The sequence below is a fragment of the Jatropha curcas genome, chromosome 10, assembly GCF_041381405.1.
Source record: "Jatropha curcas cultivar XTBG-Jc1 chromosome 10, XTBG_Jcur_1.0, whole genome shotgun sequence".
Taxonomy (NCBI): domain Eukaryota; kingdom Viridiplantae; phylum Streptophyta; class Magnoliopsida; order Malpighiales; family Euphorbiaceae; genus Jatropha; species Jatropha curcas.
Genome location: NC_143160.1, coordinates 10,360,612 through 10,482,507, shown reverse-complemented (window position 1 = coordinate 10,482,507; position 121,896 = coordinate 10,360,612). Strand labels below are relative to the sequence as shown.

The window sequence follows — 121,896 nt, the reverse complement described above, 5'->3', positions numbered from 1 at the left end:
CTGTTTAGGGCTACGTCCACGGGACCCAATTCTGAATATTTCTTCCACTAAAAATAATAGGTACACAAAGAGAGTAATACAAAACAGTGGCACTCAAAAGTGTTTCCAAAAAAAAAAACACCCAAATTATCCTCACTATTTTTCCCTATCCTAATTTTAGGACCCTTCCTAAAACTAGATAACTATTTTCCTCTCAAACACAGATTTTTCTCTCTTCTGTGTTTATTCTTCTTGTTGGTGTGTTGAAATGAACTGAATCATCTACTATTTATAGGAGAAGTGGACGCGTTAATTACGCGTCAACCGAAAAACAAATCGCATCCACCGAAAAAAAACTTTCTTCTCTTCTTTTATTTTCAAGTTGTGTGGGTCCCATATATCGGAGGGACCCACCATGTTTTCTTCTTCTCTTCCTCTTTTTTTTTATTTATTTATTTTCAAATGTGGGTCCCACTGAGTGGGCACCGCCACAACAGTATATACTGAAATAAAGAAAATCAGTTTTGTATTTTTCCTATTTTCACAGATTTTGATTTTTTTTTTTTCTTCTATTTTTATAGATTGTATGAGATACTTTTCATATTAAAGACACAGAAACACGTAAAAAAAATTTTAAAAGATTCATATGATGTAATGATTTTTTCGAAAAAAAAAAATTTAAATTGTAATTAATAGATATATGAGGGTTTTTTTCTTTAAGTCTGTATATCCAAGTATATCTTATCTATTATATCCATATTAAGTTTGTGTATCCATATATATCTATTATATCTATTATATCCATATTAAGTTTGTATATCCATATATATCTATTATATCTATATCATATCTCCATATTAAGTTTGTATATCCATATATATCTATTATATCTATATCATATCCATATTAAGTTTGTATATCCATATATATCTATTATATCTATATCAAATATGTAAGAAAAAGGAAAGAGCTATAAAACTTTCTAATGTGGGATTATGAGAATTAAGACAAATTAAATACGAAGATCATGTGTTGCTCCTATAATTTGAATATAGAGGAACTAAGAAACCATACTTTTGTTTCTTCTCATTAGTCATGGCTTCCAAAATGCTATTATCCGTACTCTTATTTGCTTCAATTTGCACTCTTGCTTTTGCATTCGATAATAGTCCTCTTCAAGATTTTTGTGTGGCAGATACAACTGGTCAAGGTAATCCATGTACCCTTACTGCTAATTTCTATTACATAGAGAAATTAAAATTTTATTAGTTTCTAATTGCTTTTGCATCTGAAACATTCAGATTAATGGAAAAAATGACTGAGTTGCTTCACTTTCCTCATTGCAGTAAGAGTGAATGGCTTTCCATGCAAGGACCCGAAGCAAGTTCAAGCAAATGATTTCTTCTTTACTGGGCTTCATTTACCTACCAACACATCGAACCCATCTGGTTTAGGGTCTAACATAATCACAGCGACTCGATTACCAGGTCTAAACACTCTTGGGATCTCTTTGGCTCGTGTAGATTTCGCACCATCGGGTGTTAGCTCTCCACACATACATCCAAGGGCTACTGAAGTTGTGACCATTTTGGAGGGTACCCTAGAAATGGGATTTGTGACTTCTCTTCCAGACAACCGTCTGATCTCAAAGGTCCTTAATAAGGGTGATGTGTTCGTCGTCCCTCCTGGTCTTATCCATTATGCAAGAAACCCTGGAAAGAGTAATACTGCTTGTATTGTTGCTTTTAGTAGCCAAAGCCCAGGGTTCCTTCTCATCCCCCAGGCAGTGTTTGGGTCAAACCCTAATATTTCTAGTGATATTCTTGCCAAGTCTTTTCAAGTTGACGAGAACATTATTTCTCAGATTAAAGCCAAGTTTTAGGAAAATTAGCTAGAGTGGCTATGAATTGTCAAACAATGTGAGGGTGCTTGCTTAATATTATTAGCTTATAAGTTTCTGATTAATGTTTTATCTTTTCCTAAATTATATCTATTTTACAACGAGTTTAAACTTTAAAATAAAATGTCTATTGCACAATTCAAATTAAGAATTTACAATACAAACTTCAATTATTATATCCTTTATATTAAAAGAGAGGTTTGAAGAGAGTTTAATGGGTTGAATATATATTCACTCGATTACAATTGTTTTCACCAATTTGATGAGTTCAAAAGAGAGTTATTCATATTGTGTAATCTGTAGTGTTATTTTGGTCTATTGAGCATCTTCTGTTGTATAGCTCATAATATTATTTTGGTTTAACTAGCCTCCTAATAAATTAAAAAATAGATGGAATATATATAGTTAACTTTATATATTTGATTTAGAGCCTAAGATTTGAATTTAATTAATATTAGTCCTCATGTACTTTTCTTTCACTAAATAATTGATTTATCCCTAACCTTTGACTCTTAAATTACTTAATCCTTCCATTCCAAAAGCATCAATTTTTGGGAAGAGTTTTCGGATTCGATCCCCACTAAACACTTCAGCAAGAAGAGGTGAAAAGTTTTAACTATGACTAAACTCCGAGCTAGATTTAGTTAGTCCCTAGTAATAGAGTCTGGATACTGGTGGTTTACACAAAAAAAAGAATCAATTTTAACATTAATTTTTCATACGAAGACAAATGACCTTCATTTTGAAGGTCGATGACTCCAAAATACCTACTCAATTAGTATTCTTCTAAATACATATCCGACAAAGATTTCAACTATAACTTTAATTAAGGTCTTTTTGCCTTTATACAAAAGGGAATCAAACTCTCTATACAGATCTAAAGCACCTATTTTCTCTCTCTTTTTTCATCCAAATCTTACATATTTCCACATGAACGCTATGAATAGATTTTTCTGAATCTATTGTATATATGAATACACATACGCTCAACTCTATTGGATCTGCTTTATGTTTTTTCCTATTTTTACAAATTCTTGAGATTTTTTTTCTATTTTTACATATTTTTGAGATTTGTTTTTTCTATTTTAAAGACCCAAAAACATGTAAATTTTGTTTTAAAAAAACCTTGGTCATTATTAACGTTGGTCTGAAACGTAAGGCCTTAGAATGCGGAAAATGGATCTCTAGCCCATTAAGGTGTAAGTTATATTGGTGAATGTCTTTATAAAAATTCTACCTTGTTTGATTATGATGTAAATTAGGAAAGATAAATATTTTAAGAGATATTGTATAAATATCATATCTTCAAATTTTATTTTAAAAAATATCAGTTTAACTTTAAATATTAAAATAATATCATTTTTATTATTCATTTATTATTCATTTTTGTTATGGTCATCATTATCGTCGCTTTTGTTGCCATCGCCATTACTCTCATCGTTTTTATTATCATTGCTCTCATCACCTTTGTTGCCGTCATTGTTCCGTGGTTGGCGTGGCTGAAAATCTCTTCATTTTACCCTTGTCCAATTTAAGTTTTAACATTCTAAAGTTATCTATTGGTTATCCATCTTTCGTTCCTGTGCAAGCTTATTAAAAAAAAAAGCACACAAAGATTAGTTCTTTGAAATGATTGAGCATTTCAAATTTACATTCAACTCTGAAGATCATAAAACATTAATGTAGGACCTAATTAAATTGAAATACACAATATTTCCAACAAATGTTATGAACAAAATGATAAAAATGGATTCACTTTTTTTCTGTTTTTCGCTGAAGGAAGAATTGTGGGTGACGACGATGTTACAATACAAAATTTCCCACTAACTTTCATGCATAGAATCAATCTACTCATCGTATTAGCTAGAGCGTGAGTGATCCGATTCGCTGATCTCTTGAAAACACAATAAAGCGTTGACTAAACTCTTGCATAACAAGAAAACAATCTTGTAGAATTATACCAAAATAAGAGAAATTAATCCACCTGTTTCTTCTTCATGCTTGAAAAATAGATAGTTGAAAAATAAAAAATCATTTATGTTAATAAAGTAAGATTAGAATATAAATTTCTTTTTTGCCACAATTGCGATGTCTCTTTTTTCGATATTTTTGGTATTTTCATTGATAGTATCATAGTTTAACAATTGGAAAAGGAAAAGATCACACACACACACACACTCTTTGACAGTATTAAGCTTTTTATCTAAAGAAATTAAAATTTATAATAAACAAGTTAATTGTAGTCAAACATGAATTATGACCATAATAAATAGGTAAACCTAATATATATAGGATTACATATTAATTACTATCTACAAAAATTTTTCTTGCTTAGTAACTACATATTAATTGTACTTAATTACTAGTAATTAATATAGGATGTGTAACATAATATTAGATATATGAGTACATATAACTCAATATAGGATTTCTATATTAGTATAGGTTACCTAGTTACTTAATGGCTAAATCACCAAAAAAAAAAAAACCTAAATTTTGACGTTTTTGGCAAATTTAGCCAATACGTTTGATTTTGTCAATTACAACTTTAGATTTATTTTTCTTTGTCAATTATAGTCATCCAAAATCTGTTAGTTTGTTGTTTATTTTGCTATTAGTTAGCTCTACAGCACACAACTCACATCCATGTGGTCATTCTTTGGTAGTTTATCCTTACTTTTAAAATCTCTAAGTTAGAAGATTAACTAATCTTTCTCTCACACCACAAGTTTAAAAGAATCTGGTATGACTTTACAACTAATAACAGAAACTTGATGGAGCCTTGGCGAGCAACACATGTTTATATGTACGTTGCATATTAATATAGGAATCCTATATTAAGTTACATGTAACTTACATATCCTATATTAAGGATATGTAATTTACATATAAATATATGTAACTCAATTCTAAGTTAAAAACACAATTTCTTTACTTAATAAATTGAATATATTATAGCGGAACTAAGAAGCTATACTTTTGTTTGTAATTTTCATTAATCATGGCTTCCAAAGCTCTGTTATTATTTCTACTCTTAATTGCTTTAGTTTGCAATCCTACTTTTGCATTCGATAACAGTCCTCTTCAAGATTTTTGTGTGGCAGATATAACTGGTCAAGGTAAGCCATTTTCACTTATTGCTAATTTCTATTCCGTAGAGAAGTTAAAATATTTTAATTAGTTTCTAATTGCTTTTGATTTGATAATATAAAAAGTAAGCCAAAAATAATTACACAAGAGCACGATTCACCTCATACGGAAATTAACTGGGTTAAAATTGAATCTAAATGGGTTCATCTCATAAACGGATGGCTCATACATTGCATGAGTTTGAATGTGTTGTATCATGAGTTGATTCGCATAACCCATCTAACCCATTTAATTAAGGGTAAAATGGTAATTTCATATATATATATATATATCAAGCGGGTTATACCGGTTATACATGTCGGATTTTCCGACCTGTATACAACACACTCAATTAAACTAATTATCTTTTTTGACCCAACCCATTAAATTAAACGGATTATACGTATCGAGTTCATATCATTCATTTAATTTTTGAAATGTGTTCGTATTTAAATATTTGACATGATTAATTTGTTAAATAGATCGTTTTCGTATTCATCTTAGTCATATCATGTATTAGGTGAATTCATGTCAAATTCGACGTTGCGAACCCATTTTAACACATTTAATTTTCAGCAAAAGGGTATGGGTTCATTTTTTTTTTTTTTTTTTTTTTTTTGCTGCAACTACTATTCGACACAAAGTAATCATCTTAACAATTAATGGAATTTTCAGAAACTTGAAATTACAAATTTTAACTTCAATTTGAGCCTAGCTAACTCTCCCAACTCAACAAAAACCCTTCATCTCATTTCATAGAATTTGAATATGAAACATTCAAATTAACAGAAATCTGACTGAGTTGCTTCACTTTCCTTATTGCAGTACGAGTGAATGGTTTTCCATGCAAGGACCCAAAGGAAGTTCAAGCAGATGATTTCTTTTTTGCTGGGCTTCATTTACCTACCAACACATCAAACCCATTTGGTTTAGGGTCTAACATACTTACAGCATCTCAGTTACCAGGTTTAAACACTCTTGGGATCTCTTTGGCTCGTGTAGATTTTGCACCATTGGGTGTTAGCTCTCCACACATACATCCAAGGGCTACTGAAGTTGTGACCATTCTGGAGGGTACCCTAGAAATGGGGTTTGTGACTTCTCTTCCAGACAATCGTCTGATCTCAAAGGTCCTTAATAAGGGTGATGTGTTCGTCGTCCCTCCTGGTCTTATCCATTATGCAAGAAACCCTGGAAAGAGTAATACTGCTGGTATTGTTGCTTTTAGTAGCCAAAGCCCAGGGTTCCTTCTCATCCCCCAGGCAGTGTTTGGATCAAACCATAATATTTCTAGTGATATTCTTGCCAAGTCTTTTCAGGTTGACGAGAATGTCATTTCTCAAATTCGAGCCAAGTTCTAGAAAAATTTACTATTACCAAACAATTAATATGAGGGTGTTCACTTAATACTTATTGGCCTGCAAGCTATGTAATATTTTATCTCTACTAATGGACAATTAAAAAAACAAGAATTTATAATACATTTTAACAAATTTTATCTGAAATTTCTTTTCTCCATTTTGTATTTTAAAGGAAACGAAAAGAAGAATCAAATTATAATTTTACATATAAAATTACATGAAAGAATATAAATATATACAAATAAGATCGAAAATGTAATGAATTAGATTGGATGTATCGAATAAATTCTCTAATATTTATAAGTTATTTCGTTATTCAGTAAAAATGTACAAAATCTATTTCGAAATTTTGCAATTCATTTGCGGACCAAACTGATTTAAATAGAGATTTTTATATTATTTTTATTTTATTTTATTTTATTTTATTTTTCTTAGTTAATGGTTAGTAAGAGTTATCGAAATGAAATCCTGTCGGTAACATGAGCCTTCGAGTCAAAATTCAAACAAAAATCTAATTAAATCAGAACTTATGAAATAAGGATAGAAATAAAAAGAAAAGGCAATGCCGTGGTAGATAGCTGCCACTGGGCAGACTCCGGTGAAGCGGTGACATGCCCGCCGATAGCAACCGTATGAGCACGTGTCTTCACTCTTCCGTCCTTACCACCGCTGCAATATATTTGTTGTCTCAAAGGCACAGCAGACACCTGTATTCTACTGTTCTTGCCAACATTCTATAAATATTTTTAAAGAGAAATCGCTTGTAATTCGGCAGCTTTTTTTTGGGGTTAATGTAATTCTGCAATTTTAATCTTCAAGACATTGCTAGTAATTACCAAGTGTTTCTTCAATCTTATATTAATTGAATTGCCCCAATTGAACTCTCATAGACAAACGACTGTTGAAAGGATGAAGGTAACGGTATTACTGTCCGTTCTTGCTATATTAGCACACGTCTACCAAGTGTTTGAAACAATGCCTTTATGTAACTCGCTTCTTGTCTCTCTTCATAGCTAATTTAATCCCGTTTTCTTTTTTGTGATATATTGGAATGCGAATGATTTATATGTTCTTTTAATATTTCAATTCATTAATTTTTTAATTTATTTAGTTCTCAATCACTATTTCTTGGCTTCCATTAGATTACACAGTTTATAAATTCAATTAAATTCTTGATATGTGCGTGTGTGTGTGTGTGTGAAAGTTTGATAATTTGAATTGGATGAATTTCAGTTGAGAAATATAATACTGCTCTCTCTCTCTCTCTATACACACACTAACACTATTATTTTCTTATTGCCATCCCATATATACAATTATATGCAGAGAATATCACCAATCTTGAGAAATGATGGGAATTCCTTTGTTCCGGAGGTATAGTATTATCATGTTCTTGTTTGCTTTTGTTTTTGGCTAATGATGAAATCCCCATTCATGGTAAATACAAACTAGGGGTTTTTTTTTTACCCTATTTAATTCTTATGTTAGTTATTGTTCTTATTTTCTAATTTATGAAGAATGCTTTTTTTTTTCCTTAATTTTCCAATTGAGATCATTGCCAAAGTTTTATTTATGTGTTTAGAAGAAGAAGAGATTAATTGAAGTGAGAGATCAGGATTCTTTCACAAGTAAGGTATTTACCTTCTGAATTTGTTGCTACTTTATATGTGTGGAATAAATTGTGGAAAAAAACAAAACAAGAACAAGAACTGCCAACGGAAATTAGTCCCTATTTCTTTTCCTTTTGTAAATATTGGAAAATTTTAACATATTATGCTTTGGAAAGAACCATTTATAAATCGATTTCATGTTTGGTATCTTATTCCTGCATTGAATGTAGAATTCATTTTATTTTGTAGCTTTAAAAGATCGTAAGCTTTTTAATTTCGAATTTATTTGCAATTCTTTTTATAGTAAGATTTGATTTAAACGCCAACTGATTATACAGATTAAAGATAAAAATTTTGAATAAAATTTTTATTTCTGTTGAACATGACAAATCTGGATTTTTTAAAAAAAAACAAAATGGAATGGAACTTTGTGAAATTAGGCTCTATAGAGGAACTGAGTGTTAAGTTTTTAAAATTCTCTTTGAGGTGGATATGTATCACTTCTAAATTCTTACATCTATGGTGCATAAATACATGAAGGGTGATCGCTCTTCCGGCCAACGTGAAAATGAAGAAGAGGAAGAGGAGAAGGAGCCTTCAAGTGAAAGCACCAGCCACGGGTACCATATGGTTAGAGGAAAAATGGGGCATGGAATGGAAGATTATTTAGTGGCAGAAAGTAGAGAAATCAATGGTTACAGGTTAGGGCTATATGCAATTTTTGATGGCCACTCTGGTCTTGATGTTGCCAAATACTTGCAATCCCACCTATTCGATAACTTATTGAACGAGGTATGAACAGAATGCTAGCTTCATTAACCTTGTTTTTGTTTTTCTATTTCGTGTGATGTTTTTTTTTTTTGGGGGGGAGGAAAATGAGGGGGGATTTTTTTTTTTTTTTTTTTTTTTTTTTTTTTTTTTTTTTTTTTTTTTTTTTTTTTTTCGATTTGTCATATTATGAATTAGGGCCTAATTGCATCATATATTATTCAATCCTTTTCATTCATTTTTAATGGCTTCTCTTTTTTTTCTTTAACTCTTACAATTTTTGTCTTTGCTTGTACTTTAATCCTTCTAAACCATCTCAATCTTGAGGAAAAAGAACGTTTCTCCCATTTATTTTGTGGAATTGTTAACTAAGGATCTGTGACTGAAATTCTTCTTTTCTTTATTATATCTCATGCTTAGTCTGATTTCTGGAAGAACCCTGAGCGTGCAATCAGGAAAGCATACAAGGCTACCGATAATGAGATTTTGGATGGAATAGTTGGTTCAAGAGGAGGTTCAACAGCAGTTACTGCAATTCTAATAGATGAGGAAAATCTAATTGTGGCAAATGTTGGCGACTCCAGAGCAGTCTTGTGTAGAAACGGTGTTGCAAAGCAGTTATCAGTAGATCATGAGCCCCAGAAAGAGAAAGATCTTGTTGAGAGCAGAGGAGGATTTGTGTCTAAAGAGCCAGGTGAAGTTATTATTTAGTATGATTTAAGTTTGTAATTCAAATATTGAAACTGTTGCATAAACGCGATGAGCTAATTATTTTTCTGATGACTCAGGAAGTGTTCCTCGCGTGGATGGGCAGTTGGCAATGACAAGGGCATTTGGAGACGGGAGACTAAAGGAACATATTACTTCTGAAACAGATGTGATAACTGAGATCATAGACGAGGATGCTGAATTCCTCATTTTGGCAAGTGATGGCCTGTGGAAGGTAAAAGCCGTTGAAGATCTTTTATTTGTTAAAAAACTCATTACTAATTATGACCTTATCAATGTGTTTTGGCTTAGTGAGAATTACCCCAAGGCGAAGAGGTTGCAAGTTAGATTTGAACAAACCATCCAAACTGAACCAAGTTATTAATCTATGGTTTGATGGGTTTCACTACTGTTGACAATTTGGTCTGGTTTGAATTTTTTCGTCCCCCCAAACTGATTTGGTTGGTTAAGTTTGAACGTCTCTGAAGTTGAATCAAACTGAATCATGTACACCTTTAATTACAAAGTTGAAACCATACTTGGAGCCTTACATAAAACTACAAATTTGAGTATGCAGTTCACTTCTCATTCCTCACCATATTTATGCAGGTGATGTCAAACCAGGAGGCTTGTGAGTGCATTGCAGGCTTGGAAGATGCGCAAGAAGCATCAGAGAAGTTGATAGATGAAGCATTAGTCAGGGGAAGCATGGATGATATCTCCTGCATAGCTGTGGTTTTTCACTGATCGAATCCATGCCTATGTTATCATATTTTAGAAAATTCGAACTTCTCTATGGAAGGGATACAGATGCAATGGATATGATAAATTGTCTTAAGCAGATATGGTACAATGTGATAGTGGTACCAAGGGAAGTTCAGTGAAAGAATTAATGTACGAGAATTTATAGTAGAGACAATTTTCTCCGTCCTTAATTATTTTGTGGCTTAAATTTCACTCTGGTCTCTTAACTGTAGCCAGCATCATATCACCGTGTCTTGCATTCAATTTGAATTTAATTTAGTAACATCAAAATTTCTTGATTTTGATTTGTGCAATAAGAAAGTGACTTCCACTATGTCCACCGGAACACCGGAAAGCTGACAAGGAAAATGACTTTCCTTTTTTGGTAGAAATTAAATACTGCCAAAAAACAAAAAAATTCCAGAATCAATAATTCTAGTGCAGGGGAATTTAATAACTTCCAGTTCCATCTATTGCCGGACACATGGAATAACATTATAGTACCAATCGTAAATCAGTTACAAAAATAGCTCAAATGCTGGTAAAAAGCTAGGAAGAGGCAATATTACCATTTCACAACTCATTTTGAATGCTAAATGTGAGATCATATATAGCTTAACGTATTTATATCATCTCACATTTTGAACTTTCCTGGCTTCAATATCTGCAAGTCTTAGAGTTACAGCTCTCTTGTGCGCTTCCAGACCTTCAACTTCTGCCATTGTTGCCACATATGGACCTAGATTTTTCAGACCTTCCTCCGTCAAAGACTGTACAGTCATGTACTTAAGGAAAGAATCTAAGGACACTCCTCCATACATCCTTGCATATCCATATGTTGGCAGGACATGGTTTGTCCCGCTTGCGTAATCTCCAACACTCTCTGGTGTCCACTGGCCCATGAAGACCGAACCTATAGTTTATGATAATCAAAGTTTAAACTTAAGCTCTATTCTGTATAAATAAACTTCACAAAACTTTCAAATTTAATGTTTCGTGCTCGACTCAAATTAAAATGTTCATATCGTTTGTATGATTTAATTTTATAGAATTCAGTACGACAAACTAAATTCCATGTTTATAGGTAAATTGTATATTCCTGGTTTATTTATACCAAACAAGGGTGCAATTGTTTATTCTATAGAGATTGAGGCTTGGTTGCACTCGTATGCCTCGAGTGTTCTTTCCCACTTTTCTTGTGGGGCGATCACTGTCGTAACAATTACTAGAGAACTAAAACAATGCCTCAGAAATTGGCAACTATAATGGGATAAATGGCATAATAGTAAATTAACAATTATGAAAGCACAAATAATATAATCCAACATATAAACAGCATCGTAAGATCATACCTGCATTTTCAATAAAACTCTCCCACTTTTCTGCGTCTTTTACATTAACAATCAGATGCTCAGGTGCATATAAGTTTGAAAAAGAAATTGCCTGCAGAATCCAGCAGGTGTTTTCACAGTTACAGCAGTGAAAATCAGTAATCAAAGCGTATAGGCAGCAACTGGTGAACAGATTAGATATCCACAAAACCCTTTTTTCATGTTTGATTTGATTAGCCTAGCTGGCCAGTATCAGCAGTTGGGACATCAAGACAAGTATATTTTTATGCCCTTGATACCTACTAACCATCCAATCTTATGCCTCAAATACAGACTGTGATAATGCAGATAAAACAAGCTTAGGCTTGAGTGTTTTGACGGAAGAAGAGGGCTAACCTCAACCATGTCACGAGCAAAGACGGTGAAACTATGGCTCAGGGCTTTTGATGCGTATTCTCCCCTTGGTAGACTCTGACATTGCTTGCTGATTTCCTCTTCAATAGCTTTCAGATCCACACCATCCCCAACAATTACAAGGACAACCTGGCTATCAGGACCATGCTCAGCCTGAAAGATGCAAATAATTTTGATAACATCAGGTAGGTTGGAACCCGGATATGTCCTGAAAGCAATAAGCAATTTCTATGCAGTTTAACTGATGTACTGTAGAAATGACTGGTTAAGGCTTGAAAAATGGTCTTAATACAAATATCGATTTAAGATAATCAAGGAGAGATCATGGGCCAACAAATTTGACAAAACAACAAGAAGAAACAATAGTGTTGTCAGCTGAGTGGTAAACTGATGAAATACATCCACCGGATCTTCCAATCAATGATCATTACATTTCTAGTGTGCAATTAATTCAGTAACACAAACTAAAATCCACTAGGTGAAATAATGCTGAATTAGAAATATCACATTATGGGAACAGGTATAAAATTTGATGTGGCTAAAAGATCTGCTAAAATAATTAGGCCAGAGCACAGTTCAGTTATAACCGAACGGACTGGTGGTTGGTTCAGGATTTTAGATAATTGGTTTTTATTTACATTTTAATATAGAAACTGAAATTTTTTGGTTCGATTTAATTTTTATTAAACCTAAAAAGTAAGCCAACCACATAAAAAATCGTTAAAAAACAAATTCAGTTTCGATTTGGTTTTCTTTTTTTTTTTTTTTTTTTTTTTAAAAAAAAAAAGTTGGTCTATCCAATTTGCATTGTTTCGTCCTGAACCAACAGAATGCTCAACCATAAAACTAGTACATTTTTCTCCTTCTCAGGAATATGAAAATTGAATTTTGGCTTTTGGTTAAAAACAAGTCTATCATAGTGTATAACTACATCACAATTAAAAAAGAAGGAATCAGGTGCAGAGCATGAAAACAAGTGAATCGTCACTCGGATCAATATTGTCATTATCATCGGTGAGGAAGCCTTAGGCTTGTTATCCAGGAACTAATGCATGTGGTTCACCAGAAATGGGCACTTTTAAAGCATGATATAATACTACTAAAAGCAAAGGCACAGCACCTGGGATAGTAAATCTGCAGCTATATGAACAGGACTGGCATGTTTGTCAGCAATAACTAAAACTTCTGAAGGTCCAGCTGGCATGTCAATCGAGATCATTGCTTCACTGTTCTGTTGGGAAAATAAAAACAAAGAGGAAATGAGTTAAATCAAGAAATAAGTTCTGTTTACACCATATAGAAGGTAAAGCATTTTCAAATACTAATGGTCTGCAGCTAATGTTAAAATATTCTTCTTCATTCACAATGCAAATGCAATATTAATTTTTAAAAGTAGCACAGCCACTTCAACAAAAAATTTCTGTAGGGTAGGACTGTCACCAATATAAAGTAGTTTATACTTGAAAAATTTTGAAACAAAAATCCATACTTGGAGTATCATTTTGGCAGCTGTAACATACTGATTTCCCGGTCCAAAAATCTTCTCAACCTGCAAATTATAATAAATCAGTCCTTGTAATGAAGGTTAAAATTTGACAACAGATTCCTGAAGTTAACAAAACGATATAATAATATTGTATATTATTTTAATCCAAATTTTATGTTAGATTTTTTTTCCAGAAGCAGAATATCGATAATGATATTCCCCTTGTTTTAAGTGTTTTAACAATCCCTTGTCCAAAGAAGAACACTAAGAATTAATAGCTCAAACTCGAACAGTGTATACTTTTTGAATAAAACTTTAATATTTTTCCAAATTTTCATAGTATTTTCAGTGGGAACTAGGAATACATAATATCTTCCACATCAATGAGACATATAGCAGCAATTTAGGAGAGGAAGACAGAAAATTTCTTATTAATCAACTCTAATAATTACCAAAAGACTTCTTAGATTATATTGCATTGAATCTGTCAAATTTGAGTAACATAAGTGTTTTGGGTAATGTTTTTATTTAATTTTTCATATGTTCCATAGTATTTTCAATTGGAGACTGAGATTTATTATTTGGTCACAAACAAATGGCATACATTAATGGTCAGTTCAATACTTTCAATTGCCACATTTTTTTTATTTATAAATTCCAAAGCAAGCAGGATACTTCTCAGATTAATAAACTAAAAATAGAATACACAAGCGCACATATCACCAAGGAAAATGAGATCAATAAAATATTTGCAATAAGCTTCAGATATGAATTGTTAGCAAATATGGAAATCCATTACCTTAGGGCAGGATTCTGTCCCCCAAGCCATGGCTGATATAGCCTGCAAATTAAGAATCCATAACATAAATTCTAAGGACAAATAGAAGATTCAAATACACCACGTCTTGTGTTGAATGTTTTGAAACCGAAACCTGAGCTCCACCAGCTTTAAGGATGTGAGTAACACCAGCCTTCTTGGCACAGTACAGTACCTCCTACATAAAATCAAATATCTGTGGATAAGTTTGTGTTCATTTTATCTCAAAGCCCTTCTCCCTTTCAAACTCTAAAATTACAGTGTGGTGAAAAATATTCTCAGTAAGAACACTCTTCATAAGACATTTGAAATTTGGATAAGTACCTTGCATATGCTTCCATCCTGACCTGGAGGAGTTGCAATAACAATGGTCTTACACCCAGCAATCTGTGCAGGCTGGTTTGTGGAAAAACAAAAATTTCAATCAAATATGGTCAGGCAGAAATTAAAATTAATTAATAAAGCGTATAGGGCATTATACCAACCAAAAGGATTAATACAATAAATCCAATCAACTTACAACTGATAGCATCAGAGCTGTTGAAGGTAAAACTGCAGTTCCCCCAGGAACATAAAGACCTACAGAAGAAATGCACCTTGGCACCCTTTTGCATCTAACACCCTAAAAAATTTTGCAGCATAATAAGCTTCATATCCATAAAATTAAGGTAAAACCAATGAACTAGAAGACTCACTTGCATGTTTTCAACACTTTTTTCAGCTGCTTTTTGAGCAAGATGAAATGCATAAATGTTATCATATGCCACATCAAATGCTTCCCTAACAGCCGCATCAAGCTATAGTGGGCCAAAAAAAAAAAAAAAAAGAGTACCACAGTAAATATTTCATTTCAGTACAGCAGCTAAGGAAGGCAACTTCAAGAAATTTTTTGTATTCAAATATAAGTTTGAGAAAGATGCCTCTGGGTCAGGAAGCTCAGATACATCCTCAACAATCTTCTCCAACTTTACTTTGTCAAATCTTGTGGTATAACTACAGAAGAAAACATATAAATAGTCATGTTTCTGGCCTCATCACTAGGAATGTGCATTGATGAAATGAAAGAGTCTCACTGGTGGTAGACAGTAAAAGAAAAAGGACCAAGATGGAAAATGAAATTGGTCTATAATTTCAAAGAACAGAAACAACAATAAAAATAATAATTAGAAGCACCAACTCTTTAACAGCAGCATCACCTCTGCTGCGTACATCGTCAACAATGGGGGTGACCTGAAAATTATAAGAAAATCACAAATCAAACATCTATATAATGAAAAAATTAATGGGAAAAAACAAGAAAAAAGAGTTTCCTCCAAAGAGTATTTGAAGAGATAAAATAAAAGCTTACAATACTGAAAATTGAAAAGAAATCTATTCGAGGACGAGCTTTAAGGCTCTCAACCTCAGTACGACTGAGTTCTGACAACTGATAAGACTTCATTGCGCAACTTATTCTGTTCAAATTTATTCCTGTCAAGAAAACACAACACTAAAAAAAATTAATATAACAGTTACATTAATACACTGAACATATTCCATTACCAAGACCTCAGGTAAATAGGTCTCATTCTATTGAACAAAAATTCCCAATTTCTGCCCGTATAATTTCTTTCCCGCCAAAAACTCACAGAAAAGATTTTTCTTTGTTCTTTTCTCTCCAAAATATAAATGCACAAACTTCAGCAAATTCAAAGAAAGAGTAAAAAGAAGAGAAGCAACCAAAGAACCGTACCTCCACGAAAATGAAGACAAGAAGGTCGACAATTTTGCAATGGAGCACCAATTGATCGAAACTGAAGAGGCGAGTATGGTTTAATTAAGAAATTGGTCCGATTAAAGCACAGAAGCTGAGAATCCATCACCACACCTTCAATCGGATTAATCAGAAAAATACTTATCCTAATTAAGATATGCTAAAGTTATGATAATCAACAATAGATTTCCAGAAGAGACTACCTGATCAGTGAAATATGAACGCGATGGCGACGGTTAGGACTAATGAGCTGCTTCTACTCTCTACTTCACTTCCTCTCTCTATGACAGCCAGTCAACTGGGTGCGAAGCAGAGCATTTTCTTTTTAATAAAAAGAAAAAAAAAAAACTTCTTTCTTTGTTTTTATCTGATAAGAATTAGATCTTCTCTAGATGTTAACATATATCGCTATTATTTAATTTCGATATCAGAAAAATAGAAAAAATTTTTAAAATAATATTTATTTGGTATGTCAAATGCGAGGTATTAAAAAAAATAAATAAACATTATTTATAGCATTTTCTATTTACAGTTTATTAGATAATGTGAAAATTTATTAATCTTTATTTATTAGTTGCATATTGAATATGAAAAAAAGGATCCACATTGGAGATCCTCTTATATTTTCTTTTTCCTAATTGTCATCCACTTTATTATTAGATTTAAAAAAAAAAAAGAAAAATATGACAAAAATTTATAGATATATAATCCTGAATCAAACATATTTAAAATGCTGAGTTGGCATTCTATTTTCCCACCAATTCTTTTTTCTCTTTTCACACATTTTTGAGCTTTTTTTCTTTTTTACTTTAATTTGATAGCCTATAAAAATATTTTTAAAGAATTAAATTGGTATATGGATTCTATTTGAAAATTAAATTTAACAAATTTAAGCAAATCTTTTTCTATATATCTTTGATAAATTTAAGCAAATCCGGTTATTTATAACTTTATATTTAAATGCTTTTAAATTGAATCTTTTTATCTATCTTTAACTATTTACCCTTTATATATTTATTTGTAGGGAATTTGCAAACCCGAGCATAGTTCAAAGGTGCAAGTTTGTGAGTTTTTCTTTAGGTTTTTTATTCTCTCATGTTGACTTAGGGTTTAGGGTTTATCTTTAACCATCTTATTTAGTTTGGTTCAATTTATGTTATGTAAAAAGTGTATGTGATAGAGTCACAGTGGTATTTGTATTGAATAAATTACTATTTCTTCGTATTTATATGATTCATTTGCTTTTCATTATGCTCTTTTATCCTTTCTTTTAAACTCTTCTATTTTTCTTTTTTTTCCTTAAATTTTTCATTATTGAAATTATATTTGTCTAATTCATTTTTAATTTTTCCATTCATGTAGTTATCAGTTTTATACATATCAAGAGATTGTGGGCAAATTAATTTTGATATTTTTGTTTTAATTGATTTGTTTTTAGTGTCTATTTGTAATTTTAATCTTGAAATTCATTTTTTTAAGATGAAATTCATTTTTTTATTTATTTTCTTTCGATTTTCTTTCATTTTTATTTATCTCACGTAGCAGAATTACCTAAAGGACCGTGTTACATATGTTAGATTAACCTAAAATATTAATAGAATCAATTTTAATTTTTCTTTTATTTTTCGATGTTTTATAGAATTAATATTTAATAATAATAAATCAATTATATTTTAATATTAAATAATTAAATTATAAATAATATTTATATATATGTTATTCATATTCAACTTTATCTATATAGAATTATCAATTACAAGATATGGTATTTAAATTATTTAAATTATAAATTTTAGCTAAAATTTAGACATAATTAATTAAATATATAATTATTTAAATAGATTTAATGGAGTAATCTGTTGAAAAATATATTTTAATAGTATACTAAATAAATTTATAAAATACAACGTATAATAATAAAGTCACGCAAAAAGCGTGGGCATTTAACTAGTTATATATGTATATAATAAAATGCAGCTTATAATATAAATGTTATATCAAAATATAATTGATTAATCAAACATAATTTAGTTCACTCGATCCGAATATTTTGTAAAATATCATCTCTAAAATTTAAAAAAAAAATTAGGTAATCATTTAAATGGATTTTTTCCTTTTTGAAAATTAGATAATATTGGCTTTTAAAAATGTAAAATTAGATAATTTGGACAATGTCAAAAAGTAGCGCTGAATCAATGAAACGTGATCATATACATTCTATTGACAACCTTTTTTCTTTTACAATGGAAGATGAATAAAGAATATGCATAACTATAGGAATTCTCAAAGTAAGACTCTCTACTGAACTGTTTACAGAAATCACTGCATTTCATTCACAAGCACATTAGTCCTATACACAGCATTTCTCCGACCTACTGATTCTTCAAGCTTATGGGCTCTCTAGAGTAGAAGTAATGTCCCTGAAGACCTGCAACCTGTTCTTCTTCCTCATATTATAGTCCTGATTGCCATTGAAACATAAAGATCGCCGCGCTGTTGGATTCCTAGGTGAAACAGAATGGTTGAATGTGTTATACCCATCTTTTATATCACATGCTTCAAGCTTTTCAGTTATAGTGTCTACTGGACTTTTTGGACAAGTTTGATTATGAATTATATTAGAATCCTGATTTTCATCATTATATTCATTTTCATAGCCCCAAGTATCATCAAAACAAGGGCTCAGGTCTTTTCCAGTCAATAATTTCTGGTTTTCTTCTTCTTCAACTATATCTGCCCAGCTCTTATTAGCAGAATTCGTTGAACTGTTCTTTCCAAGACATGTATCATCATCCCCAGTATAAGTCCTCCTCCTGTGCCCTTCTGCTCTAGGTTGTGAAAACATAACTACTCCTGTGCTCCCTCTCCAATTTCTCTCAAGAGGTGAAAGGAAATTGGACTTAGACTTTGATAGTGAAGCTACTGATGTATCTTTTGTTGAGTCTAGTTCACTGTCAAGATTCCGGATGGTATTAGATAGAACGTTCTTGGATGATTCCCGAATTCTATGCTCTTCCCATTTTACCTCTCTCTGATCTCCTTCGCCAAACCTCCATGGAATTCTTCTTGGTTGTGTATATAGAACAGCTGCAGGGGAGGCAAGCGTTTTCTTGTCTAAATAACCTAACTCTTTTTCAGTGAAACCAATCCAATTTTCCTTCATTTTGCTGGAAAAGCAAGACCTTTCACCTGGGCTTTCACAATAATTACTTTTGCTCCAGCCATTATCAACTTCACTTTGTTGAGAAGAGAATTTCTCCTGCTTTCTGGAGTTCTTGAACCCAGGAATGTTGTAGCCCTGACCTCCTTCAGTGGAGCTAGGAGTAACTTTAAGCTTTCTGGCAGCGGAAGATCTTTGGTCCTCTTGGTTCTCTTCAGCTGGTTTTAACATGGATTTTGATTCTAATTCAGCCAGAATCTCAACAGCCCGTTCAAAAGATTTGGCATAAGATTCATCCATCTGTTTGCCCCTGCATGAAGCCTTTACAGCTTGAATCAAAGATTTGGCTTCAGGAATTCTGTTCATATGCATCAAGCAGATCGCCAAGTTGCACTGCTTGTTCTTATCTGGCTCCAGTAACAGAGCTTTCCTGCAAAAATAACATAAGTTCAATGAAAAAATGCGCCAATTTTAGTTAAACTTAGTACTTTCTGTTTATTTCATATTTGAGTGCAGAACAATGCTTACCTGTAATGCTGTTCAGCTAAACCATAATCATGATGCTGCAAGTACGCCCAGGCCAAGTTCCCTAATATCCTGTATCATTTAAAGGTACGAAGTGAAATGATGCCATAGATGTATTGCAAAGAGAAGGCACAAGTAGAAGAATTACCTTGATCTTTCCTGTTCAATGGTTATTTGAACCTTTCTCCCTTGAGATCTTGCAGTCTTTGTCCTCTTTCCACCAAAAGCTATACCTTCTTCTATATTCTTCAGTCTGCGCTGCAGCATTTCAATCTCTTCTTCAACCCTTCCAGACCTCTAACAGATAAATGTGGAGATTTATTTTAATAATACAACTCCATATAATATTCAAACTTAAAAGACTTAAAAAGGATTACTGCACACCAAGATATGCAACCAGTTTAATCTTAACATAAACAGGGAATCCGTTGCCGATAATCAAGAATGCACACTCTCCTCACATCTTTTTGGCATATAATAGCTTAATGCAACTATAATGCCAAATGAATTGCTCAGTTTCTACTGCCTATCTGTAGCAATACGAATCAAATCAAAGCAATTCACATGCCACAATTGTAGAGGAAAACATATCTCAGTTCATCCCTCATATCAAGGATTTAACATAGTGCCTAATAAACTGGTGTGAGAACTGTCATATAAATAAATATATGGAACTCCTGTTACTTTTTCTATTTCTTATTTTCTTAAAATCCAGGGTTGATTCAAAGAAAATATGAACTGAAATCGAACTTTAAAAAAGTGGAAAGTAGATTTATAATCATAGCTTCGATACTTTGTCTCTGTATTATTCAAGTTGATCAATACTACTACCATTGGAACATAGTCATCACTATTGGGATGACAAAATTACAACTGCAAAGATATGCATTACCTAATGAAACTTTAATTGTAAAACAAATGGCACTTTACCTTGTAGAGTTCAACTAGAACATTGTCTAGAGATTCCTGAGAATCGTAAGGGCAGAGATGACGGAAAGATTTGATTGCCTCAATTGCCTCATCCGATCGATTCAATTGTTTCATCACCACTGCCATGTCTTTCAAGGCACTATCAACCCGATCACCAGAATTTATAGCAGCCCAGAACAAGGAAATGGCCCTGCTTGGATCCTTGTCTATCAACTGTATTAAGGACTCAAGCATCAAAATAAATTACATATGCAAAAACTAAAACTAAATTGAAACATGATAAATACCACTAAGCTCCAGGAGCAAAATGTCAGCAAGACTTCTAACGACAGAAAAATCCATATCTATATATATATATATATATATATATATATATATATATATATATATATTAAGTACATATGAATTTGAAAAGTACCAACATAACTAGTGATTTCGGTTCCCTAAGGAAACTTATAGGAAGTACTGAGGAACCTTAGTGGCTTATTCTAGTTATATTCTTCCAAGACACAAGAGCCCAAAAAAAATCCTAGAAAGAAGAACTCTAGACGCCAGAAGAGATTTCTTTTAACAACCTACAACATATTACTCGTTTGAACCAATAAATAAGCAAAAAGTTCATAAATTCTAAAGAAACAAAGAATTAACACTTGGAAACCCGAAATTGAAAGAAACAACAATCAGCAGAAGAGAGAATCTGACATTTCAATTTTTCTTTACGAATTAAGTAAAATAAAGATAGAAATTAAGGCTTCATTTTCTTTTCTCACAATTTACATCATAACATAACAATTTTCTTCGACAACCACCCAACACAAGAACCAGTAAAAAAGATGCAACTTTATTAGTAATCAGAAGATTACAACAAGTACAAAAATTTCCACATCCAGAAGCCAAATCCAGAAATTGACACTAAACTAAACATTCTAAATAACAAAGGAAAATACATAGATTTCTTTAAAAGGAAAATAATAATTAAAATCAGACCGAAAACTAATAAAAACCAAGAAGCACCCACGAAGCTACCCCCTGAAGTCCCCGAAAACAACAGGAAACCGTGTACTCATAAGAAAACAAATAATTACAAAAAAAAAAAAAAAAAAATGCATTTCACTATCTTAAATTACCAAGGTAAAATTCAAAAGCTGAGAAAAGTCCCCAAAACTTAAACCAATATTTCAATGCTATAATTTCAATCAAGCACAGAAAGAGCCACAAGGAACATACAATAAATAAAATAAAAAACAATCCCAAGAAGACCCTACTTAGAATTCTACGATTTTCGACTACCATTCAATAGCATATTCAAATACCAGTAATAAATGCTCTTCAAGAAACCAAAAATTCCATACCCAAAAACGCAACAAGAAATCGAAACAACAGAAATTTACAAAAAAGGAAACCCAAAAAAGAAAAAACAAGAAACAAAACCAAAACAAGAAAAAAAGAAAAAGAAAGCACTTACTTGAACGTGTTTGGCTCTGACATAAGGAGAATCACCAGCAGGCACTTTGTGAACAACATGGAAGAGATCACGTTTGCACCCAAGAGGAAAATTCTTCCTCTCCGAAACAGGCATGGCCACGGGAGAATGCTGCGAATCCCAAGACGCCGGTGGCGTCGAGAAGCCTCTCGTGGGAACATTCCTCTCGTGGTTAGGCCACATTGTCGATAATCTTTAAAACCCTGTACTCGAATTAGCAAAAAATGTAGTTACAGTGATAAAAGAATCTGTTATGTGACAAAGGGAATGTTCGTTTAGTGGGAAAGTAAGAGAAAATTAAAGTAGAGATGAGAGTAAGAAAGAGTTGCAATGATTGGGAGCAAGGAAAGTGAGAGACTGTTAAAAAGAACTAGCCGTTTTATGTGAAAAAGAACTAGCCGTTTATAAATCCATCGATGAATAATTTTTTAAGAATAATAGAGAATAATTTTTTTTTAAGAAGAATAATTATTAATAATTATGTTGCTTAAAATTTGATTATTAGATGAAATAATAAATGAGAGACCTAATATTTATGCAAGCAATTGTTTTTAATTTGGATAAAAGTGATTTCATTAAAAAATTCTAATTAATTATTAAATGTTAAAATCCAAAATCTTTTTTGTCATTTTAATTTTTTAAAAAATTTATTTTCTAAAAAAACATTGAATATGTTTTTTAAGCTATATATTATAAAGTGTATATTATTAATATTTTTCTATTGATAAAATTTCTGTTGGTACAAATATTTATGTTAATATTTTATTTTTAGAATTTTTTTAGAAAAAAAGAAAATTTTGCTTTGGCTATTAAAATTTTTTAAAAAGAAATTTAATCACTTTAATAACATGAGTGATTTTATACTTCAGAGAAATAAATTCATTCATAATCCATATAATGTAAAGTCTTATTTAAATAAAATACTCATATGAATTTTTATAAATTTTATTTATATGAGATAAATAAAATAATTTTAACTATGGTCTTTAAATTATAAATTTAAATTATAATTTAAATTTTATAAATTTTATTTAAATTTTATAACTTTTATTATATTTATGGTCTTTAAATTATAATTATGACCATTAAAATATAATATAGAAGATAATTTTCTTTTGTAAACAAACTAAATTTTAATATTTTTAACTATTCTAATTAGCAAATCCCTAACTAACTGAATTATTCTCTATCTAATTAATTAATAAACCATTTTTTAATTGAATTATATTAATTAATAAACTACCTATTTTTTTAATTAATATTATCATTACTAATTGAATTATTCCTTCATGTACATATATGATCTTTTTTTTTAAGGTATGATTATTGATATTTGTTTGTTGTACGTACTTATAAATTAATTTTATACAATTAATTTTTATAATATAATATTAATAATTGTCTACATTACTAAAACTTTCAAAGCACAATGAGATAGAAAAAAAAGTTTGTTATTTATTTGTTAATTTTCATTATATCATGTCTTATACACACTCTTATTGTATTTATTTGGTAAAAGTGTTTAGTACTCCATCTGTCTCATAAGTAGACCTAATTTGACTTCCATATAGATAAAAAAAGAGTTAATATAATTAAACTATATTTTTTATTTATTTATTTTTCTAAAATACCCTTTTATAATACTAATATTGTGTATATACAATTGAAAATATAGATGTATAATTAAAAGGGGTATTAATAAATAAAACAATAAATAATTTAGAAAAAATAGTACTACATTTTGAAACAAATGAAAAGGAAAAGTGAACTATATATGTATATATATGAAACAAAAAGAGTAATTATTTTTTGTAATATCTAACACTTCATTAAAAGCATTATGTATTTTTTTTAATTAGTTAAATAAGAAACATATAAACACATGAATTAAGAACATGACTTACTCATTCACAAAATCATAATAATTTTATAAAGATGTGCTAACTCATATTATATATATATAAATAAAAATAATGGATAAAATTAGGTAAAACTAACTATCGAACTCACACATTTCGGTTTGATTTCGATTAACCTACTCAGGAGAAGTTTAGTTTATCAATTTTAATCTGTTTGAACCTAATTTGTTGTTCATTCGATTTGGTTTAATATTTTCTTGCCATTAGATAAAAAAACAAATAAAAATACATTCATAATTTGAATATACTCTGAATTTTCAACATTAAAAAAAAAAAAAAGCATTCATAACTTGCACATAATATATGTACCAAAATATTTTGTTTATTTGTTTAAGATAATAAAAAAATATTTTATACAATTAAATAATGACATCATTAAAAAATCGGCTTAGTACATAAATTCACTCTAGAACTTTATGACTTTAACCTTCTGAATTTTATAGATGACCTACCGTACAATTAAATTTGTAAATTTTAATAATATTACACACTTTTCAATTGTAATATCAATAATTTTTAGGGCTTTTAGCCTTTATCTGTAAAATACCGACTTGACATGTAGTCAATATAATTTTTAAGACAATAATTTTTGTAAATTTCAACTTTTTTATGACTATTTAATTGATCTAATTTTAAAAGTTTAAGTGTTCAATAAAATAATTTTAAAAAATAAAGTGTTTAATAAGTATAACTCTATAAATATAAATGTTTAATAGGTTAAAATAAAAATTAAAGCCGTCATGAGATCAAAGTAACAAAGTTCAAGAGCGAATTTATGTTCGGCCTTTCGCCCTTAATAAATCGTATAATCTTTCATTTCCAATCTTAAATAATTTTGGTTGTTTAAAATATAATTTCATTTCTAATCTTTATCCTTTTTCCACCAAAAGCAATACTTTCTTCAATTTTGTGCTGCAGCATTCAATCTCTTCTTCAATCCTTCCAGGCCTCCGTGATGATTTATCATAAGAACCGAATTCCTGAAGCAAAAAGTTTGATTCAGGCCGTAACTGCTTCAAATGCAGACACCGTCGTGTTTTGAGCTCCGGATGCAGATCTCAGGACAGTTCATCAATGTCCTTAAATGGATTGACCAGAAATACAACATTTTAAATCAGGCATTATTTTCTAGTCACTAAATCAGTCATGAACAAGTTCAAGTAAATGGCCTCAATGGCTATGAAAAACACAGTTTTATGGGTCTTCATTACAGACTAGCCCTGCAAGAATCTTCAGTTGTATGGGCATTTAAAGGAATGAAAACTCGCAAAACATATAATTATAAATCTGAATTTAAAGCTCAGATGCAACAAAATATATTTCTATCCCTACAGGGACATGCATAACATGTTCATTCTTCATTCAGTATGCTCCAACTGTTTTCAAGGTTCATATCACATTAAGCCTATTGCTACAAAAATCCTTAGGGGTAGCTATCTGTCAAAAAGAAGAGTCTGATCTATCTTATACCGTTCCATTCCCATACAACTTTGCAGTTTCCTGCAGGATTTTCATTCTCCAGAAGCTCGTCTTCTTGAGGTAGGATCTCCCTCTTAAAGACTGCAATCTGAGAAGCAAACCCTGGTTCCACATCCGCAGAACCACCAACCCCACCAAACTCAACACTATAGTTGTGCCTTTTAGCTAATTCAGTTGCCCAGTGATTAAACTGCTCTCTAGTCCACTCAAATTTGTGGTCATGGTTGCGAAATTTACAAGATTGCAACTCAGGTTTCTCATCTGGATCTTCATCTTGGTTTGTGATACTAGATCCGTGGAGAATCACATTATATTCATAATTCGGGGTGGAAACGATAAGAATCTTTGGACGGAAGTAACCTAATGCAACATCACCGAACAGACAGGCTTGGTCCTCCTCCATATGTTCAATTACCTAAAATGTCTCAAATTAAAAAATAACAGGTACAGAGATAAGTGATCAGGAGAGAAAAAGAAGTCCAAATGATGCAAATGTGGTTCAGCAGTACATTTCATTTACAATTTTGAAGGTTAGCAGAACTTATTATAATTACTATAACATATTATGTTTATTTCGACGTTCAAGATTTTTTTGTTTTTTCACTTGTAAGTATTCCTTGTCATTGTAACATCACTATCCTTTTACTCTTATGACGTCCATATATGTCAAACCATAATGCAAGTTTTGCAAAACAAATTTTTGCATGCAATTAATCTTTATGATTATTTATGCGTGCAGAATCATGGTTTAAGCATGGATGTTGGCAAACTATATATGATCTTGGAAGAATTAAAGCTTTCATGTTACACAAGGACAAACTAAGTGGGGAAAAAAAAGGGGCAAATCGACTTGATGGCTAAATATGAACATGCCAGAGAGATAATAAAATACCTCTAAGCAAGTGCCTATATCAAATCTGCATAATCGAGAGTCAAAATCTGTAATAGAACCATCATAAAGAACAGCAGAATTGATGCCCACACCTGACTTCGTGCTTAGCTTCGAATGAAGTATCTGTAGAGATAACAATATCCATTATTCACAGCTAACTCAAGCGTGAAGCCAAAAAAAAAAAAAAATTATTGCTAGCATGGGTTGTCTCTGAAACAAAAATGGAATGCACAATGAAAGTCATCCCCGTCCTTAACAGAAAATCCTGAAACATATGTTCCTTAACTTATAAACACTTAGTTAGGAATGACTACAAGAGAAATAGCAACGAAATAATAATAATAATAGTAATAATTTACAATGCACTAAATAATAATACTAATAATAATCTGCAGTAACGATTCAGACCTTGGCAGCACGACCAAGACTCTTTTGTGATATGTCAATTCCAACAATTTTTTCCAAAGAAGTTGGGTAATCTAATAAAGAATCCAGTAAGCTTCCAGAGCCACATCCAAAATCAACCTGGAGAGAGGAGAAAGATTATTATATTGAAGGAGATCAAAATTACAACACTAAAAAAAAAACAGAAAATGAAAAATGTAGTTAAATACCAAAGTAGCAGCAGAAGATGTTTTGATATGTTGCAGGGCATATTCCACCCGTTGCTTTGAAAGTGGAGGACTAAAAAGAGCCTGCTCCATTCTTTCTTCTGGGGGTTCAGTCACAGACAACAAAGTTACATGGTAGTCCAGACAGCAGGCTTCTGAAAAAACACAATGCTCTGTAAGTTAGATATCATAAACAAGAATTATATGAAATAAACAATGTAATGAATTGATATTTACACAATAGAAAGTTCCCTTTATCTTCTTATAACATGTTCAATCCCTTTTTCTTTGCCAACTCTTCCCATGAAGTCTAGAATAAGTTGTTCAATCACTTTTTGGCTACCTGAGAAAAACCTACCGGAACTATACAAATTGGTCCATCCCCTTCCCTAAGGCTAACTTGCACCATAACCTTGAGATCTCCAAGTTTAAAACTCAAGCCTTAACTATTGGAATACTTTTGGAAAAGTCCACATTCTAATTTTGAGCAGGAGTATTCTCTAACTAAATCTGTGAACTGGATGAATAGTTTAGCAATTTCCTCTAAAGTCTAAACCACCAATATAATGGTAATTGTTGATTTACTGCTGTTTGACCAGTTCGAATGCAGATGACGTCCATTTAAATATGGGACCAGCAAAGAAACCACACTGCCAATACTTCCAATAAGGTTTGATGATCTTAATTTCAAAAAAAAAAAAAAAAAAAAAAAAAAAAATTGTGAGATTCAGTACAGTTTTTGGAAAGGGTTTTGCATAGGTTCCCAAAAGCTTGATTTGGACATAATACTCCAAAAAGGAAAAAAAAAATGAGAGAAAACTTGATTTAAGCATCAGATCCTGTTGGTTTTCAACTAGATAAATTCAATGAGAATGTTGAGCATGAAATTTTGAACTTGTTCCGATGAAAAATACTTACAAAAAACTTTGTTTTAAAAAATGAATGGCTGTTGGATCGGCAATACAAGAAATCATGTCATGCAATGTGGTTCACCACAACTGCAATTTTATCGTGCCATAAGAGAATCATTTTTTTTTTTTTAAATTCCACGCATTGGGTCCAGTTCTTAAAACTATAGAGAAATTTATCCAGGATGTTTATCCAGGATGCTGTAATTCCTAACCATATGTTGGTGATTATAGACAGAAAAGAATATACTTAGAAATTATCCAGAAAATACAGAAGAGTTTTTAATAATAATAATAATAATAAGAATAAGAATAATTTTGAGCAACAAGTCAGATCTTCAAATCCAAAACTACATAAATCATTGGGAAACTTTATAATCACTCAATCCACATTTTTAGCAATGTAATACCTCTGGCCATTCCCCCGGTAAAACATTTAGGCTTTGTTTGGGAAAAAAAAAGTTAGGCAAGGAAAGAAAGGATGGGGAAAGAAAATGGAGGAAAATAATATATGTTACCTAACCTTGTTTGGGAAGAGGTTAAAAGGAGGGGAAAAAAAAAAGTGAGGAAATTAATTTTATTTTGGAAAATTGAACAAAATAATAGAAAAGGATTTGAAAGTAAAGTTACTCTAATGCCCTCGCATTGTAATAAATAATGACTTAACAAGCAATAATTAATCTAGTGGAGAAAAATTAATATAAAAATCACTGCAATAAATATTAAAAAACAAAAAAGGGACGACAAATGCATGTTAAGTCAGTCATGGACGAGAGATTGCCGTAAGTAGTGGAGAGGGAAAAAAGAAGTATAAATTTGGAGCGTAGGTACAGAAGATAATAATTTGGGACAATAAATCCATTTTGGATAGAAACATTTTTTGGGTCCCAAGAAAGTTCACTGTTCACAAATCCTTCTCCTCAAAAATTCTTTCGCTCTTCCAGACAATGGAGTGAGCCTTTCCCTGCCCCCTTTCTTTCTACATTTTCCCTTCCCATACAAGCATTAAAGTTATCATTCAGTTTAGGCACAGAAATAAAATTGAAATGAAAGCTGGGATAACTTACGTGATGATAACAATGAAATAATCCTCTCAGAATCATCAGCTGCAGCTAAAATAAATTCTTGAGGAGGTAGGTCCATTCTAAAAAAAGCAGACTGACCTACTGACATTTGTGTCAGAACTGCTTCAAGAGGGCAAATCACAGCCCCCGTCCCCATCTCAAACTCAAACTCATCATTGCTCTCAAGAAGCTCTTTCACTTGGTTGTCATCTGTCACCAGAGATACAGAATAACTTATACATAGTAAAGATCCATTAGATGGATACGCACCAGAATCCGGACCCTCTATGCTCAAAGAGCAAACATCTTGTCCTGGTGAAGTAGATGACACATTCATATTTCTTGCTTCTGTTAATTTGCCTCCTTGTTTCCCCCTATGCTGAATATTATGAAAAGATGGACACAACAAAAACTCTTTAAAGAAGTTTTCAGGACAAAATCGAATGTCAAGGACATCAGCCAAGTAGTTTAAGTTTTCCACAGGCATGCTAGGGTCCTTAAAATATTCACTCAACCATGATAGAACTTTCAGAGAAGCATTGTGGATAGAGTCGTTCTGCTTCTTATAAATTCCTTTAGGTGCACACTCTATGATCAAATCCTGACACTTTGAATATATTTTTATTTCACATCTAAATATGCTTCCATATTCCACTGATTTATGATGATCAACAGCAGTGCCTATTCCATTTGCATACTCCGTATTCTGTTCAACTGCCTCTGTGACTTTCACTTTCTTGTTTGACCTTGACAGGCATGATTCTGGCAGAGTTGTAGTGGAGAAAACAGGTTCAGATAGCCGGTGCTGCCGGCAGAATGAGCATAGAATTTCCCTTGGGAAGGAACCCCTCCAATTTGATTTTGTGGTGAATATTGAGGGCAATTCTGCAGCAAGAATTGCTTCTCTGGACAACTTGTAGTTTCCACCAGGCATCTTGCTTATAAGCATACTACAGAAGTCCACTTAAGTAGGATTAAGTCATGCAAGGTTGAAAGTTCATTACAATGGAACACAGCACACAATTGTGAGTGCATCATAAGAGAGATACAGTCTACAGCAACAGATTAAGAAAATTTAAGCCAAATGAATGCTGCAATAAAGCGCAGCACAAATGAGCAATTCATTAAACAAAATACATACCATCACAGTCATCTCAGTAAGATATGCATGAAATGGTAGTAGTAAGAAAACTAAAGTATTCTTCAAAGATTGAAAAAAAAATGAAAATAAAAAAATAAAGTGAAAACAGACCTTACAATCTTAAAATGAACAAACATCCAAATCATTGGACTAACTCATATACAACCAAGAGGTCAAAAAGACTGAAAAAATCAGTGAAATTCACAGTTAGTGATGAAGGATTCCTTGAAAAGTTAAGGATTTGTAGTCCTTTTTAGAAATTGAATGGATTTGGTCTTATGCATAGGTGAGGGTAGTAATCAAAAAGAAAATTTAAATAATAAATTGATCTAAATGTAAACAACAGACCACATTGTTACAAATCAAATATCAAATCAAGGACTAAACTTTCTATGCAAGATTAAAAACAAAATGGACACTAGAAAGAACATTTAAACCAAATAGATCATTTGGTGAAAAAACACAAGATAATAAATTTACAGGACACTCAAACAGAATCATTTTTGCCAAGAAGTTTGTTCATTAACAACAATATTATTATCAAAACATGAATCCAGCATTATCTTATAGAAAGAGTACTGGGGGCTGAAATGGAATAAGATTTGAGCAGCAATGCAGATAGAAAACCATGAATGGATGAAGATGGATAAAGAAAAAGATATCAGAAGAAACCTGTAACATGATTGCAGGGATATGTGTTCATGAAAAAGATCTCTAGACCTCCATGTGTAGCCAATTGATGCCATTATTGCATCACCATATATAGCTTGAGCACAAAAGTAACTTGCCCTAGCATTCAAAGATCCTTCCAGATTTACAATATCTGCTGGCAGATCAGACACAGATGATTCAGGAGCAACAAAGTATAATCTTGTCTCAGAAGAAGCTTTACCAATAGTCCTGTTGACAAATATTAAATCGTTAAAGAAACAGTCAGGACTTCTCTAAGGACACCACTTTGCACAAAATACATATCTTTTTACACTTGTCCATATCATAACCTGCCCCACCTCGAGAGAAGAACCTTGTCGGCATCTGCCACACCAAGTTTCTGTGCTATAGCATCCAGGTAATACCCAGCTAAAGAAATATTAAGACTTATTGGTTGAACAGTCTTATCCAGAGAAGATGGAATATGTACAGCTTCAACTCTTATGCTATCTGGGGAAACCAATTTCTGGATATCTAACAATTCTACAGTCCCTGAAGAGTAGGGAATTTGTTTCTGGATTGAAAGATGCCCCTTGGTGTTAATGCCAGACCGAGACAATCTTGCAGCTGCTCTCATGATAAATGACAAAGCCAGGAAAGGGTTTGATTCCACCTTAGGATTGAGTAATTTACAAAGATTACTTGATTTTGCATCGCAGACAGCAACAACAGAAGCTGGTAATGAACCACAGAGGTCGCCATCTCTCTGCAAAATTGCTCTAAGGTGACCGCTCAACGGTTGAAGAGATTGGAGGAACTTTACACATGGAAAATAAGCACAAGAAGTCAGTAGCATAAACATACAACAGATAAAGAACACGCTGCCATGAAAACCAATTGCCAAGTGGACTTATAGCACATATGCATATAACTGGAGCAATTAAACAGGCATGAGATTATAAAATCTACCTCCCTGAGTTTTACATTGTTGAGTAGATTCAGGGAATGAAAGCTTAAAAGAAAAGAGTTTGCTTAAGTTTCTTAATAATGAGCAAGCATAACACTGAAAGCCATACAAAAAAAGAAACCAAGGAGAAACAGGGATAATAATTATGTGGAGAGAGTATGTTATGATCACGCAACCAGGATCTCGTCACGGGCCCGTTAACAATAAAATCAGATTCAAAAGGTAAAACCTTTGTTTTACCACGATTCTTTCCTCGATCTATTGTTGCCAAAAATTGCAAGCTCGTTAATGAGAGCCCTAACCTTAGACTTGTTAGAGAGAGTCTAGATTTCAATTTAGTTGAAAATAGTTCCACTTATTTTATTTCATGATTAAAGCCTCCAATTTATAGAGGAATACAAGCACTAATTAAAGTAATTCTACTAGAATGAGATCTCCTACCATAAATAAAATAAGAAACTGCTAAATGGCTAGACTAGTAAATAGAAAGACAACTAAATAGGAAGATTACTAAATAGCAGATCTCCTACCAAAAAGAGAAATAGGAAACTACTAAATAAGAAGACTATTAAATAGTTGATCTCCTGACAAAAATAAAATAGGAAACTACTAAATAGGAAGACTAAACTGCAAACTGCCGTAATTGCATCTCTAACATTACTCCCCTCCTGGAGAAAGGGCTTGCCCTCAAGCTTGAGAACTACTTCCAAGTTGGGCATGTTGTTGGCCCGTAATTGCGTGCAAAGAAATTTCTTGTTCTTCGGATTTATGTGATTCGAGTTTATGGGAGTCTGCATCCAGATCTAATATTTCTATCCAAAATAACGTTTGTCTGCATTCAAATCTAGTATTTCTACCGAAAATAATCTTTTGCACTGATGCCTAATGGAATATGGTTCATCACAATTATAGCATAGCCCTTTGGTCCATCTTTCAGCTATTTCGGCCTGATTTAATCGCTTCACAAAGGAGTGGAAACGCTACCAATGTTGTCAGTAATTGTTGTCAATGCTCCTCCCATGTTTTTGGTAGAATGAGCTATTGAAGGTGTGAATCTTTGGCTTGCCGATATTGAAGGACCAATTGTTGTATTTCCGACTTGCTCCAATTGTTGTTTCCTTTCAAAAGCCCTTGTGCAGTTCATCACAGTTATCAAATTAGGTGGATTATGCATTTCGACATCCTTTCTGATAATCCGGCTGTAAAAAGATCGACCTGTTGGACATTCCTGACTGTCGTAGGCCTTGCTAATAGCATCTAGAATTGCCTTTGGTACTCCACCATAGAACCTGTTTGTCTTAAATTGCCTAATTCACCCAAAGGATTGCCCTTCAGGGGTGGGCCAAAACGAAGATTGCAATAGTTTTTGAAAACTTCCCACAAGATTCCAAGTTCTTCTTGCTCCAATCTATAATACCATAGTTGTGCTTCTCCAACCATATGAAATGCTGCCAAGCCCACCTTATCAACCTCTTGTGTTTTATGATTAAGAAAAAATTGTTCACATTTGTGAAGCCAACTTAATGGATCATCAAACCCATTACATGTAGGGAAATCTAATTTGGTGTATCGCGGAATTGTTGCAGCAGCAGCACATGTCTTCAACCTTTCTTCAACTCCACCGTTTTTCTTTTGTAGAGTTGAATTGTTGCTTGTCTCCTCAATTCCCTTATTTTGACTTTTGGTTGATCCACTAAGAAGTTTCAGCACTTGCCGAGTTAGAATCTGCAGTTGGGTTTCAAGTCGAGATTCAACTTGGAGCATTCAAGCTTCATTTTGTGCCTATAGTTCTTGTAAAAGAGCTTTGATCTTGCCGGTTGAATCTCCCATGACGTTTGCCTCTAATACTAAGTTGTTATGATCACGCAACCAGGATCTTGTCACAGGCCTGTTAATGATAAAATCTTATTCAAAAGGTAAAACTTTTGTTTTACCACGATTCTTTCCTCGACCTATTGTTGCTAAAAATTGCAAGCGCATTAAAAGGGAGCTTTAACCTTAGACTCACTAGAGAAAGTCTAGACCTCGATTTAGTTGAAAATAATTCTGCTTATTTTATTGCATGATTAAAGCCTCCAATTTATAGAGGAATACAAGTACTAATTTTTGTAATTCTACTAGAATGAGATATCCTACCATACATAAAATAGGAAACCCACTAAATGGCTAGACTAATAAATAGAAAGACAATTAAATAGGAAGATTAATAAATAGCAGGTCTCCCACCAAAAAGAGAAATAGGAAACTAGTACATAAAAAGACTACTGAATAGAAAGACTACTACTAAATAGTTGATCTCCAACCAAAAATAAAATAGAAAGCTACTAAATAGGAAGACTAAACTGCAAACTGCCATAATTGCATCTCTAACAGAGTATTAGGTCTTGGCACATAACTTGGGATTTTAGTACAACCTTCTTATTAACTTATAACACTAAAATTATGCTCTTTATAATGACAAACAGATAACAAGAATGCCTTTATTCTTTTCTGGAAAAGAAAGCAATCACAACACTTGAAATTGCAACTGCTTATTTTTTAGCTGATTTTTTTATTTCTACTAGAAAAAAAATTAAGAGATTATTTCATTATAGTGGAAAGCAAACTGTTAACAACTCATTTCAATACCAACCTCATCTGAGAATAGATACTTCATACGGTCAACTAAAGCATCCAAAGGATCCTGCTCAGTTTGATTCTCAACTGCAGGATTGATGCCTAGCTGCAACATAAAAAACATAGATAAAAGAAATAATAAGGAAAAAAAAAACAGCCTTCTTCAGGTAAATCAATTGAGCTTCTGCACAAGCAAGAAAAAAACAAGACAATGATCTGAAAGATTTATGAGAAAAAACTGAACAGTAAACACCCGCAATATCACATAACCAAATGCAATATCCAGAGAACTACTTAATCTCACCAAGCAAAACATGTTGTAATTTTGTTTCTTAGGAGTTTAAGCTTAAGAGCAATAGTGCATCAATGCAACTTTGGGCTTTGGCTTAAGAGCAATATTCCATCAATGCAACTTTGAGCTTTGGCAATGGAAGAAGAAGAGATGGAGGTCGATTTGGCTTAGAGGATGGGTCCAAAAAAAAAAAAACACACTTCAAATATAAATATCTAGGATCCATCATACAAAGAGAAAGGGGAAATGAACAGGATTTCACACACACACACACACACACACATGTTCAGAACCATATATCTCAAAACCATTCTATTTGCAGCAAATGACCATTCAGCATAAGATTCTTATTTGATGTTCTCGTGTTGTACTAATTGAACACACGCCTATTATATGCATTGATGTCTGTATTTCATTATAAATTAAAAAAGAAAATTGACGTAGATGCAAATCTTATTGATCAGCCCATTGAGACATGCAGGCATGCATACTTGCACAGTGTAACTGATAACTGAAAGCACTTAAGAAAAATACCAAAACATTGATGCTAAAACTGAGATGGAGCTATCAAGCAACAGAAATAACCAAAAGCGCCTTGAATTGACAAAGAAATTCAATTTGTATATCCATCTAATATTTGGTAACAATATTGATTGGGAACATTCTTAGTGGCAGAGCTCAAACATAAGGCAGCTGCAGTAGACAATAATTTGAGGCTGAAGCCTACCTCTTTTAAAGCCATCTCTGCAGCACATTGCTCAGCATCCTTCTTCTTTTTAAAGGTACCTGAAACAACAGAAATTTCAGGAAGCTCTAAGCTGCAGCGATAGAGAGAGGGGCCCTTTTGCGGAATTGCCAAGCCTGGGCATCCATTTTGTGCAGGCCCCTGCACCTCCTCTACCTTATAGCAAGCTTTGGTACCAAACTTTTGGTATATAATAGCTTTAGGTGTATGATTTTTCGTTCTCGCTGTGACTGCTGGGCATCCTCTACTTTCCATCAGAAAGCTGCAGACTTCAGTTTAAATGAGTTTATGAATTAATAAAGTGCTACTCATATCCTGCACAAACTAAAATTCAAATCAAAGCCAACTATATTCATAAGTAATCAATCACAGGAACAGGTGTTATCAGAATCTTACAATTCGATTCAATTTTTATACTAAACGATTCGAATCTTATGGGTGAATCGGAATTGATCGTGAATCTTACGATTCATGTGATTCGAATCTTACGATTCGAGTTGATTCTCATGTTCAACTATTCCCTTAACCAACAAAACAAGTGGAAAAATTCAATACAGAGAAAGAAGAGCTATATAAATATGGACATATAGTTCTATTAGAAGACGGAGATAATAAAAGGCTTGAATTTGAAAATGATAATGAATAAATATGGATTTGGGTAGGAAATTCTTGTGGCTTGATAATTTCACTTTGGTTTTATGAATTTAGCTTCATAGTTTGATATTTTGAACTCGACAACTACACAAGTCATTAGGTCTCTTTCCTTTCGTGTTTAGTAAATGATTTAGAATTAAAAGGTATATAAATACATTATTTGCAACTGAATTTTTTAGTATCTTTTCATAAAATTAATGGAAATATGTCCATAAATATATATGTATTTATTTTACATTAATTTTAAAAAGTTATTCTGAATCTTTACGATTCGATTCTTGATTCTCGATTGACAACTATGTACATTGTAAGAACTTCAAAAACTATATTATGACATTGCAATCCTACTGCAAACACCTTCCCCTGTGTATAATATTCTTTACCCCTACAGCCATCCGCATATGCAGCATTTCATAAAAAAGACAATTTTACATTAGAAGTTATAAAAACTGCAGGCTAATGTACGCCTAAACTTGGGCAGCAACGCGAGAGTGTTTACACTTAATCAAATTGGAAATTTAATCACCATCTTTGATAAGTACATTTCAAACCTAGGACTACACAAGCCTTACCCCAACCCTGCACCATGAAGGACAAGGTCCAAAATGGCACAAGCCACAACCTCATTATTGATAATATTTGTCTAAAATTTGATCTTCAATGAAGTGCGATGAAATGAAATGAAACATTTTTATAAGACACGTCAATCCAATGTTGATAAATTTAAAAAAAAACAAAAACAAAAACAAAAACAAAAAAGAGAAATCCATGAATAACAGTTTTATTGTTCTACAATTGATTCTATTTATTATCCCCATATCAATTTCCCTTAGCATATCGTCCTTTGGTTCTTAAAATTCATCAACTGAAACTATAATTTACTTCAGAAATATAATCCAGGCAAAAAAGCATAGAAAATTAAAGTTAATTCTAAAACCAAATTCAACCGCATTAAATCCGCAGCAGTTATCAAGACAAGAAGCAAACTTTTCATATCCAAATTCTTTTTCCGAGTGCATACAAACATTTAGGCAGTGTCTCTGCACGCGTATAGCAAAAATTGAAGCGAAATAAAACTACTAACAAAAGCAAGAAAATTAGAATGAATAAATATGACAAATTGAGAAGAGAAAAATGCACGAACTTGAAAACACAGAAGAAACAAAGCTTCAAGCACACCATCGTAAAAAGATAGTTTCAAAGAACCCACACGCAAATTTCAAAAGATTGCCTTAAACTTTCAATAAAAGCCAACTGTGACTACTGGGAGAGAAGAAGAGAGACAGAAAAGAAAGAAAGAACCCATGATACCTCTGACTATTGGGAGAGAAAAATAGAGACAGAAAGGGAAAGAAAGAAATTATGGTACCTCTCTAAAATTGAGCAATGTGTTGGGTTTTCGGTTTTGGCTGGTTTTTGGAGTTCTACTTGTTTGCACTTCTCAGAAAGAGAGACAGCGAGGGAGAGCAAGAGAGAGGAGGGAAAGGCGTTATTTATAGTTAATTAATTATATTATTAAAAATTAGAAATATTGGAAAATTAATAAACAGAAAGAATATCAGAAATTCTCCTCAAAATAAAAAATAAAAAAAGAATATCAGAGGAGATGACCATTGACCAATAGGTCAACGAAAAATCTGTAAGATGAAGCAAGGAAAAAAAAAAGATTTGCATTTTTTACATGTTCTAATCAGTGAAACTAATCACCTCCAAATCTAATATTATTAGTTTCAGGAAATTAGTATTGTCTTTTCGCCCCTTCAAAATAATACATAGTTTAATTTTTCACAAAAATAAAAAAAAAATTATAATCAATATAGTTAAATCATGGTTTTTATTTTTTTTTCCTAATATGTTAGGATTTTTTTTCTAATTTAAGAATATGGAAGTTGATATTTTAACTAGTTATTATTTATTTTAAAATTTGATACTTATAAACTACGGTAGTGACTCATTTTGCGATGCAAGTTCAGTACGTGAGAAAAGTTTTCGGATTCGATTTCCACTAAATATATCTGTAAGGAGGAGGAAAAAACCTTAACTATGATTAAGCTTTGAATTGAATTCGGCAGTCTCTATAATAGGATCCGAATACTGGTAGTTTTTACCAAAAAAAAAATTTGATACCAGTAAGTTTGGTTGTATTATAAGTATAAATTATAATTTTGTTTCAATTTCAACCTTACAATGAATAAAAAAAAATTACCATAGTTCTATGTTCATTGATAAAGATACAATATTAAATGAATAAGAATAAAATAAAAAATCTTTAAATATTATCTTTTTTAAAATAGGAAATTAATAAGACTTTTTTTTAATAAAGTACGATTATAATTTGCGACGGAAAAAAGAAGTGAACCTATTCTTACGAGCATGCGATATAATCTTTTTAGAGTATCAAAATAATTATTGTTTTTTAGAGCAAAAGTACTAAAACATTTTTTTTTTTTTTTTGAAAGGGTACTAAAATAATTATTTAACTTAACCAATTTAGCTAGATTAATTTAATAAAACTGTAGGTTGAAAATAATTTGTTTTTAAAAAATAAAAGTTAATAGTAGTAACTTGTAAAATTAGAACCGTAGAAAAATATATGAAATGATATTATTTTTTAATTTTAATCCAATTTTTGAGACATTTGTTAGTATACATTTGACTCTTGTTTGGCAGCAACTTGCTAGGTGAGGTTCGAAACTTCTTGGGCAAGGCAATTTGATTCCCATTCTATAAAATTTTATAAAAGAAAAATTCCGCCTTCCACCATAAGTTGCTTTGGAAATGATGCTATTGTGCATGGGGACCGGGCTCCCCATACTCAGTATATCTGTTGGACTCTCCCTCCTCATGGCTTGGATTGTTCTCAACTCGGATGAATTTTCCAAAGGCAATTCGGAAACCGCTGGTTGTGGAGGATCTCCGAGATGATTGATACAGCTGGCTTTGTGGGTTTCTATGTTGCATATTGGGATCTGTAGTGCGGTGGAGGCTGGGATTTACAGGATTTTTCAAGGACTGTTGCTTGCGTGGTTCAAAGGCTATTGTAGATTGAAGTTCAATCTGATTCTTAGGCAGCTATTTCCATCATTCGATCTTCCTGGAGTTCTTTAATGCGTTACAGAAATTTGATTGTTGGCTTAAAAAGATTGTTATCGAGAAATTAGCAAGTTTCGTTTAACGTATCAGTAGTTGTTATGAAAATTTATATATTTTATTAAAGTTAACACCAAACGGAAAAGATCTAGTATTATATATTTTTTATTTTAGGTTTAGTATTCAAAAGAATAAGGTTTCTTTTTTTTATTATTAAAAAATCAGCAAATTTTATTAGCTGCTAACAGTAAAGTTGTATGGTTTATACGAATATTTCTAATTTTTGATATTATTATTAATGAATTATATTTCCATATAAAAAAAATTATAGGTAATAGGTAAAATACCTAATAAATATTACAAATTTAAAATTAAACTTTATAATATTAATATTATAACAAATACTTCTAACTAAGCAATGAACGCGCTTCGTGTGATTGTATAATACTTATGTTTTTTTATTAAGTGTAAATGTAAGATAGTATGTCGAATAAATTACAAAAAATTAATTTTTAAAAAGAAGTGACTCGAATTATTATTAGAAATAAAATGGACTTAGTAGAAGATTTAAAATGGTTTAAATACTTGATTTCTATTTTTTTTTTCTTTTGGAGATTTAATCTGATAGAGTATATAATTAAAAAAAACATATTAAAATATAATAGTTAATTAATTATCGCATAAACCATATTTAGATCATCTTGAATTGCACACGCTTTAAACCCTATAAAACCAAACAAAAAGAAACTAAAATTAGCAAAATACAAAGTCATAATGAAATTGAAAAAAACAAAACTATGGAAACAACACAAACAAAATAATAAAAGACCACAATATTTTTCTTTTAATCAGTAATAAGCTGAAGAACCAAATTAAAATATCAAATTAGAAATAAATTTAAAAATTTTGAGAAAACAAAAAGAAAAATAGAATAGTGAATAAAGAAACTATATAGATATCGAAAATTGTAATTTGTAAAAAAAATATATATAATTTTTAAAAGCTAAAACTATTAATTCCAACCCAATTTTTTGTATTTAAATCAAAATCAGGAAAAAAAATACATAGGCAGCCTTCTCATATGGTAAATTCAATAATCATTAAATTGTAGTGCATACAAACCGTAAAGTGAATTTAAATATTCTAAAATATTATTTACATTGAAACTTATCATAAGAATGGAAACAAAACTTATACCTAAATAATTTATTCAAAAACTGAAAATTATAACCAAACAAACCAAAAGAGAAAAAAAAAAAAAAAAACTACTCGCTATCTTATCTTCTTGTTTCCAACTTTATGAAATCAATCTTGAAAACTGATCAATTAAGAAAATTTTACCATATCATCGGAAGCAATTCTCTAGAGTGACAATCTAAAGGAGAAACTACAGTCAACATATCTTCTGATTAATAAAACTAGCCGTGCTATGCGCAATTTTAATAAATATTAATTTTTAACAATTCTAATATAATTATTATAATGTAATAATAGTATTTTTTGCACTTGTAGTATTATTGATATTATTAAAGCAAAATTACAAAGACAATTTAAATCAATAAAATGAAGCATTTAATTTCGTTTTGAATTCCACTCTCTAGAAGGTAACATTTAAATTTTGAATATTAATTTTTCTTAAACATCATTAATATTTTTTGACTTAATTTTAATTTCTATTAAAATTCAATTATATAAGGCAACTAATATTTGCTTTCATTTAAAGAAAGTAACATTCAAATTTTGACGTTTGATTTTCTTTCTGAATCGTTAATGTATATTAATTCAATTTTAACTCCTTCCAAAAAAAATTTTAATTTTAATTATCTAAAATACTAAAATGATACCTATAATTTAATTGTTGCCAAATATCCGTTCTCCACTCCATTATTACTCTAAATTGAAACTGTATAATTTATAAAGTCATTTTCTTTTGATATTAGAAAAGGCAATAAAAGGCTCATGCTGAAAAATTTTTGTAATAAAAAGGAGAATATCAAAATCTTATATTTTAATTATTATCAATATAATATATTTTTTTTTGCACTTGTAGTATTATTAATATTATTAAGTCAGAATTATAAAAGACAATTAACATTTATTAGAAGATTTTCAATCACTAAAATTTTATGATTCGTAAAGAAAATCAAATTTCAAAATTTGAATGTTTTCTTTTTTAAATGAAAGCAAACGTTAGTTACCTTATATAATTGAGTTTCAATAGAAATTAAAATTGAGTTAATAAACCCCCTCGGAAGGGGGCCTTCTTCGCCTTCCACCTAAGCTGCGCAGGAAAGGCTTGTACGTGTGGGACGAACAAAATCCTCATTAAATTTGATTTTTTCATTAGACCAAATTTGATTGCAATTCAATTTAGAGAACGAACGTCAATTAGTGGATTACAAAGTATTCATCGTTTAAGAATTTTCCAGACGTACCAAAAGATGATTCACAAGAAACCTTTTCCTTTTAGTTTTGTGAGGAAGGGTCACACCGATACGAGGCTTGTCCCATTCTATTTCCTAAGATCCGTCGATTTATCCGTCGTGATTTAGAGTCTCGTACTAGCCTCGCCTATTGCCTTATATAATTTGTTAACTCAGTTTTAATTTCTATTAAAGCTCAACCGTATAAGGCAACTAACGTGTGCTTCCATTTAAAAAAAGGTGACATTCAAATTTTGAAATTTGATTTTCTCTACGAATCATAAAATATTAACTCCTTTAAAAAAACACAATTTTAATTTTAATTATCTAAAATAATAATGTGATGCCTATAATATTTATTTAAAAAAAAATACAGTTTTAATTTAGAAAGTTATTTTCTTTACGAAATTTTAATAAATATCTATTCAATTTGAAACCGTATAACTTAAATGAATTTCTTTACCTGTGAAGCCAAATAATTGAATTTCTAACTATTCATGATTTGAATTAATTTTTTAATTGAAACGAAATTTGCCATGGCCCATAGATAATTCAATTCATCATGTTTTATATCAGATGAAAAAAGATATCGAATAATCCAATAAATATCAATTTAATTACAAATAAAACACAGTAAAAAAAAAAAAAAAAAAAAAAAGAAATCAACCACCAAAATTTTCAAACAATATAAACTTTGAAAACTAATGAAAAAAAAAAACAACAATAATACCAACATATAATGTCTTCTCTTCACTTATTCCTAGAGAAGAGAAAACATTTAACGCATGTTAGTTGTTTGTTTGTTTGTCCTTGACAATGAAAATGCTTTCAAATACCAAAATCCCTTAAAGCATGTAAAAACAGGAAAGCAGAACAAATTATTATGCAAGATCTAGCCATACAAAATACAAAATATAAAATATAAAATCGAATTTAAAGATCTTAAAAATTTTCAAATTGGCTAAATTGAATTTCAGAAAAGATAATTAAAATTTTTAATTAAAAAATTCAACTTTTCATGATAAGGGTTCACCGACATGAGATCCCGATTCTGCAGTAATAAGCAACAAATTCTTTGAAGTAGTTGATTGCATTTCTTGGGAGATGGTGAGATAGGAGGCCTTACAAACCCATTCCAAGAGCTAAGTCAATTATTTATGAACATAAATAGCCGAATGTCAATTTTAAAGCAAGCAGTAAATGGAAGAAATTAAAAGAAGCAGACAAATCAGATACCAATATTGATAAACCGGTAAAGAAACAAAAGAAGAAAAATAGCTACGAGAGAGGCATACTTCAATGGGGCATCGACCATCTAGACAAATTATCAGCAGGCAATAAATAGAAGAGATCAAAGAAGCAAATAGATAGCTCCTTACCTTTAATCCTATTTGTAAAATTATGTTTCTAATGGGCAATTCTGGCTGAGGTTTGATTGGAAAGGAAAAGAAGATGGCAGTAGTGATATTTTTCTTTCTATGTTAATCGTCATTGACTGATCGCAGTAGAGGATTGGACATGAAAGGAGAAGATGAACGGAGAGAGAAAAAGGAGCTCGAAGGTGAAGGGAACACTTAGAGAGAGGTTGTAGGTTATTAAAATGATGGTTGTTAAAATAATCAATTAAGGAAAGCAACCTTTTAGGCAATTTTAATTTTTATTATTTTTAGTGAAATCTGAAATTTTTCTCATGCAAGTAAAAACCAAATACTTAAGTCATGTATAATCTCACTCTTTAACCAAAACATCACGTAAGCATAGGAAAAAAATCTAATGTTTCTCCTCTATAATGATATAATGATAAGGATAGTATTGTTGTGTTTCTAATTGAAAGCAATATTTTTTGATAATAAAAATAGTTATTAAAATAGTATTAAGCAAAAAAGTTTATTGATTAGCTATTATTGAGTTCAAATTCGAGTTTGTATCGAGCTCTTAATGAGCCTAAATACGAGCTTAAACTCGAGCTTGTATCAAGCCTAAATTTGAGTTCGATCCTTTTACGGACATCATGCACTTTTCTAACGTTGTTTTTGATCCCCACCTCAAAGTAGAATGAGTTTGCTCCATCTTTCCTTTCCCCCATAATCAATACCTCGCATTTATGAAGCTACTTCTCATCCTTGCCAAAGTAATAATGGCGAAAAACACAGGAGAAATCCTTCATTTCGTGACCATCCTCGCAGAGCTCAGTGTATCTGCAGAAAAACAATAGTTCATCAGCATAGGATAGTTTGACATATTACGATTGTAAAGTTCTTCCTAAACTTACATGCAGTATTCATTAACATATATAATTTTTCACATAAATCAAAAGAAAGAGAATTTTACAATTTGGCAGCTAAAAAATGGAGTGGAATTTGGAATTTCAAGAATTTCATTAGAAAATTCCCTCATTTTAGATATATACCAACCAGTGTTGATAAGGAGTACAAGAGTGATTGGATCACAACAAATTGCTTTCACTGGACAGTTTCTGCAGAAACTGTTATGGCTGCAGGACTCAGAGCTTTAGAAATGCAAATAACAGGTCATATCTGCCAGTATAATTAGGCTCTACTGTTACATATAAAAATACCTATTCCACTTTTCGGTACTCAGGATATCAATTTTTTTCTTTTTCTTTATTTTTTTGTAAAAAATTTTAATATTGCTGAGACTTGAACGTTAAAAAATTTAATGTCCACGTTCTTCAAAAAATTTTGTAGATTATGTCCTAGTGAGAATACACTAAATACCAATTGAAAACAGTTCAATGGAACCAAAAATGGAAGTTCCATATGAGCAAAGTCAATCAAAAGTCGAAAAAGAAAACATTCCAGGGAATTATGACCAAAGAAATATTGCTTGGTTCAACAGGTGGTTACTTCTTCTGGTAAAGGTACTTACATCTCTAATGCTTGGGATGTCAGAGGGCATTTAAGACCAGTCAGTTTGGCCGATGCGGCAACAAGGTTCAAGTCTTTAGCCTGGAGAAAATATTATCAACACTCAGATTCACCCCTCAAAAACTAAAAGCAGTACAAGAAAATCAATGCCATTTGTCAGACCAGTTGCTTAGGTATGAGGAAATCCATTACCTGGTCTGAACCATACAATAATATGATCAGACAACTAAAAAAGGTAGAATGTAGCAGATAATCTGGAGGATAGATAAATTTCACTAATATGAGATTAGAATACCTTCTTGTTTCAAAAAAAGGTAGATGGCTACCATATAGCCCAGCAAAATATAAAGATAAATAAATACACATCAGGAGAATTGATTGTAAATTTAAATCCGGAACGGATAGTTGTAATTTCAATGAATTGTAGAACAGATTTGCAATTTATCATTTTTATTAAATTCAAGCAAAGTTTATGTATGTAATTTCAAGTCTTTTACCCTTATTCTACAAGAAGTGCCAGTCTTGAAAACTATACGAATAGGAACAAACAGTAAAAGCTTGAAGACCCAAGAGCATGCAAATTGAGATGTATTATCATGAAATACTGTAAGATAAGAATGCTAGAAAGAGAGTAATGGATATATGGTTTTTGAGTTAGACGCTAAAGTCACGATATATTGATGTTGGAATTTATCTGGTATATGCCAATCAATGTCACGTAATCCTACTTCCTATTTGAAAGGGTGAACCACATCGACTCTAACAGCATAATTTGAAGAGAGACAATATAAATCCATTTCAGAAACACAATGCACACACAAACTCTGCATGGTCACAATAAATATATGCATTGTGGAGCAGACACGTATGGACACACATGCACAACTTCAGCTGACATTCAGTCAATTAAAATTAAAAAAAAAAAAAAAAAAAAAAAAAAAAAAAAAAAAAAATCTACAGGGATAACATACATGGATCAAATATAATCTTTTTAATTCTCAAAATGAACTACCACCATTCAATCTTCTCTTATATTATTTCATGACAAGCATTTTCCATCATCAATAAAATTTGGAAAAACGAAAATAAAATCAAAAGATAACTCATCAGTCATCCAGACAGATATCTATGGACAGGCTTCAGTAAGAATATCCAACCAATATTTGGCTTTTTGAGTAGCCACAGCTCTGTTATAAGAGTGTCAGACTGAAAAAGACATAGGTAAAACTTGAATGCAGAAAATAGGAAGATATAGATTCTAACAATGATTAGTTTATTTTTTCTTTTCCTGGTTCTGAGATCAGTAGTTATAGTGACCAACTCGCTTTGCTTGGAACATACTATTTAAAAAGTGATTCAGTAATTAAACTTGCCCGAATACATTTTTGTTCTTTCATTTTATTAAGGTTCTTATTCCAGTGATGGGATTGGTTAAATTAATAAATTGAAAACAGTCCTCGAAACACATTTAAAAATTAGCAAATGTAGGCTAAGACCACCTACCATGAGCTTAGATGAAAATCCACCAGTATAATCCCTAGAAGCAGGAACCCCTTGCATTACTCCAGGAACTGGGTTATAACTATCACTGCCATATTGGAGGTTTAATAAAAACAGAAGGTTAGAGTGCAAGACTCAACATCAGCAGAGCTCAACATGGGAGAGAAATGTCATTCTTGCTTTCTGCATATCATAGAGAACTGATATCTGCATGTTCAACTCACACATAAAAAGGACCCCATTTTCAGCCCTACAATTTCGAAATGTGCCTCAGAATAACTTCTTAACAATTGCACTAGTGCAAGCATGAAAAAGGAAAAGAAAGGAAGTCCTAAAGGCAAGTTTTACAGGAGAGCAGTGTAAACTTCACAAGACTATCCAATGACAAGCTGATCTTTATTTCTTAATTTATTTCCTTGTGCAGATGGAATTTTAAATTCATGATCACATATTATGGTCCTCGAGCACAAGTTAAATCAAACTGACAGTGTGATTGGTCCAAGAGGCTGGCTTTTTTGTTGTGACATCATTTGAAATAAAGTTATAAATATATAAATGGGACAGTAGAAAAGTAGGCGATACCTACTCCAACATCGAGCAGTTGAAGAGTTAAAAACCTTTGATAGAGGGTCAGCACGAATGCCAAGTGACTGACCAAGAGCAAGGGCTTCCGATACTCCAATCATGCTCACAGCCATCGCCAAATTGTTGCAAATTTTTGCTGCCTAAATAACAAAACCAACAATAAAGATATCAGATGCTTAAAAATAAATCCTGGCAGGGTGAAACAAAAAATACATTTTCTATTTATACACTAATTTATTTGTGAATTGGACTGCTAAAAGCATGTATGACTATGGTTTATTTTTACCAGCCATCCCCTTGTTTTTTTCAATTTTACAAAATCTGCAGCATATCAAACATACTAACTACCATAAGAGAGAGAATTTGATCAGATAAAGCTTAAATTGCTCGGTGGGATGCTCTAGAGTCCAATTTATTTTCAGAAGACACAACCATAGCAAGGACAAATAACTGCTTCAAAATTGTCCTAACAATTTTATTCGGCTTAATGCATAAATTTGCCCCGAACTTTACAGTTTTACCTCATGGCACTCTAAAGTTTTCGAATAACTCATCATGCACCTGAACTTGGCTTTTTTTTTTTTTTTTAATAACCATGCACCTAGTGACCTGATCCATGTCACTGTGTCTGTGATTCATGGGAAAATCTCATCCTTGCCGGGTGCATTGTTGTTTCAAAAAAAAAAAAAAAGAGGCAAGTTTAGGGGCATCATAGGTCATCTGAAAACTTTGAGGTACCACAAGACTAAAATCTTAAAGTTTAAGGGCAAATTTATTCATTAGGCCAATGTTAATCCTTGATAAATACAAATTTCCAACTCTTTGCAATAATAAAAATTGCATTCTTTTCAACCCATCAATACAAGAATTGAAGTACGAAGAAATAAAGCCCGCAATGAAAAGAAAAGATGCAACAGGAACACTATAAACGCATATTAAATCTGATATCTTCTGTTACTAATACATAAACCTTCAAATTAAAAAAGAAAAAACCAATAATGCAGAGCTATATAATAATAAAAAAAAGGTTAAAATTATGATTGAAGAGTATTAGATTTGACTGTTTATGAGAACTTACTGAACCAGTTCCAGCTCCACCACAATAAATACTGTTTTTGCCCATGGACAAAAACAAGGATTTGGCAGCAAGGTAAGCTTCCTCGCAGCCACCAACCTGGATGACATATCTTTGTTCATGAAAAGCATATTACAAAAAAACAATGATGCCCCTAAAAGTAACATTTTCTTTATTATTATAATAATATGCTCTCCATTCATAAGCTTGTTATCTAATAAGAAATAATGCTGTTGCTAAAATAAATCACCACAAACAAACTTCAACAAATCTGTGGAAAAAGAATTTATAGTATTCAAAGGAGAAATAAGAAATGGGAAAATTATCTGATTCAATTGAACTGAAAACTTAATCTCAAAGTTGTCTTGGGCCATATGCTTTACTAACATGTTCAGAAATCAAATCATTTCTGTAACTGTTTTAATCTTTTGGCATACCAAAATGCTTCCCCTTTCTCACTAGTGCACCTAAGGGAAAAAATGATATCACGCATTTGTTAAATACAGACAAAACTCCACCATGATGCAGATCTGCCACTGAGGTGAAAGAAACATTGGACACCAGTAACAATTGTCAAATGTAGATGTATTTTCCATGGAATAACATGTACTAAAATCATTGATTAGATTTGAAATTTTCCCCCCTTCAAAATTACCAATTGGCAAGTTGGTCTTCTTTTGGAGTTCAGATGGTTTAGGTTTGATTCTAGGTCTTGTCTTCCAGTATTATCACAAGTGAGCAAAATTGGCTTAACAGTTACGGATGCGAATTATGATCTATGGGATGTAATAACTAAGAAATGAACCATGCAAGTTGAATAGTGAGGGAGACTGACCATTGTATAAGAAAAGATGTCATATAACTACTTTGGTAAAAAACTTAATACTTTATCCGTAAGGGACACCTATTATTTGAACTTAAGAATACCAAAATTAGAACCCAGGTTCAAATAATATGTGTAGGTGTTTTATTAGATTAAAGAGAATTAATCTCCTTGTCTATCCCTCTACTCAGTGGGCCTCCAAATGTACCTAAAGAAACAAAAAGAAAATTTTGCCTATTCATTTTTTTTTTTTTTCTTTATCTTGCCAACACAATATCCAGCAAAGGTATACACATGGCTACCAGCAGTTGGAAAAAAAAAAAAAAAAAAGTACCACTGGATCCAAGGCCATATTCAGTTCAGTTAAAACCACAACCTCTCCTGTTTATTTTCTTCCCTAGAACCAATTTAGGGTGTATAATGTGATACCCTGAACTCACTTCAAAATGTTAGATGGGGAATGGATGGGCACATAAGCACTTGAATAACCCACTCCTAGAAACATAGATCTTAAGCTTTTACGCCAAATTGAATCATTATGATTGCCATATGATCAGTAATCAAATATATTCATTAGAAGAGAAGTCAGAGGTGAAGCCATACCATAAAAGTGAGAGTACCTGCTTCTGCAGCAAGAACACCTCCGGAGACAGGAGCATCCAACATGACAGGTTTCTCCCATTGGTCTGCATAAAACATATTGTTCAATGTTAAACAGAAGAGTTTTGGTTGGAGAGGAAGAATGAGGTATTATTCAATCTTTAAGAAAATAGCAGTATTAAGTCCAATTTCCAAACATTTGAAAATTGAAACTGAACTTATAGGGGTTTCCAATTGTCACTAGGAGTTCAAGTACAGCATTCTCTCCCACCATCCGCCAGCACACAGAAGGAGAAAAGTAAAAGAGATCACGGTGGAAACCAAAAATGATTCTGCAGTTTAAACAATTCATCTCCATGGGACAGAGGTTTGAAGTCAAGACCAAGGAAACAGCCACATGATTGCTATAAAAATGTACTGAATGATTGGAGATTGGGTAGAATGGAAAATCATACATAACTACAATGGCTGAAAATTCTATTATGGAAACAATTTGATTTGTACTTTTTTTTTTTTTTGGAAGTTATACCTTTCTTCTCTGTTAAAACAAAGTTAGACACAGTTGCAGAAAGCTTTCTTGATGTTTCTGGATCAATGGTAGATGAATTTATCAATAGTCGTGGCCTCACGATATTTCCACCATAAAGCAAACCATTTGGTCCAGTGTAGACATCCAAAACCTACATAGGTTATATTGGAATGTTTACATTAGCAAAAAGGCAGAATCAACAAAAAGGGGGGAAGAAAGAAGCAAAAAGAAACCTTGAAAGACAAAACTTTTAAAATGATTATGATAGGCTCCAAAAAACATCATTTATTGAGAAATGAGAATTTAAGCTGCTAGAAATAAGACTGCATACAGATGCAAATGCATAAATTTATTATAGGCATGATGGTCATGGGTTAGCAAGGAGGTTTCTATTTAGAAATGCATTTATGTCTATGTAACATTTGCTCACAATGTTACTTAAGTTGAAGCAAATGAAATTTCTTTTCATTTAATATGATCATCCAAGAAACCTTTAATTTATTAACAACTATTTTAGCTTTTCATGAAAGACTGGTAATGGAAATAATTTAAATTCTTAAATTTCAAATTTTACATGTACTTTCCTGTTTCAAAATGAACAGAAGTCAAATAATTTAATTTAAGATAGCATACATATATATAAACATATTATCAAAATTATTTATGTTTTTTCTCCTAATGAAAGAAGAAGAAACATGATATAAGTAGATCAAGAATACAGAAATCATCCATTGTAGAACATTAGCCATTTGGTTTCCATAAATACATAGCCAACCAAGGAATTTCTTATCGGATTGTGGAACAGGAGAATCGAGGGAGGTTTTTCTTTTTTTCTTTATTAAAAAAAAGAAAAAGGAAAAAGAAAGAAGAAGAGAGAAAGAAAGCTGATTAGCACATGGAAAACTTATTGATTCCAATTATGAGTTACAAGTTGTGCATTTCACATTCATATAACATGGTAAAGAAATGAAGCAATACCTTTAACAAGTCACTGTATTATTGAAGATCATAGGAGGCAATGACGACAAACACCATAGATCCTGATATTAAATGGCAAAATTAAATCACAATACTCACATGAGATGTTGAGGGCAACATTGTAATTACAACATCACTTGCTTCTGCAACTTCAAATGGTGTTTGCTTTGATGGAACTCCCATGTCAGTAAACATCTTGATGACATTATGGTTTCTGAAACAAAATCAAATTTGCCCATTTGACTTCAAGTGCAGACAAGTGTGCCTCTATTTATCCACATTAAGCTCCACAACTAAATTATAATGCTGACAAAAAGAGTCTACTCTGACTACTAATATACTCACAAGAAAATTATGAACTCTTAACTGGTAGTTATGGAACCTTTTGGAATTTAATTAACTTGTTAAAATTAAAGTAACAAAACTACAAGAAAAAGGTTTGTTCCATACATGTCATGAACAGTCACTTTGTACCCAGCCTTAATTAGATTGTTTGCCATTCTGGATCCCATATTTCCCAGCCCAATGAATCCAACATTCTGTTATACATCAATCATTTAAGTTTAACAAATTAGAGGAATCTGCATGATAAGTATAACAAGAACCCTAGCTAAAAAAGAAGATACAACATAACAATTCAAGTTATTTTGATGGACCGAAATAGTAGGAAATCATTCTAACCAGAATATAGCACACAAGGTTTAAGGTGCTTAATGTGCCTCTTCACAGCAATGTTAACTATAAAGGAAAAGCATCATCATCCTCAATAGTTCACCAAAGAACATGTACAAGTTGCTAATGGCTCAATAGATTTTAGAGCATTAGGAAAAAAACTTATTAATCTCATTCAAATTCAGTGGATAAGTAGCTAGCTCGTTTTCTACCATTAGTACTTGAATAGTTCACATCCCAGGGGAATCGTCAAAAATACCATTCTTGAAAAGGCAAAGGATTATAATGTATATGGTCCTACATGGTCAAAGATAATTTTATCAGAGATGATAAGTTAAAATCAACCCTTTGGCAACCTCAAAGTTTTTGATCTGCAATGTCACGCTTGCATATTAATCTCATTGTTTGCTTTTTTTTTTTTTTTTTTTTTTTTTTCACCTTGGTCAATTTGAATGACCATCACATCTTCAGAGACGGAATAGTCAATATGAGAAAAATCTAGAACTCTTATTCAGAAAGTTGACTTTCATTCTCAAAGCCTATAATTTGTAAGAAATTTGTATAAGAGTTCAAATTCCTTCTGCTGCCATTACTACACCAACAATAAAATATTCAATTCAAATCAACTTAAGGTGACATAAATGAAAATTAATTAGTTCCTTAAACCCACAAGAATAGTTTACTCAAAACCCCAGTAAAAATACTTACTTCCCAATCATCTATCTGACTCATGTGAAATCCAAAGATGGGAATTTTATTATTTTGTTGTCGACTAACTGAGAATTTCTCAAGAACCCATTAGTCACATGGCAAGTTTCGTGAAGATCCTAGATTGCCACTCCTAAATCACATTATAAAGCTCTGTTCAATTGACCGTAGCTCAAATAACAAAAGGTCAGAAAATTTCAATAAAAGGGTGTTTAGGAAGTAGATACATATAAAAGTGAGGAGGAGAAGAAATTACAGAAGGGTTACCTCAAATTGCGAAAAGGGTGGAGATGTAGAGAAGCCGCGAATAGAAGCATATAGTTTGGTGTTGAAGATAGAAAGTACTCCTCTCACTCTGTATAATATCGCCATGGATGACTGAATGATAAACTCTAACCAACTTCTGCAAAGATCAAGTTTTTATTTACTTTTATAGCTAATTATATCCAATAAGGAAATAATGCGTTGGATTTGTAAAATTGTCTTATAGCAATATATGATATGATAATATTCAATCAACAATGTGGAATCTAGTCATAGTCCCCTTTTCCTTATCCCTTCTAAAATAATTAAATATTTTCTTTCTTTTTTTTTATGAAACATTTAATTTTTTTTTCTTATAAACATATAGGAGTACTCTTCAAATTTAATTTTGATGATGTATGTTAAGATATTGCATTAGGTGGTATTAATAAATATAAAAGTTAATATTAAAAATCTAAAAAGTAATAATATAAGTAGACAAATTTTTATATTGAAAAATTGTTAAAGAGCTTAATTGTTTATTATGTTTGGTATCTATTGAAATTTAAAACTTTAACAAAATATTTTAATTGGTTTTTAATTTAATCTTTTGATCAGGTTTGTAAATCAAAAATCAGCTAGAAAAATTATAAGTTAATTTATTATATACGATTTCCATTTACATATGCTTAATTGGGTTTTTAATTTTAGGAAGATATTTCTCTACATATTATTTATGAGCTTACTCATACACTAAGTGAATAATTATTTGCCATATGAAAAAAAAAATCTCATACTATTGGAATTTCTTTTTAATCCAAAGATATCATATACTTATTATACCAAATTAGGGTTATAAATGAATCGAACCTAGTCGAATATCACATTAAGGCGGTAAACCAATCAAGATTAGAGTATCACATTGCTTGATATTTGATGTGATAGTATAAAATTCTGAGTTTGAGTTGATTTGAAGTTTAAGTTCTAAATCATTTCAACATTGATTTCTTCAATTTTTGAGCAAGTCTGAAATTATTTACGGGCTTATTCAAATAGTTAAAATTATAAATTATAATATTTTTTTTCCTATTGAATAATGTTTTATTTCAATGTTATGTTTTAGTAGATACTTTATAAGATAAAAATACATTTTATATTTAATTAACTTGTAATTTCATAATAAATTTTACAAATTATAAAAAAAAAATTATTTTTATTCCGTAGAGGTTGGATTTTTTTTATAGCCCTATACAAAATAATGTCTATACACCAAAACACCAAAAGCAAGTCCATGGAAGGTACAGTTGAAGAGCTGCAGCCTGCAGGTTTAACGGATTGGTTTCCCGCTAAAATAATTATATAAATTTTTGAATGTCAGAAACAGTAAACCAATTCAAAAACAAGTACAATGACATCTAATTATGAAGCATATTTATTTGCTAAATAGTAAAACTTCAAGAACTAATTAATGATTCTCACTTAAATGAATATACCAACGCATTTTTCAACTGAATGCCACTGCAAGCTAAAATCTGAAAATATTGTATCCATTGAAAATATGCTTTTCTTTACAGCAACGATTGATACAATTAGCTAACAACCCTAAAAATGCTGAAATTAAAGATTCAAAAAAAGGGGCCAATGAGATATTTAACCACAAAGAGAGAAGGAAAAACTTCAAGTTCAACCAAAAGATTCTACTTCCAAGCTAAATGGATGAAAGATCTTCATATATAGTCTTGATACCTGGCCTCTCAGAGACAGATCTTATGCATCTTAATGCTAGTCCAAGAACCTCCTTCGTTCCCTTTTCGACTGCAGGATTTGCCATATCTGGCATCAATGCAGGATCAAAGCAATCAGAGCCACGACCGTCTGTCACCCTTAACCGTACCCAATCAGTCAAGTCAACTCCTCCATCTTCCCCAGAAATAACATCACCAGCACACCTGCCAGTTAAAAGTTCCAATAATATTACTCCAAAAGCATAAACATCTGACTTGAATGAAGGAAGTGGTTTCTTGGAAGCAGCCAACTCCGGTGCACGATAACCTAAGACTCCAGCATCAAGTATCTGTTCAATGGTGCCTGCTTGAGTCATTAGTCTGTGAAGGCAGTAATCAGCAATGCGTGCATTGAGATCAGGTCCATCTAGCAGTATGTTTGATGCTTTAAGGTTACCATGTGGAACAGCACGGTCAAAATGGAGATAGTTCAGGCCACGTGCAATATCAACTCCTATTTTGAGCCTCTGTACCCAGGTTAATGGCGGGCCTTTTCTTCCTGGTCGATCTGAAAATTTAAGGTTCATTTGAAATGAAAATCAAATCAATCAACATGCGAATTTGAATTCGTAGCATCTAAGTTTTAAAGACTCTATCATGTTCAAAAATTAGAATAAACTGACTGGCACATATTATTTTATAAAACATGTGATGGCAGACATTACTTTGTAAAACATGTATTTAGGCAAATGTACTTGAGTTCTGCTATATGAATGCATTATGCCTAATCTCCAATGCAATAAAACCAACAAAATTCTCATTCAGAAGGGGAAGCAAAGCTAAAATAAAAGAGCAAAATAACAATCAAATCACAGGGCATGTGTTGCATTAAATCTAAATTGAAAAGATGTAATTAGATTCTCCAAAGCTTATTTCAAGGAACTATATATGCTAAGTTTCTCTAAATGTGATAATAATTATAAAGATAATGAGGGCTTTAAAAAGAGAATGCTTTCAGGTTATCATCTCTGGCAATTTTTGTTTACAAGATAGAATAATTTGAAGTAACCATCGTTTCCTTTTCTAAATTCCAGTGGAGAAAGTAACAATTTCTAATCTAAGGTACTTGGAAGCAAGACTCAAGGGCCTACAATTTTTATGGCGGAAATAATAAGGTCAAAATATTACCATAAAGAAAGCTTGCAAGACTTCCAGGTGAAATATAATCTGACAGAATGAGTTTCTCATGTTGAGTGGGTCCCCAGTAGTATCCTCTCAAACCCACCACATTTGGATGTCTGATGTTTGCAAACTTTTTAGCTTCCTTAGCAAACTCCTTTTTCTGTTTTGCCACCCCTTCTCTTAGCCACTTTACCGTCAAGAACATCCCATTATCCAGTGTTGCCCTGTATGAAGTCCCATGACTGCTCCTCCCCAAGACTTCTGCTGGGGCCCGTGAAAGCTCCTCAGGTGTCAATGTGATTGTATCATCAAGAAAATAAAGCTCTCCAACCAATCGATCAGGTGACCTTACATCCAGTCTTGCAAGCGTGTCGGCAGTAAATGAATCCCCAGATTCTGGTGACCAAGACAAATGACTGTGCTTGGATGGTGAGAACCTGGTTACAGCAGCCATTTTCTCATCAGGACTGAGAATCTCAGATGATGATCCTTTCCGTGATGCCACAAGATCCTCCGCTGAAACAACCAAGGCACCACCACTGTCTGTCCCACTAATACCAGAAGGGTTGGTTGGAGCACGTCTATGGGTACCTTTACTAGTGACATGGTTTGCTGGAGTTCTTCTTGATATGCGAATGTAATGTATGAAAATAGCAAGCATGATGAGAATGATAACTGCAATTATACATGAGACAATCACCACCACCTTCACAATAGTGTTGATTGGTTTCCTCCTAGCATTTTCAGCTGGAGAATTGTTTGTACCAGGACTGCTAGGAAGGCGTAATCTGTTATTTCCAGGATAGAAAGAGGAACTAGGAAACCTCCTCAGGCTTTCTGGGACAACCCCAGAAAGATCATTGTATGAAACATTAAAGCTTCCAAGGCTGTTAGACAAGTTGCTTGGTAAAGGACCTGTGAAATGATTTTGGGACAAATCTACTGAGTTTAGTGATGTCATACCATCCATGGAAGTTGGCAAAGAACCAGATAAATTATTCCCAGCAAGATTAAGAGCTTGAAGTCCAGTCAGTGAACCAAACCGATCAGGAAAATAGCCATTAAGTTTGTTATGTGAAAGATCAATAACTTGAAGATTAGATTCACTATTAGAAGGAGGAGAGAATTCAATAGCACCATTGAGTAAATTATTTTGAAGATGGAGTTCTTGCAAAGTAGGCAAGGTTAATAAATCAGTCAAAAGAGGTCCATCTAACTGGTTGGAACTGAGATCTAGGACTCTAAGTTTTGGATACTGAGCAATAGCTTTTGGGAGGGAGCTAGTGAGAGAGTTATGAGAGAGGTTGAGATAATTCAAACGTAGAAATTGGGGAAGTACTTCAGGAAATGATCCTGTCAAACGATTTTGGCTGAGATCAAGGTAATTAATGTTACCCCACTTAGCAATTTTTGTTAAATTTCCTTCAAATTGGTTGTTTGATAGATCGAGCACAGTACAGCTTCCTGTCACCAAAGGAAGTTCACCTACAAGGCCATTTGAGGAGACATTGAGGATATGCAGAGTGGTGGACATAATCATACTTATTGGTCCTGCAAGTTGAAATTACCGTGTCAGAAACATAGTAAGCTGCACCATATAGAAGTATGCCAGAGTATAAATTAAACCCAAAATTAATATCTTGTTTGATATTAATGAATTCTACAAATTTTATGGAATTAGTTTGGAATTTCACGTTTTTATACATGGAATGAATGAAAATGTTCATTTTTCCCCATGAATTCAATGTTATGGAATTCAATGTAACTAAACCAAATTCATTCTTCAGAAAAACAAAAGAAATGAATTCTATACTTGAAACTAATTTATACCAAATAACGGGTTAGTAACTTGAAAGAAATTAAAGCAGAGATTTAAGAGATACCTGAGAGATTGTTGGCACTCAAATCTAGTTCAGTTAAAAGTAACGAGTCTCCTTTCAACAGGTCATTAGGAATAAACCCAGAGAACTTGTTGTTACTGAGCCTAAGGACCTGAAGATAATAAGCAAAATCAAATCCAGGCAAGTCTCCTGACAGCTGATTGTAGCTCAAATCCAATACCTCCAAGCTTCTAAACAACTGCAGCTCACCTCCACTTATCAATGATCCAGTGAGCTGGTTGTGGCTTAGATTTAAGTGCTTAATGCTCTCAGAAATACCCGGCAGTATTTTTTCTGGACTAGAGCTCACCAGCATATTCAAACTAAAATCAACATAACTTACATTAGTTAGAAGGAAAAACTCCCCATCCAGATGACCATCAAACATATTGTCACGCAAGTCAAGTATTTGTAGACCCGAGATCAGCTCAAACCCCTTTGGTATTCTCCTAGTGAATCCATTAGAAGATGCGTTTAAATATCTCAGGTTATTAAGCCTTGTCAATGACACTGGTAATGACCCAGAAAAGGAGTTGCGGCTCAAGTCCAAAGATTGAATTGATATGAGCCCTGAAATTGAATCTGGAATCGAGCCAGAGAAGTTGTTCCCAGCCAATGAGAGATTATTTAAGCTCACTAATTTACCAAATCCTGTTGGTAAAGATGATGAAAAAAGATTGTTAGACACATCCAAGAACTCAAGGCTTTTGAAGTCACCTATATTGTCAGGAATCTTGCCAGTCATAGAGTTGTTTGCCATAGAGAGTTTGACAAGCTTTGTGAGGTTTGCAAACACACTCAAGTCAGCATCAGCAGAGAGACCTAAGTTATCGAGGATAACACCAGCAACATTTCCACCATTACAAACAATACCATTCCAAGAAGAAGGGCAGCCATCAAAATCAATGGACTCCTCATTCCATGATTGAAGTACATATCCAGTAGGGTCATGCTTGATACCCTTCTTGAACTCAAGCAATGCCAAAATGTCCTGTGAAGGAAGCTGGCCCATGGAAGAAAGGAAAAATAGGGATAACACTAAAAGCCTAAAGAGCTTCATATTCACCCAGCAAGTGGCTCCAACCTAGTAATAGATACAGTTATCCCAAGGAAATAAGAGAGGGATTTCTATATTCAACAAACCCAAATGGTTTTTAAAACATGTAAAGCTTAACGAGATATAGAACCAAAAACAGCAACTTGGGACAAACTGAATCTTCCACAGAAGTAAAGCTTTCAACTTTGAAGCTATATAAATCAGCACCGTTTAACAGCAAAAAAGAAAACAGACCCAGCAACCCTTTTCTTCGAGGCAAAGAGCATTTACTCCTTCAGACACAAAAAAGAGAAATCGTTCACATTCAAAAATCTAAAAATGAGTTCAGCAACCCAGCACTCTTTACCAGATGTTAGGCCAGAATCTGGAAACTCGCAGCTACAAGGGACTGCTTCACGCAAAATAAGCCCAAGCATTGATTATCTGAAACGGAACTGCAACATAGCTGGGCCCATTAAGAGATCTAAAGAAAGAGAAAATTGCAGAATTTTTCTCACCGAGATCTCAACTTTCATTAACAATGTAGGCACAGTAGACTCTCTCCCTCTATGAAGACTCCAACTTTAGACAGATTGAAGAGCTTTACACCAAGCGTTATACATGGCCATGGGCAGTAATACACTTTGGTGTGCCAAAGTACAGTATTAGTACTGGTACAAGAATAAACAGATGAAGAAGAAAAAAGAAAAGAGTCCAAAAAATGAACACCGGATTGTAATAAATACAAAAGGACCCGGACCCAGAAATATTTTAGCTATAAAGGCCCTAATAACTGTCCATTTTAGCTTCTTCAACAGTTAAGCAGTCCAAAAACCCTACCTTTGTTTAATAAAGAAACAACAAAACCCTTACAGGCAATTGCTTTGTCTCTTTACCTTCCCTGTGTAACAAAAACTAAGCCATGTGGAGGGTCACTTAATTAAAAAATTATACTAATAAAAATAAAAATGATAGTATTATTTTGTTTCTTTTTAGGGGTTTTTTTTTTTTTGTCCGTGTCAGAAAGTGAAAAGATAGCGGGAAAATGTTAGGGTTTTTTGTTTTTTCTTTTAGGGTAATAATAGACAATTTTAGGATAATAAATTAGGGATTTACCCGCCAAAATGAAAATGAAGAATCTTGTCTCTGTCTCTCTGACATGGTGGACGTAAAAAATTTATCAAATCCTGTTTATGGTAGTTTTCATTTTATTTTTTATTTTTTATTTTTTTTTTTAAGATTTTGGAGGTACTCAGGACGCTCTTTTTGAAGTTAGTGCCAAGTAGGAAGTGGGTCCTACCACTGCCCTTTTGACCAGGGTTTTTGTGGGTCCTTCTCTTGCAAATTCCAATAGCACACCCGGAAGAGGTGAAGTAGGTGGAGCAATTATATGTGCTTGTGACGAGGGTGGGACCTGTGGGACCCACGTTTGGACACCACTAAGATCATGACACATGGCCAATGATCTGTCTTGTTTGTCCCCACTTTTAGGTAAGGAAGGGCCAATTTCAAACTGTAATGTAATGGTAATGACTAATGAAGGTTGGACTGGAGTCCAACTATAAGTGTACGAGTTGTGGCGTAAGTAGATCAAAAGGACCACATGTGATCACAAAAACAGATCAACCAATGATGGTCCACGCCAGCGCCATAAATTTACATTTTTTTTAAAGGGTAAAGTTACATTTTTGTGATTGCAAATATAAATATATATATATATAGTATTTGGCATTATTTCATTAAAGATTCATAATTTTATTTAATTAATTAATGTCTTAACTTAGCGGTAAAGTGAAAGTATCTAATACTATATTTCATGATCTTATTGAACCAAAAAAATACCACTCTCCAATAATTATAATAATTAATTTGAAATTAAATAAGTCTTGATAATAATAATAATAATAATAATAGGTACAAATTAAATAAGATAAATTTGTAGTTCTTTAGAATGCTACTACATTGAGATAATGCTACACTAGTTCTTTGATGAGAACTTATTTAGGCCTAATAATTAAGATTTTTGATAAATTATATATTTTTCATATTATCAATAACAACTTCTAGAGTTTTAAATATAAAGTATGGATTTAACATATAATTAAAATAATTTTTATATCTTTTAACTATTCAGTCACTTTCTAATCAATATAATTTTATTAATTAAAGTATTTGGTAAATATAATTTTATATATGGAAAAACTCAGTAAATTAAAATAAAAATTGAAATTGCCATTATAAATTTCTTATAAAAAGAATTTATGTCTATATATATTATATATAGTGGGCATAATATTCCCTATTGAGGAATGTGTAATGGCATAGTTAACACATGTTTTAAGATGATAAAGGATTATAAAGAAGTGTTCAACTTTTTAGAATTGAATTTTGTCAATTTAGTTTATTATTCCTTTCTTATCCTCAATCAACTTTAAAAAATAATTAAAAAAAAAAAAGGCTTTAAAGAGTTATTTTTCAAGTGATAAAAAGAAAATTCCAGCTTTATCACATGCTCAGCAATTTAGGATTTTTTGAGGCACTTTTTTTTTTTAAGGAACCCACACTCCATGCTTTCAATAAAATATTGCTTTCTTTTCTATTATTAAATTAACTTTTGGTGATTTCTTTTTCCTTTCTATTATTTTCATTCTAAAAAGTTTCTTTTTTTTTTTTTTTTTCCCTTTTCCTTTGGCTTTCTTCCCTTTTCATGTTGTTGATTTGAATGGGAGTATTAAAAATTTGTGGAAAAATATAAAAAAGAATGAAAGGGAAAAGAAATGATGAATATTCATAAAATCAAAGTGAAAATACAAAGTCCTTTTTGTATGTCAAAAAAAGAAATGATGCATAGTGTTCTTATCCTACAATTTTTAAGAGTTCATGTGGTGATATTAGTGGGAAGCACTATGATGAACAATATGAAAATTTAGTTTCTCTTCACAGCTATACATCCAACTGTGTGTATATATAATTCATTATTTTATAATAATAATAATAATAATTTTTTTAATTCAATGGGAGGCCTGATGAGCCGAAATACAGCAGGAGTAACTTTTTTCTGGACTTATTAAATTAGTGAAAACACTTATGGCAAAGAGAATTTGAACTTGAAATTTTCCATAATAATAACGGTGATGATTATAGAGTTAAATTGCAAGACATCCGAAATGCAATATTTACTGCTGCAGAATTTAGCACCGTTATGATTATTGGATATGATTTTGTTGTTTTAATACCATAAAATAAAACACCATTAGTAATTTTTTCTTTTTATATCATAAATTCATGGACGGAAGAAACAGTGAAAATTCAAATATTATAAGAGAAATATTCGATTATTGAGTAGTTCAATTATCTAATTAAAGAAAATAAAAGTAGAATATATTAAAGGGGCATTGAGGTAAACGTCATATTCAAATATTCAGTTTTTAGTAAATGTCATAAAAATATCAAAAATTAAGAAATTAACACATTTGGTTAAAAAAAAACATAAATACTCAAAGTAATCTCAAACAACACGAAATTAACAAATTTGATCAAAAAGGAAATACTGAAAAAAAAGGGAAAACGCTGAAAAAAAGTCAAAAAAAAAAAAAAGGAAACACAGGAAAAAATGAAACTCTAAAAAAAAAAAAAAAGAAATACGAAATCTGTAAGAGCAAATCCCTATATAACTTATGTTATTCAACAATGAGGATGACGACCCGCGATGACAACCATAATAACGGTAAATATGGTATATAAGATATGTATAGTGTATATATTGTATTAATAAATACAATATATATATATATATATATATATATATATATATATATATATATATATATATATATATATATATATATATATATATATATACAATTAACATATTGGATCAAATCAAGTAAATACGGCATTTATATATATACTCTAGCAGTAATATAATGTATATATATATATACTAGTCAGTAAATACTGTAAAATCAATTAAATATAGATTATTTATATATGTGCAACAGTTGACACATTGGATCAGACCAAGTAAATACGGTATATATATATATATATAATCGAGTATATATAGAATCGAGACTCCTACTTTACCTCTACAAAGCATAAACAACATCTATGGTGATGATAGTTTTTCGGCAAAAGTTAAGTCGCTGACACGCTCATTCAAAAATGAGATCGTAGAAGAGAAATAAAATCTAAAAAAAAAAAAAAAACCGTGGAACAATGCCAACAATGAGAAGGACAACTGACGGCTGAAAATGACGAGAGTAAAAGGAGAAATAAAGACAACAAAATTAAAAAGAACCGACGCCAAAAATAAGGGGCTACAAAAAGGGCAGCAGAAAAAGAAAAAAAAAAACTAAAAAAAATGATAATTAAAATAGGAAATTAATAGAAAAAATTACTAAGCAATTAAAATACTGATTTACTAACAAACAATAATTAAAATAGAAAATTAATAAAAAAATAAAACATAATGAAAAAGGAAACACTAAACAATTAAAACACTGATTTACTAACAAACTAATGCCTAACAAAATAAAAAAAAGAGCATAAAAGTAAAAATAAACACAAACCGACAATAATTTAAATTGAAAAATCAAACCGACAATCTCTAAAGATAAGTTTCAAAATAGACTAGAATTACCCCATATTAAACTAAAATTACAATGGCCCATTCAATCATGTGGCTGAAGAAAACAATTGTACCAATAGACACTAAAAGAAATGCTACCAAATAAATCTTTCTTGCAAATTTTTTTATATGGAGCTAAAAGTCAAAACAACTTTTTTCAAAGTTATACCTTCTCCATTAGACAAAAAGCTTCAAAATGTTATTTCCTTGTCAAGTTGGAGTTGGTTCAATGAATCCATTTGGAATTGACATTGAAACTATGTTTAAAACTACCATTTCATCCCTTTTTCCTTTTCTTTTATTGTTATTAATTTCTAAATTGGATAGAATTGGACCACTTTTTTTTTCTCAGTTCTATCATATTCTCCGTCCGTTCCAGTTGGTTCTTCTCCATGATTTAAAAATAAAAAATTTCAATGCCCTGAAAGCACAATGTTTAACAGAAAAGGGCAATTTAGGTCAAGAAAAAACCGCCGCAGAAAAGATTTTAAGTTCCATTTTTTTACCTCCTCTTGGTTGACCATTCCTTGACCCTTACTGATGAGAATTTGACTCCACGAGAAATTGAGCAAAAAGTAACAGCATTGGCCTATTTTTTGCACGTACCAATATGAAAGGGAGTGGGCAATTCGTGCCTGCATCTATAGGCTCTGCTATGTTTTGCACTCATTCTTACAAAAAGTTCTACAAACTACAAAAACAGGATACAAATATATTTTCTTTGTCGAATGGCCGAGGCTATGGAGACTTTGGAAGCCAGGTGCTAGAGCTTCCATCCTTAGATTGGAATAATATTTCTATGATAGAAACTATTAATGTTGATGGAATCCACCAACATACAGTTCAAATCAAATCCAATGATAGAAATGCTCAAAGCTTTGAGCCTCTCTTTTCTGTCATAAAAGGTGTGGCCACAAAACGATGAATCGTACCCAATCGAATTTCACTCAGTAAGTTATCCCCACAGCCCACCATGAATATATCACTTCTTTCCACCCCCAGAAACATTGAATTTGAAGAATATTATGTCTCCATCTTGGACAACATAAGTTTTTCCTTCCTGTCTATACCTTCCACCCGCCTGCAACGAAAGGCAAAAGATATTCAGTAGGTTTAAATAGAAGCAAACTATTATTGATCTTTCTGTAAATGTGTCTCACATCAATGGTGGATTTTAATTACGTTATAGATTATTGGTTCTATTTTTCAAGGTGAGTCTCACTAATTTACCAATATTGTCATCAAGGCTATTGCTATTAGGGTTGAGGCTTTCACACAGGGTTGCGACTACCCTTACAAGGTCAAGACACTAAAAAACAAGCAACAAATTTAGAATTTTTTTGCTATGCATTGGAGAATTTTCCAAGTAATAAACAGTAGCTTGTGTTATAAAGTGGTCCAGGTCTTGATAGCAATTGAAGTCAGAATCAACAAAACTTGGAGTTCGTGAGGCACCCTGACCAACATCCAAAACACTACATAATATACTTAATAACCAAAAAATGCAAATAATCTTTTCATTTCATTCTATAATCCTAAAACACAATACTATTTATCAGTTCTATATTCTGGTATTTTATGCAAAGTCCTGTTCACGCACAAAGGTACATTTCAAGGCTGTTCAGTTCATCATAAACTTCCATGTGAGATGATCACATCTCTTTTTTTTTGCCCATTTTCTTATCTCTCAATTTCTTCCTGTGTTAGCTAATAGTCTCTTATTTTAACCTTGAAAATTTACATAGGGTCTATTAAAAATCCCAATGCTCATTTTGTTAAATAAATGAGGAAGGGTGGATTAATTACTTATGAATTATTATACAATGACTAATTTATGTTTTAAGCAAGTACCTTAACGGCTGACTCACTGCCCAGCTCCTTGAGATCCTCAAATTTCATTACCTAAACATTACGAAGAAGTCCAAAAATTAGTATTTCTCAAGGAATTTCAATCATCATAAAAGTAAAACAAATATTAAGACCATTAATGTTCTAAAAATTGTGAGTGCATTACATGAATTTGAAATGAGAAAAAAGATGACATATGTTAGCAGTAGCATTAGTGGTGGTGTTTTGTTTGGGGATTCAGTGCATTATATATCATTTTCAAAGCAGGACAAGGTGCAATCTCTCAGCATACTGGACAATCTTTTGGAGAAAAATGGGGAGATAAGCAGATTTTAATCACTTCATAAACTTCCTTTTCATGGACTGCTCCTTCCAAATGTTTCTAGGAAATGAAGAATATTAGATCTTAACAAAAGGTTAAGCAAACTTCTCATAATTGGAAATATCTACATTTTTCCATGAACCAAAAGAATGAGATAATACAGCAGCCTTTATTAATTAAAGATTTCCTGACATAGTAAAGTTGAAGATGAATATGAATAGTAAAAATCTACAGCTAAAGCAACTGACATTATTGAAGATAAATGCAAGAAGTTCAGCCATAAAAAGAATAGTTCACTGATATTCAAAGTTCAGATCCCATGTTGCACGGAAACGGAAACGAGGGAACGTGAACACGTGGGAGTGATACAGGAAAATGACATTTAAAATATAATTTTACATGGAAAAATGGTATTTTACACAGGAAACGGGTACGCGGAAATGCCCATGGCTAGAAGTTTCCACGCATCATAGTTTAGATCTCAAAGAAGCTTTAGAATATTAACAAAATCCAAAAAAAGAACCAGAACCAACCTCAGCACATATAAAACCTCTCTCAAAATCACTATGGATTGTCCCTGCAGCCTGAGGGGCCTTTGATTGCCTTCTGATCTGCCAGCACTTTACCTGCAAATGACAAAATTATTAGATCAGGTTGATAATTATTGAAATGAAGGCCATAAAACATCAAGGTGGTAAAAATAGACACAACATATACCCAGATCATGCACTGGAATTATACAATCCAAAAGGAAACCTTAGCACAGCAACATCAGAAGCATCTTCATATGATTAAATAAAACATGATAGGAACCTTAAAAGAAAACGGAAGCATAAATAATCACTGCTACTGAGCTGCACAGATATTAAACAAGTAGCTTCTTTCAGAACTTTGACAATGAACTCCTAAACTACATAAATCCAGGATATGTTTTTGAAGAATGAGATTGCAAGCCCGTCAAATTCAAGAAATCTCATTACATTTTTAGGCAAGAAATCTCATTACATTTTTAGGCAAGAAATCTCACCATCACAAAAAATAGAAGCACTTTAGTTGCAGAGGCACAGTACTTAGAAACAGAACTAAATGAGGTTCCAAGCAAATAAGGTTTACAAAGAATGAGAGCAACCAAAAAACAATCACATAAAGTTGCAAGGCATATGCATATCATTACCTCGTCAGGGCCAGCAGTGAAGAAGTATATAAGATTAATTGCAGAAAATCCAGTCTTAATGATCTTTGGAAGGGCGCTGCAGCGAAGTTAGATAATGGTACAGTTAGTCATACATTTACGACAGCACAACAACAACTAAAGCTTAACCCCAAGCAAGTTTGAATCAGCTACATAAATTATGGGTAATAAAAATAATTACGAAGCAAAACTCCAGAAAACTTTTGCATTATGAACTTGGAAGCAATAGCAGAATGAGTGTGGTAATTGCAAGTAAAGCAATCTGGCTTTCCAAATTTATGACATTTCAACTTGAAAAGGAGATTAGCAGGTGACTAAAGCCTCAACGTTTGGGCATTAAAAATTACCATTGTCAATTGAAGATTATTAGCACAGACAATAATATTCTCAAAATAAAAGATTAACAGCAGATTTCAACATGTGGCCATAATGAAGCCCCATTGTATTGAATCATACTTTTCTCAGTAGTGAAGCACTATTTATATTTATATAACTGAATATGATGAAGTCCATCTTCTTCAGTTATATTTATATCCATACTACGTGACAATCATCCTCTCAATCTGGCATAATACCATCCCTGAGTCTAAGGAAATCAATCATAAGACATCATGCTTATCCACAATAAAGAAAAAGCTTCAATTGTCATTATACTTCAGAGACAAATTATTGAAGCTCTTAAAAAGAGAAACTGAGGATACCGCTGGAGGATTACCTTTGCCAATTTATGAAAGAACAAGTACATAACTAAAGCAACAAAGTTTTCTAACTCATCAAATTCCCAATATCATTTGTTCAAAACGTCAAACCTCTACTCTTTAAAAATTAGCATACAGATCTTAGACTTAAGAAAAACATTTATGAAATTAAACGTTTGCTCCTCATTACCGACCTTTGCACCTTGTTCTCCTCACAATACTTAGCTGCTTCATCTGGTGTCATGTCAGCAAGGTTTCTCTCAAACGCAGCGCTGAAAGGAATAATTGTTTCACCCCCATGTTCCTGCACCCTAGAAAAACAAGAAACCAAGTAAAAGATAATGGGTAAATGAGCAGCTTCCATTGTTCTCCATGCAACACAGTAGAAATGCATTCATACATGTATGTGAATGCAAGCGCGCAAGCATAATATAAAGGACTTAATGTATGTAGGATTATGCACACACAAAACCTACACAGTGAGAGAGAGTAGAGGTGTTTAAATACTGCAAAATAGTAAAATGAGATGAGAACATTGGACATACCAAGCATGAATCTTGGGCAAGAACTTGTTCTTCTTTCTCTGGTAATCCTTTTCATTCATGTTAACCTGCAGAGCATGTAAATGTGACATACCCATATCCTTAACAATTTCCTAGGAATAAAAATTTGATGAATGAACAGATATGCCTCAGATATTGCAAAAGGATGCTGCATCAAATTAGTTAATAAGCATTCTCCCAGGGTAATCTTCCTTTAAGTGTTGAAACAATTAATTTTGCCTTTCCTTTTTCACAATGGCAGTATCAAATTTGCTAAGACAAATTCTTATTGGTCCATAAACCACACTTATAAAAATACAAAAATTTTATTGATTGAACATTTTTTAAGTACGGATGGTACCAGCCAACACCGTATAGTTATATCTTTCCTGAATCATAGTCAATTCACTATAATTTAATGCACGTGGTCCACAACAGCCTCTACTTTGTGAGTCTGGCTGGAAAAAATCATAGATGTATAGATTAGTTTTTTGCCTTTATTGGTTTTAAAACTTTTATGTTTTGGTTTGATTTGATATGCTCTCATTTGTAAACTAGGAGCGGCACGTCAGCTTGGAAATTCTGATAGCAGAGACAAACTAACAGCTGCAAAAAGTGTGCCACAGTGCCTTGGGTTCAAGGCTTAATGAGAACCAACAATCTGCACCTAGGCAGCATAAGACAAGATGCTTTCATTGGACTCTCATCTTGGCTACAACACACAATCACTTTTGGTTTGTTTCAACAAGCTTGCTTGATCCATAGTAATATACTAATTAAAAGATAAATACCAGAAGATAATGACAAACAAATCAATTCCCAATTCAATATGCCCTCGATTTACTCTCAGAAGAGTTTTAAATTTTAGATAATTCGAGCACATAGTATTCTCACCAACAGTCATTAGCTTAGTGACAGAAAAGAAGTCATCAATTTACCCCATCCCTCATCAGAAGATCACATGACAAAGTTGTACTTGTTGAAAAAGGCAAACAATAATAGCTGACATATGAACATCTAAAAAGCATGGCTAACTTAATATGGAGCCTGCAGGTAAATTTCCCAACTGTCTATGACTGAGGAGGTGGCACAAAAGAAAGAATATTTACCAGGTAAACAACAGGCTTGGCAGTAAGCAATTGAAATGTATTCAATATCTCAATATCAGCAGCTTTCCAGTCTCCTAGGCGGACATCTTTCCCATCTTCAAGCCATGCCTTGACCTGTTACCACGAAAAATCACTGCTTAACACAAGTTATATATTCCACAATAAAACATACCATAATTTCCATAATGCTGATTAATTACAAGCATCTGAAAAATGAGAACAATATAAGTTCTGGACTTCATTAGCCTAAGCAGGCAATACCTTGTATGCTAAAAAGATAAAAAATCAAAGCAAAGAAGAAGAAGAAGCTGCTTTTTCACAGAGTATATTATTTAAATACATAAAAGAAACAGATAGTATTAGGAGAAATTACTATTTTATCCTTGTATTATGTCAAAATACATAACTTTACCCTTGTTTTTTTAGAAATACATAAATTTATCCCTATCTTTTTTCTCCATCAGACTATTATACCCTTCTGTTAATTTTTTTTAACTTTTTCTGTTAAATACAAGGACGGACTAGTTAATTTTAGCAAAATATGGATAAAATAATTAATACATACATGGATAGAATAGGTAACTTTGACAAAATAGCAATTTATTCACGAAAAAAGTAAAAAAAAAAAATTGATAAAATGATATAACAATATAATGGGGGCAAAATATAGGGACAAAACTATGTACTTCTAAAAATGCAGGGTAATTGTTGCATATTATGACCAAATAAAGGGATAAAATCATAATACTCCTATAGTATTAGACACTTTTGCTAAATCTCTAAAAAGGATAAGGTGAATTAGTCAATATTGATTGATCACTTTGAAAATAGAGCATCCAAAGTAACCATCTAAGCATCATGCGTAGGTAATAGATTCATGCACTTATGCACATAGACGAGAAGAAGGATTACATCCTGCTAGGACCCTCAGTAACAGGACATCCCCAGAATTTACAAAAAATAAAATAAAAAGGACAGGTTCATTACTTGATAATGAGGATAGGAACAAGATGGCCCCTTTATTCTATCAACTACAGCAATTATATCCGGTCTTAATCAAAAGCATAAAGTATCCATGCATCAACAGCAATTATATGGTCTTAATCAAAAGCATAAAGTACCCATGCATCAACAAGCATACTTCCTTTTCCCAAATCTGGATAAACAGTAGGTGACAAATAGTCTAAAATTTTATCACATTCTTATGAAATGGATCCACATCTAACTGACACATTTCTACAAATAGAAAGAAGAAATGAAATCTAATAAAAGATACTGATAAATTGTGATCTTCCATATGGACCACAACAAAATGAAATACTTTCAGCAAATCTAAGGTCCACCAGATACTATATCTGCGATCCTCGTAAATACATTTAAGACTTTTTAAAACAGGAAATGGAAATACTCTGAAATTTTACAAATTTTCAAATAAAAACAGTAGCTTGTGCAACCAATTCAGATTTCAAGAACAGGCATTTAAGCACCAAAAAATTCCATAAACATCATCAGGGTTCCATTGCTACCACAATGAACATAAGCATTTCTTTAACTCTAAATAACTAACAAGACAAATAATCAACAACGCATATTAATTGACAAGCTGTCTCCAACATTATCACATACAGCCACTTCAACAATGAATAAGACAGTCAAATATCAAATTTTGGACTACTGATATTTCCAAATGAAGCAGACAAAATTCACAAAATACGTGGTATGACCAGATATGTTAATGAATTTGCAGATTCATGGGAGGAAAGACTATTAGAACATATTACAAACCTTTTGACACATCTCATGCTCTATTTTTAGCTGTTTGTCATTGCTCCTCTTCATGCTCTTCTCAATATCCTCTATTCTTCTCTCAATAAATTCAAGATCCTACGGTCAAATCACAAAGAGGCAATACAGGTTTAGGATCTCCTTCAATTACTTCAACAGATAAGCTTTTAACATGACAGGTAGAAAGGGAAAAAAAGGGAATTATAAGTGTATTGAAATCAAGATAAAGTAGTAAATTTGAGGGAAAAGAAACAGGCAGTTAATATTATAGTATAAATAGAAAAAGATAATGGATCACTACAAGACACAATCAAAGAGGTACAAAGGTTCAAGTATTTCTCAATCTATCCCACCATATGAATAATGTTAATTTCAAACACGTTTTGCCACAATTTACCGGTTTCCATATATAGCTGCAACAAAAAGTGAGATGGTTTAAGTGAGTATTACAGGAATCCTCTAAGGCCTTCAGTCTACAGCAGGTAGGGTCAGTATTCAACAACCAATATACATTTAACTTCCCCTATGTTCCCCCACATAAGATAATGAAAATTTCTCCACCCAACCTACCTTCAGACAACCCATTGCCACGAAAGACCAAATAAAAGAAGAACCCATGTTACATGCGAGCACTTTACTTAGCATGTGAGTATATAATATATTTTTTGGAAAATAAAGAAGTGCAATCCTCCTGGAGCACTTTACTTAGCATGTGAGTATATAATATATTTTTTGGAAAATTAAGAAGTGCAATCCTCCTGGTAGTCTCAACTTTTGGAACAAATAATTCTAGGATTTTTTCTTCATAATGATTGGATTCACTAATTCCATCACCAGGACATCAATAGTCAAGAGAAGAAAAAACAATGTATCAGAATATGAAAATACTATAAGCACATTGGTACACATACCTTTAGCCGTAACTCAGCACCAATAACCTCTAGATCTCTCACAGGATCCACAGAGTCATCAACATGAATAATGTCTGGATCTTCAAATGCACCTATGATGTTAATAAGTGAATTGATGAGAATTAAACAACATATAAGATCACAACAATCAGCTACGAGTAGAAGAATAAGTACAGAGAGCAGATACTGGACAAATTGCCAATTTGATTACATTTACAATGAACACTACCCACAAGAAATATCTTCTAAGATGCTCGCAGGAGAAGTTTTCTGCTCTTTAAAAAGCAAAATTTTCTCCTGAAATGGATTATCATGAAGTATAAAAATTTTATATACAGGTGAATTGAGACATGAACTGCATTAAAGTTTTAGGCATCTTACGTAACACATGAAAAATGCCATCAACTGCACGGATGTGAGATAAGAAACTGTTGCCCAGGCCTTGCCCTTCATGAGCACCTCTAACTAGTCCAGCTATATCATGGATTTCTAGGAAAGCTGAGACCTGATCAAAAAGTAATGTGATACAGTGCGCAGAGATCAACAGTAAAGAACAATAACATATAAACATCACATTAAATTCATAGAAGTAGATACAAATCCTAAGTAACAAAGTCTATCTTTCAAATAAAATGATATTTTTTAAACAACTTGAATAACTTAAGTGAATGTTTTGTATCATATTGAAAAATTCCAATAGTTCAGAACGTGTTAAATTGTCATATCACTAATCATGACTGTTGCATCTCTCAATACATATAATCATTCCGTGCTTTTTATTTTTTCTAGCATCTAAACATAAACCAGGTTTCCTCCCGAGAAGAAAGACAAAATGTTCACATGTATGTAGTCAAATAACCTTGAGGGCTGGATAAGATAGCAAATGGATGAAAAGTAACTTGGTGCAAAAAGCCCAGCAGACACAGCTACATGAACAAATAAACGGAAAAGTTTGTCTTCATATATTTTCGTTTCCATACAATCTGATATTTGTTGTACATCAACTACAATCAGCCAATGGTTTCAATTTGACTTTCGACTTCCTCTTCAGTCTGATGGTTTCACAAACTTATGTGGTAATTAGCTACAAAGACAAGCATTACTCTTGTATTTGATTTATCAATGAGGTACATAAAATCTATGAAACACCAACGAGTCAGCTTTAGATGTAAATCTACTTGTCCAACACGACAAATAAAACCATGGCCAGCATGCATTTCATGTGTTAATATTTTTAAGAATAGCAATGCAAGCCTGTGCATATTAAATCAATGCAGTGTCCATGTCTGTGTCCATGCTTCATTAAGAGAAAACTTAGACAAGCATCATTTACTTGTGTTCTGTTCCTAATGATTCTATGGAGCAAAATTGCAATCATGTCACATAGTCTCCACAATTTTGTATCTATTATTAACCCACAAGTTCCAAGCCACAAATGCAAATGGATGCATGCATAAACCACAGATGCAGTTTACAGTTGATCTATACTTCCATTTTTTTACAACACATTTTACAACGCAAATGCCCATAAAAAAATAAAAAAAATAAAAAAAAGGACGTCATCATGCTTCCCAACATGATCAAGTCAGTGCACAAGCCCAAACAAAAAGTACAGTTGAGTCACAAACCTCGCTTTTTGGCTTATACAGTTGGCAAAGCCACTCAAATCTCTCATCGGGGATATTAACCCGCGCCTCATTAGGCTCAATAGTACAAAAAGGGAAGTTCTCAGCAGGAATTGACAGCTTTGTTAGTGTGTTGAAAAGAGTAGATTTGCCAACATTGGGTAATCCAACCTGACAGAGAAGCGAAAAAGCATTGAATTTCTAACATTTACTGTTATCTTAATTCTTAAAAGAAGAAGAAGAAGCAAATTAAATATTAGTCACTATTCAAGGCCAAAATAAAAATGGAATATTAAAAACTAAATACATATCTAAACTTAATTAGACATTTCAGCATCAAATTGGCAGGATTACACACTATTTTAATAATAATAATAATAACAAAGTTAATACAGCATAAAGGTTTAGCCTTATCTTCCACTCCAAAATCATTAACTATAGAATTCAAAGTCACTAAATAGAAACTTAAATAAATGCAGAACTTTTCATTTCCCGAAACAGAAAACTATCGGAAAAAAATAATAATAATAACAATAATAACGAGGAGAAGAAGAAATAGCAATTACGATTCCAATCTTGAGGTGAGAAGAGAATCGACCAAGGATTGGTCGCTCAGCTGGAGCTTCTTTTGATTTCGATGCTTTTGGAGGCATATTTGCTTATGTGCAGTGTATTGTCTCCGAGAGTGAGAGTTATTCTAGGGTTTTTTTTGCAGTTGACAGAGTTTTTACTCTTTTCAATAGTTCAAACCCAGCAAGCCAGCACGCGTCGCAACCACATTATATGCGCTAAGTTTCATATTTTATATATTTGTTCTTTTTTCTTTTTATTTTTTTTTATTTTCCCACTAGTATTAATTTTAGTTTCATGTAATTAATTTTATAATTTTTTTTATTTTGTTGTAAATTTGCAATTTTAAGCCTATATTAATTTTAGTTATAGAATTAACTGTTTTTTCAGTTTTTTAAGTGCCTTTTTTATTTATCTAATATTAATTTTAATTAATGTATAATAAATTTTATAATTTTTTGTGTTTTAATTTTAGTTATTATGGATTGTAAATAAGTTAACTTTATTAAATCATACCAATTTTTTATCTTTCACTTTCATGTAAATTTTTATATTAATAATTCTTTGTTAAATTATTTTATTATTTTGATAAAATTTATTAATTTGGTTGTTGAAGTGAACGGTTTTTAACGTTTCAATAAAAATTTAGGGTGCGTTTATGAAATAACCCGCAAAATTATTTTAAAAAATTTTCATTTAAAAATCTAAATATTAATTTTAACCAATAATATTAAAGACCTTATGTCACGACCCAATTCCATGGGCCGGACCGGCACTAGGGCCCAGGTAAGCTTAAGGCCCCCGAGGCCCGTAGTAAGCCTGAAACACTAGAATCTATTATCTCAGTATAAATTTCAACATTCAGGCCATATGATAATGAAAAATAACCTCAATATTTTATTATTTCTCGGCCCAAGTTTATCTTCTACAGCATTCCATAGTTCGGGCCCAATTTACAATACATCACATTTCTAACATGAGCTTACAGAATTATTTTGTCTATGTTAATACACGACTAAATATATGTAAATCCTACAACTGCGGAGTCACTAACTCTTTGGTATACATAATTACATAGCAAATAATTGTGGAACTAGGAAAAATTTCTCTGTTGCCCTCCGCCGAAGGAACATAACCTAAATCGGATTAAAGAAGAACTTACTTCCTGAAACATCAAACAAGATATGTGAGCCTTTTAAGAAATAATACCTATTGCACCGCACACGCATTCACACAAATGAATAAATATATCAATCTAGTCATCCGACTAGTTATATGCTCACGCAGTCAGTCACACAAATGGCATATCATTAACACCCACAATCATTAACATCTTCATGTAATCACATCACGTGGAAATTGGTCTGTGGCGTCACCGAAACCCCCGATGAGCCGTCCTCCCACATGGCTCATCCTCTCATAACGTGTGCACCAGGGAGCCGATCCCCCATACTGGCCGACCGGTCTAATCCTCACTTGACCAGCCCTCTCGTTGTTTTTCCATTCTCTCTTTTCTTTTCCATACCAACAGGAGGCAACCCGGTCGTCTCCATCAAATCTAGATCATCAGGCGCTCACAACAGGAGGCCACCCTGCGGGCTGCGATCAAATCTAGATTATCAGGTGCGCCCAATAAAGAAGCCAACCTGTGGTTTTCCATATCATACAAACCACAATGGTAGGTACACACGGGGGCGCCGATCTCCCATTTACCCGGCCGACGGTCCAACCGTCCTCACAAACCCATGGTGACCCACTTCATCCCAACTCCACACAAACAAAGCACAGCAATATCACACACAATTAATCAAGTATTGCAATTAAATGCAAGCATATTAATCAATTAAACATCGTAATGCAATGCACAACTAGACATCCAATTTCAAATGCAAATAAATAAGTAAATAGTGTTAACAATAAACAACAATAATAAAATAAATAATAATAATAATAATAATGAACAAAATAATGAAAATAAATAAATGAATAATGGAATGCTTAAATGAATAATAATGACAATAAATAAACAATTAGAGTACTTTATTTATTATGTAACAAATAATAGAATTTATCTAAATAAACTTATTAATTATATTATTAATTACAACTAGTCTAAGTTCTATCGAAATTTCGGCAGCACCTCCCCTAAAAATTGGACTATCCACCTGTTTAGATAACACAGTATTATTATATATTTATCAATCAATACACACAGCCCATCCGTCGGGCAATCAATCAACTTAATTCCCATCCTCCTTCAATAGCAATGTCATAGCTAACAAACCATTTAAATTGTCTATCCATTATACATTACTTGTTTATATATATATATATATATATATATATATACATCCTTCTAATACAACACAAAAACTCAAATGGTTGATGCCAACTTGCAGAAATAAAAGTTTTCTAAGTCTAAATCATGGATTAAACATTAACTAACTATTCCTATCGAAATCAAATTTATAACTTCAATGTACTATACTAGGCTACAATTTTCCAAAAATAAATAAATTGAAATAATTGCTTGCCAAATCTAAAAGTCTAGACTTCATGATTAAATTTTCATATTTTACACACTAGCTAACTCACTACCCTACAAGAACTTCATTTACAACTTCAAATACCCATCCCAAACATTATGATTCAAAGAACCAACTAATTAATTGCTGCTAACTCAAGGAATTCAAAATTCTCTATTTAATACCCAAAATATATCCACCATTCTTTCATCATTACTAAAATTCTAGATTAGGCATTACAAACCAATGTTTCCATTAAGTTGCAATTTAGTAATCTCATCTCTCAAGTAATCCAATACACAGCTTAAACATATATACCAACCCCAACAAGTATAATTATCTACCTTTTAATTTCATCAGGTATACCAGCTTCTAAGAACCTTCAACAATATAAATATTTATCTTCTAAATCAATCCCAACGATAAAAAGCTATTTAACTGTAATTCATTGGGCTTAAACACTAAATTAGTTCATACACCCCATTACAGCCAATTATTTAAAAACTATTAAATCCTTGACTCCTATTCAAAGAGTAAATATCTAATTAGCACTTAAAATTTTCTAAAGTTCTAAACAAATAAATTAAACATATCCGGCTACCGCAAATACCACAGACTAATCAAATTTAATTATTTACAGAAGAGTAAAAATATTCTATTTAGATATAGACTATTCCGATAATCTTATTTCTTGTTATTTAATTAAATCTACTTATATATAATCCTATCTAAATAATTTAAATCTTATTATTTTATTGTACCTACTTTGATAATTAATCCACATAAATTTGCTAAGGTCACTAAATCTAAACTTCTACAGGTTTTTTTTTTTTTTTCAGCTATAACACCGAATTTCTAAAATTTGTGTCGAATAATTATTTGAAGGTCAATTGAATTCGGGTTGCAAAACTAACTGTATATTCGTAATCTACATAAAAAGGTCAACATTCTGCCATACCCATGCTCCGGTGACCGGAACAACCGCTGGCCGCCGGCATCGCCGCCATACAGGGTGGCGAGGGAGGCGGCAGTCCGGGATCAAGCAATTTCGACACTAATTTGCTTAATATTTCCATGAAAATTACAAATTCCTCTTCACTTTACACAAATCATGCCATTATCTAATGAAATCCCAAATTTTAATTTTTGACACCTTAACAAAATTTCTTCAAGGAATTTCCCTAAACCCCACAGTTAATTATCTATTGACACAAGAAAATCCAAGAAAGGAGGTTAGGGAGTCATGATCGGCTCACCTTGTTGATAGCGGTCGCCGGAAGGCCGGAGGAGAGGGAGTTGCCGAAGGAGGCAGCTTCGAGCTACGCCACTGCAAGGCCGTTCGGCGCGAAGAAAAGCGAGAGACGCGATTGGTGGCGTGAATGGAGTTGAGCGCCGCCTTGCTTTCCTCGCGTGGTGGCCGGAAACGAAGAGAGGAAAGGGGGAGAGGAGGTCGCGCGCTTGGTGCTGGCGCAAGGAAGAAGAAGGGAAAAAGAAAAGAAAAAAAAGAAAAAAAAAAAGAAAAGAAAGAAAAAAAAATCTTGGGGCTTCTAGACCATTCCGGTTCGATTCGAACCGGTTTGGTCTAATTCAATGATTCGGCTCAATTTGCTTGGTTTTCGAGTTTTTCGCTTGGTTTTCGAAAAATCAAATTGGTTAATGGGTCCAGTTTAGCAATAATAAAATACTAGCTGGTATAATCTCATTGGTTGAAAATAAAAAATTTAGTTTTTAAATGAAAATTCTACGAAATTAAATTTTCGGGTCGTTTCACCTTATTAGTGCCTTATAATTTATTTAATAAAAATTTAACACAAAGATAATTTTTTCGTTAAACCAAACATGTAACTAAAATTAAAATAATTAGAAAACCAATTGGAAACCCACAAACCAAAAGAAAATCCAAGCAAAGACCCTGAGTCGAAACAAACCAGCCCTGAATCGAATCAAATAAGCCTTAGACCTTAGCATGTTTCAGAAATAAGAAAATACCAAAAAAAATCCTCATCTCCCATTTTCCTTTCTCTCCCCATTGCGCCACAGCCCCTTCCCCATCCCCTTCTCGTTTTCCGATCGCCTGAAGCCAGCGTCTGTCCGCCTCACTGCCAACGTCGTCTCCTCACCATGCGTCTACGACTCCTCTTTCTCTCTCTCCCTTCGTTTCTGGTGAACGCAGCAGCTGCAGGAAACTTGCAAGTTTGTGATCGAGGAAATCGCGTCGCTCAGTTTGATGTAAATAAATGTAATCGATTAATATATCGTTAGAGAAGTTAAGTAATCATTTATATAAATTTTAATAATATAAATAAATTAAATAATTTATAAATTTTAATGGTATTGGTAGTTATTATTTTATATTAAAAAATTAAAATTTTTGTATTAAATTAAATTATGTTAAATATAATTGATTAATTATAGTATTGATAATATGATAAGTTGAAAATTTATACAACTCTTAATAAATTATTTATTCATGGATTTTAATGAAATAACGAGTTAATTATTTTTTATATTAATTGTAAAATAAATCAAATTAATGAATTTTATCACCTTTAATTTTATTTTTTTAACTTATCTCTATAAATTTTAATATTTTTAATCCATATTTCTGAACACGTACCTACGTACTAATTTTACTTGAATAATACAAAATCATGCTATATTTTTTTTTTACATATATCTTTATAATGTTTTTTAATAGCATAATAAAAAAAATTTCATTAAAAAATAAACTAAAAATTATATATATATTCTCTCATTTTACTTTTTTTTTTTTTTTAAATGTGCATGCGTGTATATATACGCATAGACTAACCTACTTGAACACAGAATTAGAAAAACTGAAGACTAGATTGTGAAAGGCAATACACAACAAAGTTTCAACGATCAAAATCTACAAAAAATTATCATTTTAATCAAGAACTGTCATGGTTAACCAAAACAGAAAGAACCATGAAACCCTAACTTTTCATCCAGATTATTAATAATTCAAATCCATACAGAAATAAAATTATCTTATCTAAAAAGCTCACCAAAAACTAATAGGCTGCCTATATTACAAAGAATAATATGTCATAAATCGCTTATGACAATATCATAATTTCTCCTCACTATCAGGTCAAATACTGCATAAAACTATAATAGAGTTCAAGCTCATACTCAACTGATAGAACAAAATAAAAGAATTAGTTATAACAATGACAATAGATACACATCTATGCATTATAAGCAGTTTTTCTTCTTCTTTAACATCTCTTTTTGCCAATAACCATATTGCAGATTCTCCATCACCCATCACTTTGAGGTTTATCGATCTCTTCATTCGAAGACTGCTGTGTCTTTTCTTCTACTCTCTCATCTAGTTCCTCCATAGCCTGACTACTTGTTAAGGAGCTTTCTGCTACATTTGTACGCATCCAAGCTTCGTATAGTTGCAAGACATATTCCAAATGCCATAGAACTTCCCCCATTGTAGGCCGAGTCTTTCCCTCATCGGCAAGACATTTTTCTGCTATCTCCCCAAACTTTTTCAATGACTCAGGACAGTAGTTTCCTCTTAGTCTTGGGTCTATTATAGTCTCGAGTGACCTCTGCCGCTGCCACCTCATTGCCCATTCTGCAAGATTGATCTGGTCTTTTGGCAATGTTGGATTTATGACAGCTCGAGCACAAACAACTTCGAACAACACTACTCCGAAAGAGTAAACATCAGATTTCTCAGTTAGCTGTTGTCGACGGAAATATTCAGGATCAAGATATCCAAAGCTTCCTTTCACTGCTGTACTGACATGAGTATGGTCCCAAGCTGGACCAGTTTTTGACAGCCCAAAATCAGACATTTTTGCTACAAAATTTTCATCAAGCAGGATGTTTGTTGTCTTAACATCCCTATGAATTATCCCTTGGTCAGCTCCTGTATGAAGATAATGAAGTCCCCGTGCAGCGCCAATACATGCTTCTACTCTCTGCTTCCACGACAATGGAGGGAGATTACTACCAAAAAGATGACTTCTAAGAGTCCCATTTGCCATGTACTCATAAACCAAGATCATCTCATTCTGATCTTCACAAAACCCAATCAAAGAGACCAGATGCCGGTGCCTGAGCTTCGAAAGCATCTCAATCTCTGTTTCAAATTCTGCTAGGCCTTGCTCAGATTGTGGATTCGCTCGCTTGATTGCTGCAAATGTTCCATCTTCGATCTCCCCTTTGTACACTTTGCCAAAGCCACCAACTCCAATCATCAAACTTTCATCAAAATTTTTCGTTGCAGCACGAATTTCAGCCAATGTAAATCGTTTGCCAATTCTAGTGGATGCAGTTGATCCATTTAAACTTTGAACTCCTCCCTTAGCATTTCCAATGCTATTTACAATAGAACCATGCAAGAAAAGCGGCCGCCACCCAGCAGTGTTGTCTTTGGTGTCACTCAATTTTTTTCTGCGAGCTCTGCAGAAGCAAAAGATGAGAGTACATATAACTGCAAGAATGAGAACAGAAACTGCACCTGCTCCAATTGCCACCCATAAACCGCGTGACTTTGAACTTTTTACAGAATTACCAGTTGTATCAAATCTCTCAATGTAGGCAAGATTCCCATTCCGGCTTAGCTTGAAGATCTCAAGCCCATTTAACAAAGCATCAGTTCCCGAAGCACCTGCTGCATTGTCAGGACCCAGTTGAATCCAGAGGGTGTCAATTTTCGAGGACAGCACATCAAAATAATCTTGATGATACACCTTGTTCTTCCCACCTGCTCGCACATAAACATCAAAATTATCGGCAGCCGACCTGTTGTTTATGTAGATCCTGAAAATCCTTTGGTTTGGCTTGTCATACTCCAGCTCACAGAAATGTAACCGCACTAAATAATCAAAATCGGGATCGACCTCAAATTTCCATGACATGTTAAACCTTTTCTCTAGTACTCCAGTGTTGGACATAGTTCTTGCTGTTTCATAAACAAGAAGAGGAGCCACCGAGGAATCGTTACTGGAAGCATAGGTGATGTCAGAACTATTATTGATTTCAGAACCAGCATTTTCTGTAATCATGTAACTAGAATCCATTTCCCACCTCCTCCAAAAATCCGAATCTTGATTAGGTTCGATCTCAGGACCCCCAACATTCAGCCTATACATAGTTTCAATCCCGCGTCTGCTCAAATTGAAATTTGCTTCATTTCCACCTACTTTATTGACAGTGTCAGCAAAAAGCTTATCTACCACAGGAACAACCTCTATGGCATTTATAAACCCAAATGACCCTTTAGAAGGCATGAACTCAAGCAGAAGCCTATCCAAATCAAATAGAATGTACTCTCTAACCAAAGAGAGAGAACTTGAATTGCTATTAGAGTTTTGAATGTATGAATTCTTCAGTGAAATCTCACCCGGAACATTGAACTCCGATACCAATTTCAGACCATTAGCCATGACAGCAAATGAAGATTCATTTACATTCTGGTTTTCCAAAGGAAATGGACAAAAATGAAGTCTAAGGAAGTAATTCCCTTGAATACCTTCAAATGTGCAGTTCATAGCATTAGTGAAAATTCGAGCAGTTGCATATAATGGCCCCAAGGTGGAATTACCACTTGCAGTAGTGGTGTTCGACACAGAAGAACCAAGAGTTACATTGCTACTAGGAGTCAAGTCACCAACCCATCTCCTGCCATCAACATTAACAGTTGTATTTGTTCCACAATTTATAAAAAATGATTTAGACTCAGCTTCTCCACTGCTAACTGAAATGAATATTATCACCAGCAATAGAATCCCCAATAGCTCTCCCTTCTGAATCTTCTCCATTACCACTTTCCCTCAAAAGCCAGAAGAGACTCTTCTATTCTATATATATGTATTTCGTTAAGAGAAATGCCAAAATCAAATAGGGTAACCAGAACCAATCAAAATTCAAGAATAAACAGTGCCTAATAAAATAAACGAAAATCTCTACTCTAAATTAAATCACCTAACTCCCGTATAGCAATTTAATCAAGAATTCTCATAAAAAGAAATATTAAATTACCTTCAAAAAATCAATATTGGCAATTGAACTCTCATTTCCAGAGGCAAGAAAGCTATGAACCAAGAAACCCATCTGCAGCCCTTTCTTGAATCATCCTATCACTTCCAATCAACACTCTCCAATTAATTTTCAGATCTGAACCAAAAAGAATTATACAAGAAATAGAAGAGGCACAAACAACACCACCAATAACAATAAAAAGATTGCAAGAAAGCAGTGGTGCTAGCTCAAAGCCAAAGAATGCAAGAAAAAGGCAAGTTTTTGAAGAAGATGGAGTTTATCAACATAAGCAAGAAAGAAGAACATGGGTTGTTGTTAGAAACAGATTAAGAATGTTCATTTAATCTTGCCACTTTTAGTTGTATTCTTTTGCAAAAGATACAAGAATCTGACATAATTTATTCTACAGTTCACTATAATCTTTTGTTAACTGTCTTGTATAGTAGGAAGGGGCATCAACTTACAGAAAAAAGAAAAAGAAAATACAACATCTTCTATAATACTATATTTTCTTGTTCTTTTTTTAATGTTAATTATAGCAGAGCAGAGATGGAGGTTCCATTATTTGTGAGGTGGGTCACATGCAATTGTCAAGAAGATGATGGGCAGTGAAGGAGAGTCCTACTGGCTGTTGATGATGCTGCAATTACAAAAACACCACTTATGTTTGAATAAATAATAAAGCTCTGACTTGTCTTTTCCTCGTCCGTACCAAAAGTACCCCTACTTAGGTCGTTTGTAGCTTCTGTCTTTAAGTAATATTATTATTATTGGTACGGTGATAATATCAAACAAATCCTACATGCCCATAGTACATGCCTCGTGTCCTCCTGTTTTTCACTTTTTTTTTGCCCTTTTTAGCCTTTTACAAAAGAAGGCGGTCCGATTATCAAATTTATATTCTAAACCTGCGGACGGAGCGAATTCATCGCTTCAATCAACGCTTTATTGATTTTATTTTTCTATTTTATTTTTATATAATATGCTATTTATCATTAATTACACTACTACTATTTTATCAGTATATAATATGCTTATTATTTATCGAAATAAGCAAAAAATTAGCAAAAAAATTAAACAAAATTACTATATTTTAACAATATTAATTACATTTTCTTAATTTGTGTGGAAGTTATTGTTTGACCCAAGGTATAATGGAAGGTTTTTAATAATCATTCATTAAGCTTCCATGAGTATTTATACACTGTACAAAGAGTAAATCCCTATAAAGTTGGAGATACAAATCAGGTACAGATTATATAATTCAAAAAGTACTATAACAGAACCTATGGAATAGTTCAACAAGAAATGAGTCAAGACTTTACACTATCACCTCCCCGCAAACGGAAGGGGGGGGGGGGAACAACCTTCAGTTTGAACTTAAGCTCAAGAAATCTTGTCTTCGACAGAGGCTTGGTCAACAAATCCGCGAGCTGATCCAACGTTGAAATATAGGACACTTGAAGTTGCTTATGACGAACTTGATCTCTGACGAAGTGGAAATCAAGTTCAAGGTGCTTGGATCGGGAGTGGAAGACAGGATTCGCAGCCAAATAAGTAGCAGACACGTTGTCACACCAGAGGCGAGGAGGAATGGCTGGGGTCTGCTGAAGTTCAGTGAGCAGACCACGCAACCAATACAACTCTGATGCAGCAGTGGCGAGAGCTCGGTATTCAGAGTCCGTACTGGAACGAGCCACTGTGTTCTGCTTCTTGGAACACCATGAGACCAGGTTCTCACCGTGAAAGACTGCATAAGCGGAGGTACTCTTTCGATCATGTTGGTCCCCGCCCCAGTCAGCATCACTATAGGCAACCAAGTGAGTATGAGACGAAGGCCGAATGAGCAATCCATGCGAAATTGTCCCACATAAATAACGCAAAATACGTTTAACCGCTTGCCAGTGGGAAACTGAAGGAGAATGCATGAATTGGGACATTTTGTTCACTGCCATTGTGATGTCAGGTCTCGTTAAAGCTAAATACTGCAACATACCGACAGTTTGCCGATATAAAGTAGGATCTTCGAAGGAATTGCCACTGTGTTGGTACAGATTAAGTTGAGGAGTGGCTGGCGTGGCAACAGCAGTTGCTTCATGCATATTAGTTTTTCGTAAGAGTTCCTGAATATATTTTGCCTGTGAAAGATGCAAACCGTCAGGGGAAAAAGTGGCCTCTACCCCGAGAAAATAATGAAGTTTACCAAGATCTTTAAGTGCTACTCTTGAACTAAGTTGATCAATTAACCGGCGGAGAAGCACTGAACTGGAACCAGTGATGATTAAATCATCTACATACACCAAACAGTAAGCAATGGCAGCATTATGGGAATATATGAACAAGCTGCTGTCCGCCTTAGAACCTTGGAAACCAATGTCCTGAAGAGCCTTTGAAAGACAAAAATACCAAGCCCGAGGGGCTTGTTTGAGGCCGTACAGAGACTTTTTTAGTGCACAAACATAATCAGATTTTGCTCTATCCACAAATCCTTGAGGTTGTTCCATGAATACCATTTCATCTAGAGTTCCATGCAAGAACGCATTGGAGACATCTAACTGACGAATGCTCCAATGATTATGGATAGCAATAGATAAAACCAAGCGAACCGTGGCTGGTTTAATGACTGGACTGAAGGTTTCGATGTAGTCAAGGCCTGGACGTTGGTGGAATCCTTTTGCAACCAACCGGGCTTTGTAGCGGTCAATAGTACCATCAGCTTTTGTTTTAACTCGATAAACCCACTTGCAACCAATAACATTGCGAGCCTGTGTTCGTGGCACAAGATCCCATGTCCCATTGGACATCAACGCATCAATTTCGGCAGACATGGCCTCCCTCCAGACAGAATGTTTCGCAGCTTCAGTATAGGATGATGGAGCTTCAATAGGAACAATTGCCTGATAAACTTTTGGCTTTAAACGGCCAGTCTGGGATCTGGTTACCATAGGATGTCGATGTGAGGTTGCTGGTGGTTGGGTTTCGGCACAAATTGGAGCAGGAGGAAGAGGAACAGTCGAATTGTCTGCGGCAGAGATAGTAGTAGGCATGGTAGGGGAATTAATGTGTGGCGGTGTCACAGGAATAGGAAAGCCAGAATTAGAATTAATGTTTGGAAGAAGTAAGGGTGGAACCGGCACAGCAGGTTGTGGTATAGAGGGTGGTTGAGGGACCAGTTTTTGTAATGGAGGTAAGAGAGGAAGTGCTGGTGGCGAACCGAGGATAGAGGAGGTGCCATCACTTTGCTTGAATGGGAAATCCTGCTCATCAAACAAAACATGACGCGAGTAAAACAATTTATTAGTAGACAAAGATAAACACTTGTATCCCTTATGGAGTAAACTATACCCAAGAAAGACGCATTTTGTGGACCGAGGCTGAAGTTTATTTGTAGTATAAGGTTTAATCCAAGGATAACAGGAACATCCAAAAACACGAAAGAATTTATAGTCAGGCAGACGACCAAAAACCTTTTGATACGGCGAGACATGATTTAGAAGAGGAGTGGGTAATCGATTAATAGTATAAACTGCAGAGGCGAAAGCATGATCCCAATATTTAGGTGGTAAAGAAGCATGTATTAAATAAGCTCTCCCAGTTTCTGAAATATGTCTGTGTTTCCGTTCCGCACAACCGTTTTGTTCTGGTGTGTACGGACACGAACTGCGCTGAATTATACCATTTTCCGCCAGATAATTACGAAGAGCTTGAAACTCCCCTCCCCAATCAGATTGGAATTGTTTAATAGGTTTGCCAAAAAATTTTTCAACAATGGAACGAAATTTGATGAAGCAAGAGTATACATCAGACTTTTTCTTGACAAAATAAATCCAAGAATACTTAGTAAAGTGATCAAAGAAGAGAACGTAATAAAAACACCCATCAGTTGAAGTAATAGGGGCTGGACCCCATAAATCTGAACACACTAATTCTAATGGTTCTGAAGCGACAAAAGAAGAATTCTCAAATGGTAATTTATGCGTTTTACTAACAGCACAAGTTTCACACATAGAAGATTTATTCAATTTATTGAAAAACAACTTATTTCCAGACAAAATCCTAGACACAGTTCTAGAGCAAGCATGGCCAAGCCTAGCATGCCATGTTGACAACGAAATAGAATGACAAGCTGGAGAAGACACAGCTGCAGAAGCCAAGACGTACAACCCATCCTTAACTGGCCCTTTGTGGAGTATTTGGTGCGACCGAAGGTCCTTAATCACAAAATAATGAGCAAAAAATTCAAGAGAAACATTATTAGTTAAAGCAAACTGACGAACAGAAATAAGATTGGAATTAGCAGTAGGAACACGCAAAATATTATTAAGAGTAAAATTTCGAGAATTCAAGAAAATAGAAGCAGACCCAGAGTGAGAGATTGGAAGAGTTTTACCATTGGTAAGAGTGACTTCATCAGTTCCAGAATACTCGGAATGAAGAGCAAGATTGTCCAGTTCTGACGTTAAGTGATGGGTCGTTCCACTATCCATGATCCATGGCTGAGGAGACGAAGTAGGGGAGGCTGCAAAGTTGCTGGCTGGCTTGGGTTGGTTCCGATTATACTTTGGACTAGGACAAATGTTGGATGTATGACCTTGGCCACCACAGTTATAGCAAACAGGTGTAAAATTATTAGAAGATGTACCTCTACCAGAATTGGTTGATTGACCACCTCGCCGGCCACCTCGACCGCGGCCACGGGAGGAACTACCAAAACGGGCCGAAACATTGCTAAAGTGAGCAATAGCAGGAGTTACAGTATTTGCTGCCTGAAGTTGTAATTCTTCAGAAAGTAATAAGCCTAGTAAATCATCATAAGAGATGGAAGCAAGCCGAGCTTCGATGTTACGGGTAAATGGACGGTAATCCGTACCAAGCCCTCGAAGGATGTGATCAATTAGATCATCTTCAGAAATTGCAGCATCAAGCGCCAGTAATTGATCATAAAGCTGTTTGGCACGGCTCATATACACCAGAATAGTGTCAGATCCTTTGGTGAGGGCATGCAGAGCAGCCTTAAGAGTGCGAATCTGGGTTTTGGAACCAGAGGCATATTGGGTCTTTAGACGAACCCAAGCTTCGCGAGCCGTAACAACACCAACCACCTGAGAAAGGACAGATTCAGACAGAGAGCTAAGGATCCAACCAAGAACGGTCTGATCCTTGAGAAACCAGGCGGAATAGGCTGGGTTGGGAACATCATCAATTAGTTTGGGTGGAGGAGAGGCAGTGCCATCAACATGATGAAAAAGCTGTTGCCCATGAAGAAGGGGAACAATTTGAGTTTTCCACAGCAAATAATTTGTAGAGGTTAACTTGATTGTCACATGGTTGTGAATTGAGGGAATAGGAGAAGGTAATGTAGGAGAAGAAGCCATTGACAATCAACTTAAAAAATAGAAACCGAAAGAAAAAAAAACGACTCTAGGAGTTTTAAGAAGGCTCTGATACCATGTTTGACCCAAGGTATAATGGAAGGTTTTTAATAATCATTCATTAAGCTTCCATGAGTATTTATACACTGTACAAAGAGTAAATCCCTATAAAGTTGGAGATACAAATCAGGTACAGATTATATAATTCAAAAAGTACTATAACAGAACCTATGGAATAGTTCAACAAGAAATGAGTCAAGACTTTACACTATCAGTTATATAATAAATAGATTGGATGAGTATTTAATATTTAAAATTTTTGTAAAATTACTTTTGAACACCTAGCCCCTGTTCAAATAGATCATACAACAAATATTTACCATGACTTATTTGATAAACAAATTATGTCGTGTCATAGTTTGAATTTTCAAAATTTTGACTTATTTGATTGTTTTGTTTCCAAAATATAATAATTATATTTTAAATATGATCCTTCTTTATAAAAAATTTTTACAAGAGATAAGAATACAAATTTTCTAAATGACTAAAACTCTGTTCCGTAATATTTTTTTTAAGAGTTTTTAGAGTTTGAAAGAGTTTTTATGAAATTTTATAGAAATTAATTAAGTTTTTTCCTACACTTAATAATAAAATAAAATTAATATTGCTGCTAAAAAAAGACTAATTATTTTTTTTTTGATAATCATACCTATTACAACTAACTAAAAGCTAATAATTAACTGCTAACAACTAATATTACCGAATAAATTCTAAATATATATTTAATTATTGAATTATTAATAAAATGATATATATATATTAATTAATAAATTACTAGTATAAAAATATTCATTATCACCAACTTGTTTATTTATATTGAAATTGACTCGATCAAAAACTTGTAGTCTTGAAATCAAAATAATGGGTTGTGAATTGGATTGGATAAGGTGATTTTGAGTCCACATATTTAATACAATTACCTTTTTTTTAGTATTTTTATTTATGGACATTTTAGGGTTAATCTACTGACACTGACATTAAATTCATTTCTTTTTTTTTTAAAACAATTTAAAGACTTTTTTTTCTTTGACAATAACAATTTAAAGACTTAGTTTCCTATAATATTCTTATTTTCAAAATTTATATTTATAATGCAATGCAGTCAAGTTTCCTTCGTCCATTTTGATTTTTTAAGAGTTATTTTATTCAAAGTGATCTATCATTTTTGAGAAATTAAGGTGTATTAATTATTTTTTTAATTTTATCTTTATTTATATTAAACATAATAACTATTTTATATAATTTCTTAAAATTTCATGTTATTATCTTCCCATCCTAATTTTAGGGATAGACAAATGAAGAGATAAATATTAAAATGTGAGTAATTAGATGAAGTAAATGGTAATTTATTCAAATTAAGTACCTTATTAATTTAATTATTTTCTCAATTACGATACAACATATTTTAAAAGGAAAATTACAGTACAATTCTTGCAGTTTGCAAATACAACTAGTTCGCCCATGTTTTCTAGGAAATAGATTAAAATGTCCTTATCGTTTACTTCCGTCAGACTATGAGGTCCTTTCGTCTAATTTTTGCATCTTTTTCATTAAGTATCATATCAAATGATGAAAATACGCCTTTTATTTTTAAAAACATTGGGGCAAATTAATTGTATTTTTAAACCATATGGATTGCACTGTAATTTTTTTTGTTATAATATTTTACTATCTCTCATTTAACCTCTATCTTTTCTTATTAACTTAATAGAAAAAATGTAAAAATTGGTCAAAAATATCTAACAATGTAATGAAATTAAACTATAGAGACAAATTAATATATTTTAAAAAAGATAGAGGCAGACTAGTTGTATTTCGCAAACCAAGGAAAATAATAGAAGGCAAAGAATGCGGTTCCCAAAAATTGATATCGTGTTTTCACCCTTATCGATTTGAGATCGTTAACCACCTAAACCAATCACCTTATTGATAATTTCAATTAAATAAAACCAAAGTTAAAACCAATCGATTATTACATATATAATTGAATATTTTGAGTGTTACTTATTTAAGATGTAATGTGTATTTAAATTTTGCATGAGAGAAAAATATGAAATTACTTGCTCTAACCATTTTAATCAAACATCATTTTCAGCTTAAATATAGAATTAAAACGAGATTTTTAGGATTAAAGAAAGCAACAAGTTGATATTAAATAACTTTGATGTTGATGGATGTGATTAAAAATTTGATCACATGAAATGATCAAAACAAAATTATTATTATACTTAGAACATTAGATGCAATAATGATTTCTAGTATTGTTTATTCTACCCTATCTTTGACCAATCTATTTCCACCTTTTTAAAAAAAAAAAGTTCCCTATGTGAAGTTGAAGTTTATATAATACACTACAAAAAAAAACTCCATTTTGCGACCGACAAATCGGTCGCAAAATGGCAAAAATCGGTCGCTATTTATACTTTGCGACCGACAAACGTCGGTCGCAAAATCACTAGTCGCAAATGTCAATTGCGACCGATGAGAAAATCGGTCGCAAATTAGAGACCGATAATTCGGTCGCAAAATTGAAAAAGCGGTCGCAAATTTTGGTCGTGGTTTAATTGGAAATTCAGTCGCAACTTTGGTCGTAGAATATCGGTCGCAATTTTTTAAAATCGGTCGCAAATCGGTCTCAATTTATAAATTCAAAAATTTTTTTTTTGGTATCAAATCGGTCGCAAATCGGTCGCAAAAATGAAAAAGGGAATAAAAAAAATTAAATATTATTTTGAAACCAAAATTTTTCTACACCTGTGAAAGTTGACATAAATGCATATATACACACACGCAATTCAATAACAATATAAAAATGTAATTTTTATTGTTCTGAACAAATTAAAAAATGAAAATACAAATGAAAAAATAAAAGGTCGGAAATCAAATCTATATATGCTGCTGCTCATCTGCAGGATCCGATGTCGGACCGCCGGGAGGAGTACCTGCTGGATGTGATGTAGCGCCAGGAGGGGTGAGCAAGGTATCGCCTGCAGCATCGGGATCAGGAGCCGATAGTGGCTGCTGCTGAGACGTCGAAACATGTCGGTCTGTAGCAGGCGCAGGATCAGAGGAAGAAGTACCAGCACGGTCCTCACCGGACAGCCGCAGCACATGCGCTCTAAGCTCTGCAATCTGTCTCTGCTGATCAGCAAGCTGAGCCCGTATATCATCATCATAGTGCGAGCCAGTAACAATAATAATAAATCGAAATAATAATATTAACAATAATAATAAATTGAAAAATAATAACAGTAACAACATTAACAATATTAACAATATTAATAATATTAACAATAATAACAGTAACAATAATAATAAATTGAAAAAAAACACAAAAATCGCAAAAAAAAAATTTCGAAAAAAATAATAACAGTAACAACATTAACAATATTAACAATATTAATAATATTAACAGTAATAACAGTAACAATAATAATAAATTGAAAAAAACACAAAAATCGCAAAAAAAAAAAAAATGGAAAAAAATAAAATGGTCACCGGCTTACCTCAAATGCTGTCCAAACGGTGGCGAACGCCGTAGAGGAGTGACTGGAGCGTCGGTGGCGGCGTCACAGTGGCTGGAGCGTTCTCAGGAGGGCTGGAGGCGCGCTGCGGACGGAGGAGAAGAGAGGAGAGGAGAAGGAGAAGAGAGAAAGAAGAAAAAAGGAAAAGAAGAGGGCGCGTTTAAAGCCCTAATATTTGCGACCGACTAATCGGTCGCAAATGTCATTTAAATCGGTCACAAATTTTAATTGTCCGACGTCGTTTTAATATGCGCCAAAATTGCGACCGATCTGAGACTGAAATATGCGGTCGCAAAAAATCGGTCGCAATTTTATCTCATTTCGGTCTCAGATTGTGTCCCTTTTTTTGAGGCGCCCATTTTTGCGACAGAAACAAAGTTGATCGCAAAGCGGTCTCAAAATCGGTCGCAAATGCGCAGTAATTCAGTCGCAAACTGAAAGGCAATCCCGCGAGAGTTTTCCGCGCTAAAATCTGCGACTGTTTACCAATCAGTCGCAAATTGGTATTCATATTGCGACCGACTTTTGTCGGTCGCAAAAATCGGTCGCAATTTGAAGTTTTTTTTGTAGTGATATTCGAAACGGAAAAATAAAAAATAACGGGACTAAATTTTGGCATGATTAATATTTGAAAATCTCAATTTTTAAAAAATAATTATGAGATTTCTAAATTGTGATTCCGTCAATAATTTTGTCCTTTTGTCTAAAATTACATTATTTTTTCATTAATTTTAGCAATTTAAATAAGTCCAACAAGAGAAAAAAAATTTAAATTCCAACAAGCACCCCATTTACCTCTTTTTCACTCCACTCTTTGCTTAGCAACAACTTTTCTTTCTCTCTCTTCCGCCATCTTCTTCTTTTTATCCTCTAATTTCTGTAGATTTGTTTTCTATTTGCCTTTTGCTTTTTTTATTTCTGGAGATTTGAATACTTAGTTTTCTATTTTGAATTCATATTATTTTCTTAGATAATAATGAATACCAAAAAAGAAAAAAATAATTTTAAAATAAAAATTAAAGATCAGAGGGAGCAATAAGAGTGCTTTTGCTTTTTCCCACATTTAATTGTTATATGTGTAGAATATTAAAGTGTATGTTATTGCATTCTATATTGAAAACTGCAAATCCATCTGTGTATACATGTAAGGAGTGATGTTGGAGCTTTTAGACTAGCAAGAGAAACTTTTGTTATATATGGTGGCGGGGATGGTGGTGAAATAATGGTTTTGTATTTTTACTATAGATCTCTGCGGTGGTGAAGACATGAGGAAGAGAGTTTCTAGTCTGAAGTTCTATGGCCACAAAATACATATAAGGGCATTTTTTGTATTTACACATTGATTTAACAGTTAAACTTGAGTGTTTTGAATGGAGGATCAAGCTCTCGATGGAATCAAAATTTAAGGACTTTATTATTATTGTTTTTTAAAAATTGAGGCCCTCAAGTGATAATTAGGTCAAAACTTAAGAATCCGGTTATTTTTTTTCCCTATTAGAAAATACAACAATGTTTGGAACATACAAGCAATAATTATTAATTATATGGATTTGAATTCTGAGTGTGTTAATTACTTAATTTTATAATATGATTAAAAATTATATAAATACATGCGAGATTATAACTTGTAATTCATTTTCGTAACATTTTTTTATATACAAATTTAAAATTGGATAATTAAATGGTGGCGGACTCACTACATTGCCGTTAAATTTGAGCAGGTGAAACTTTAAATTGCGAAATTTAATCCAGCTAATGAAATTTAGAATTGAGACCAGAATTGATAATTTCAGATTAATAATTCAAATGCTGCGATTTTGATATCGATTCCAGTAAAGTTATTCTAATGAATCTTTCAGTCGTTCTTATCAAAATGAATGAGAGTGAAAATCTGAATTGATATTATCCTTAATTTTGATACAGGTTTTTTTCTGGAGCAATTATAGTTCTGTGGAAATCCAAACCTAAATTTTTTAAACATACTATTAAGATTTCATTAAAAAAACTTCAAATTGATATAAATATTACATGGAGGACATGAAACCTCTCGTGAAGATCAGATATGGAACAAAAATTATAAAATTATTATTATTCGCTGACCTAATAAGAAATCCTAATAAAAAATAGAAGGTGAACTTGAAGAAAACGGATAGATATTCAAAAGTGGTTGATTAGATGAACTCCTCGAATCTTTTATACATGACGTAATTATCCATGAATTAGTTATTTATGATGAACACAGAGGATTTGAACCACTAAATTCAATGAAGGAACATGCCGTACTACCAGGTTTCAAAAGATGAAAATCATTATATATTTGAAAAATTCTCCACAAATTGCAATCTAACCAAATAAATTAAACAAATGCAAACAACAAAATAAAACTCCACATAAAACGGAGAGATCATAAACTTCACACAAGATGGAGATAAAATACAAACAGTAACAGACACATAAATAACATGAATTTATGCTAGAATAGACATAGATCTCTGTAATTTATTTAACAAAAAATATAAAAATTTACAACAAAACTAAAAATATACTAAAAATATAAGGAGGGGTTGTCACAAGAGACAAAAATCAAGCCATTCCCATATCTACATGCTTAATTTTGTATTTCAATAGAGAGAAGGGAAGAAAATTTTAATGGCGAAGGGGGAGAGAGAGAGAGGGGTACAAACCTAAATTATTAAACATATTTTTAACAAACATATTTTTGATATTTAAATTGATTTCTGAATTATTTATAATATTTTAATGTAAATGAAAATTTATAATAAACAATATCAAAACTGAACTTCTAATAATCTCTACAATATATTAAATCATTGCCTACCATATTTTTTATATCAAAACAAAATGAAAATTTAAATTCTAAAAAAAAAAAAAAAAATGAAAATGGTGATGTTGGACCTAACACATAAACATCATCCCTACCATATTCATATGCCATGTCTCACAGTTTAGATGTCTATTTTGTCACATTTAATAATAAAGAGACGATTCACATAGAACTCAAACATGATAACTTTGCCATTTATCATGATCAATAATTGTTTTGAAATTTGTCTACCATCAAAATCAGCTAGCTAGTAGTTAGAACTTAGGGTCTTTTTCTATTGCTAAAAAGCCAAAATTGGTTAGAACAATCTGACCTCAGCAACAATGAAGTTTGGATTTGATGGACCAACTAACCTTAGGATTTTTTTTTTTCATACATACTTTGCACAAAGTATTTAGACTCGTGTTCATTTTACCAATCTATAGACCTGATTAATCTCCACTCGTCTTTGAGGATAAAAGAGTTGGTCCGGTGAGTTGCATTGCAGGTGATCATACGCATAATCTAAGTCATGGTAATCAACTCCGCAAATGTTCTCTGTCATTAAACTACCACATTCGGGTTACAATCTTAGATCTTTGGTAATATGAAATTTTATTAATGCATTTTTTTTTTTCATCCATAATTATCGGTATCTGAAAAATTCATTGAGCTCTAACTACGGCTCGAGTATTGCATGAGATATAAAGGGGCTACTCTTCCAGCACGACAGCTTCTATATTAAAGATTCAAAGCTTAGACCTTTGGCAAAGGAAATTCATCCCAACCCACGTGGGTTGAAGGTTTTAATAATTAATGGCATGGAAATATATATATATTTTTTTTTATGGCCAAAACTTTTAAATGAAAGAAATTGTTAAAATATGGAGTTTTAACTTTCTGCGTTACAATGTACTTAATCATGTTTTCACAATTTTAAAAGATAACCGGTTAATTTTTATTTTTTGGATTAGTGACATGTATTTTATTCTATTTGTGAAAATAAGTGCTATGTAGATTATCTCACATCCGTAATGGAAAATATTATATCTAGTTCACTCCCATAAGCTTTAAAAATTATTAAGTTTACTGTAGCAAAAGAGATAGAAGTGTGTAACTAGTCCGTCTGGTTTCAAATCAAATTCAATTGATTAAATAGAAAATTAATGGCGGAGCTAGTATATTAGGGTCAGGAAGGGCACTCATGTATAATATATTTTGAGAGGGTTCACAAATTATAAATATAACAATTTAAGAAGTTCACCTTATAAATGTATTATTGGCTGCTTAGAAAAAATTCTTAAGCAACTGTATGTGCATTTGCCACTGATAATATATAATAATAAAATAGATCAAATAGTAATATATAAATATATATTGAATGATATTAGACTTCAAAATAAACTCTAATTAACAGATAAGGTAGGATTCTCATAATCCTTATCCTAGTAGAATTTATCTTGACTCTAATATATACACCCCAAATTTACTTCAAGCAGGAAATTATTCACAATTTACTCAATTCTTAATTCTGATAGTTAACAAATGGTGCGGTGAGTATGGATCACACCTTTTTGATATTCTATAAAATACGAGCTATCTTTTATTTTTAAAAGAATATATATATATATATATATATATATATATATATATATATATATATATATATATGGACCTTTTATTTTTTAAAAGAATATATATATATGGTAGAAAAGTTTTGGACTTGGAGGGGACGAGTTTTGATTCTCAGGCAAGCAGTGGGACTATGTTTCCTCACGGAGAGAACCGCTGTTTGCACCAATTATGAGGTAAGAGAATATTTACATTTTGGATAAGGAAGGATTTAATTAATATTAAAACTTCAAATATTGGATGCTGTGTTTCCTGCGCTAGTTGAAGCCATTTTCAATTCGATTTTTCTTTTTCTTTCTTGTGTTATTTTCTTTTCCTTTTTTATCGCCTCCATTGTTCTTTGGTTATATTCATCAGAGGCGTTAGTTCTCCATTGAAAAAGGAATTACTTGAACTAATATATGCTAGCATATGGACACAACTAGGCAAGAGCAACTGCATATTTTTGCGGTGAATAATTGAAAGCAAGACAGAGATATAAAAATGTACCTTTTGTGAGATCAGTATACAACATCATACAGTAGACGACAAATTCAACTGATACCTTCTAGGTAAATCATCAGCTAAGTGCAAAAATTTTATTTTTTTACTATAGGATACCCTTAAACCCATTGGTCATGCAGAGGAGCATGCTTATAGAGTCACTAATAATAATTCAATTTAAACAATAAAGGAATATAAAACAACAATCTAGAGAGTAAGAAAGTAAAGACTAAAGAGAATTGAAAAAAAAAAAAAAAAAGTGTTATTTTGTTTAGAATTTCAGCTATTCTTATTTGATATACAATTGGACTGCTTTGTGATTTTATCATTACAATATATATATATGTGTGTGTGTGTGTCCTTGATATGATTCAATGATGGAAAAGAAAACTAGAGCAAAAGTTGGCAACAACTTTTACAGATTATGAAGTGTATTCCTCTTGCTAGCATTCAACAAAAAGGTATGCTCCATATTCTACTTTTAATAAAATTTATTTTTTAAATATATTCCTATTTATTTATTCGGTTTTTATCTTATGATCAAAACTAAATTGGACATAAATTAAATAAATTGAGCTTAAATACTATATAAATATGATAGGAGTTTCATATGGATTGGATAATGATTTATACTTAAGCTCAGTATTCAATATGTTCATATTTTATTTTTAAAATCAATAATGTCAAATATCTCATTAAAGAAAAAAATACTGGTTCATCTTATTAACTTTGTCCATAAAATTTATTTGTTTCTTGTGGGAGGTTAAAAGATGTCAAATGCGAAATAGTTGGTTGCCTTGATAAAAATTAGAGTCCTTTTTGTATATAATTTGGTAACTTGAATTATTTTAGTATGTCAAATTAGATGTTTAAATCAAACCATTTCCTACTTTACATGCAAAGATTACACAATATATATAAGGGGACTTAGCAACATTATGGAATCATTACTATTAATTATATGTGTAACCGGACTAATTGTTTCACTTTATAACTTCTAATCTACTTGTCATTTACCAGTTTGTAAAAACATATCCCAGATTTGATCTATTAATCATGTTGATTAATATTTTATCAACAGTACTGAAAAATTGAAAATCTATGTTCTCTAACTATTACTAGTTGAACCCTCTAGCCTGTGAGCTCTACACAAATGTATTCCTATATGCAAATCGTGATAATTTTCTTCCTCAATAATTTCTGAATGGAAATGCAATTGTGACCACTCAAATAATTAGACGGAAGTTAACCTCAGTGATGAGTAAAATATTATATTAAATGTCGGAAACTACTTAGATAATCATGGTAAACTTGAAGGACTTAATAATTATTTTTCCATAATAAAATAGATCAAATAATAATATATAAATATATATTGAAGGATATTAGACTTCCAAATAAACTCTAACTAACAAATAATGTAGGATTTTTACAATTCTTATCATAGTAGAATTTATCTTGATTCCAATTTATATACCCAAATTTATTGCTTGGAACAATTCACAATTTCCTCAATTCTCGATTCCGATAGTTAATGGCCACTATCGAAAATTGAACTATATTTTTTAAAACAATTAAACTATATACAAAATTAAACCAAATCAAAGAGGTTTGATCTAGTTGGTTGAGTCAACTTTGTTCAGTTTTTTGACTGATTTGGCTTATTTTCTACAACTGAGTAGAAAATCATAAAACAAAATTGCCTAAAATCATAAACCATCAAGACGGAAACACTATCCCTCATGTAAGTGACGCCTGCAGCATCGTCGGAAAGCCAAGGCAGGAGCACTTGGGGAGGATCTTCCATGACATGAACACCCAAACCAATGGAGGAAGCCTTCTCAACGTCTCATTTTTTTAATATAATATTTTTTAATTAAAAAAAAAATTATGACTCAAATGCTCGTCTTATAAATCTCTACCCTTTTATAATATCAAATTATATAAATTAAACTATCATTTATTCTATGCCCAAGTTGAACTTTCTTTTGCGATTTCACTCTATTTTAAACTTCTGTCAATTTTATCGTAATTTTGACTTGTTTAGCAATAACATCCTCAATTATAATTAAGGATGGAGTTACAAATAAAAAAAATATTTTCATTCCTTTTTTTAGAAGATATTTTCATTTTTTTAAAATAATAACAATAATACAATTTATCAAATTATATTCACATATAATGGGTAGCATATTTATAAATATAAAAATATGATATTTAAGACATGTGCAATAAAATATTTAAAAAATTAATTAATTATTTTTTATTAAATGAATAGTAATTTCGCTATATTATCATCCAAAAAATTACTACAAATTTTCATTCTTAAAATATAGATAATATAAAATATATATGTAATTAAAATATAATTTATTAAATTTAATGTTGTGTCCTGTCTGAGATTTTTTGATAAGTAAAATAAATTTATGTTATTAATTTTTTTTAAATTATGTTGTTAAATTCTTAATTAACACGTTTATTTTAAAATTTAGAATTCAATATGTGAAATGTTATTTGTTTAAACTACTGAATTTGTTAAAATTTTTATTTTTAAAATTTTTACTAGAGTCATATGATGGTTTAAGATAATAGAAATCCTTTTTTATTTGTAATTTTAATTTGCAAGTAAGAGTGTATCGCTACAAAAGATCGAAATTGAGGTAAAATTAATATAAAAATAAAAAATAAAGTGAAATTGCAAAACTTGTGAAATTTTGGATATTTTTTATGGATTATGCCACCCTAGTTGGGCCAATTATATTTTTAGAAAAAAATTATAAACTATTTAAATCTCTCAATTATGATTAATTTTTAGTTTCATATATCAATGAGACTATAAAGATTGATTTTTCAAATTTCAAATATCTGAGAGGAAGCACTTTTACCTGTAAGTGTAAGGTCGAAAGACGATTAAAATAAAAAAAAAAAATCAGATACCAACTGATTAAAAAAAAAAAGAAAAAGAATCAGCGAAACTAGACTGTGTGCTAGTTGACTTTTACCTGTAAAGTCTCATAGTGTATAATATTATATAAAGGAAAAAAAAATGTCTTTCATATTTTATCTCCACTCCATATAATGTTGATGCTAATGAAAAAGTTCGAACTACACTTTGATCTTATCTAAAGTGAGATAAAGCTATTTTTTCTTTTTTAATTTAAGATCTCAAATCGACATTTTTAATTTTATATATAAATATTCTGACATAAAATGATAAGATTTTTTTTTTTTAAGAAAATGATAAGATTTTTTAAATAAATTATAATTGGAATTATCTTTTTAATGGAGTAGCTAATTTCTAGCTTGCATTACATAAGCGATGAAATTGAAGTCTCCTCTTTGTCTCTTCTCAATACAGACAAAAATATCCAATTTCTGACTTTGGATTTCGCTCTTCATCTCTGTGTCTTCTCTTTTCATTCTTCTTTTTTTTTTTTTTTTTTTTTCACAATAATTGAAAGGAAAGTTCATATTTTTATTCTAATGAAGAATCACAGGCAAAGAAATGGAGAGATATGGGCATTTGAGAATGGTCAAAATGAAGAATTAGAAGCTCATGATCATTATGAAAATGGAGAAGATGGTTATGACGGTGTCGTTTTGGGTTTGGATGGTGGAACCACCTCCACTGTCTGTGTATGCATGCCTTTCCTTCCTTTCTCTGAAACCCTTTCTACCTCTCCTCCTATTCTTGCTCGTGCAGTTGCTGGTTGCTCCAATCATAACAGCACAGGGGGTAAAATTTTGCCCTTGCTTTATTTTTCTTGATTTGAACTTTTCTGGTGGCCTTCTGTGATCTGGGTTTCTTTGGGTTTTGAGAAGTGGAATTGTTAGGTCTTTATTCTATTAATGAATTGTAGTGTTTAGACTTTTACATATGATAAATTGTTGATTGTTTAATGATTTTAACCAAATTATTGCACCATATAAGAGTTTGAACGAAACATTATCTCAATATTGATGTTCTAATACATTTCGTTTCCTGGTAATTTGTGAGGGTTTCTTTTCATGGTTCAATTTCAAAGCAATTTGTATCCTGTGTGTTGCAATGCTTTGTTCATCTTTATTTTTATATATTTGTAAACCTAAAGCTCTGGCTTCTCAAGGTGATCACGTTTCTGTTCTGAATCGCCAGCAGTTCTCGATAACCTTATGCTTGAAAACATTAATTTTGCTCAATTGTCAATTCAACTACTCTAGATGTCTGCTTGAAATATTGAATCAGTTGAAATGGTAGACTTTACCCAATGTAAGCTCTCTTGTTTGTTAAATTAAATGGGTTGCCTTAACCTCTTCCCTAGGTTGAATTCCGAAGCCTACTTGTCATTTTTAGTTGTTCCTTCACCTTGTTACCTTGTAGTGGCTGGAGCTACAACGTATGCAACAATCTTGGCATGTGATCTCCCTTCTCGCTCATGATTGTTTAAAGCTTATAATGAAGTAATTTGCAATTAAATGGATTTTATTTTTCTATCACTAGTTTTCTCTAGCATTTTAGCCACAGCTCTCACTTTATCAGTTTGATTGCATATTTTGAAACACAGTAATAAAGCATGCTTATTCTCTTGATCTTTTAAGTAATTGTCCCATAAATTGTAAAAATTTGTTGATTGTACAATACTTGAAAGCACTATTTCCTGTTATTGATATATTGTAGCTTTGCTAATGCTAAAGGACTGTTCTTATGCAACAAGGCCTTTATGATGGGAGAACTAATGAATCAAGTAATCAAATTGAAAGTTTCCATCATAAAATGATTTCTTATAGGAATGTTCTTGGATTTCTATATAGGCGGATAGAATGTAAGATTTGTTGCTTGCAACTTTGTTTTCTTATTTTCATGAGTATCAATGAAAAAGAAAAGTTAAGTTTTCTGAAAAATGAAGTATGCAAGTCACTTTGCATATATATACTTTCTGGTAGATAGCCACTTTGCATAATTTCATAAATTCTGTTGTGTTATTCCTGTTAAACGCTTTCACGTGATTTCAAGAGCAAAAGCGTCAGTATTTCTTGTTGTCCTCTTTCTGAGGAATGAAAAATAAGCAACAAAAGAAAAAAGTTAATTAACTTTTTTAATTTTTTAGTTATTGTTCATTTTCATATTCTACAGAATCTTCTGCCAGGGATACATTAGAAGATGTCATGGCCGAGGCCCTATCAAAGGCTGGTTCAAGTAGATCTGCTGTTCGTGCCGTTTGCTTGGGCATTTCTGGTGTTAACCATCCAACGGACCAAGAAAGGGTTCTGAGTTGGCTAAGGTTTGTTATTTGAAAATTATTTTAGCAGTTTCTCTTTCTGGCTGTCACAACAAATATAGTCAAAGATTTAACTAAGACTAGTACATATTTAGTATTTAAACATGCAAAAATTTTTTAATTTTCAGTTTTAGATTGTTTCTGAGCAGAATCTGAAGTCATATCACTGATGCTTGAGCCTTTGGCTTAGGATGTTTTCTTTTACATCAGCTACATTGGTGATTTAGATATGCACCCTCATGTTTTTTTAAGTCTCTTTCTTAGATTTATTTTTTTTGGGTACAAAATTACAATGACCTCTTTCATTGCCTTTCAGCCTTCTCCAACTACCACTGCTTCAATACTTCTTGAACTACAACGCAACTAAGGTTTTTGAGATTAATAGCAGTAGTGATTAGATTTTAGGATGCACTTCTATGTTGATGAGGAACTTGTGCCTATCTAATGGAATCAACGTGGATATTTGCCTGCATGCTCACACGTAGAAGGGGAAAATGCAAAATTCCAAACAAGTTTCAGCATTCCAAGAGCAACTTTCAATACTTCCCATTTAAAACTGCTCAAAAATATGTGGAAGCTTCAAACTCTTACCAACACATTTGTGAAAGAGGGGATCGTGATTGCTATAGATGGAGATACATATTGTGATGCTTTGATGAAGAAAGCAGGATTTTGAGACCTGAATTTTAGAAATCAGATATGAACTCTTGCAATGATTTGTTTCATGCCACACTGAAATATAAGAAATGGAGGTCATTGAATGCTTAAACATTAATCATTTGTTGCTTTCATTCCTTTAAGTGTTCTTATTCGTAGTTTTCAATGCAAACATTTTTGTTCACTGCTGTAGATAACACCACAATTAACTTGTAGCTCTTAGCTACATTGTCTTTTGCTCATACTTTTGTATTCTTCATGGATGCTGGTGCTGAATCAACTGACATGATTTTCTCAGGAAAATATTCCCTGGCCATGTGAAGTTGTATGTCCATAACGATGCCTTAGCTGCTCTGGCAAGTGGGACCATGGGAAAGCTTCACGGCTGTGTATTAATTGCTGGTACGGGGTGCATTTCTTATGGGATAGCTCAAGATGGAAGAGAAGCTCGGGCTTCTGGTGCAGGGCCTGTCTTAGGTGATTGGGGAAGGTACATGCTTCATGCTCAGTGTGTTTTTAGTTCCATGATTCATGTAATGAGGCAGTGGATTTTGATTTATTGATTTGTTCTTAAACAATTGGTAACTGTTGGCTATTTTATTGCCTTTAGTTTCCAAAGAATAATAACAACTCTCCAAGTCTTTAGTGGTTTTCATAATAACAGCTTGTTATTGTAATTTTCTCATTAGTCAAACATATCCCAGGTTGGACTTCAACATATTCTTGTGACAAATATGTTGTATGAGTACTATACATGCTTGCTCCTAATGTAGATATGTGAATTTGTTGAAAGTTATACACTGGCCCAGACATGGATTATATTTGATAGAACATTGAAGTCATGGTGTACCCATGAAAGGTTGAGTTTTCAAAAAGGAAAAGCAGAACGGTTTACAACCATCTGCTTGGATGGACAAGGTCAAGGAAATGCAATGCAATTACCACATTTTTGCAAAAACTAGTTATCATTGAGCAGATTTGATATCCTTGATCACTTACACAGTAATGAATTTTTAGCAATTAAATCATATTACAGTACTGAATATGGGGCTTAATGAGAAGATTTTAAATCTTATTTTAAAAGATATGAAGTGAAAACTATTAGTATTTTTGTTGATGGCTGTAATCTGACTCCCTTTCTCATGTGCTTCTGTTAAGGTTGGTAGCTAAATAGTCATTATTGTATATTCTGCAGGACTACTTTTCCAACTTAACAAACATATCAGAATAAGCAGATAGTTGAACAGAGAAGAAAATTATATAAATGATGCTTTAGGTTGAAGAATCGTAAATGGAGCAGATATGCTGCAGAATGACTAGCATTATATGAGGAGTTTTGAGATATGGACAATGAATATGTTATGGAGTGCACAAAACAGACTTGAGAGGGGGGGTGTGGGGGACTTCAATAATATGGAAAAGAGTCTGTAATTGTAGAATTTAGACCAAGAAAAACGAAAAAGTTTATGCTTATTGATTTGTTAGGCCTGCATAGTCCTTGAATATGATATCACAAATTTTAGTCCCGATACTCTAATTTGCCTTCATATATTAATGGCGGTGGTTTATTGTTGTCCCTCTCCATAAACAGGAAGTGTTCTTCTAGACCTTTCTTGACCATTCAGCTAAGGTCGAGAAGTGTTGCTATAGTTATAGAACATGGAGAAAACCTTTTGCTTCCAATCAATCTGTAAACAAAAGTTATGCTTTTTGGTTTTTCACGTCATTTTGATAAATTCTATTTCTTGTTTTGTTTTGGGTATTTGAGTTTTAAGAAATACGCTGGATCTTCTGCTATTTGGAGGAAACTATTGTCTAGGCTTTAGACTGAGTAAGGTAGAAATTAGTATATGCTCACCTCTGCCTGGTTATGACATGAGAAAGCTTTATTGCATCTGGCATCCTTGTACATGACAAACCTTGCACATGGAACAATTTATTGTAACATTTTTTAGTAATTGAAAAGCTACAGTTTTACTCCTTGTTGTACATGGAGAATTGCCACCTTTCTCTTATCTTCATGCTATATAGGTTTATGAATGTGAGTCTAAGGATGTGTTTTGGGAATGGTTCTCACAGAAATTAAGACCAGCAATTTTGTTGAATGTTTAACTCTTACAATTTTTGAAGCGAAGTGGCATGCTAAATGCAAGTTGAACATTTCAACAAAATAAGGAATTTCTTTGCTTCTGCTGCAATTTCAAATATTGCATTCTTAGTTCATGTATGAACTGACATGCTTCCATAAGAAAGTTTTCGCAATTTTAGGCTTTTAGCCATCAGTGCTGACAAACAGTATAAACTGCTTGTTTCCTGATGAGAGGCTATACAACTCACAAGACACGAATACTTATGGTAGCAAAGTTATTTTTCGGAAATATATGGAGCCTTGGTTGTGTTGAATTTTCATTAATTTCATGGGTTTCCATTAAGGAATTGATTTGTGGTTATATGTGATAATTTGCAGTGGTTATGGCATTGCTGCACAAGCTTTAACTGCAATAATAAGAGCTCATGATGGTCGTGGTCCACAGACAATGCTTACTGATAAAATTCTGAAGGCACTTGATCTTTCTTCGCCTGATGAACTTATTGGGTACCCATTTTCATATTTATTACTCTGGTTGTTAACTTAATTCAATAGCTTGGTTTGGTTGTCAACTTTTTCTTTTTATACAGTGGCGTTTTACATTCATTATTCCCCTACAACTGAAACCAATAGATGGATTTTATTCAATCCCATGGAACAAATGCAAACCTGGGTGAAACTGAGGTGACCTGGCCAGAAAATTAAAATTAAATGTTATTTCATGCTTATGAAGGATGAAATGATTGTGGGTTAGATATACCCATAAAAAATTCTGGCAAGCTGCTTTCTTGACAGATTGTTGCAGCAACCATATCCTAAAATATCCTCCTTGTTTACTTCTTTTCCACCCCAACTGAATTCTAGTTTCACAAAGGAACTGACATGAGGGTCGACCTGTTGCTTTTTGGCTTGAATTAATCCACTTCAATTTTCTTCTCCTTATCCTTTTTATGGGCTTGGTAAGATTGTATGTATATGTCCTCACTGCTGATACAGATGGTTACTTGCTGTCTGGTATGGAGTCTCAGAAAACCTCAAGTGCAACAAAATTGTGGAATGTGTCTATAGTGTCCTTTATGGACAGCAGGTGTTTAACATTGCAAAAGTAGTTAAAAGCAGCATGAGGGAGGTCCTCTTTTTGTGCTAGCTACTGCTGTATGAGAAATGGTGCATCTTTAAGTGCACCTCGAAACATTTTTTATTTAGTAGGAAGTTGCTGGTCCTCAGCCTGCTTCCAGAATACAGATGGACTGATATCCTCTCGCTGGGGTTTTCAGATGGACATATGCAGATCCATCTTGGGCAAGGATTGCAGCCCTTGTTCCAGAAGTGGTGGCTTGTGCTGAAGCTTCTGATGAAGTTGCAAATAAGATCTTACTTCATGCAGTCCAGGAATTAGCTTTAAGTGTGAAAGCGGTTGTTCACAGACTCGGTTTATGTGGTGAAGGTGCCAAACTGCTCTTATCATACTCATTTTGTATTTGCTTATTAGATAAACAATGTTCTTTGTGTTATATATTTTCTTCTTTATTTTTTATCAGTTTCTATTGTCTTTTTTTCACCTTTATGAGGTTAGAATATCTATATATCCATGGTTCGCTTGTTCTTGTAGTGATGTGATTTACTGACAACAATTTTGACTGCGGTAGCAATGATAAATATGATTGTATAGGAAAAACAGTGCTTCTAAGTTCTAACATGCATGTATATTAGTTTTGTCTGCTTTCATGGATGTCACCTTCTTCAAGAATCAAGACACATCAGTTTTGTATTGCAGACAGAAAAGGTTCTTTCCCTGTTGTGATGGTTGGCGGTGTCCTTGAAGCAAATAAGAACTGGGATATTGGAAAAGAAGTCCTGAAGTGCATCCTGGATCAATTTCCTGGGGCTTTTCCGGTCAGACCACAGGTTAGCATCTGCTTGTTCATTCTAAATGCAAAATTTTGCAGTTTCCCAACCCAGCTTGTTTACTTCGTTAAAAATCTAAAATTGATGATTGTTTGCTCCTTTGCATACTACATTTTTAATCTTAAAATCAGCCCTTGCTACAATATTAAAGTTTTTTTGGATTGTCTAATTAATTTCTTCACATGGAGAGACATTTCATGGTGGAATTCTATGTATCTAAACCCAATCACTAGATGTTTCTTCTCCTCATAAGAGTTAGATGAGAATCTTATTATTATTATTATTATCATTATTATTATTACTATTTAAAAATCTTTTTTGTCTAAAATTTTCTGATCTGGATTCATCAGGTTGAACCAGCTGTTGGGGCAGCATTGCTGGCTTTGAATTACATGAAAGAATCAAGAGAGAACTGCCATAGCTGACCTTGATTGTTGTTTACCTTGTTTAACTGTGAAGTTCAAAATATTGGGAAAACTTGGGAAATAAAACTCTTAAGCATAGTGTGCAGGAGATAGATTTTTAAACAGCGGCCTCCTAAGTCTTGGCATCTCTTGGAAGAACATTCTTCTTTTTTCTTTTTTATTTTTTGCTCTCACCTGTTGATTTATTATGAAATAAGCATCAATATGATAATTAGTTAATGGATTTTCTTTTAATTATTTTTTTTTAATTTTCAATTTTACTCTACCAGATGGATAAATAGTTAATGGATTTTCTTTTAATTAATTTTTTTAATTTTCAATTTTACTCTTCCAGATGGATAAATTGCCTGATACTTTTTTTTTTTTTTTTTGTCACCTGTATGCCACAGAATGCAGCTTATGCAGAAAAATATGTATCTGGCAATCAACATACATTTTTTTTTGTCAAAAAAAAAAGGACAATGGTATCATCAAAAGTAGCCCAAAAGAAAGTATCAAAAAAAAAAAAAGAAAAAAAAAAGGCAGCCCAAAAGAGTACTTTCTTTTTCATTTAACAGCCTGGGTAAACACTATACATTACAAGCTAAACCTATAGAGTACAGAGAACTTCATACAGGAAAATGAATGACAATTTGTAGTTTCCTAGTTGCAAACGGAATGCTTTACTTTCAGCCTTATCTATATCAGAAACTAACGCCTGTAACTTGTTGAGGTAGATGCTTCAAAACTGAAAATGTGGGACAATCCTATACAAAACGAAAAGAGAAAGGAGGCTCCGTGGTTGCCCTGCTTGTATTCCTGCGACTGCTTGGTATCTCTTCGTTTGCTCAAATTTTCCTTTACATATTGAACCAAAATTCTGACAAAAGATAATATCTTCTCCAGATGCAGTTAGCATGAACTTGCTGCAGTGCCATTTATTTTGGCTTCAAGTTACTTGGACCGATGTCCCAGATAATAATGTAGTAGTACTGGAAGACTTTGCAGCAGTAGCAAAAGAAACTATGTAGCTTTTATCTGTTCATCGAAAAAGGATCGATAGATGAGTTAAGATGAAATTCTGGTGTATATAAGCCAAGTTAGATGGCAATTCAACATTAAAACCACCGACAACGATGAAGTTGATAATGTGGAAACGTTACCTTGTCAAACAAACAGATCAAACTGGTTTAACAGATTCTCCACTTAATTCTCTTCTAACCAGCTTTAGAATTTCCATAATCTGATTAAAATGAAAAGCTCGATAAGTAGATGGTTTTATTTAATTTTGGAAAACCGAGAGTTAATATCAATCTTAACATAATATAAGGCAAGCAATGTTGCGCAGAAGTAGATGCAAGAACAAAGGCATTGAATTCAATTATACGAACGTGTAATCAACAGAGTAGAAGCATCTTACCCCAGGATAGTGTTTCAATATTGGAGAATAATGGTCCAGTGCTATGTATATCTTTTCAAGAAGACTTAGAAGTGTGTCCACCTCATCACCTAAAAGATCAACCTGAGATTCAAGAAAAACTGTATTTAACAAATTGAAAATATGTGCCCATACACATAACTAACAATGACAAAATATTCACAAGCATTTCATCAATAGATTAATTTCATAGGCCTTATACTTCAAATTTCAACTAGATAGACAAACCATATACACATTCACAAGATTCAGTGTTAGATTCTAGGATTTGCTTTTCTCCTTTAAAGACTAAGGCTATAAATCCCTATGGCACCACAATAATTGATTGGCATTTCCATTGCCACTGTTTCTATTCTAGTAAATAAGGTGACTGATTTTTAGCAAGCAAATACATTTAGAATACCTTGCTACCAAATCAGTGTCTCAAAACCAATGATAAGATCACATGGACAATTGTAAAATTTTATCTAGCAGTGCAATTCCAAAGAGTGCAACATATAACTCGATAAGGAATTCTAACAACTTATAACTCTCCCTTCCCTTGTTAACATATTTGGGGTATATGAATATGATTCTTCAACAACAGTATTTCCTATTAGGTTTCTAAAAAAATTTTGGTTGCACTTTAGCAAGAAAAAAATTCTCATCAATAAAATTAACCATTCCTTCTTTAAGCTGCTAAGATTTCTTTGTCTGTTCCTACTATTCCAATTTCAACAGCATGATCACTTTCCATTCTATGGAAGGAATTGGGAGCTTCTCTGCAGAGATGAGGTTTGACTTTGAGGCACCTTGATCAGGGAATTTACTTTGGGGCTATCAATTCGTGTTGTCATGTCATAAACAAATCATGTCAACATATTTGCATAACAGGAAAATAACCAACTCAAACCTGAATTGTTTAATTAATTGTCAGGATTCTTAAACCCAATTAAGTGGGTTACACAACAAAAACCTGCTTAAACTGTTTAATAAAAGTCGTGGTATATCTTACAAAAAAAAAAAAAGAAAGAAAATTACACAGTTATCAGTTTAAAGAAGTTAACATGATTAATTTATAAAGACAGGAATAATTTTTTCAAAACAGTAAACAGGATAATTTCATCCGTGGTAGCTAAACTTATCACTATCGCACTTTTCGTGTTTATTATAACAAAAAAAGAAGATCTCAACTTCAATTATGTAAGAATAAAATGACACTTCCTAGATTCCTAGCTAAGTCTCCCCAAAAAGCTGACATAGTCGACAAGCTGGAGATAGAAAATCATTTTCTAACTAGTGTCAGCTACCACACTTTTTTTCCTAGAGTTATCTACTAAATGTAAAATATACACAGACAAAAATAAAATAAGATAAATCAGGATCAATAAAATCCACCATAATCAAAATTACGATGCAAATCAGATTTAAATTAGCATCAAATAACCCAAAAAAAATTTTTATTTTTTTATTTCTAACTGGTCGTCCACATTAGCTTTCCAGTGAGATTTGACCTAGAATATGATAAGTTTCATTTTTTTGTTATATAAATTGAAGTTCAGGGTTTTTTTTTTTTATTACAAATTAAAACTTATGCACAACAAAGTATGTCAGTGCTAAGTTGACGGACAACATATGAAATTAACCAAGTGAAATAAAGCATAATATCAATGCATCATTCATTAACCACATCTAATATGATGATACCATGTCCAATCAAAATCCTTTAATCAATTTACATTTACATCCTATTCACTTAAATTCAGTTACTTTAAAATATGTTTCAATTTTATTTACACAAATTAAATTACTTTTAGTAGATTTAGATGTATGATATCAGGCACTAAAAGTTAACTTTTGAACCCAAATAATTAAGAGCCTGCATCTCTGTGTGTGTGTGTGTCAATTTTTTTTTTTTTTTTATTGGGAGGGTTTGTTGGGTTTGGTTATATTGTATCATTTTGGATCACATTGGTCACCTATTTATAATCTAACTTTTGGCATGTCATAACTGGGTCAAACCCATCTTTGCACAAATCCATTTATGCCCAGTTCAATTCCACCTAAATACGAGTTTTGTATATTGCATGTTAATGGGTTGCATCAAGTTTGCTACCTCTAGTTCATTTACCAAAAGACATGAGGCATCTTGAAATACCAAAAGATATGAGGCATCTTGAAATGCAGACTGCACAGGTAAAATCTTGTTCCCTAAATAGGAAGAAATGAGGCAACTCATGTTTCAATCCCAAGCTTCAAAATTAGTTAATATCATTAAATTCATGATTATGTAACTAATGAACTGCCTCTAGCCATTACTTGAATTTAGCTTCACATCAGTATATCCACTTTTAAACAATTTTTAAAAGATTTCAGCACCAACTACCATGCAAACTCCATTTTGGTTCAATTCCTATCATATAAAACAAAAGAAGTTATCAATTAAATAAAACAAATAGTGGTATTCACTATTCTCTAGTGTTTGGCTTCTCAAGAACTTTCCACAAAAATAATCTATTGAGCAATACAAAGGAACAAACTAAAACGATAAACATTGACTTCAAAAAAGTCAAATAAACAAAAAATAGAAAAGGTCAACAGTATATCAGTTAAATAATTGTGCATCATACACAGAGAAAAGCCACCGCATAAGTTGACCCTTAAATTGGTCAAACTATAAGTTTGTGACAGCCCCATCTCTTGATGTGGGACTAAGACTCTGAATTCAAACAATGCACTGTAATAACAAAACAAGTAATCCAAGCACCACATTAAATTCCTTCTACATGCATTTTGGTGATGGAACCATTTTCTAGATCACAACATCAACCCAAAACACATCAATATGTACAAAATTTATAACAAAACTGTGTGTGTGCAAGCGCATGTGTGTGTTTGAGATGAAATTTCTGGCATACCTCAGCTTCAGCCTTTTGAAGGTCAGAACACCTCCTTTCAAGCCTCTGCTTGTACAGAAACTCCTCCCTTTTAATTTCGTTAGCTTTCTGAATGAGAGAATTCAATTGAGAGCACAATTCTTCCAACCTGGAAAAGATGCCATGGAAATGCTATTGTTTTTGCATCAATAAATCTTAAGCTCAAAACACCCTCAAAGTTTTTCTAGTTAAGAGCTGAATATGAAAACTTGAAACTAACGACCAAGCAAAGAATTATTCAATATAGCAAACACTAAATTGGTGCGGTTCATATGAAATCAATTCAGGGCACAATTTAAGACACTTGGCAGACCAGAAAGGGCAGCTAATAAGTGGAGGCCAATTAACTTCACAGATTGGGGAGCACAACTAAAATATTGAAAACAGAAAGTAGGCATGCAATTTGCGCACAAAACATGGGCAGTATCAAGTAAACAGAGTGGAAAGCATAGATATGGAAATCCAGGGCAACAAGAACCTGCTGGCTAAAAGGACCCTCATCAACTGAGAGCCGTCTCAATTAGTAATGCTTCAAATCTTGCAAGTCAGGACACATTGGTATTATGCAAGTATCATGACAATAAATAACTATATAAACATCAAGCATTTTCTTGGCAAATCCACATTCAGAAGAAGTGACCATTTTTAAAACTGGGGGTTATGTCCATGCTAGAAATATATCATAAGACTAACACTAATATAGCTAAGATTTGAACCAAAATCTACCATCAACCTTTTATACATACCTATGTCATGGTCGAACAAATAAATTCAGGAGAGCATGTTCATAATTTGCCATTAAAGAAAACAACTCGAGGAAAGTATATGAAGAACTCCAGCAATTAGTAACTGATTACGGCATAGATCAAAAGAAAGATTTGTCCCCCATGTGATGTTTTTAGCCAGAAACCAATAGAACAGGAAAATTGATTTAAAGGAGGAGATTCCCAGGTAAATTGCACTGTTAAACTTGTTCAAGTTCTAGAAGTTAACAGATGTCAAGTATCTCATAATGTGAGTTAAATCTAAATGCAGCATTCCCATAACCACAGGAACAAAGTCATGTTGTAGTTCATGCATTTATGCAAACATGGTCTGCATGTCAGCAATCGAAAGGTGGCATTACATACCTCAATCTATTTATTTCAATATATTCTGTTGCCCTGCATTCAAAATTAGTAACTGCTTCTGACAATCCTTGGACAAGAACAATGGTAGACTTTATTTGCTTCCTATGTTCTCTTTCTCTAGCTTCAACCGATGATAAACTATTCTGGTGCTTTTGGGAAATAGAAAGAAGCATAATTTTCTCCTCATTAACTTCTCCTAACTTTTTTGTTACTGTCTCAACCTGTTCTCTCAACTCAAAGATCACCTCTTTATCCATTTCAAATTTCTCCCTTGCCCTAAACAAATCAGCTTTGACAGCTTGTAATTCTTTATCATAATTTGCAATTAGTATTTGCTGCTCAGTTCTCTGAACCCTTAACTTGTCAAGCTCTTCAGAAGCTAACGCATATCTCTCCTCCTCTTTTGCCAAAGCCTCCATTGCTTCTTGCACCAAATTAGCCTTGTTATCAACCATTTCCCTTAATAAGAGCACCTCTTGCTCTGCTTTTTCTTTCTCTGCAATATTCAATCTCAAGAACTTTTCCTTTTCCAATGCTTGCATCTCAAGGGACAATCGAACTTCATTTTCATTTATATATTTCATGTTCAAGGCATCAACTTTCTCCTCAGCTTCCTTGAAGGATTCTTTAAAAATAACTTCACATATTCCTTGTGCTATAATGGACTCTATAACTGAATCTTCAATCTCTAAAGTACCAGTATGCTCGGCATTGCAAACAGCTTCCTCGAAAATAATTTTATAAATTCCCTGTATGATTTCATACTCCATATCTAACTCTTGATTGAAGCCTTGCATTTGATCAACGACCTCCTTAAGAAGGAATTTGTATAGATCTTCACTAATTGAAGCTTCAATCTCTGCATCTTCCATAGCACATTTAAGATCATTGCACATTCTTAACAAGTTTTCCTCAGCCAAAGAGTGTTCAGCTATTTTCTCTGCAGCATCAGAAACTTGTGAGGAAAGGCGTTTTATTTCCTTTTTCTTATCCATGAGCAAGTCCTTTAGTTGGTGATTTTCTGAGCGAAGAGATTCCAATCTATCCTTCAAATTGTCAAGACAATCTCCGTTGTTACTAAATGAAGGCAGTTTCTCATTTTCCATAAGGATGCCATCCAATTTTAGAATGACCTCTGGGATCTTTTTCCTCCATGTATCAAACTCCTTATCCTTCACCACAGGCAAAGAAGAAGGCCTTTCCTTCAACTTCAAGTACTCCCTCTTGAGACTGAAATAATCTTCAGTCATTTCATGCTCTTTTAACTCATAATGTCTCTTCATTTTAGTCATCTCAGCCTTTAAATGATTAAACAATTCATCCTTCGACAAGTGCTTTAGTTGTGAATGATCCAAATTTTCTGGAACAACAATAACTGACTCATCATGTTTGCCATTTCCCTCCCAAAGTGAAGGTGATGAAGCATGACTACCGGAAACCTTTCGGTGCTCCAAGGATCCGTGTGAAATTAAATGCCCACTTTCAGGAACAGATAAAGATTTGGATATGATATCTAATTCCCAACGTAACTTTGAAATCTCTCTGATCTTTTCAAGCTGGTTTGTGCTTTCAATACCATAAGATTGAGCATTTTGATCCCATAGTCTCTGCTCAAACTCTTCTTGGAGACTCTGAAGACAATTCTTGATCACCATTTCTTCAATTTCTGCTTGAAATTCTCTCTCCTGCTGCCAGTCAAGAAGCAATGACTTAGACAAGCAAACCATATCTTCTGTTTGTGAGTATATAGACTCCAGAGTTTTTCTAAGACCATCAAGTGCCCTATCCACATCAATCAATTTGTCCATACCACTCAATCCCAACAATTCAGAACTTGAACCCTTTTTCCCAATAGAATCAGGCCCTCTAATCTTATCAATTTCTTTCTTGAGCTTTTTAAACTGCTCTTTAGCTGCAAATTTAAGGTTGCCCAAAGAATCTTGTAACCCGTCATACTCTATGGTGCCATTTGAATACGTGAAATAATGCCCATTTTTTCTGCTTTTAGCTTCATGGCACATCATTGAATACCTTACAGATCCATTGCCTTCTTTATGCCCAAGGTTAAGATGTAACATTTCTTTTAAACTGGCCAACTCTAACTCTTTCTTAGCAATCTTGTCTGCTGCCTCCTGTTGAATAGCACTTACCATACCCTTGATAACTGAGTCGCTCACCATTCTGGACACAGTCACTCCATCCGCAATATCCTCCCAATATGAATCGAAATCATTGAGTAAGTCCACAGTCAGATTCTCACTCTCCTCAACATTGCCACTGTACTCCACTTTGCTACCATTGCATGAAGTGACCCTAGCATCCCTAAAAGCTGAAGCCTCCAAAACTTCTTGACTCCCCATTCACTTTCAATGAAGAAACACCACCACCACCACTAAAGCTCAAAGTGACTAAGCAGGAGAGTGGTCAGAATCACCCATGAATTTGAATAAACAGCTTCAAGTCATATACAGTTTTCATGGCAAACACAAGAAAATCTGCCAAATTCCAAAAGGAACAAAAAAAGAAAGTTGTTAATAGGCAATCCAGAAAATCAATAATCAGACAACTATATTTGCTCAATTTGGTGCAGATAAACTATAAGGGAAAAAAAAAAAAAAAAAAAAAAAAAAAAAAAAAAAAGATAGAAATTCTGGAGTTTTACTTGTTAAACTTTTCATTTGACTAGATAATCAGGAAATACAAAACCAAATACAGCCCCAACAGAGACTGAACTTAATACAGCACTTTGGCTCATACTAGAGTTGGGTTTTTTTTTCTTTAAACCTAAAGAAACTTAACCAGCAGAAAAGAAATTCCATTTTCCTGCATTACAACAAACCGCAAAACCAAGCAAGTAACAGTTAAGCTAAAACTAAGTGCATTAAGTATTAAGCTAAAACTGATTTGCTTCATCAGAATGCAATATTTCAATTGACAAAAAAAGCTCTAAAGAAACCAAAATAAAAAACCAAACAATCAAAAAATAATCTTCTATCCTTCTTCCTCCTCCATTTCTCAGCTCACAAACAAAAAGCTTTAAGCTTAATTATGCTAAAAAGTAAAATTACCTGAGCTTACTAACATTTCAAATAAACAAATAAAACAAAACAAAACAAATAAAAACTAAAGAGTAACCAAAACTAAAAAAAAAAATAAAAGAAAAGAAACTTAGAAACAAACTTACATGTCTAGAAGAGCAATCTGAACAAAAAAGCAATCAAAAAGGACAGAAAAAAAAAATCAGAAAATTTGATTGAAAATCCCAATACGACCGTTGAACTCAGTTCAAAAAAAAACCGCTTCAAGGAAATTTTCCATCTTTTTCATGGGTCTGTGGAGTTTTTAGGGTTTTATTTTTTATTTTACGATAGCAGAGAAAATTTTGTGAAGAGGAATTCGGTGAGCGGGAGTAGAAAAGAAAATACGTTGACCCTCAAGAAACGTTCTAATTACGGAGTCTGCCATTTTGACTTGTGTTAGAATATTAAAATTTTGTTTCTTTAGATAAAAATTTTGGTTTATCCATCGAAAAAATAGAAAGGGTACCATGTCATTTTATATATTATTACTTCTTATTGTTAATTATATTGTCCTATTTGTCGTATTGTTTTTATTTTATTTTATATTGTTTTTATTATTTTTACCATATGGTCATACCTAACTTGTTATCTTTATTTTTTTTTCTTTATGGTGACACCTGGGCACCTACTTTTCCGATTCTTGGGTGTACACGAAGAATAATTTTCTCATAATACTTTACAACTTTATGACATTAAATCTTTAAAGAATACTCCATTATTTTTTTTTAAAAAAAATTCTATATGAAAAATTCATTTTTTTAGAAAAATTATTCTAAATTTCAATTATTTTGTGTTTTAATATGCTGATTTTTTCGAATATACGTTGCTTTGTATTTGTTGATTTTTATGTGTTGCAAATAAATGTAATTTACTTTATATATAATTTTTAAAAAATTTTTTTTGTAAGTTATAATATTATAAATAATTTATATTACTAAAAAGTTAAAATTATTCACAAAATAAAAAAATTTATTAAATAATAAATTAAAAATTTATTAGTTAAATAACTTGTTAAGGAAATAACATTTAGGATGTTTAATAAAATTAATTATGTTTGAAAATTTTAAGATTTGTATATTATTATTTATTTTTTAATTTAAAATTTTATATATTTTTAATTGAAATATTTTAATTGGTCATGGTCATTTATTTTTTCAATTAAAATATTATATTCTACAATTAAAATCTTTTATTTTAATTGGTAATAGTTAAGAATGTTTTAATATTTTTAATTAAAATCTTTTAATTGGTTCTAATCAAGGATATTTTAAGATATCTCTAATGTCACTTAAGGATAAATTATAAAATTTTATTATTTGCCTCCTTTTTTCCACATTTATATATGTTTTTGATTATAGTTTGTAGAAATACATGAATTTCATTCAGTTACAAAATCTTCCCATTTAAATGAAATTTTATTTTTACCAAAGAGTATTGAGATGAATGGTTCAATATTCTTCTTATTCAAGTGAGCTCGAAAGTTTGATTCTTGTGAATAGAATATAATAAATACTCATTGAGAGCATTTTATCCCTTATTAAGTCAGTCTGGTGCGATAAAAATTTAGTCCTAGCCCAGTAAATTATGAGTACTCTACCCCTTAATACCTTTTATTATGAGCATCCTTTGCATATAACAAAAGTTTTGGAAATTTTATTATAAGCATCATCTTTTATATATATATATATATATATATATATATATATATATATATATATATATAATTTATCAAAACAACGAAACAAAATTAATTTAACCTAATCCAACAAAAATATTTTCCACACTTTTATGCCTTGGTTTGACTATAAAATATGAAGTTTTTAATTTTTTTTCCTCATATATTTAAATATGTGGAAAATAATTAATTTCCCTCCTCTAGTTATTATATAACGTTTTGTTTTAATTTAAAGAGAAATTTTAGAAAGAAAATAATACATATTTCTATTCGTTCTTTGTTTAATTTCTTTGTTTTATATGAGAAAAAAAAAAAAAACCAAGTTTTATCTCTCAGTTTCCTCCATTTTCTTTCTTCTTTTAGGAAGTCTTTCAGATATTATGGAATGCAGGGAAGATAATTAGTTTGGCAAAGACAGGTATTAAAATTTATACCTAATCAAAATTGTACCTATTAAAATTTGGTAGGGAAGATGGTGAGATTGACAAATGTACCTAATTGTAAAAACTTTATTTGTTTGGATACTTTGAGCTTGTTCAGCAATATTAACAGTTATTTTATTTGTTAAATGAGTAGTTATTAGCTATTTGCTTTTAGCTGACTGTTAATTATTTATTGAGTTGATTAACTTAAAATGACAAAGAAGAAAATTTAATTAATCTCTCTTACGCTAGATGTTAGTGTGTTTAATATTTCATGAAAAACTTCATCAGCTTCTAAAAGGTATATCGAACAATACAATTAATAAAAATAAATACTTGATTTGGTCAAAATGCTAAAAGCTAGCTGAAAAAAGATTGTCTAACGGTCTTAATTGATAAAAAATAAAGCTGAAACACAAATTAAAAACAAAACAACAAAGCTCAAAGCACTACTTCTATATAATTATCCCTATTGTAAAAAAACATATTAACATATCAAAATAAAAAATAAAAAATTCAATTCAATTTCATATTCCAAAATGACAATTCTTAACAAAAATTATAACCATTTTTACTTATAAGGTCCTTAAAAATGATGCCATTGTGAACCACAAGAACAAAGTAGTGAATAATAAAAAAATGAGGTTGATGGAGATCAAATCAATATACTATTGGCATCCCATGACTTAGGATGGAATTAAAGAATCATTAAGAAATGCAAAATCCAACTAATCAAACCAATTAATTACTTTTTTATTTCACAATAATGCACAACACAATCATTATTTTATTTTCCTCTCTTTTACTTACTTTTGGTCAAATCTTTGTCTCTTAATAGATCCAATCTCAATGACAATTTTTTTGACAACTAATGAAACACTAAAATCCAAATCTATAGTGGAATCCCAATCATAAAGTGAAGTGGAAAATATGGTTTACATGGGATTCCTTCCCTTCAAGGGTAAAGCTAAAACTTAAATATTGAAGGGTTATACACAGGGATGAGCAAACTTTGGAAAAAATTAAAAATCAAACTCAACCAAATTATTTTCTGTCTTTTGTTTGGTTATTTAGTTTTTGGTTTCGGATTCGATTTGAAATCTTATATAATTTCGATTTTCGATCTTTGAATCGGTTATTTTAAAATATTTATTTTTTGAGTGAAATCGAATTGTTTGACTAAACCGATATCTGTCGAACTGAACCGATCGACTTAATTCGATTTTTAAATTTAATTCAGTTTGATTCAACTTTAAAGGAAATCTACTTTCGATTTTTTATTTTTCCAGTTCGGTTCGGTTCAGAACCATACCACTCGTTTGCATATATATATATATATATATACACACACTAATTGGAATACTTCCTAATAATAATAAATAGATAAATCCGCATAAATTACAATTAAAATAAGCTATGTAATAAGGATAGCTCTCATTTCCTTCAATAATATTTAATTATTTTGATGAGAGGTAATTAGTTTTTGTCAATAACTTAAAAATATTTCAATTTTTAGGTATTGAGTTAGAACTGCTTGACTGTAAATCAAATAGTTGAAGTAAACTAATAAATTTTAATTATTTCAATGGAAATAAATTTAATTTTTGATTTTCGATCGATTATTTTAAAAATGATAATCGGATTAATCAAATAAAATTAGTACATAAATTATAATTTTTATTGGTGTTGTATTATTTTGAATTTTTCAAGCAATAATACTTTTTTAAATCATCAAATAAGGTTTTAGGCCAATTTGAAAAACTGAAGCCCAGCCCATGAATAGGCACTATTAACTATGAGTTTAGTTACCCATTTAGGTTGGGCAAAAGGAACCATTGCCTTTTAAGCCCAAGCCAGCAACCTTATCCTTACGAATGGAGCTACTTGAAAAACAAATTACAAGAAGCCATCAACTATTTTGTATATCCAAAATATATATTTTTTGATATGTATAAAAAATCTATAATAATATATCTATTCTAGAAGTATTAATTGGTTGGGGAATATGGGATTGCTAAAAAACTTCCTATTTGCGATCAAAGTATCATTAAGAACTTTTAATTTTATTGGTTAAAAAATAAAGAAAATTTAAATTTTATTGGTTGTATATTAATTTTCTATTTAAATCAAAATTATATTGAATAAAATAAAAAATTATATTATATAGTATATAAGGTTGAAACACCCCGAATTTTTATTTTCGAAAACTTTCGAATTTTTAATAAATCAAAAATATCGACTTTCAACTATTTGGGCTATATATATATCAAACAATCTCAATTCGAGCCCAAGTTTGTGAGTTGGGCCTAAGCCCAAATACATCATCGGAATTGTCGATTTGAGAATGATTAAAATTTTTGAGAAATAATACGAAACCCCTTAATTTAACTTATTATGAATATGTATGAATTAATTATCTTAAAACCAAATATTGTTACTATTAATATTTTTATTATTAATATTGAGTAAATGGAGAAAATATTATGGAACCAAACTAAATAATTAAAATAAATCGAACTGGACTTTAAAACCAAATTGACCTTTCGAAAACCACACAAACAGCTTGAAAAAAAAAAAAAAAAAAAAAAAAAAAAAAAAAAAAAAAAACCTGCAAACCAAACAAATGAGACCAAATCACTAAATCGGACCGAACCGATCCGAATCAAACCGGAATGTCCTAGATTTTTCTTTTTCCTTCTTTTCTTTCCCTTCTTCTTCTCCAGGCGCGCGACTCCTCCCCTTCCCTTCCGGATCCAGCCACCTGAGCTTCTCGCCGATGTCTCCTCGCCGCTGCAAGTCCGGTCTTGTCACAGCGCCTCTCCGTTCAACTCTAACGCGAAAGGCTGTCGCTGGAAGCTGCGATCGCAACAGCCCCTCCTCCCTCTTCCTTCGATCACGACAGCAGCGCCATAACTCAGCGCCATCGAGTTCGCCACAGACCACGCTTGATCTCACTCCCTCCTTCTCCGGCTTGCGATTCAGGCGAGTGCGACTCTCTTCCATGGATTGGCAGCAACGTTGGTGGCGACTCTATGCCCTGGCGAGCCGTTTCAACCAACGAGAGGAACTGATCTCGCTCAACCGACGCCGGAATCGGACTTCTGGCAGAAAAACGAGTCTAATGGTGTAAAGAGTGCTCAGTTTCAGGCAAGTTCGATTTTCCGACCACCGTGCACGGCGGTCGGCGGTGGCGGTCCGGTGACCGGCCGGCGGCACTCCGGTGAGGCCCCGAGAGACAGAATCCTCTTCTCTTCGCGCTGATCATGGAATCGTCGCCCGATTCCCAATGGGTACGTTCTAAGACTCAATTCTCAATTTTTATATATGTAGAATTAATTGATTAATGAATTTAATTGAGTTATTAAATAGACTAAATTGAATAACAAGAAATTAACTTATTGGATTAACTTAAAAATATATGAACATTTATAGTCTTTTGTAAATAAATTAGATTGATTAGTGTGCGTATTTGGATAGCGAACATGATTTGTTAACTGGTTTAGGACTTTAGAATAATGTAATTGTAAATTAGTTTAGAACATTGTCAAATAAATTACATGATTATTATTATGATTAGGTGATTTAAGGAGAAAGAATAAATTAGAATTAGTTAATTAGTTAACTAGATAACTATTAGTTTAAAACTAGCCGATTGTGCATAAGAGAAGTAAGGCGAATTTTAGTTGGTTAACGGTTAGAATCGAAATTTGATAAATTAAGATTTGGGAGGCCTAGCCATTTTCGATATTGATATAAAAATCGAATTTGAATAGGTAGTAGTTATAATTAGTGATGGTTAAAAATATGTTTTAGCTGTTTAACAAATTAGTTACCGTAAAGCTAATAATTTAATTAATTAATGACTTAATAAATGATCTTATATGGATATTATTAGAATTAGTTTGTAAATTTTTGGTTGAGTGTTGATATTGTTGTTATGGAAGGAGGATGGGATTTTAAATTGATTGATTGCCCGACGGATGGGCTGTGTGCATTGATTGATAAAGATATAATGATATTGTGATATGTGAGCAGGTAGATAGTTCAATTTTTAGGGGAGGTGCTGCCGAAATTTTGATAAAAATTAGACTAAATTTTTATTTAACAACATAATTAATAAGTTTATTTAGATTAGTTCTATAATTTGGTATATAATAAATATAGTGCTCTGATTATTTACTATCTTTATTATTCATTTAATTATTTACATATTTATTTATTTATTTTCATTATTATTGTTAATATTGTTATTTATTTTATTATTGTTGATTATTGTTAATACTATTTATTTATTTATTTGCATTGATTTTGGATGTTTAATTGTGCATTGCACTACGATGTTTAATTGATTAATATGTCTGCATTTGATTGCAATGTTTGATTAATTGTGTTGTGATAATGCTATGCTTTGTTTGTGTGGAATTGGGATGAAGTGGACCACCGTGGGTTTGTGAGGACGGTTTGTGATATGGATCCGAATATTATATGATATTTGACCGTCGGCCGAGAAAATGGGAGATCGGCGCCCCCGTGTGCACCTGATGATATGGATTATGTGGAAAACCACAGGATGGCTTCTTGTTGTTGCGCACCTGATAATCTAGATTTGATTGTAGCCCGCAGGGTGGCCTCCTGTTGTGAGCACTTGATGATCTAGATTGGATGGAGACCACCGGGTTGCCTCCTGTTGGTATGGAAAAGAAAAGAGAGAATGGAAATACAATGAGAGGACTGGTCAGTGAGGATTAAACCAGTTGGCCGTATGGGGGATCGGCTCCCTGGTGCACATGTATGAGAGGGCGAGCCATGTGTGAGGACGGCTCGTTGGGGTTTCAGGTGGCGCCACTGACTAATTTCCACTTGATGTGATTATATGAAGATGTTATGATTGTGAGTGCTGGTGATATGCCATTTGTGTGACTGGCTGCGTGAGCATATAACTAGTCGGATGACTAGATTAATATGTGTACACATTTGTGTGACTGTGTGTATTGTGCAATAATTATTACTCCTTAGAAAACTCACATGTCTTGTTTGATTTTTCAGGAAGTAGGTTTTTCCTTTAATCCGATTTAGGCTATGTTTCTTCGGCGCAGGGCAATAAACAATTTTTCCTAGATCCATAATTATTTTACTATGTATACTAACAGTTAGTGACTCCGCAGTTGTAGGATTTGTATACTTTTAATCGTTTATTATTATAGACGAGATAATTATGTGAATCCATATTGTAAATGTGATGCATTGTTAATTAGGCCCGAACTGTGG

The 121,896-nt window shown here is 32.4% G+C and overlaps 12 protein-coding genes across 21 annotated transcripts; 4 read left to right on the top strand and 8 right to left on the bottom strand.

The window, feature by feature from the left end:
- Positions 1-988: 988 nt before the first annotated feature.
- LOC105636838 (putative germin-like protein 2-1) lies at positions 989-1,944 on the top strand. Its single transcript, XM_012220202.4, has 2 exons — positions 989-1,189; positions 1,326-1,944. Exons 1-2 carry the CDS (start codon positions 1,075-1,077, stop codon positions 1,859-1,861), a joined length of 651 nt encoding a protein of 216 aa, XP_012075592.2. The 5' UTR covers positions 989-1,074; the 3' UTR covers positions 1,862-1,944.
- Positions 1,945-4,795: 2,851 nt separating this feature from the next.
- On the top strand, positions 4,796-6,489 carry LOC105636839 (putative germin-like protein 2-1). Its single transcript, XM_012220203.4, has 2 exons — positions 4,796-4,998; positions 5,834-6,489. Exons 1-2 carry the CDS (start codon positions 4,881-4,883, stop codon positions 6,367-6,369), a joined length of 654 nt encoding a protein of 217 aa, XP_012075593.1. The 5' UTR covers positions 4,796-4,880; the 3' UTR covers positions 6,370-6,489.
- Positions 6,490-6,893: 404 nt separating this feature from the next.
- Positions 6,894-10,412, top strand: LOC105636841 (putative protein phosphatase 2C 28). Of its 3 annotated transcripts, XM_012220209.3 has the most exons (7): positions 6,894-7,284; positions 7,696-7,743; positions 7,952-8,002; positions 8,520-8,771; positions 9,168-9,441; positions 9,536-9,690; positions 10,065-10,412. In XM_012220209.3, the coding sequence occupies exons 1-7, from the start codon at positions 7,279-7,281 to the stop codon at positions 10,200-10,202; spliced, it is 924 nt and encodes a 307-aa protein (XP_012075599.1). In that variant the 5' UTR covers positions 6,894-7,278; the 3' UTR covers positions 10,203-10,412. The 3 variants fall into 3 exon arrangements, with proteins under 3 accessions (XP_012075599.1, XP_089583054.1, XP_020536057.1); XM_089726928.1 differs by having other exon boundaries at positions 6,894-7,743; XM_020680398.3 differs by lacking the exon at positions 7,696-7,743 and having other exon boundaries at positions 6,896-7,284.
- On the bottom strand, positions 9,939-16,366 carry HDH (histidinol dehydrogenase). Of its 5 annotated transcripts, XR_016322972.1 has the most exons (16): positions 16,204-16,365; positions 15,980-16,114; positions 15,596-15,717; positions 15,425-15,477; positions 15,168-15,240; positions 14,943-15,044; positions 14,768-14,869; positions 14,572-14,643; positions 14,363-14,425; positions 14,230-14,271; positions 13,434-13,493; positions 13,065-13,175; positions 11,927-12,097; positions 11,552-11,642; positions 10,769-11,112; positions 9,939-10,598 (listed from the first exon to the last, which is right to left on the bottom strand). XR_016322972.1 is itself a non-coding variant. In XM_089726925.1 (15 exons), the coding sequence occupies exons 2-15, from the start codon at positions 16,104-16,106 to the stop codon at positions 10,829-10,831; spliced, it is 1,419 nt and encodes a 472-aa protein (XP_089583051.1). In that variant the 5' UTR covers positions 16,107-16,114; positions 16,204-16,366; the 3' UTR covers positions 10,649-10,828. The 5 variants fall into 5 exon arrangements, 4 of the variants coding, with proteins under 4 accessions (XP_089583051.1, XP_089583050.1, XP_089583052.1 ...); XM_089726925.1 differs by lacking the exon at positions 9,939-10,598 and having other exon boundaries at positions 10,649-11,112; positions 15,650-15,717; positions 16,204-16,366; XM_089726924.1 differs by lacking the exon at positions 9,939-10,598 and having other exon boundaries at positions 10,649-11,112.
- A 1,797-nt stretch (positions 16,367-18,163) lies between these two features.
- Positions 18,164-22,453, bottom strand: MS5 (Tetratricopeptide repeat (TPR)-like superfamily protein). The gene is made up of 5 exons (XM_089715750.1): positions 22,081-22,453; positions 20,616-20,828; positions 19,834-19,982; positions 19,689-19,757; positions 18,164-19,590 (listed from the first exon to the last, which is right to left on the bottom strand). Exons 1-5 carry the CDS (start codon positions 22,279-22,281, stop codon positions 18,390-18,392), a joined length of 1,833 nt encoding a protein of 610 aa, XP_089571876.1. The 5' UTR covers positions 22,282-22,453; the 3' UTR covers positions 18,164-18,389.
- Positions 22,454-25,334: 2,881 nt separating this feature from the next.
- On the bottom strand, positions 25,335-37,511 carry LOC105636843 (small RNA 2'-O-methyltransferase). Its single transcript, XM_089715413.1, is given in 11 exon segments — positions 25,335-25,481; positions 25,483-25,911; positions 26,389-26,511; positions 26,797-26,913; positions 27,003-27,154; positions 28,975-29,921; positions 30,785-31,012; positions 31,123-31,580; positions 34,363-34,452; positions 35,366-35,645; positions 37,407-37,511. Coding segments are annotated over 10 exon segments (2,841 nt in total). The 5' UTR covers positions 35,639-35,645; positions 37,407-37,511; the 3' UTR covers positions 25,335-25,457.
- Positions 37,512-43,315: 5,804 nt separating this feature from the next.
- Positions 43,316-52,396, bottom strand: LOC105636845 (6-phosphogluconate dehydrogenase family protein). Of its 4 annotated transcripts, XM_012220216.4 has the most exons (11): positions 52,176-52,325; positions 51,909-52,041; positions 50,979-51,067; positions 50,628-50,742; positions 49,551-49,701; positions 49,025-49,107; positions 47,602-47,697; positions 46,521-46,663; positions 45,942-46,026; positions 44,440-44,519; positions 43,316-43,748 (listed from the first exon to the last, which is right to left on the bottom strand). In XM_012220216.4, exons 2-11 carry the CDS (start codon positions 51,930-51,932, stop codon positions 43,661-43,663), a joined length of 954 nt encoding a protein of 317 aa, XP_012075606.1. In that variant the 5' UTR covers positions 51,933-52,041; positions 52,176-52,325; the 3' UTR covers positions 43,316-43,660. The 4 variants fall into 4 exon arrangements, with proteins under 4 accessions (XP_012075606.1, XP_012075605.1, XP_012075609.1 ...); XM_012220215.4 differs by lacking the exon at positions 51,909-52,041 and having other exon boundaries at positions 52,176-52,396; XM_012220219.4 differs by lacking the exons at positions 50,979-51,067; positions 51,909-52,041 and having other exon boundaries at positions 52,176-52,369.
- Positions 52,397-53,677: 1,281 nt separating this feature from the next.
- On the bottom strand, positions 53,678-58,739 carry GHR1 (Leucine-rich receptor-like protein kinase family protein). The gene is made up of 3 exons (XM_012220220.4): positions 56,941-58,739; positions 55,064-56,608; positions 53,678-54,443 (listed from the first exon to the last, which is right to left on the bottom strand). Exons 1-3 carry the CDS (start codon positions 57,995-57,997, stop codon positions 53,860-53,862), a joined length of 3,186 nt encoding a protein of 1,061 aa, XP_012075610.1. The 5' UTR covers positions 57,998-58,739; the 3' UTR covers positions 53,678-53,859.
- Positions 58,740-63,167: 4,428 nt separating this feature from the next.
- LOC105636847 (GTP binding protein) lies at positions 63,168-73,409 on the bottom strand. Its single transcript, XM_012220221.4, has 12 exons — positions 73,202-73,409; positions 72,639-72,806; positions 71,392-71,515; positions 71,011-71,102; positions 70,100-70,198; positions 68,315-68,428; positions 67,209-67,273; positions 66,858-66,974; positions 65,948-66,023; positions 65,307-65,399; positions 64,455-64,505; positions 63,168-63,684 (listed from the first exon to the last, which is right to left on the bottom strand). Exons 1-12 carry the CDS (start codon positions 73,286-73,288, stop codon positions 63,586-63,588), a joined length of 1,185 nt encoding a protein of 394 aa, XP_012075611.1. The 5' UTR covers positions 73,289-73,409; the 3' UTR covers positions 63,168-63,585.
- A 5,271-nt stretch (positions 73,410-78,680) lies between these two features.
- On the bottom strand, positions 78,681-82,336 carry HERK2 (hercules receptor kinase 2). Its single transcript, XM_012220222.4, has 2 exons — positions 81,758-82,336; positions 78,681-81,576 (listed from the first exon to the last, which is right to left on the bottom strand). The coding sequence occupies exon 2, from the start codon at positions 81,535-81,537 to the stop codon at positions 79,015-79,017; it is 2,523 nt and encodes an 840-aa protein (XP_012075612.1). The 5' UTR covers positions 81,538-81,576; positions 81,758-82,336; the 3' UTR covers positions 78,681-79,014.
- A 16,618-nt stretch (positions 82,337-98,954) lies between these two features.
- On the top strand, positions 98,955-106,223 carry LOC105636849 (uncharacterized). Its single transcript, XM_089726753.1, has 7 exons — positions 98,955-99,388; positions 100,766-100,913; positions 101,866-102,057; positions 104,035-104,163; positions 104,934-105,103; positions 105,434-105,564; positions 105,915-106,223. The coding sequence occupies exons 1-7, from the start codon at positions 99,136-99,138 to the stop codon at positions 105,987-105,989; spliced, it is 1,098 nt and encodes a 365-aa protein (XP_089582879.1). The 5' UTR covers positions 98,955-99,135; the 3' UTR covers positions 105,990-106,223.
- Positions 106,224-106,509: 286 nt separating this feature from the next.
- LOC105636850 (WPP domain-associated protein) lies at positions 106,510-114,852 on the bottom strand. The gene is made up of 6 exons (XM_089726752.1): positions 114,636-114,852; positions 111,452-113,946; positions 110,304-110,430; positions 107,389-107,490; positions 107,132-107,211; positions 106,510-107,006 (listed from the first exon to the last, which is right to left on the bottom strand). The coding sequence occupies exons 2-5, from the start codon at positions 113,809-113,811 to the stop codon at positions 107,149-107,151; spliced, it is 2,652 nt and encodes an 883-aa protein (XP_089582878.1). The 5' UTR covers positions 113,812-113,946; positions 114,636-114,852; the 3' UTR covers positions 106,510-107,006; positions 107,132-107,148.
- Between the last annotated feature and the right edge of the window lie 7,044 nt (positions 114,853-121,896).

Bases quoted from the DNA above. Each gene is read 5' to 3' on its own strand.
- LOC105636838 (XM_012220202.4), top strand. From the start codon at position 1,075: ATGGCTTCCAAAATGCTATTATCCGTACTCTTATTTGCTTCAATTTGC. The intron at 1,190-1,325 runs GTAATCCATGTA...TCCTCATTGCAG, and splicing joins GGCAGATACAACTGGTCAAG to TAAGAGTGAATGGCTTTCCA.
- LOC105636839 (XM_012220203.4), top strand. From the start codon at position 4,881: ATGGCTTCCAAAGCTCTGTTATTATTTCTACTCTTAATTGCTTTAGTT. The intron at 4,999-5,833 runs GTAAGCCATTTT...TCCTTATTGCAG, and splicing joins GGCAGATATAACTGGTCAAG to TACGAGTGAATGGTTTTCCA.
- LOC105636841 (XM_012220209.3), top strand. The intron at 7,744-7,951 runs GTATAGTATTAT...TTATGTGTTTAG, and splicing joins GGAATTCCTTTGTTCCGGAG to AAGAAGAAGAGATTAATTGA. The intron at 8,003-8,519 runs GTATTTACCTTC...AAATACATGAAG, and splicing joins AGGATTCTTTCACAAGTAAG to GGTGATCGCTCTTCCGGCCA.
- HDH (XM_089726924.1), bottom strand. From the start codon at position 16,106: ATGGATTCTCAGCTTCTGTGCTTTAATCGGACCAATTTCTTAATTAAA. The intron at 15,718-15,979 runs GTACGGTTCTTT...TTTTCTTGACAG, and splicing joins TTGTCTTCATTTTCGTGGAG to GAATAAATTTGAACAGAATA. The intron at 11,113-11,551 runs GTATGATCTTAC...CATAAACTATAG, and splicing joins GAGTTTTATTGAAAATGCAG to GTTCGGTCTTCATGGGCCAG.
- MS5 (XM_089715750.1), bottom strand. From the start codon at position 22,281: ATGTGGCCTAACCACGAGAGGAATGTTCCCACGAGAGGCTTCTCGACG. The intron at 19,758-19,833 runs GTAATTCTTCTA...TAAATGATACAG, and splicing joins ATTGAACAGGAAAGATCAAG to GATATTAGGGAACTTGGCCT. The intron at 19,591-19,688 runs GTAAGCATTGTT...TTATTTTTGCAG, and splicing joins TTAGCTGAACAGCATTACAG to GAAAGCTCTGTTACTGGAGC.
- LOC105636845 (XM_012220215.4), bottom strand. From the start codon at position 52,280: ATGGCGATATTATACAGAGTGAGAGGAGTACTTTCTATCTTCAACACC. The intron at 50,743-50,978 runs GTATGGAACAAA...ATTTTGTTTCAG, and splicing joins AAAGTGACTGTTCATGACAT to AAACCATAATGTCATCAAGA. The intron at 46,027-46,520 runs GTATCGCCTACT...CCAATATGGCAG, and splicing joins ACTGCTCGATGTTGGAGTAG to TGATAGTTATAACCCAGTTC.
- GHR1 (XM_012220220.4), bottom strand. From the start codon at position 57,997: ATGAAGCTCTTTAGGCTTTTAGTGTTATCCCTATTTTTCCTTTCTTCC. The intron at 56,609-56,940 runs GTATCTCTTAAA...TTCAACTTGCAG, and splicing joins GAGTGCCAACAATCTCTCAG to GACCAATAAGTATGATTATG. The intron at 54,444-55,063 runs GTAATATTTTGA...TTAAATTTTCAG, and splicing joins TCTTGCAAGCTTTCTTTATG to ATCGACCAGGAAGAAAAGGC.
- LOC105636847 (XM_012220221.4), bottom strand. From the start codon at position 73,288: ATGCCTCCAAAAGCATCGAAATCAAAAGAAGCTCCAGCTGAGCGACCA. The intron at 65,400-65,947 runs GTAATGATATGC...TGTCATTTGCAG, and splicing joins TCACTGCTGGCCCTGACGAG to GTAAAGTGCTGGCAGATCAG. The intron at 64,506-65,306 runs GTTGGTTCTGGT...CGTAATGTTTAG, and splicing joins GAGGTTTTATATGTGCTGAG to GTAATGAAATTTGAGGATCT.
- HERK2 (XM_012220222.4), bottom strand. From the start codon at position 81,537: ATGGAGAAGATTCAGAAGGGAGAGCTATTGGGGATTCTATTGCTGGTG.
- LOC105636849 (XM_089726753.1), top strand. From the start codon at position 99,136: ATGAAGAATCACAGGCAAAGAAATGGAGAGATATGGGCATTTGAGAAT. The intron at 100,914-101,865 runs GTTTGTTATTTG...TGATTTTCTCAG, and splicing joins AGGGTTCTGAGTTGGCTAAG to GAAAATATTCCCTGGCCATG. The intron at 104,164-104,933 runs GTACCCATTTTC...TGGGGTTTTCAG, and splicing joins TCGCCTGATGAACTTATTGG to ATGGACATATGCAGATCCAT.
- LOC105636850 (XM_089726752.1), bottom strand. From the start codon at position 113,811: ATGGGGAGTCAAGAAGTTTTGGAGGCTTCAGCTTTTAGGGATGCTAGG. The intron at 110,431-111,451 runs GTATGTAATGCC...CATCTTTTCCAG, and splicing joins ATTGAAATAAATAGATTGAG to GTTGGAAGAATTGTGCTCTC. The intron at 107,212-107,388 runs GTAAGATGCTTC...CATTTTAATCAG, and splicing joins TATTGAAACACTATCCTGGG to ATTATGGAAATTCTAAAGCT.